The sequence below is a fragment of the Homalodisca vitripennis genome, chromosome 4, assembly GCF_021130785.1.
Source record: "Homalodisca vitripennis isolate AUS2020 chromosome 4, UT_GWSS_2.1, whole genome shotgun sequence".
Lineage (NCBI taxonomy): Eukaryota > Metazoa > Arthropoda > Insecta > Hemiptera > Cicadellidae > Homalodisca > Homalodisca vitripennis.
In genome coordinates this window covers 190,552,669-190,696,847 of record NC_060210.1, presented here as the reverse complement: position 1 = coordinate 190,696,847, position 144,179 = coordinate 190,552,669, and the positions used below count along the sequence as shown (strand labels likewise).

General features: G+C 35.6%; 3 protein-coding genes across 3 annotated transcripts; 1 reads left to right on the top strand and 2 right to left on the bottom strand.

The window, feature by feature from the left end:
* Positions 1–37,776: 37,776 nt before the first annotated feature.
* On the bottom strand, positions 37,777–76,149 carry LOC124360821 (putative transmembrane protein 183BP). Its single transcript, XM_046814744.1, has 7 exons — positions 75,751–76,149; positions 72,027–72,119; positions 70,613–70,714; positions 69,412–69,625; positions 65,844–66,036; positions 62,568–62,717; positions 37,777–37,966 (listed from the first exon to the last, which is right to left on the bottom strand). Exons 1-7 carry the CDS (start codon positions 75,818–75,820, stop codon positions 37,850–37,852), a joined length of 939 nt encoding a protein of 312 aa, XP_046670700.1. The 5' UTR covers positions 75,821–76,149; the 3' UTR covers positions 37,777–37,849.
* Positions 76,150–80,466: 4,317 nt separating this feature from the next.
* LOC124360820 (putative transmembrane protein 183BP) lies at positions 80,467–98,402 on the top strand. Its single transcript, XM_046814743.1, has 7 exons — positions 80,467–80,950; positions 86,483–86,575; positions 87,836–87,937; positions 88,927–89,140; positions 92,183–92,375; positions 95,504–95,653; positions 98,098–98,402. Exons 1-7 carry the CDS (start codon positions 80,881–80,883, stop codon positions 98,356–98,358), a joined length of 1,083 nt encoding a protein of 360 aa, XP_046670699.1. The 5' UTR covers positions 80,467–80,880; the 3' UTR covers positions 98,359–98,402.
* A 3,497-nt stretch (positions 98,403–101,899) lies between these two features.
* LOC124361343 (protein SMG7-like) lies at positions 101,900–136,100 on the bottom strand. The gene is made up of 18 exons (XM_046815393.1): positions 135,988–136,100; positions 133,855–133,912; positions 132,669–132,756; positions 131,775–131,903; positions 127,817–128,088; positions 124,964–125,146; positions 122,057–122,243; positions 121,774–121,969; positions 120,373–120,516; positions 119,129–119,204; positions 114,436–114,543; positions 113,066–113,193; positions 112,339–112,512; positions 111,107–111,249; positions 110,036–110,216; positions 106,611–106,783; positions 104,693–104,809; positions 101,900–103,137 (listed from the first exon to the last, which is right to left on the bottom strand). Exons 2-18 carry the CDS (start codon positions 133,884–133,886, stop codon positions 103,039–103,041), a joined length of 2,430 nt encoding a protein of 809 aa, XP_046671349.1. The 5' UTR covers positions 133,887–133,912; positions 135,988–136,100; the 3' UTR covers positions 101,900–103,038.
* Positions 136,101–144,179: the final 8,079 nt, after the last annotated feature.

The window sequence follows — 144,179 nt, the reverse complement described above, 5'->3', positions numbered from 1 at the left end:
GGGAAGCACAATTAGCGCACAATGGAGTCACAACTGTGCTGTCCCACGTCCCTGCCGCGCGGTCCGACTTAACGTTAATTAGCAGCGAGTCTCGCGCTCGACACGCCCCTGCCTGTCTGCTGCTTCCTGTCTGCTAGCGGCTGCTGCTGCTGCTGCTGGACATAAATATTAATATCTTGTAAACAGCACTTGTCCGACAAACAATCACGCGCTGATATCAGATCAGTGTTCTCACATCGCCTAATCTTGGGCGGTCGACTATTGAACAAGACTGTTTTAACATTAACAATAAACAACTACATTTCTAACTAAATAACTTTGTTCCACTAATTTGTTTAAACTAAAGAACTGTACTACAGCAAACAAACACTTCCATTTATTAATTTAAATATTTTTGGAACATCAAAAACCAAAAAGTACAAAGACGAACTATAGATTACATCTACAAACCATGAAACATATCTTAAGTACTTAGTTACTAAGGGCTGTAAAGCCTATCTTGACGCTAACGTTGCGTTTAATTGTAGCGGTCAACCAGAAGAGTTGCAACATAGAGTAACTTGCCATATAGTAGTCTACGTTACTTTCAATTCAATTCAAACCTTTTATTACCGTAAACAATATACATTATATGGTAAAAGTCAGCCATTTATTCTCAAATTTTGCAAACATACCACAGTGTCACATTCATACATACATATTTTGCATTAATTAATTCCAGTCACTCGCCAATTTTCACCATTCTCAACGCCAGGGTCTATTTTCAAAATGGGTGATCTCCCAGTTACATGCCAAAAACTCGCCGACATTATAAAATGCCATTGACGCTAAAAAGCGTTTAAGACGGGGTTTTAACCCCTTAGGCGTTGGTGCATTTTTTAATGGAAGCTGGCAATCTGTTGATAAAATGGACACCTGCTTGCGAAGGCAGGTGTTCATAAACCACCGTTCTATGTTTTCCAGAACGGTAGTTGTCTCTGCCTCATATTTCATACCCGTGCACGTCACGGCCCCTCATCAGGGTACATTTGGACATACAGAATGAAACTGTTTCCAGGATGTATAGACAGGGCAGAGTCAACAGTTGCAAGTGTTTGAAGGCTGGTCGGTACGACTCTCTAAAACTCAATTTTGCAATTATTCGAATCTTTTCTTTTGAAGTTTGAAGGCTCTCAAAAATTGATTGTTTGCACTAGAGCCCCACAACACCAATCCGTAGGTAAGATGTGGGTAAATCAGACCATCATCAGTACTACTGCCGTCATCAGTACTTGACTTGGGCAGTATTTGGCTAAAGACCTCATAACATAAATGCCTGAGGCTAATTTGATACAAATTGAGTCGATGTGAGCATTCCATGTCAACCCTTGATCAAGGTGTATTCCAAGTATTCTGTTTCTTCTAGAACGAAGTCTGCCAACATTATGGCAGGCCCACACCCAGGATCTCCACCTCGCAAAGAGAAGTTCAAAAAATTGGATTTTGAGGCGTTTGTTGTGAGATTGAGACTTAGGAAGTGTTGGACGCAATTATTCAGGTCAACAAAAGCCTGTTGTTCCAACACTTCCTTTGATTTTCCATTGAAACAGAGAGTCGTGTCATCAGCATACTGCACGAGTCTCCCGTGTAGTAGTGATGACTCTATACCATTGACATAGACCAGGAAAAGAATTGGACTGAGTATGGAGCCCTGAGAAACTCCATACTTCATTTCTATTCGTGTTGAAAGTTGGTTTGATATTTGAACCACTTGGGTTCTGTGGTTTATGAATGAACTGAGCCACGAAAGAGGCACTCCTCGTATGCCATGCGATTCCAGCTTGTCAAGCAGTATATTATGGTCAACACAGTCAAATGCTTTGGATAAGTCGAGAAACACGCTTAAGGTGGGGTTTCGACTTTCTAATCCCTCTACAACTCTTCGACTAGACTCACTACTGCGTCTACAGTCGATTTGCCCTTTCTGAAGCCCCATTGGTCATCAGAGAGCTGGTTGTGACTATTAAGAAATCCAAGCATTCTTCCAAAAAGTTTTTCAAACATTTTGATCAGAACTGGCAAAATGGAGACAGGCCGATAGTTATTGATGGAATATGGGTCATCCTTTTTGAAAATAGGAGTTACTTTAGCCATTTTCAGGAGTGAGGGAAAAACTCCTGTTTGGAAAGACAAATTCAGTAGTTGAGTTAGGGGGCTCAGAATGTGATGGGAACACTTTTTTATGAGCCACATGGACATTAAATTAAGATCGGTTGATTTTTTAGCTGGGAGCTGTTGGATAATTTCGGTTAGCTCTTTCTCAAGAACTGGCGCCAAACATCATAGATGCTGCAGGGCACTGTCTTCGCGATTGGGTAACTTGGGGCTCAGACGGCCGAGGATCCAGCCCACAAGCAACAGATGCCAAAAACCCGTTAAACTCATGGGCAACAAAACAGATACTCTATGCTTGCGGACTTGGAACTGCCTATAAATACGTTAATGTATGACAAGGAGAAGGCAGATCACTTGTGCGCGCAGTCCCAAGCCCGTCTGATCAGTTGCCAATCTTATATTTGCCAATTATAGCCTATAAATACGTTAATGTATGACAAGGAGTAGACAGATCATTTGTGCGCGCAGTCCCAGGCCCGTCTGATCAGTTTCCAATCTTATATTTACAAATTATAGCCTATAAATACGTTAATGTATGACAAGGAGTAGGCAAATCACTTGTGCGCGCAGTCCCAAGCCCGTCTCATCAGTTGCCAATCTTATCTTATCTATAAGACGTTTTACTCACTCAAGTTACTGATAACATCATTCATCTGATACTCAGTAGTCATTAACAATGTGGGACCATTCATTATAGCACCAAGGTATTCCATATAAATCATCTGATTCTCACTTTTTGGAATATTTAAGTTATTTTATTTGAAAATTTAGATTTTAGAATCGTCCTCTGTTAATCCAAAGACTTTAAATTCTTGTTGTTTAAATTCATCTACGAATTGGATTATTAAAATTGGAGTACCCTTTTTTTCTTTCGATACGTATGACACTTCAAAAATGTCTGTAACGTCAAACGAGAAAAGAAAAAAAACGAAAACACGGGTTGCGTTATGTCCGTATTACATGAAAAATGCATTTACAATAACGGCACACTCTTCTTTACTCTAGCACCCTCCTCCTCAACTTTTAATTGGAAAACATTTCACACAACTCCTTCCGTCCTCGGCTCTCTCACAGTTAATTTGTCTCACGAGTGTACAGACCGGGTGTCGTTCATTATAATTTTTTTTAAACGCTGCAAACAATGCTTTATTGTAAAAGATTACCATTAATCTGTCTCATTAGGATGTGACGGGAATTCCTCGCTCACTCATGTGGGAATGTAATTAAGCGAAGGAACAAGGTCGCACTTTGGTTAACTGTTGAATGTCCGACACTCTCTTGCATGATAATTACATTGATAAACTCAATGTGGACTTAGGTGGAACAAACTCGGATTTGCATGAATACTCCTTTTACACGAGTTCTGAATCCTTACACTAGTAATTCCGCAATAGTGTTTCATTATTGAAGAATTCAGAAACGGTGTACCCCGAGAGAAGTCTAGACTACCATCCTATTTGGAGTTGCCATCACAGTGTCTACTGATTAGTTAAGGCATACTACAACCCAGATCGTGGTTATCTACTAGGATAGTCATTCACTTGAGGAAGAAATCAGATTGCAGATGTCGAAACGTAGTGTCACTGATGTTTTGTATCACACAACGATAGCAGAATTTCTAAAAAAAAAGTTATTTCCACAATTATTCCACCGTCAAAAACGTATTTCACACATAGAAAGGAAAGTTTGCTTCTTACTCACAGTAATAATAATAACACTTAAGTTTATTTGAAAGAGTAAAAGATAAAAATGTCAAACTGGATGATGGTAATTTAAGAGTTATTATATTTTATTACCACCTGAACGTATCAACATTATAATTGTGTCGGAATATACATTGCATAACTTGTCGGCGTTAAGAATGTTAACAAGATGCTCTTTGCAAGCTTCGAGGGAGAAATAGAGACGGCACGTGAAATAAGTCCTCTTCCATTTTTAATGAGCTTATTTACAAGATTGGAATTTCTACTTTCTTCCCGCGCATTTTGGAGATGTTTTGAAGTTAGTTGGTCTTCTGTGATACAAATATGCCTGACATACATTTTTTCTATTGGAAAGGAAATTAAGGTTTCTTTCAGTAAAATTTAAACAAAACATAGCATCTGACACACGGACAACAACAACGAATAGTATGAACGTCCTAAAGATTATGGGGAAACTCACCCAAGTGAATACCAGCAACAATGGAAGGTGTCGACATCCTAAATGTTAATCTAAGGATGAAGGGGAAACTCACCCAACAGAGAGTACCAGCAACATAGAATGGCGTCGACATCCTAAAAGTTAATCTAAGGATCAAGGGGAAACTCACCCAAGTAAGTACCAGCAACAATGAATCGTGTCGGCATCCTAAAGGTTAATCTAAAGGTTAAGGGGAAACTCACCCAACAGAGAGTACCAGCAACATAGAATGGCGTCGACATCCTAAAAGTTAATCTAAGGATCAAGGAGACACTCACCCAAGTAAGTACCAGCAACAATGAATGGTGTCAGCATCCTAAAGGTTAATCTAAAGATTAAGGGGAAACTCATCCAAGAGAGTACTATGACTCGGTCAAATTCAAGATCTTCAATGCAGTCATGCTCAGAGCTGAGCAGATAGACTCGTCGTCGCAAGGATTCTTTTATTTGGATCGGAAGCATCAGATCGTACCGTCTGTATCTCATTTATAGCCTGACAATTTTTTTAGATACGCAATAACTCAAAATCGAAAGATCCTAGAGACTTCAAACTTGGTACATAGGGGATCCTCTTGGTCAAAAACTCAAAGAGCAAAAAAGTTGCAATCCAGGAATAAGTTAGTCAGCTCGGTAGACTTCTGTCGGGTGCTTCCATACTTAGTAGTATCGATTTATCCACTACTATCCAAACTTAACGAAACACTAAGACAAGTCGGCTGTAGTAATACTGTCCCAAACACGTGACACTTGCCCAAATACAGGGGAAATGGTCGCGGTGGCGTGTTTCACTGTGGCAGCGACTATTAATCTCAGGTTGACAGAATGAAAGTGGAGCCGACAGCTGAAGAGACCGACCATCTCCTCCCCTCTCTCTACACTAAATGGCTGACCATTAATCATGAACCGTGTCGGTCTGGGTGGATGATCGACCAGCTCCTCGCCTCTCTCTACACTAAATGGCTGACCATCAATCATGAACCGTGTCGGTCTGGGTGGATGATCGACCAGCTCCTCGCCTCTCTCTACACTAAATGGCTGACCATCAATCATGAACCGTGTCGGTCTGGGTGGATGATCGACCAGCTCCTCGCCTCTCTCTACACTAAATGGCTGACCATCAATCATGAACCGTGTCGGTCTGGGTGGATGATCGACCAGCTCCTCGCCTCTCTCTACACTAAATGGCTGACCATCAATCATGAACCGTGTCGGTCTGGGTGGATGATCGACCAGCTCCTCGCCTCTCTCTACACTAAATGCTGACCATCAATCATGAACCGTGTCGGTCTGGGTGGATGATCGACCAGCTCCTCGCCTCTCTCTACACTAAATGGCTGACCATCAATCATGAACCGTGTCGGTCTGGGTGGATGATCGACCAGCTCCTCGCCTCTCTCTACACTAAATGGCTGACCATCAATCATGAACCGTGTCAGTCTGGGTGGATGATTGACCAGCTCAACGCCTCTCTCTACACTAAATGGCTGACCATCAATCATGAACCGTGTCGGTCTGGGTGGATGATTGACCAGCTCAACGCCTCTCTCTACACTAAATGGCTGACCATCAATCATTAACCGTGTCGGTCTGGGTGGTTGATTGACCATCTCCTCGCCTCTCTCTACACTAAATGGCTGACCATCAATCATGAACCGTGTCGGTCTGGGTGGATGATTGACCATCTCCTCGCCTCTCTCTACACTAAATGGCTGACCATCAATCATGAACCGTGTCGGTCTGGGTGGTTGATTGACCATCTCCTCGCCTCTCTCTACACTAAATGGCTGACCATCAATCATGAACCGTGTCGGTCTGGGTGGATGATTGACCATCTCCTCGCCTCTCTCTACACTAAATGGCTGACCATCAATCATGAACCGTGTCGGTCTGGGTGGATGATTGACCATCTCCTCGCCTCTCTCTACACTAAATGGCTGACCATCAATCATGAACCGTGTCGGTCTGGGTGGATGATTGACCAGCTCCTCGCCTCTCTCTACACTAAATGGCTGACCATCAATCATGAACCGTGTCGGTCTGGGTGGATGATTGACCAGCTCCTCGCCTCTCTCTACACTAAATGGCTGACCATCAATCATGAACCGTGTCGGTCTGGGTGGATGATTGACCAGCTCCTCGCCTCTCTCTACACTAAATGGCTAACCATCAATCATGAACCGTGTCGGTCTGGGTGGATGATTGACCAGCTCAACGCCTCTCGGTCAGAATGTCTCCTAGTAGATATACGTTTCGGAATAAAATACAAATCAAATAAAACATTTCGCACATTTCCGTTTTTCTCCCAGACCATATTTACGAGCCCGATCCGCCCTGCCTACAGATGTCTCTGACCCAATCTCGAACTGTGCCTTAAATTTGACAATACATCTTGCTCTGTCTTTGAGCAACTCCAAAAATGGTGAAAATCTATAAACCTACACGTAATCAAACTACACTACTTTACATACTCACTATTATATTTCTATGCGATTTTTATGTACAAATTTCAGCTACGTACGTTAATGAGAAATACTCGTACATACCATCCATGACTGTAAAACATAAAACAATGAAACCACTTAAATTCTTTTTTGCAATTCAACTATCATTTTTTTATATTTAGTACGTTTTATTACGGAATACCAAAACCAAGTAATCAAAGTAAGTTTATACAATCTACAAGCTTGCCAAGACTTAATTTAAGTACTTTTTAAGTAGAGTACCTACACAAAAAATACTTCGTATCTAGGCTATAATATTTACAATGTAACGTATTTCCTGTCCAAAAACACCCTTCAAGTGAAAAAGTGGAGACAGTGCGAATTTTTTCAACGGTCAGAATTTAAGGCAAATGTGTGTGTGTGTGTATGTGTGTGTGTGTGTGTGTGTGTGTGTGTGTGTGTGTGTGTGTGTGTGTGTGTGTGTGTGTGTGTGTGTGTGTGTGTGTGTGTGTGTCCAAAGCGCCTGCACATTATTATAAACTATAATTACGAGAATGTTACGTATATTAAACAGTCAAACACTATTTGAAGACGCTAAGTCATGATGTATATTTGTCTTTAAAATCAATTTCTGGTTGAAACTAAAACTTCAGTGTTAGAGCACTTTATAATAAAGTACATGTACGTGTAGAATGGCTATAAACATAATACTGTTGACAGATTTTCTTGATAGTGGCGACAAGGTAAACTCTAAATCGTCATTGGAAATATAATTAACTTGAACCGCAAGTGCTCATACCCGGGAAACAGCTAGTAATCAATAAATTGTGTAATGGCTTTAAACCACACCTCTCCCAATAATAGACGACTTGTTAATGAGTTGCACTTGTTCAAGTTGCGTACAAACTCAATACCCACTAACAAACACCGCATACAATAGTGTGAGCGCCTTGTAATCGCCGACCTTGGAATAATAACTCTGAGAATTAGGTAAGCGCGGAACTGGTTGGCTACAGGCGGCAGGAATGTGTGTAATGCTGGAGGAATCTCTGTGATGTGCTGACTCGGCGACACGAAAGTCAAAGGGGACTCTGAATAAACGCCGAAATACTGGGACACATTCTTTCAGGGCGGAGACTCCCTTACAGCGCTTCACTGTTCAACTAAAATGTTATTACGGCTCCACCGTTATTGTTTATTATTGTTTGGCTAAGTATACCTTGCGCCCAACAAGGCCTCTTGAAATCGTGCCGTCTGCCTGTTAGTGCTATACATCTCTTCATATCGCAAGTGAATTTTCAATCAAAACTCAATCAAGTCTATTGATTTTGGGGCTAAAAGATCAAAACTATAGATAAAAATAAAATTCTACCATTTTACATTGGTCATATGGGGTAACCATGATGGCAACGAGAAAATCGCAGATTACACAAATTTCTAAACAAACCAAGTCGATCATATGAAATTTTATCAAGTGACATACTGTAGTACAACGTTAGAAAGTTTATCTACACTGTTAGATTGGTTGGAAAATCTCTCGGTTGGGTAAAAAAAATCAAAATTAAAACTTAAAAAAATTCTACCATTTAATCATATTTGGTAACCATGGTGGCAACGAGAAAATCTCAGATTTAACCAATTTCTAAACAAACCAAGTCGATCATATGACATTTTATCAAGTGACATACTGTAGTAGAACGTTTGGAAGTTTATCTACACTGTTAGATTGGTTGGGAAATCTCTCGGTTGGGTAAAAAAATCAAAATTAAAACTAAAAATAAAATTCTACCATTTAATCATATTTGGTAACCATGGTGGCAACGAGAAAATCTCAGATTTAACCAATTTCTAAACAAACCAAGTCGATCATATGAAATTTTGTCAAGTGACATACTGTAGTAGAACGTTTGGAAGTTTATCTACACTGTTAGTGGATTGGTTGGAAAATCTCTCGGTTGGGTAAAAAAATCAAAATTTAAACTAAAAATAAAATTCTACCATTTAATCATATTTGGTAACCATGGTGGCAACGAGAAAATCTCAGATTTAACCAATTTCTAAACAAACCAAGTCGATCATATGAAATTTTGTCAAGTTGACATACTGTAGTAGAACGTTTGAAAGTTTATCTACACTGTTAGTGGATTGGTTGGAAAATCTCTCGGTTGGGTAAAAAAATCAAAATTTAAACTAAAAATAAAATTCTACCATTTAATCATATTTGGTAACCATGGTGGCAACGAGAAAATCTCAGATTTAACCAATTTCTAAACAAACCAAGTCGATCATATGAAATTTTATCAATTGACATACTGTAGTAGAACGTTTGGAAGTTTATCTACACTGTTAGATTGGTTGGAAAATCTCTCGGTTGAGTAAAAAAAATCAAAATTTAAAACTAAAAATAAAATTCTACCATTTAATTATATTTGGTAACCATGGTGGCAACGAGAAAATCTCAGATTTAACCAATTTCTAAACAAACCAAGTCGATCATATGACATTTTATCAAGTGACATACTGTAGTAGAACGTTTGGAAGTTTATCTACACTGTTAGATTGGTTGGAAAATCTCTCGGTTGGGTAAAAAAAATCAAAATTTAAACTAAAAATAAAATTCTACCATTTATTCATATTTGGTAACCATGGTGGCAACGAGAAAATCTCAGATTTAACCAATTTCTAAACAAACCAAGTCGATCATATGACATTTTATCAAGTGACATACTGTAGTAGAACGTTTGGAAGTTTATCTACACTGTTAGATTGGTTGGAAAATCTCTCGGTTGGGTAAAAAAATCCAAATTAAAACTAAAAAAAATTCTACCATTTTACATTGCTCATATTTTGGTAACCATGGTGGGAACGAAAAAATGTAAGAATTAACCAATTTCTTAAAAAACCAAGTACGATCATATGAAATGTTTTTATCAGTGACATACTGTAGTTCACTGTTGGATTGGTTGGTAAGTTTGGAATTAAGAAATCAAAATAAGTAAAAATATGATTCTACCATTTTAAATTTATCATATGGAGATAACCATCATGGCAAAGAGAAAATCGCAGATTAAAACATTTTAAACAAACCATGTACGATCATATGAAATTTTACCACGTAACATAGTGTAGTAACACGCTTGATAAAGATTGCACTGTTGTATTAGTTGGCAATATTCTCTCGTTTGGGATAAAAAAAATTAAAATTATAAGTACATACAAATAAAATTCTACAATTCCAAAATTTTCAATTGGTTGGTAAGTCTTCGTTAAGTTCTTTCGAGCACTTCGGTACTCGATTGTATCGTTTCATTCTGTACAACATTTACCAGCATTTACTCAGAAATGATGAGGAAGGTTGGTTTGTTGTTAAAATTCCAGAACAGTCGAGATAACAATGGTCAATCATTATTGAGGGAATTTTCGCTATTGTGCAACGTGTAACCTCCGCTTGTTTATTCGCCAATTGTTTCCTACAAGGAAAGCGAGGCTCTCGTTACATTTAGCCCAGACACTAGCTGTTACCCACGGATTCGCCCACCTGGTGGCAGGGCATAAGATGAGTGAATGCGCCCTTAGTTGTTGAAGCATTTCAGTCTTCGGCACTGCATTTTTCGGCAGGGCATAGCATTTCTACCAACCAACTTTGCAAAATAACATGCCACTTGAGATGTTCTGATACTTGAGTAGTTGCTATTGAACAATTCACCTTGAAAAGGCCTAATACCTTGAAGTCATTAATATTTGCGCAACATTAAATCCCATTGTTTATTCTGAATGTTGTGACATTTCATTGGGTCTACCTGTACAGAAATCGGAGGCCTGACATTGGAGTGCACACAGTTTGTAAGCAACAGTGTTATAAAGTAATATAATTTGTTGTCCAATATCACAAATCATTAATGTCCATTTACTCATTTTACTTGCTGAACGGGTTTACTAATTAGAACACACTTAACTTAACTGACACTGATGAATCACGAATGTATTCGTTTTGCGACATTGATTGTGTCTCTCATTATTCTCTTTATTTATTCATTTGTTAAGATTGCCATTGATCCGTTACTGGTCGAGATTCTATACGTTATATTTCCCATTACATAATCTCTACATTGTTCGTTCTTGGATATTATGTATTAATTGTTAAGCCAAAGAAGTCCATAGCTTAGCACTGGAACAATGGTACAATAAGCAGCCTTACTGGCATTATTTGTATAATACAATTCTGTATTCTGTGTTTTATATTTGGAAATTAGAAAAGTTTAAAGTAGTATTAAAATACAATTACTTGTAAATCTTCTGATTATGTATAATTTTATGGATTCTCCTCTATGTTTCAAGTTTAGTCATAAGTTTATACGTTAAATCAATATATGTGCTTTGTGATACAGCAAATATGAAAATTAATACATTTGAAATGTGTGGACTCCTAAGACATTTCAAGACCACTTGGTAGTACAGGGTGTGGGTGAGTGTTACACTAAGATTTTTGATGTTGAAAATTTCGTGTGCCCTTGTCTATCGGTCATCGATGAGGTTGAAGTTGCAGAAATTTCGTGATAAACGGGGTTAGCCCATGACTGGGGTTCAACCAGTTACGCCTTCTATGGCTGACGCCTCCCGCACCTGGGCGTTAAGGTGAATCCTAAGATGATGACGAGCGGCTTCGGGAAACCATGTGACTCCACGCTTGTTCCCGCGAACGCCATTGCGTGCCTAATATCAGCTTGTTAAGCTAGCCCTGCACCCTCGGAAAGAATATCAATGTTGAGTAAATATTCTACAAGAGTGCGTGTCCTGCATTATAACCCTGACTCACTACAATTACACTAGTCGTTATTAAGCCTTGTAAATTTGTGTATTTCGCTAGGATCACCGGATAGGTCTAAAACCTGGGAACAGATTTGCAATATCATTCTGACTTTTCAATTCATCTTGCATAGAAAACTTATAAAAACCAAAAGATATTTAGGACTTGTTGTGGAAAGCTATACATCGTTCAGTCAAACAGGTATTAAACCAAAACTGACAGAGCCAGTAAAGCTTGTCCACTGACGGTCATTTTTACCGTGAATGAAAAGGCAGAGTTAAACCTTTACTGGCTCACTCTGAACCAATCAACGAACAGTGTTGTTTTTTTTTTCAAGGCGGTGTGAACCGGAAAATACAATTCTTTGTGTCGTAATACACAAAGCAGTACAATTAATTGTTTCCCACACATAAACAATTTATTCTGTACTCTTGCTGTAGCCGTAAACTGAGCTTAGCGATTATTCATAATTATAATTAAACTGATCTCGTTGATAACAAAAAATTCCATGGTCTCCTGAACCACCCAGACACTGTTTACCACGGCTTCACTCACTTTTAATAAAAATCATACAAGAATTGCCTTCTGCGAATTCTAACTGTATTCCTGATTTTTGGCGAGAACACCGCTGTTTTCTACTCTTCACTTTTATATTAGCAACAGTAGACCAATATCAATAAGAGGTGTGTATTGGTTCGTTAACACTAGCCAATGGCGCAGTGCAGCAGGTACAGCGGTTATCGCAAGATAACCGAATCAAGCAACGTCGAGCGTGGCTGCTGCTTGGATGGGTGGCCGCTGAGCGATCCTGTCCTTGCAACATAGATTACAATATTGTAATCTGTGCCTTGCAAGCAGCCCTCCTGCCCGGCCGTTGGTGGTGGTTCGGAAGTCACCTTTAAGTCGTTGTTTTCAGGCTAAGAGTTAGAGAGGGCTTCTTAACACCAACTTCGCCTGGTAAAATAAGACATCCTTTACTTTACTTTTGTAAGTTTGATTTAATTTTCTGAATATTAATTAATCTGGACAGTGAGGACAGGTCAGAATTTAAGGAAGGACAACTTTAATTCATTATTAGCGTTCTAGTTGCATAACGGACAGAGACGAGAACTGAGGCGGAAACAAAACAAAAGGCGGATTAAGCTCAACTCAGCCAGACTGTACTTTAAACGTACCGCCGCGGGGCGCCTATCTCTGGGGCTAAATATCACCACGTTGACTATTGCACTAACTCCGGAGTCCGTGGAACGTTACAGGAAGCCCAACAAGACGAAAAAATAATGCTAAATGCTGCCAGCATAAAGCCGCTGTAGTGCTTTTTCTCTCGGTCTAAAATCAATATGTAGTCTACTCTAGTTCCCATCCTAAAATTTTCCCTGAGGAAACTTTGCAAATTCACAGTATTCACAAATGGCACTTGGGCATTATCCGGAAACAAACTGTTTCTAGGGATCTACTATTCTTTATTATGTGATATAGGAAGGTTTAGATTAGGTTATCATAAATGTGTTACTAGTCGCACTTCTGGCGAGAAAAAAAACAACCCTCGAGATAGTACCTAAATACAATCTCAGATCACTTGAGCTCTCGTAGACTTTTTCATTTATAATACATTCGTATGTATTTACTTACTTAATACAAAATAGTAAATAGGGACACAGTGGCCTCCAGATAATACCAAAGTGCATTATAAATATGTAGGAAGTTCTTTGTTTGAAGTTTGTTTTTGACGATGGAAAGATTGTGAAGGAGACAGGATTTTTCGGGACATTTGATATAGTTCAGTGATACAAAAGTAGTAGGTGGTTGGTCGGCGGATGCAGACCTATTGTGACCTGTATTCTATAGTTTAAATTTTAATAATTAGTATTGTGTTTCTATTAAATGCATGTCTTATAGAGTTAGTGGTGTTGACACTCAACATGGTGGTTATGATCCCTGACTTATTTGAGTCACAATGCTTTAGTATAATTTGTTTATTTTAACCTATATTTTAATTAAATGTGTTAGCTTAGTTATTTGTCTGAAGAAGAGATCAGATTGCAGATCTCGAAACGTACCATTTAAGAAGTGTTACTGGACTTCAAAAACACATTCCTACTTCTAAATCAGGAACGCCCACAGCCCAGGTTAAATATAAATATGTACCCGAAACATTGCTACCATTCAACAATTTTCTCTGGAGAAAGGTTTCTGTGTTCATGCTGAACGAGTGTAACCAAACTACACATCGATTCTTGGCACATGAATCTACAACACTGATAAAATTCACCAGAATAAAAACCTCAATTACAAGTATTAAAAAGGAGAATTATTTTGAAAACAGATAGAATAAAAAAAATATTAATTTTGTTGTATAGTCAATTATGTTAGTACATATTCAAATAATATAAAGCTTTTTTTTAATGTACAACACCACTTGAACTTATAACTTACTTAATTTATTACGTAAACGTAAAGAGAGCCAGTATTGACTTTCTAATAAACATCGGATTTCCGATGTATCCAGAAATCAATACAGTACAATGTTTTCGGCGATCATCACATTGGTTTGGGGAATGTCTCTCGTTTTAAACTGAAAAAAAAACGATTGTACTGTCGAATTCTTGGTTTTAGCTCCATAAAAACCATGTCAAACTGCAATCACTTACGACAGAGTTTTAATTGTAGAATTATTTGATATGCAATTTTAAAGATTTGAGTAACTAATCCAAACTATTTTTACTTTCTTCTCTATTCTTGTTTTTTCGAAAACACCAAAACTTTTTGTTATTTCGTCAATGAATTACTAAAAAATACACAACTTAAGAGAAAAAAATAAACAGCGTTGGATGTTTATTTATTGACCCTTAAAAATGAGACATATCCCATAGTTCTTACAATCAAAAATACGCGAGAGGATTTAAACTTCGCATTCTGCCATTCTCTCCACCTTCCTCCGATCCTGGGCTGTAGATGTGTAAGACAGAATATATCGATAAAATTTGCAACATCTATGTATCTAATAACATCTTGTCCTTAATTGACAACATCTCGCGGACCTCTCAAGTGGCCTACTCCGCTCCAACACCTCCGTGCCTGCCTGGCTGGTCCTCCAGAATAATTACTCTTGAATCGCCCACGCCAAGTGTGAAGCATGTCAATTATGTTCTTTGCAAGTCTCGAGCACATTTTAATTTTTCCACCATTGTTGAATTTAGAAAAACTGTAGGAAATGAGCCCATTACAATATATTACTTCTACACCGTTTCGGTATTTGTTCGAACTGTTTGTTATTCATTGCCATTTCGCAACTGTGTGTTTGTTTACAGCTATTTTCTTAATGACGCGTTTTGATAACTAATCGCCAAAACATCAACTTTAAATTTTATAATCATTATATTGATATTATTAAAATTGGATAAAAACCCAAATAGAGCCGATTTCTGAGATCCATTTAGTAGATTTAAGTCGTCCGGCGCTATAGGATAATATTTGCAAACGAACTGTGTGCAGGCCGAGATATATTCCATATGGTCTCCTAGATGCGCGAGAGGGGAACCGCGGCAGGTAAGGAGGGGGGTGGCGGCGGAGGGGAACCAGCTCACAGACTGAGCTCGCGTCTTCCCCCTCCACTTCCACATGACCAGTAGGCTACTGCGCATCGCCGGGCCGAGGACCACATGGAATCTCTCGGCCTGTACACATTGATGTGAACTGAACGGATTACCTGAATGGCCTATACGGGCGATGTTAACAACTTAGGAATTATAAATTGTAATCAGTACTGTAATGTTAAATAGGCCTTTTAATCCCATGACTGTAGTTTCGCCTGTGGAGATTTTAACATTGGCTATGAAATTTTACAGTTTGTACAGTCAAACATGAAACGGTCTATATAGGTCATACAATCAAATATGATTTTGATTAAAGGTATACATTATACGGCCACATAGGTAACGGTTTATACGGACATGGTGTGTTTCATAGGCAATATACATGATACAGTTTATATATTGAACATATTATCCCTTTTGCCAACCAAAGGCGGTTGTATCGGTACGCAAATACATAAACCGATACAATGGTGTATCGATGGACCGGACACAAATAACGACAGTGTTGCCAACCAAACCAATAGAGTAACTTCATCACATGTGTTACAACGTCACAATAAACTGTCACAATGACTGTTCTCAATGTGTTGCTATCATCGATACCCTTAAGACCAGTGTAAAGAATTTAACTGTTGTGGCGTTTGCCACTTTATTTTGTTGGCCTTTGGACGGGCCGGGAGCTGTTTCCCTACAGCTGGTCGAGTCGTCTGTTTTTCCTGATGGTTTATCTCTTTCTAGATGTTTCTGTGGATTTCTGCCTGTTTGATTGGTTCTAGTTTTTTCAGGTTTTCTAGATATCTGGAATTAGGTTTCTTGCTCTCTTCTCTTCTGGCTTCCGTAGGGCGAGGACATCTTAGAGTTTCTGTGGTCGGAGTCATAATCAAAGCTGGCTGCCCGCTCCCTCGACGAACCGGCACGGTGTTTTGGTGTTAATATCGTGGGCCCTACCTTCCAATCAACGTTTTACGACCTCGTTTAATATTTAGGACCCAGTCGTTCCAAATTCAGTGTACGAATATCGTCGCACTGTAAGTTTTAATTTTGACCTTTTACCTAAACATCAACAGAGTTCCTACTTGGATCAAAAGGAACCTATGTGCCAAGTTTCAGATCTCTAGAGTTATGGCACGGACGTAAAGACAACAACGCGATTTTAAGGACCGGTCAAATCCTTAGTAAACGATCAGTCCTAACACAATCTTATGTCAAAACGTCTCTTAGACCAGGTTACCATCATCAATGCTCCATCCTCCATCATACTACGTCTATTGATGACCTATTTATATTTCAGCCTAATTTGAACAATTCTAAACTTCATACACCATTTTACTCCTTTTACTTTTGAAACAGATCCGTTTTAAGTCTGAATTATACACGGAACAAGAACAATTTAATGTGGTACGATCAATTTTCGGTATAACTTTTACAAAATAATTTATACTATTAAAATATTGTGAGACAATTTTACAAAGACACACTAATTCACTGTAGTTGTTGATGTTTTTAAAATCCCCCGAGGAACTGAGAAAAAATTAAAAAATAAGTAAATTTTGTAAGGTTTTTCAGTAAACCCCTACCAGCATATTTAAAAATTTTACATAGGCTACTACAGTAAGCAGTAAGTACCCGAAATAAATCAATATGGAGAATGAAATTCCTAGTAAGTCTATAGCAGTTAAACAAAGAATGAATTTAATGGAAGAATATTTGATACCACAATGGATATAGCCTAACAACAAAACCAGAGGTAATTAAAAGTATAAAGGAAATGTATTTAATATTTGACTTGTTACCTAAATACAGTGAGGTACAGAATATAACAGTCTATTTGAGCACTAATTGCATTTATAAGCCTTGAGTCAAGCTGAAAACATTTTTTTTAGCATTTTACGATTAATTATAAAAATTAAGGTACACAAAATTAGGCTGAACTTTAAAAATGGATGATGGATAAGATCAAACGAAACAAACAGCCAAGCAAGGCTATCAATTTATTTACTGTTTAGTTTTGGCTTTCAGGTTTAAAACCAAGTTTGTGTTCATATAAAAATATAAATCAATGCCAAAATAAAAGCACACTACCTACTGAAGAATGCTCTTAGTAGAATTAAAAAAGAGGGAGTAAGAATTTAGTCGACTATCTCTATATTATAGAGTATTTAATTACAATAATTATTTCACTTGAGACTTACTGCGATCAGAATAGGAGCAAACAACTGCGTTAAATTCTCTCCACATACCTGTAAAAAGTTCAAATTAGTTGATAATCGCAGCAAATAAACGCTGAAATTGAAATTAAATACTTGCAGGTTATAACAACATTTACTATTCTTTTTCTACACACAGGTATTACATTGTAATGGTTTTATTAATCAAAAAGGGACGCATAATTCGTTACGGAACTATACCAGATCCAGTGGTAGGTTGTCATAGTTAAGGACATCAAATCAGCCGTTATGGGTATGAGGGTCTGTAATCTGTAGGATAATGACCATGTAAATGAGGTGTCGACAGAGCCTATCGGTGCTGCAGTGTCTGCCTGATACTGTACGTACTGTACAGTGACAAGTTCCTCACTTGACAAGTAACTTGTGTGACGACAGCTGAGTTCAAGTCTGGCTAACGATCGACTCTGTGACTAATGAGATAATTAAAGCAATAATGAAATTTAACTGTTGTGGCGCTACAGAACGCAATGTTTTACTTTGACTACAGATCGCCTGTGTGACTAATGAGATAATTAAAGTAATAATGAGATTTAATTGTTGTGGCGCTACAGAACGCAATGTTTTACTTTGACTACAGATCGCCTGTGTGACTAATGAGATAATTAAAGTAATAATGAGATTTAATTGTTGTGGCGCTACAGAACGCAATGTTTTACTTTGACTACAGATCGCCTGTGTGACTAATGAGATAATTAAAGTAATAATGAGATTTAATTGTTGTGGCGCTACAGAACGCAATGTTTTACTTTGACTACAGATCGACTCTGTGACTAATGAGATAATTAAAGTAATAATGAGATTTAATTGTTGTGGCGCTACAGAACGCAATGTTTTACTTTGACAACAGATCGCCTGTGTGACTAATGAGATAATTAAAACAATAATGAAATTTAACTGTTGTGGCACTACATAACGCAAAGTTTTACTTTGACTACAGATCGACTCTGTGACTAATGAGATAATTAAAGTAATAATGAGATTTAATTGTTGTGGTACTATACAACGCAATTTTTTACTTAGAATAAATATCGAATCTGTGACTAATGAGATAACTATTGCAATAATACGTTTTTTAAAATATTTTACTATAGTACGTAATGTACTTTTAATACCGTTAATTTCAGTGACTAAAGTAATGACAGTTGCAATAATAAGTTTTTATTGAGTAAGGTACTGTACTATATTATGCAATGTACCTTTAATAACGTACGACTCAGGAATGAAATAACTGTTGCAATAATACGTTTTTTTTTATATATTTTACTATACAGTAGTACGTAATGTACTTTTAATACCGTTAATTTCAGTGACTAAGTAATGACAGTTGCAATAAAAAGTTTTTATTGACTAAGGTACAATATTATGCAATGTACCCCTCCTCTCTTATAACGTACGACTCAGGAACTATGGAGAAAACTGTTGCAATAATACGTTTTTCTTAAATATTCTACTATAGTACGTAATGTACTTTAAATGCCGTTAATTTCAGTGACTAAAGTAATGACAGTTGCAATAATAAGTTTTTATTGTCTAAGGTACTATATTATGCAATGTACCTTTAATAACGTACGACTCAGGAATGAGATAACTGTTGCAATAATACATTTGTATTACCTGTGGTGTTATAATACGTAATGTTAATACTCTGCCAACTTATCGACTAATGAGACGGTCTGTATAAGGTGATAACTGTGCGACTAATGAGACGTTGACTAGACTACGGTACCGTACGATTCCCAGTATAGGGTGGGAGTGTAAAGAGAAATAAGGATGAAGATAGATAACGGATAGGCACGTAGGCGATGTGGGAGAAAGTGGCCGGTCTGCATAAGGTGATAACTGTGCGACTAATGAGACGTTGACTAGACTACGGTACCGTACGATTCCTAGTATAGGGTGGGAGTGTAGAGAGAAATAAGGACGAAGATAGACAACGGATAGGCACGTAGGCGATGTGGGAGAAAGTGGCCGGTCTGCATAAGGTGATAACTGTGCGACTAATGAGACGTTGACTAGACTACGGTACCGTACGATTCCTAGTATAGGGTGGGAGTGTAGAGAGAAATAAGGATGAAGATAGACAACGGATAGGCACGTAGGCGATGTGCGAGAAAGTGGCCGGTCTGCACAAGGTGATAACTGTGCGACTAATGAGACGTTGACTAGACTACGGTACGGCACCGTACGATTCCTAGTATAGGGTGGGAGTGTAGAGAGAAATAAGGATGAAGATAGACAACGGATAGGCACGTAGGCGATGTGGGAGAAAGTGGCCGGTCTGCATAAGGTGATAACTGTGCGACTAATGAGACGTTGACTAGACTACGGCACCGTACGATTCCTAGTATAGGGTGGAGTGTAGAGAGAAATAAGGACGAAGATAGACAACGGATAGGCACGTAGGCGATGTGCGAGAAAGTGGTCGGTCTGTATAAGGTGATAACTGTGCGACTAATGAGACGTTGACTAGACTACGGTACCGTACGATTCCTAGTATAGGGTGGGAGTGTAGAGAGAAATAAGGACGAAGATAGACAACGGATAGGCACGTAGGCGATGTGCGAGAAAGTGGTCGGTCTGTATAAGGTGATAACTGTGCGACTAATGAGACGTTGACTAGACTTCGGTACCGTACGATTCCCAGTATAGGGTAGGGAGTGTAGAGAGAAATAAGGATGAAGATAGACAACGGATAGGCACGTAGGCGATGTGGGAGAAAGTGGCCGGTCTGTATAAGGTGATAACTGTGCGACTAATGAGACGTTGACTAGACTACGGCACCGTACGATTCCTAGTATAGGGTAGGAGTGTAGAGAGAAATAAGGACGAAGATAGACAACGGATAGGCACGTAGGCGATGTGGGAGAAAGTGGCCGGTCTGTATAAGGTGATAACTGTGCGACTTAACCGCAGCCGCAGGGAACCGCATAGAGTACCGCAGATTGCTAGATAAACGTGGGCCGGCCATGAGCCGCAGTGTGTGTGGGCTACATGATTCCGTTAGGTACCTCGCCTAGCAGAGAGAACTTCCTACATTCTAGTGTACACCTCACAGTGCAACAACCCGCAACGTCAAATAAACCCTGATCAAAACTGAACTGTGTGAAATAAATTTCTTTTATTAAGTCCGTTTACTACGTTTCCATACTGTAGAGTTGAAATTGCAAAAGTTATTAATGACTTACCGAAGCAACATCGTCTTCCTAAGCAATAATTACAACGTCAGCAACAACGAATCTGGGATAGAGAACATCTCACTAGGTGGTCAGGGGTTTCCATCAGTTTGGGGGGTGAGAGGGGGGTACGCTACATAGCTACCGGCCCCGCTTCTGAGGTTCCGCTTTTAACAGTGGGGTAGAGTTTAAAACTAATAAAACTTTTATACTCACCACAAGTCCATAAACGTTTCACTGTAAAAACTTAGATTTGAGTGTCTCAATGCTAACGGGTTGTTCTGTTATTACTAATTTTTTGTAATTTATAGACAAAACAAAGAGTTTTTTCACATAACGTAGCTGTGGTGCAATGGGTGAATCCAATTTGCATGTTGAGCCTCCTGAAATCTGGACACCTAGACTACACAATATATTGTAATCTAGATGAAGTAGCAGTCTCATTGTCTCATCAATTGTGCTCCTGCACAATGCCACTTCACCTAGATTACACTAAATTATTGTATTTTGTAGTCTAGTTGTCTCTGATGTCGAAACTATGCAAAGGTATATCTGAGCTTCTTTGTGGCCGACCTTTTTTGAATCTCTTCAGACGAACACGACTCCAGATTCCAGGAGCCAACTCTGAGACAGCGTCAGATACCAAAATTTGTAATAAGAGGAATATGAATAGGGGCTAAACTCAACATTCAAAGAGTTTATTATGAGAAAACCTACACTGGATAGAAGAGGTAATCGTAAGTTTGACAATGCATTTGAGATACTAACATTTAAGTTTCTGACGATAAATATTTATGTGCATCAGAGACGAAATCCCATTTATAAGGAATTTATATTTAGAATTTTATCAGCCAGATAAAAGCAGAGTCTCAGGTGCTCGTTCGGCGGCTAACTAGCTTGCCCTTATAAACAACACATGTGTATACATACAGGTGTTTATAGTCTACCTCTTCATACCTTGTACCACAAAACATTACTTGAACACTGAAAAACTAAATTAAGAAATCCGTACTAAAACAATATCAATTTAATTCCGAATTGAGACGATTCACCAGGGTTAAAAAAATAATCATTAGCTCAAAATAACCAGCAATGGAGAAAACCATTAACTTTAGTACATTTCGAAGACAATAAACTGGCGGTTCATTTCCTTTCTCTTCTCTTGTCGCAGGATAATTCAAACAGAATTTCCAATAACCAAGAAAGACAATGATTGCAGAGACCCTATCTACCTGAAAGATTAAACTTCTGTTTATCCATCGGATCGTAATCTTTTCTGAAAGGGTCCATGAGAATACTGCACAACTGTAATCCGAAGTGTGACCATAAAAATTTAACTAACCCCATAAGAACGAAAGAGGCATGTCAATATCATTTGAAATTTCTAAGATTAATAGTATTTTTTATAATTAAAACTTACCGTCAACAATATACGATTATCCAACATTTATTCACTTTTCTATGTCTCAATGATTGCAAAACTTTGTCAATTAAGGAAAACGAGTAATTTTTTTTTATGCTCATCACTATTTTCTAACTCAATTTTTTTCGGCTTCGTATGGGTAACAGAGGTTATGTACACAGAAAGTAAAATAAAAATACGGGAAAGATTATTTTCAGACATTTTTAAATGCGAGAAAGTTGTGGAATCAGTTATATGGACTACTTCAAAAATGTACGCTTTATCAATGCAGATGGTTCTTTGGCTGCAAAACTTAGAACGGAAAACATCTACTTTCAACAAAAATCTAGAGAATTATTGCACTACAAAACAATAAATTAATTAATAAACAATATATATATATATATATATAATATATATATAATATTGTTGAGGACTGGTGATAAGTACTTAAATTTGTTACTATGGATATAATTTTTTTAAATAACAAAAAATTATAATATTTCAAACATTTAGTGTAGTATAGCCTAAAACGAAGTTATAACAAGCTATAAACCAACATTAGAAACCATATCCATCACGTATTACTAATTTTCAAAATGACTAGATGAAGACTATCTTTCTGGCAGGATTTATGACGTCATTGAGAAAGCAAAACATATTTCACCATTGAAGTCAGCGATTCTTTCTCTTTAAAATCGTATATAAATAGTGGCGGTAGTGTTGAGTTATGTACTATGAACTGTCAAAACACGTCCTTGCCAGATCGACAATTTATAGTCGATTGCCACTGTTTAAACGATTTAGATCGACATTATATTGTCGATTGTCACGGGTTGAACTTATTTAGATCGACATTATATTGTCGATTTAACTATTTAGATCGACATTATAATGTCGATTGTCACGGATTGAAAATATAGATCGACATTATATTGTCGATTGTCACGGGTTGAACTATTTAGATCGACATTATATTGTCGATTGTCACGGGTTGAATTATTTAGATCGACATTATAATGTCGATTGTCACGGATTGAACTGAACTATTTAGATCGACATTATATTGTCGATTGTCACGGATTGAACTATTTAGATCGACATTATAATGTCGATTGTCACGGGTTGAACTATTTAGATCGACATTATAATGTCGATTGTCACGGATTGAACTATTTAGATCGACATTATAATGTCGATTGTCACGGGTAAACTATTTAGATAGACATTATAATGTCGATTGCCATTTCGAGGGTTAAACTGAGAAATAGTGTGCTCTTTGAGGGTTAAAACATAGCTACGATAACGACGACTAGTATACACTCGGTGACCGACTGCAGTTACATTACAGTTGCGCCAGCGTGGGAGTCAGCCGCGAGAGGGCGTGGTGCTGCTGTCTCTCTCTCTTCCATGCAATTTCCAGGAACAACCATTCAATACTCGCCTCACACTGTCACAGCGAGGTCGTACAACCAACAACCGTACAAACAACAACCGACACAACTCTACTGAAGCTTACACTATACACCACACACGTCCAGTAATGCTGTAGGCCCCATAGTCTTATGAGATTGGTTGAAGGGGGTTAGAAGGTATATTTTTGCTCTGGAGTCTGGGGCACTAAGTGAATTAGAATTTAGAAATATTAGTTTTATTTTTTATAGTGGTGCAAGTAACATTGAAATCACACGTACGTTCCCACATGTCAGATTACTTATACCCACGACTTCCTAATATGAATCAATAAATGATCCTTTTGAGTAAAAATTTGATATTTATCGTTACTATTGAAAGTACTTCATTCTAATCTAGATAATGAATGGCCGTACATTTTTACGTTTTTGTACAACAACGAAATTAGGAACTCCCACAGTTATGTTTTTGCTCTTTACCGTCTTGAAACATCTGTTTCCCGTCAGGGCATTATTAAAAGCTGACGTATGTATAGTAACACAATAGAAAGAAACATGTTATATTGGCCGAAAGAAGGACCTAATTGAATTAGGTAGAGAATTGAAACTCGGTACATTGGTTCTTCTTGGCCGAAAGAAGAACCTAATTGAATCTGGTGTTGAACGGTCAAAGGACAATCCGCCTGTCCCGTCTATGCGATAACTCTTGGCCGTAGAGAATTTAAATTGAAACTTGGCACATTGGTTCGTCTTGGCCGAAGAAAGAACCTAATTGAATTTGGCGTCGAACGATCAAAGGGCAATCCGCCTGACTGTCCGTCTATGCGATAACTCTTGGCCGTAGAGAATTTAAATTGAAACTTGGCACATTGGTTCGTCTTGGCCGAAGAAAGAACCTAATTGAATTTCGCGTCGAACGATCAAAGGGCAATCCGCCTGACTGTCTGTCCGTCCATGCGATAACTCTTGGCCGTAGATAATTGAAACTTGGTACATTGGTTCCTCTTGGTTCCTCTGTTGATTTTGTGATCATAAGTTAAAAGAGTCCGTCCAAGCACCTTTATTTCTGGTACTCCCAGCATTTCAAGACGTGGTTTACTGCATTTCTCGTGCATCGGTGCAGGGGTTGAAGTTTACTTTCCGCTTACCAGCTGAAACTTTACTTTATTGGTTGTTGCCTGAGCTTCATTTACTGGACTAATGTGATAAAGCTCGAACATGAAACGCCAGGTATTTCGATGACATAAATTAAACAATAGTAATAATGTTTTGCGATGGTGAGTTTGATCGTCTTTATTCCAAGAGCAAGGACGTAGCCAGCGAGGGGGTCCAAGGGGTCCGGACCTCCCCCCCCCAAATGTTCAATATTTTTCAATTACTTTTTATCAAACGATTATTATTACTATTATTTAAATAATTCAGTATTACTGCCACGTACTGCTGAAAGAACGTTCTCCACAATGAGATGGGCCAAGAACCTTTTAATGAATAAAATGGAGTATGAGCGGTTACTGCACTTGCCTTAGTTTCTGTCCGCTACGGGAAAATTTCAGTTTCTCCGGAGCAAATACTTGATACGATGCCTCAGAATTCAAGAAAATTTACTTTAGTAAATTCTCTTTTACATTTTACTTCTTAATGTTGATTTGTATACTAAGTACGGTACTGTGTTTTGCAGACAATAAAAGCTTTTTTTTTAAATTACATTACTACATTAGTGTAATCAATTACTATTATTAATCCTAATAAAGCAGTGCCTCCACAATTATGAATATCAACCGTTAAATACAACGATTCAAAGACGTAAGAACGTAACTATTTTGCTTCTTACATTTGAAGGTTTCAAAAATTTGAATGTTTCCGGGGATGGACCCCCAATTTCATCTTGACACACCCCCCCCCACCCAATATGTTCCTGGGTACATCTTTGTCCAAGGGTATTTTTATAGGTATGTCTCATTAGACATTTTTATATGGTTTAAAAGACAAGAACGCATAAATGTTTGACGCCAATAGGTACCTGAACAGCAGATATATTAGTCTAAGCATCGACGCGACCCGACAGAACATTCCAAGAATACATTCGCCCAAAGGAATGTAAATCATCGGTTCCCGCAAATCTAAATAATCAGAGGTGCACGAAAATAACCTGTGTGTGGGCCGTGACCGGCCTGCGCGTGGTCGGGGTTGTTATGACAACGGAGACAGACGTTCATTAATACACAGTCTCTGTCTCGAGACCTTGAGAACAGGGGTCAATCAGCACCGTGATACTTGTGTGCCGCACTGGGGACCGTTGGGAAAACAGGGGCAAACATCCGTCGACTGCTAATTTTTGTCGGATAAGCTTCCACTGTCTATCACTGTACTACACTTCGAATAAGAGTGAATCTTCGCAAATCAAACAAATTATATCGGAATTCAAATTATAGTTTTACTATTAGAATATTATTATTTCTAGTCGACACTTAATTAAGTATTTAATACCCTTGTAAGCAGTATCGTGCTAACAATACCGCGTGTACTAAGTTAAATGAGATATAACATAAACAATGACCCATGTTAACCAAAGCAGTGTACCTTATCGATTGGTTGTTATTTACAAAACATCCAATACCAATGCAACAAGGTAGTCTTATCGATTGGCTTATTTTAGGATACATCCAATGGGCAATAATAGATAGCCAAGACAAGGTAGCCTTATCGATTGGCTTATTTTAGGATACATCCAATGACCAATAATAGATAGCCAAGACAAGGTAGCCTTATCGAATGGCTTATTTTAGGATACATCCAATGACCAATAATAGATAGCCAAGACAAGGTAGCCTTATCGAATGGTTTATTTTAGGATACATCCAATGACCAATAATAGATAGCCAAGACAAGGTAGCCTTATTGATGGTTTATTTTAAAATACATCCAATTACCAATAATAGATAACCAAGTAGCCTTATCGATTGGTTTATTTTAGGATACATCCAATGACCAATAATAGATAGCCAAGACAAGGTAGCCTTATCGAATGGTTTATTTTTAGGATACATCCAATGACCAATAATAGATAGCCAAGATAAGGTAGCCTTATCGATTGGCTTATTTTAGGATACATCCAATGACCAATAATAGATAGCCAAGACAAGGTAGCCTTATCGAATGGTTTATTTTAGGATACATCCAATGACCAATAATAGATAGCCAAGACAAGGTAGCCTTATCGATTTACTGTTTCTATTTTAAAAACATCCAATGACTTGTGAATAATAGATAGCCAAGACAAGGTATCGCCTTATCGATTGGCTGTTCTTAGGAATACATCCAAATGACCAATAATAGATAGCCAAGACAAGGTAGCCTTAGCGATTAACTGTTTATTTTAGGATACATCCAATGACCAATAATAGATAGCCAAGACAAGGTAGCCTTATCGATTTACTGTTTCTATAAAAACATCCAATGACTTGTGATAACAAACCATATCGATTGGCTGTTCTTAGAATACATCAAATGACCAATAATAGATAGCCAAGACAAGGTAGCCTTATCGAATGGTTTATTAGGGATACATCCAATGACCAATAATAGATAGCCAAGACAAGGTAGCCTTATTGATTGACTGTTTCTATAAAAACATCCAATGACTTATGATAACCAACCATATCGATTGGCTGTTCGTAGAATACATTAAATGACCAATGATAACCAAGAGAAGGTAGCCTTAGCGATTAAATGTTTCTTACAGAACATCCAATGACCAATGATAGCCAAGAGAAGGTAGCCTTAGCGATTAACTGTTTCTTACAGAACATCCAATGACCAATGATAACCAAGAGAGGTAGCCTTAACGATTGACTGTTTCTTACAGAAAGTCCATGACCTATGATAACCAAGAGAAGGTAGCCTTAACGATCGACTGTTTCTTACAGAAAGTCCAATGACCAATGATAACCAAGAGAAGGTAGCCTTTAACGATTGACTGTTTCTTACAGAAAGTCCAATGACCTATGATAACCAAGAGAAGGTAGCCTTAGCGATTAACTGTTTCTTACAGAACGTCCAATGACCAATGATGGCCAAGAGAAGGTAGCCTTAACGATTGACTGTTTCTTACAGAAAGTCCAATGACCTATGATAACCAAGAGAAGGTAGCCTTTAACGATTGACTGTTTTTACAGAACGTCCAATGACCTATGATAACCAAGAGAAGGTAGCCTTAACGATTGACTGTTTTCTTACAGAAAGTCCAATGACCTTATGATAACCAAGAGAAGGTAGCCTTAACGATCGACTGTTTCTTACAGAACGTCCAATGACCAATGATAACGAAGAGAAGCTAGCCTTAACGATTGACTGTTTCTTACAGAAAGTCCAATGACAATATGATAACCAAGAGAAGGTAGCCTTAGCGATTAACTGTTTCTTACAGAACGTCCAATGACCAATGATGGCCAAGAGAAGGTAGCCTTAACGATTGACTGTTTCTTACAGAAAGTCCAATGACCTATGATAACCAAGAGAAGGTAGCCTTAACGATTGACTGTTTTTACAGAACGTCCAATGACCTATGATAACCAAGAGAAGGTAGCCTTAACGATTGACTGTTTCTTACAGAAAGTCCAATGACCTATGATAACCAAGAGAAGGTAGCCTTAACGATTGACTGTTTTTACAGAACGTCCAATGACCAATGATGGCCAAGAGAAGGTAGCCTTAACGATTGACTGTTTCTTACAGAACGTCCAATGACCTATGATAACCAAGAGAAGGTAGCCTTAACGATTGACTGTTTCTTACAGAAAGTCCAATGACCTATGATAACCAAGAGAAGGTAGCCTTAACGATTGACTGTTTCTTACAGAAAGTCCAATGACCTATGATAAACCAAGAGAAGGTAGCCTTAACGATTGACTGTTTCTTACAGAACGTCCAATGACCAATGATGGCCAAGAGAAGGTAGCCTTAACGATTGACTGTTTCTTACAGAAAGTCCAATGACCAATGATAACGAAGAGAAGCTAGCCTTAACGATTGACTGTTTCTTACAGAAAGTCCAATGACCTATGATAACCAAGAGAAGGTAGCCTTAACGATTGACTGTTTCTTACAGAACGTCCAATGACTAATGATAACCAAGAGAAGGTAGCCTTATCAATTGACCGTTTCTTACAGAGCATGATTGACTGTTGGTTTCTATCAGAACATCCAATGAATGACTTATGATAACCAAGAGATGGTAACCTTATTTATTAGCGGTTTCTTACGAAACATCCAATGTCCTATGATAGCCAAGAGAAGGTAACCTTATCTATTGGCTGTTTCTTACGAAACGTACAATGACCAATAATAAATACCAGAATGTAGCTTTATCCAACCACCAGTATGCAGGTCCACCACAGCCATCTCCACGGTAAAAAATTAGTACTTATAATAAGCATCGCAATTAATTAACCCACTACTCACAAATTCTGTAGAGAATGATAGCGTATAACTGACTTCCCTTAGTTTATATGTAATAATTTCTTTGCATTGTAGCAAACCATTCGTATTCCGTAAGGCAACTTGCAAAGTTTTTAATTAAACGAACATACTTTCCATCAAATCCCCTGTTCTTTTGTTGAAGAAAACGGTATTTTAAGTGAACCCGCGCGAGGAGCTCGGCCTGAATACCGGGATGATTTGATTCCGACGCACTCCCCACATTCCCAGACTGCGGGGCGAGATAGTCAGTCTACTGCTGATATGGTAATGTGCATATCTACACAGTCGCTAGCAGTGCTTTCAACAGCGTTCATAGTACAACGTGTGTTGTGTTCATAACATTCCGGCTCTGTTTTACATAACTGGCGGCCTTTTGCTCTTGTAATGTGACAGAAATTAATTTTTACAAATCTTAAAATACAACTAACTGATACATTCAATATTAATGACATCTCACGTTTGAATAAAATAATGAATTATTTATATTATCAATACGTTACATAGAAAGTTTCCGTTGCGTGACTTTCCCAGATTAATAACATTAGTCTAAATAATAATTATATTTATCTGTTTACGATTACTTTTTTACTTCCATTTGCAGTTAGTTTTAAAAGTGTTACTTTTAAAAATTTCCACTAAACAATACACACAAAATTAAGTCGATTTGTTGAAATTTTCATTGATTGGTTAACATTTTTCACACCTATGTGAATTCCCAACTTATTTGATTTATAGGTCTGGACAACATATTTAAGTGATTTAAAAACACGAATATAGAAAATAAACAGTGCAGATAACGTTGTTTGGATACCTCAGGCAGAAAATTTGAAAAAAAAGTCATGGACCCAAGGTTGTACTATCCAAGATAAACAGTACCGAAAACGTTAGTCTGATAGCCTACAAATAAAGTTTTTGAGAAATTGAACACCCAGAGTACCCATATCCATGATAAGGCAGTACAGATAACTTTGTTCTGATAGCCGGAGCAAAATATTTTAGAAGTCGGGCACCCAAAGATACGCTATCAATGATAAGGCAGTACAGATAACTTTGTTCTGATAGCCGGAGCAAAATATTTTAGAAGTCGGGCACCCAAAGATACGCTATCAATGATAAGGCAGTACAGATAACTTTGTTCTGATAGCCGGAGCAAAATATTTTAGAAGTCGGGCACCCAAAGATACGCTATCAATGATAAGGCAGTACAGATAACTTTGTTCTGATAGCCGGAGCAAAATATTTTAGAAGTCGGGCACCCAAAGATACGCTATCAATGATAAGGCAGTACAGATAACTTTGTTCTGATAGCCGGAGCAAAATATTTTAGAAGTCGGGCACCCAAAGATACGCTATCAATGATAAGGCAGTACAGATAACTTTGTTCTGATAGCCGGAGCAAAATATTTTAGAAGTCGGGCACCCAAAGATACTCTATCACTGATAAGAAAATATAGATAACTTTGTTCTGGAAAACATTTGTGAGATATCGGACACCAAAGGTCTCGCAACCTAAGAACTTTTTTTTAATATTCGGGTGCCAACAAAACAACCGCAACCTCCTCAAACAAAAGGAGAGATAACTTTCTTCGGATGGTTCAATCAATCAATCAATCAAAGAGAACTTTATTCATATACATCGAGTACAGAATATGTGTCAATATGTATGTAAAAATTGTATCTAGTTTAAAACATGGTTGGAGTAGCACTTGAAAGAAATCGGACATCAACAAAACATCTTCACAACCTAAAATATATTAGTAAGATGACGTCCTTAGAATAGTCGATGAAACTATTTGTGAGAAATGGGACACCAAAGCCTTGCAACCCAATATAAATAGTACAGGTAACGTTTTACGGATGGTTGGAAATACATATTTGTGAGAAATCGAACACCAACAATTCCGCAACCCAAAAACATTCTTTAAATAGTTGGAAAACCAATCGTGAGTAATCGGGCAACAACATAAATCCTCACAACTCAACATAAATAATAGACATAACGTTCTTTCCCAACGGATAGTTGGGAAAACATTTGTGGGAAGTCAGGCACCCACCGTCTCGCCATCCAAAAATAAACACGCTCGCTCCGCCACGCGCTACACCGACATAATTATACAGTAAACTGGAGACAAAAAAAGCAAACAAAACGAGACCAGATGCTTATAGAACAATCGTCTGTTTTTTCTTTGTTGTTATTACTTGAGATCAGCATCAACTTGAAACGTGGGTGTTGTTATCTTCGGGCGAGATTTTCGGCAGATATTACCTTACACTGAATTAAAACTTGGACTGATTTTTTGAATTCCGGAACCAGACTGGTGGGGGGGGGGGGGGGTGGGGGGGGGGGGGGGTGGGGGGGGGGGGGGGTGGGGGGGGGGGGGGGTGGGGGGGGGGGGGGGTGGGGGGGGGGGGGGGTACAATGTGATTACTGAAGGTAGAGAGTGACAGTGGTGTATTAGATTTTAAAATGGCCAAACTAAAGTGTATGGTGACGAACGAGGTGGACGGCCAAGCATTGTGACTGATGAAAGTCGATGATAAGATTAAAGAAGAACACAGTATTCACAATAACAGAACACTGACTGTAGTTTTTTTCTCATATTTCAAGGAGTTTGTTTTACAAAATTGTTACAACAGATTTAGATAACCATAAAATGTTGTGCAAGATGGGTACCGCAAAATCTAAGGTGCCGGTTTTTTGAAGTCTCAGGTGACAGAATTTTATAATTCAAGAATTTCATAACTAGTTTATCGCTATGATTAAATCCCTAAATTTTTATGGTGACTGTTGAAAAATAGTATTTTAGTGTCATTTTCAAATGTATATAAATACAATTTTTCCCTGTACTTTGTTTTTGTTTTACGTGAAACTCGTAATCAACCTTTTGGGTAGCCCTTATATATTTCATTCAATAACCGAAGGATTGAAATGACCACTTTCTTGATACTTAAATAATAACTATATTAAGTGTAATAAATTGTTTATTCTAACAGAAGCATAAATGCAATCAATTTCAATTGGCATTGAATTTAGTTGTTAATAAAAAGTACATGTTTATTTAAATCAGAAAATTATCTGTCAAAAAGTTATGTTCTTGAAGTTGTCAATTTTAAAATAGCTCTATACCATAGATCAAAGTCAGCATCAGCTGAGCGAAGGACTCACACCACACTCAGACGCACTTTGAACTCCTGTGGCAACCGCTTGGATGTCGGGTTCTGTCTTGCTAGCTAGTTTGTTAACATTCACGTTTGTTCCAGTCACTGTGGTTTGGACCGGGTCCCGTCGCCGTTGGAACGGTTGCTAGAACAGCAGAAGCAGCTGAGGGAAGGGCCCACACCCACATTCATGACGCTACTTGAACTTCTGTGGGCAACCGCTTTGGATGTCGGGTTCTGTCTTGCTAGCTAGTGGTGTCAAGTCGTGACCACCCGTTTTGATTTCACCATCAGCATATCATTAAAAAGACAAAAGAAGTATTCTGTTCATGATGTCAGATATCAGTTTTTGCTTTTCACGTAAATCACTGGTATTACTTCTTCCATGTAGAGGAAGATTGGTCCTGACATGTTGTGTTAAAATTTTATTTTTATATTTCAGACTTCTGTGATTAACTTGTTATAAATGAATATTTGCATCTGGTTTGTGCTTTAACTGCACTCTCTGTCTTATTTATGTTCTGTTCACTAGTACGATTGTTTTACCAAAAGAAACTGTTTGCAATAAATAATGATGTACTTTTAATGTAATGAGTACTGATTTCAATTTATTGTTTTTTGTTTTGTTTTATCTATTACTATGTTGGTATTTTTAAAATAAGGTACACTCAATTGTTACATTTGTTCATATCAAACTACTAAAAACTACAATAGTTTCCAGTTAACAGTTGTAGTTAGTTCAAATAAAAATGTTGTTAAAGTTCATTTATTTTGTCTTGTATCGGTAAGGTATCAAGTAACGTGAAATTAAGTATGTGGCTGTTAAAAATATAAAGAGAAAAACACCTGTCTGATTATACAATCAGACATCTCACTCTATAGCTTGTGGTAAAACAAAATTAGAAACATCTAGGCAATTTAGTTATTTTTTTAATCTTAAAAAGGGAGAACTTGTTGATTAAAATAGTTTACCTTGTCAAGTTAATGGATATTATTTCACTGGGTAATAATTTTTGAAGGGGAAAATTTAAAAAGAAAATAAAAAATTTGGGTCTTTTATACCAGCGCACTGCATAGGTTTTAGTCGTATCAAAGATGTAATCTGAGGGGAAGTATATTAATACTGCTGTTGACACAGCTATCAATAATGGTGTGCACAATTTGTCTTCTGTCCTTCATTTAATTTTAATAAATACCCATAATATCGTACTATATAATACTATAAGTAACCCAGTGAATAATCATTACTACTAACTGAAACTAGTTACTATAAAATTAAAAAAAGATATTTTATTCAAAAAACAGATGTTTTTGAACAAAATAAACGTATTTTTGATGTGACATATCTTGTATTTACACTGAATTTTATTACCATGCTCCTTAACCCTTTGAGGTCTCAATAAAAAATTGCTTCGACTGTCCTCAGGTCGTATTTAATTTCTGTTAGTTTACAGTTCTTTGACAATACACAAATGCAAGTTTTAAATCCCTTTTTTCTGCAACTTTTTGTATTTTTTTTCTTTTTATATATCAATGTAAATAACCTAAAAAGAATGTTTACATTATTATATAGTATTTTTTTATAACTTTAAGTAACATTTAAAAAATATAAAAAAGAAGTATAAAAATATAAAAACATAATGTTTATTTTTTTATACATATGTAATAAACCAAAATTACATGAATACAGGTGAAAAGGCACTAGGATCTCATCAGATACATGTTATTCATTATATAATACTATATATATATATTATATATATATTATAATTTTGCCTTAGTCCAGCCCTAGGCCTACATTGGGCAACATGTCTAGCTCCTTCCTCTTAGTCTACTAGTTTGTAGCCTAGGCCTAACTCTATTATTTGCATCTCCTTGTCCTACTTCTATCACATTTATCCACGAATTGATCAAATTCTTCCCCATCATTACCTAGTTTCCAATCTAAACACATCACTTTCGTCGTCTAGGTTACAGGCGACTAGGTTACCGTCATTTACCACAATGGTTTTCAGAAGAATTTTCACTAATGATTCAACTAACAATCACTATCACGGTCTTCTTCAATAATCTGTTTTTCATTTTGGATACTAATTTCACTAAAAATACTATCACAATCATCTAATTCATCTAATATTTCGTCATTCGTCAGTAAAACTTTTGTACTTGGACCAGCCATATTTGTAAACACGGCGCAAGTGCAGACGTCAGTTGTCTTCTATTTTCACTTTCAATGCCTCCTAAATCGTGAATAAAGATCGTCGTAGCATTCACGTAAACCAAAATAGAAGTACAAAGTACCGAATAACTCAAATACCAAACAGCAATAGGTTAGAAATGGACAAACAAGCAGTGACATTATCCGGTCGACCTATTGTCGACATGCGAGCGTTCAGCGAAACTGCCGCGGTCGACTTATAGTCGACGACCGACCGCAAAGGGTTAATCCTTTGCAAAGCTACAATGGCAAAAAAACTGTCCCGTTTTTTATTGATAAGAAAGTGTCATTGCTTACACAAAAAAATAAAGTTGAACCTTAGTAACTGGCCACAATGTGGCTATACAGTTGTAGAACTGTGGGGTTCTCGAGTTATCCAGAACATTGATTGAATAAGAGGAAACACTATAAATGACACAAGTTTTATATTTCTTGCAACCTAAGAATGTTCAGAGCGGCAAATCACCAACCGAAAATATTGAGGTGCAAGGGTAGAATCGATAGGTCTAGTCTACTGTGGAGATGGCTGTTTGGAGTTGGTGGGGGTTTTCCCAAAGTGTTAAGGGCTGTTTGCTAGTCTAGACATAAGTGTACAAGGACGTGCCGCCCCCTGACTGCTTTGACTGAGAGAGGCAGGTTCAAAGCTGACTTCCCCTTCTTCTCCAAGGAGACAAGACTGAGATTAATGCCCAAAATCCATTCTCATGGCAGGGTTGGATTTAAGCATAGGTGAAATAGACACGCACATAGAGACCCTCGCCACAATTGCAATTACAAAATAATGTCACAGGTCATGTTTTTATTATTGGTAGATAGTACGTTGTACATATGGATACAAGACCATGATAGTAAATGTAGTATATGGTGACATTGGCAGCAGAGCAGTGTGCGTTTTGAAGTATCTCCTCAACCGGTGCGAGGAGCTTGCAGCGTTTGTCTCACCTGCGTGAGTGCGAGCAAGGGTTTTATGTTGGTTCTTGCGCTCGTTTTAGAAAGAAAAACTGTTCAGCAGCATGGATACCTTGCGCTGGACATTTATTGAATTTGGTACTTACAACAAGCTGCTGCCGGTCGTTGCCTTAATGCTGTAAGCTTTTTAACGACTTTTTGGAAGAGATGGTATATTTTACTGCCCTCAACCACAGATACCAGACTCTTGAGTTCTTAAAATAAGCAGGAACTGAAAAAACTAAAAAGGTCGAGGACAACAAGATTGTCATGTCAAAATATTAACAGTAGTGAAATGTAAATTTAGCTCTTATTGACTGAGTACAAGCTCTGGAAGTTACCCCATCTGATACGTTCCAGACCCAGAGCTTCATTACAGTCCTAGATGAACTTGAAGTGCATTGACAAAGAGGCTTTAACATACGAATGTCAATACAAGGTTTGGGTTCCTTAACAAATTACACACACACACACATGCTCTTTAATGATGAGGTGTTATCAGTAAGCAAAATGTTTAGTAGACAGCTACAATGAACCAGCCAATTTAAAAAAGAAAGTAAGGAAAAGTGTAAAAGCATGTTAGTAAAGAAAGGTGGATATATTAACTTATGTTGGGAGAAAACATAACAGATTGCTTCCCTAATGTAGAGAAGTGGCGTTAAGAATGTATCATTCCTTGATGCGGCTAATTGCTCTGCGGAAAGATCATTCTCTAAGCTAAAGCTGATCAAGAACAGACTCCAGACCTGTATGTGAGAAGACAGACTCAACGCTTTGGCCTTGCTTAGTATAGAACACATTCTGAGACAAGCCAACAATGAGGACATTATAAACGGCCTCATTGCGAAGAAGCTTAGATGGAAACCAATCAGCGAGAATGACTGAAGTGAACATGATTTGCAGTACATTTAATTTACAGCAAAACAAACAAAGGCACTTTTCCATTTATAATATTAGTAGGATGTTTGAGCTTATCATTTATGGATCCTGAGTTTTTTTATGTAATCCATACATGATTTTTTTTATTTTATTTTTAAGAGGAACTCAGGCTTCCCAATGTGTATGTATGTGTGCACACACACATGTGCGTGTTTATAGAAATTAATCCTTATAAATCTGTAACACATCATTCTGAGTGAATACATAAACTGTTTAGCATTACATCATTGAAATTGCTAGTAACTATTTTTCCTGATGAAATATGTTCAAAAAGTTTTATTTTTGACATTTTCAAAAATTACTCAATTTGGCAAAAGAAATACCCAAAATTAATATTTTTCCCCTCAATTTTTGTGTGTTTTTGTTATCAATTATAAAGAAGGACTATTTGAGTTTTTTTTAACCCCTGTAGGGGGAAGATAGATTCCAATCCTCGAAACACAGTGTACTATTTTTGAAAGTACTCGTATATAAAGATGACCAAAATTCTACTATAATTTCATCACCTTCTCTGAACCTATTAAAAACTCCAACTAAACACTCGTTGCTTTCTATACATTTTCCAGTCTTAAAATTTACATTGGTCATCTTGAAACTTAATCCCCTATATATAAACTGAAAATTACGTACGTTACTAAATTGTGCTACTGTTGTGTAGAAAAATCTGAACCTTACAAAATGCAGTAATGAAAGTTCAATGTAAGAAAGGGATACAGAATTAAATACAATTTGAACTTAAATAAAATATTTTAATGATATAATGGTTCCTTCAGTTAGTTGTCCTCCGTGCGACAGATAATGTTAGAGGAGTGGGGGTAACGTGGGTGCCACCAGTCGAGTACGCTCACTTGCAGCACGCTCTTGAGCGAGACTGTCACAGTACCTGTGTTGTTCCAACTTGCCGTTGCAGATGCGGCCTGAGCCGAACACCAGCTGTACGGCCATATGTGCCATGTTCATGTCCAGGCTCATGTTGATATTGTGTACCGTCAAGCCCATAACTACTGGCAGTACCATCCTCTCAGCACTCACAACCTGCAGACAAGTCACAGTACAGTTAGCCTCATGTCCAGGCTCATGTTGATATTGTGTACCGTCAAGCCCATAACTACTGGCAGTACCATCCTCTCAGCACTCACAACCTGCAGACAAGTCACAGTACAGTTAGCCTCATGTCCAGGCTCATGTTGATATTGTGTACCGTCAAGCCCATAACTACTGGCAGTACCATCCTCTCAGCACTCACAACCTGCAGACAAGTCACAGTACAGTTAGCCTCATGTCCAGGCTCATGTTGATATTGTGTACCGTCAAGCCCATAACTACTGGCAGTACCATCCCTCTCAGCACTCACAACCTGCAGACAAGTCACAGTAACAGTTAGCCTCATGTCCAGGCTCATGTTGATATTGTGTACCGTCAAGCCCATAACTACTGGCAGTACCATCCTCTCAGCACTCACAACCTGCAGACAAGTCACAGTACAGTTAGCCTACTTGTACATGTGCCATGTTCATGGTCCAGGCTCATGTTGATATTGTGTACCGTCCAAGCCCATAACTACTGGCAGTACCATCCTCTCAGCACTCACAACCTGCAGACAAGTCACAGTACAGTTAGCCCTCATGTCCAGGCTCATGTTGATATTGTGTACCGTCAAGCCCATAACTACTGGCAGTACCATCCTCTCAGCACTCACAACCTGCAGACAAGTCACAGTACAGTTAGCCTACTTGTACATGTGCCCATGTTCATGTCCAGGCTCATGTTGATATTGTGTACCGTCAAGCCCATAACTACTGGCAGTACCATCCTCTCAGCACTCACAACCTGCAGACAAGTCACAGTACAGTTAGCCTACTTGTACATGTGCCATGTTCATGTCCTGCCTTTACATGTCACCAGACACACAGGAACCTCACTTCCTGTCTCCTATCATGGTGGACAGCTGAGTCAGTCTTTTTACCGACTTGCATATTTGGATTTATGATAGAGACAAATTGTACCCACAATATTATGCAAATTTTATCTTTATTGCCAAAGTTTGGTTAAAACGTTTTAAACCTCCTACTTTGTCAAAACACTTGAAACAAACTGCTTTACCATTTAAGTAGGCATATATATGGAGGATTCAGGCTATAGTCCATGTCCTATCTAATGGAGTAGGGGTTTATAATACCAGCTTTAAAATCTTTAGGAAGGAAACAAGCAAATTTTGTGAACAAAATTTAACCAGTTATTTTTTTAGGTTTCAAAGATAGGGAACGCTGCGGCAAAACCCCTTGCCTCCCTCAGGCATTACTAATTAATTTAGGAACGGCCCAAAGAAGTGGAGAGATGTGGATGTGCTACATTTGAAAAAAATTAAGTCTGCGACGATATTCGAAAACTGAATTTGGAAAGACTGGGTCCTAAATATTAAACGAGGTCGTGAAACGTTTGATTGGAAGGTAGGCATACGATATTAACACCAAAAACACCGTGCCGGTTCGTAGAGGGAGCGGGCAGCCAGCTTTGATTTTGTAACTCCGACCACAGAAAAACTCCAAGATGTCCTTGCCCATATGGAAGTCAGAAGAGAAGAGAGAAAAGAAAACTAATTCCAGATATCTAGAAAACCTGAAAAAACTAGAACCAATCAAAAAGCCAGAAAGCCACAGAAACAACTAGAAAGAGAACAACCATCTGGTAAAACAGATGGCTCGACCAGCTGTAAGGAAACAGCTCCCGGTCCCCGTCCAAAGACCAACAAAATAAAGTGGCAAACGCCACATCCTCCCCCTCTACCCCCCGGAGAGAAAAGAAAAAAAAACTCAAAAGGATAAGGTAGGAAGACAAGGACGGAAAGATTAGAGACTACAACTGGTACTGCTGTCGTTAGCAAACAGCTAGAAATAGCTCTAGTATGGATATCCTGCACGCTCGCGAGGCGCTCCAAAAGCGTAACGGCTAGAATCCATTCCGACTGACCACACTACTCAAGATTAAATCTTTTTAGTTTAAAGAGGCTTGAGGAAAAGCCTAGTAGTAGTAAAAAAAAAACTTGAACAAAATTAACTACTTTCTGTGGTAGCTACCAATAAATAAAGGTCTGAAGTGTTTGACACAAGGATGGGTTTTTTCGTTTGTTTCAACATCACTAATACGCTTGGTGGTCAAAAGGCTACAAGAGGGTGTTCCAGTAAGGTTGGGAAGGAAATTAAATAAGTGTACACTTATTAGCCAAAGCTTATTAGCCAAAGCACTTCCCTAAAGTCTCCACCATCCGGGTATCTCCCACCCCGGAACCCAAGGGCCACTTAAGCAACCCGAATGGAAACCCCGAACGGCTGGCGGAAACTCCTTGGACCACCGGGAGAGTATTACTCCAGACATAGGGTCTGTATTTTTTTTTCTTCAAAGATGGGAGGAACAGAAGGGATGAAGGAGGACCATTCCAAAGCGAAAATTAAAAATATGAGAAAATTACACCCATCATAATATCAACAGACCCAAGTTCGTGTTGTAAAGGCTAATTAGGTAAAAACCTGGTAGGTACTGGCAAAATTTAGCAAAAGTGGGCCAGTAACTCTCCTCCCCCTACGGGTGACGGCTGAGAAAAAAAAATTGGTGGCCAGTGGGAAAAGACAAAATAAAGTTTTATTTTTCCATACTAGTTTTTTAAATTTAGAGACTTGGAGCAAATAAATTCAGGCTCTTAAAAGGCGTGAAAGAAAAACTGTAGAGCTACGGGAAGAGCTTAACGGAGTAAGGAAAATCATTTGGTCGTGGTAAAGTGGTTTAATTAGGAACTATAAAAACAAAAAAACAACTAGTTTCTAAGTGTTGGCCAGGAAAGGCAAAAAAAAAAACCCTGAAACCTACGGAAAAGAGACCCAAAAAAAAACTAACTGGGCCAAAACCCAACAAAATTAGGTTAACAATCAATAAACCTCTAAAACAATAACAATAAAAAAGCCTTCAAAGGATAACAGTAACAACAGTAAAAAAAAAAAAAAAAAAAAAAAACACTTCCAATATAAACACTAAACAGCAAATAAATAAGATAGCTGCTTGGAACATTTAGCAGCTTCAGAGGACAAAATTATAAAGTCTTAAAGACACAAAGAGATAACAACAACAACTAACTACAAAAAATATATAGACAAACTACAATCTTCAACAATATTTTCAACAATAAAAACTAAACCTATCCATCGCTGCTAACTTAGCTGAATAACAAAGAATTCCACCTACTGCCAAAAAGACTGACCCTACTAAGCAAGAGAAAGACAAAGAAAAGGAAAAGGGGAAAGAAAAAGTAAGCTTGTGTTGTAAAATGTAATGGGTTGGCGCGAACCAAGGATAGCAGGCTGCGCGACTGCATTAGGGAATGTTAAAAATAAATAAACATAAAATTCACTCCCAATGTACAGCCTAGAAAAATTGCCGAAGCAAAAAAAAATTCTCTAAACAGCCAATGCTAATCCTGATCCCCCCCGTGTATATGTACTGTAAAAAGAAGAGGAGTAAAAGTATCAGAGTGTTAATGTGGTGTAAGGAAGAGAAGAAGAAGAAGAAGGAGGAGGGAAAAAAACTAAACTAACATCACTATGCCCTAAAACCATCCCTATAAACGTCCCGGCAGCGGCGCTTTGGTCTTAGATAGGCCTAAAATATTTCTTCAGGTGAGAAACATGGGCCGACCTAATAAGTTTCCCTGACTTGGGACACCTCAATGTCACGGTGACTGGAGAGGTAAAAATCATGAATAACCAGAGGGCGTGACCACAGAGGTTGCAGTTTGGCTGAAATTTGATTAGCCGCATTACTCAAATTTACTCGTCGAAACATTGCCAAATCACCGATACGAAAATTAACTGGTAAACGACCTTGGTTGTACTGCCGAGCAACTTTTCGGTGTGCAACCTCCAACCGATCCAAGGCCTGAGACCATCTCCTCTGCATGTCTCTGGAATCTTGTGTTTGGAGGAGATCATCCAAATTCCAATTGTTTTCCAGGGGAGAAGTAATTTTGTAGCCAAGGAAAATTTCAGCAGGAGAGGTGCCAATTGAACTCATGCTTAGCCGAATTAAAAGCGACTTGGAATAAATGGAGATTAGTGTCCCAGTCAGTATGATTTTGAGAATGGAAAATTCTCAAGGCAACGCCGAGGTTTTTATTAACTCTTTCAGCAATTGACGGCTTCGGATAATATGGCGAGGTCATAACGTGTTTGATACCAAGTTCCAGACACATGTTATCGAACTGTCTGGATTTGAAACAACCACCACGGTCGGTGACGAGTTGTGAGGGGAAGCCAAAATACGCGAACAAGCCCTTATGCAAAAGATTCACCGTAGTAGGAGCGGTAGCATTTTTAGCAGGCAAAATCACAGTATATTTTGAAAAGGCGTCAACGATTGTAAGAAGCCAATTTTGTGGCCTTTTTTTGTTCTAGGAAGAGGTCCCACGTAATCAACAAACACCCGTTGAAAAGGCCTGGTTGCTAATTGAGAAGCCAAAGGGCCTACCTTAGTATTTTGAGCCTGTTTGCATCATCTCTGACAGAAAGGACAAGCCTTTACCCTCTCTTGGATAGCCTGCTTCACTCAGGTCGGTAGAAAAGAAAATTTGACTAATCCGATCCCAAGTTTTCTTGAATCCCAGATGAGCTCCGAGAGGTGACTCATGGTAAACTTTAAACAATAGGTCGTAGAGTTTGCTAGGTACCACTACTCTAGGTTTGGATTGATTAGGCAATTGGTGAACTAAAATGCCTTGAATTACAGAATAATTTTGATTGGGATTAGTACCCTTCAAAGATTTCACAATATTGCGAATTTGAGCATCTTGCTCTTGGTGGCCTTTGATGTCTTTGAAGGCTTCCGGTACAGAAAAAAAGAATAAAAGCCTGTGTGTGGTCGGTTTTATTTTGAATAGTAGAACTCTGTGATGAATCGGTTTGGGGCTCAAATAAACGCGAGAGGCAGTCGGCCACAACATTGTCTTTGCCCCTAACATGCTTGACAGTAAATTGAAAGGCATTGATGAGAGTGGTCCAACGTGCTATTTTTTCCTACCTGGCGAGGATTGTTAAGTAACCATGAGAGTGAGGAATTGTCAGTCTCAAGCGTGAAGGAACGATGCTCTAAATATTGTCTAAATTTTGTAAAGGCCTAGACTACTGCCAAAGCTTCTAAATGGAAAGTTGAATAGTTCCTCTCGTGTACATTTAAAGGACGGCTCGCAAAAGCTATAGGGTATATTTGGCCCTGGATTTCCTGAGACAGCACTGCACCTACAGCAGTACCTGAAGCATCAGTTGACAGAATAAACGGGGCATCAAAATTTGGTAAGCGTAGGACCGGAGCAGAGACTAAAGACCGTTTTAAGTTTGTGAAAAGCATTCTGTTGCTCCTCACCCCATATGAAATTTACATCCTTTCTCTTTAACCTATTCAACGGCTCACAGATTGACGCGAAATTGGGAATAAATTTAGAATAAAAGGCACACATTCCAAGAAACCTGCTAACCTGCTTAGTATTTTTGGGTTGAGGGTAGTTGTCGATAGGGCGAGTTTCTATTCGGGTTGATGGTAACTTTCCCATCTTCGAAGACGTGGCCTAGAAATTTCTATTTTAATGAGAGGCAATGACCATCTTTTCTGGGTTAACTGTTAACCCTGCCCTACTAAGTCGGTCAAGGACTAAATCGAGATGTCTTTTGGTGATCTTCTAGATTTTCAGAAAAAATAACAAGGTCGTCGAAATAGCAGAACAAGAAATCAAATTTCACATCACCAAAGATTTTATTTATCAACTGAGTCAGTATCATGCTACCACTAGCTAGACCAAAAGGGAGGTAATTGTATTCCCATTGGCCAGTGCTTGTGACAAATGAAGTGTACTTCTTGGAAGCCTCATCAAGTGGTATCTGGTTGTAAGCGGACACCAAGTCTAACATAGAAAAGATCTTAGCCTTGCCTAGAAATTGAAAAGAAGACTCTACCGTAGGCATCGGAGTTGAATCGAGCTCCAAGACATTGTTTAAGGCGCGGAAGTCAACCACCAGGCGTGAAGAACCTCCCTTTTTAGGTACTAAAAATGCTGGACTGGAGTAAGGGGAAGTTGAAGGTCTAATAACGCCTTTCTCCAGAAGGCCTTCGATATGCTCACGAATTAAAGCCATTTTCGGGGGAGCATAATGATACGGACGGCACCTGAACGGCTTGTCTGACTTGACAGTGATAGAATAAGTCAAAAGGTTAGTTTTACCCAGCTGTTTGGTCACAGTTTCGGGAAAACACCGCAGAATATTTTTAAATGTCTGAACTTGGGAATTATCAAGCCTATCTCCAAAGATAGGTCCCAAACTAACATCCTCTGCCTGTTCATCCTCTTGGTTTTTCGGCTATAACTAGTGAAGTGTCAAAGGGAAAAGACACCTGGCGTTGAGCCGCATTAATGCTCATTTCAGAGGCCTGAATGAAGTCGAGTCCAATCAAAACAGGAACCGGTAAGTTGTTAGTAACAAGAAATGGGAAAGTCCAAGAGAAACAAGCTAATTTGAAATGAATATGGGCCAAAAATTGAAAGGAGACATCTGAACCATTTGCAGCTGTAGCCGTCAATGAAGTTTCTTCAACTTTCTTTCACGACACCCTTGAGTTTAGAGAGAGTATCAAATACGCTTTTAGCTACGATAGATCTGGTAGAACCAGTATCAATCACAGCAGAAGACTTAATGTTTAGAAAAAGCAATAGGAATTTCTAGGGGTTTGACCTTGGGCAAAGCCGGAGCTAAAGGATTAATGGGCCTAGTCTTCTTGGGGAATGCCGGCCCTTTCAGCGAATTCCCCTTTTGGAGTTTAAATTAACCGCAGGATTAGCGGAACTATAATTATGGTTTTGATTATTCCTATTATAGGAAAAACCTCCGTTCCTGGTTTGGCCTACTATTGTTCCCTGGTAGCATATTATCTTGCAATTGATTAGAATTACAAACTTGGGGGTTCAGCCGCTGATTGAAAGCATTATCATAGCCATTTGCCCTTACTTGGCCCTGCCTAGAATTATTGGGTTGAGAATGAAAGTTCTGGTAAGGTCTACTATTATTGTAAGGCCCGCTTCCTTGCCTTTGGTTACCTCCAAACGAATGGTTTGGAATAAAATGTGCTATAGGGGGTTCTCTTAGCGGCGTCTCGGTCGAAGTTTGTACCCGAACCACGGTAAAATGTTCTGTTATTATAACGATTATTTTGGAAAAGATGTCCAGCGTATTGTGAATTAGTATTATCATAAGTGACATTTTTATTAGAATCTATTGCAGCTTCCTGAGATTCAGAATTGCCATACCCTAACGGAGCTTGAACAGTGTTGACCGTCAAACTCTCAATCATGGAAACCATGTTTTTCAGTTGTTGTACTGTGGTAGGGGGTTGAAGACCTGCAAAAGCTGCCCTAGTATGAGGGTTGAGACCGGTAAAAATAGTTGTAAAAATCTCGCCATCACTTATTTCTGGTCCAAGAATTTGGAAAATGCTAACAATGTCAGTAAGATAATCAGCATAAGGTTCTGACAGTCGTTGTTGTCTATACATGAGTTTAGACTGAATGTCTCTAATGGCCCTAGATGAGAAAAAGGTAAACCTAATTGTCTGCAGAGCATTCGGCCAGGTAGAGTCAGCACTCACGAGACCCATCCACACATCACGAAGTCTGCCTTCAGTGCGTGCCACATGCGTTTAATAGAATAGTTTTATCTGAACCTAAATTTAACTCTACTATTTTTTGGATTTTTTACGAGAAATTCTGTTAGCTGAAATAAATCTGTACCAGAAGTAATGGGTACCTCTCTAAGCATATCCCGCAAAAATGTTAGGGAATGAGACATCGTCCCTGTTATATGGCCTATTTTGGGTTGCAATTTCTTGGGCTAACCGTCTTAGCAGTCGCTTCAATAGCATTTAAGGTCATTGTATGCAGACTCTTCACTAAACCACCAAGATCCACCGGCACTACAGGGGGCAGCACAGTACAAGTTCCTACTTCGTCCTGTTTTAAACTGGGATTATCCACTAAATCATCCCGTTACGGGTACCCTTGGTTCATCCGCAGATTCCTCCAAGTCACTCACACCCCTTCGCTAGACCGAGCCACAAATTCACTTAGCTGCACACGCATGGCATCAAGCTTATCCTTGGGTTTAATTCCCCATAGCTTGCATTGTTCGCGGGGCTTCCTCAATAGTCAACTTTTTAAATCCAAGACACAGTCTTTGGAACATTATTTAAATCGAAGAACTTCATCTCGTAAAAGGTTCAATAATCAACAATAAATAAACACAAATCACAACAAACAAGTTAAACAATAAATTAATCAAAGACACATGAGAGCGTGGACAGATATTCCACACAAACTAGAGAGCAGTAAAAAAAAATTCAGAAAAACATTAGGGCAATTTTACTGTGGTGTGTGAAAAAGTACAAGTTGTAAAAAAAACTATTATAAATTTATAGTATTAACAAATGAATAAAAGCATATAGTACATTTCCTTATTATTACCATGAAAACCAAATTCCAGTATCACCAACAGGTGAAGGCAGAAAATACAACAAGTTTGGCTTTCAGAGCAAAAAAATGTCGGCTGCCATCAGTCGGGGGTAGACTCAATTTGTTTCCTCTCAAAAGGTTGAGAAAGTTCAAAGTATTCAAAAAAAACTAACAACACCTTTCAAAACCTAAAAGAATAAGAGAGGGAAACAAAGTAAACAAAAATTAATCAAAAGCAAGAGCAACTGTACCGTAGAAGAGCAAAAAAAAATATATATGTGGAGCGAGTCGTAAAGTAGCGCTACCGGTAAACTACTACATAAAGTTCACAACAAGGCCCAAGTGAACAAGACACAAGCCTAAATAGTAAACTCTCCCTTAAAACTGTAAAATAATTTAGAACACCCCCCCAAAAAAAATCTCTTTTGAGGCCAAGAATCCAAAAAAAAAACCCCAGTGAAAAATTAAAAATTAAGAAATTAAAGACCAAAGGAAAAAAAAAAAATTATTTAACCACTTAAGGCTTAAATTAGGCTAAACTGAAATTTAGGTAAGTTAAACACCCGAAGCTGAATCAAGCAAGCTGACATATCAATCAATCCAAAGAGTCCACTAGGGTTTGGTATATTATAAAATAGTGAACCCTCAAGGTGGCAAACTATAGTTTTAAAAGTTTGTAAAAGAAAGGATGTTTCAACATTTTGGAAAGAAAGTTTAGTTTTGTAAGTAATTAAATCACTTATATGTATGTCAGCACGTCAAATCCAACCCCAAGCTGCAACTTCATAAAAATTACAAAACAAGCATAGGCCTATGTTATTTTTATCAAAAGTTGAAACTAAAGTTGTTCTCCATATTAACTTTAAACTGTTTTAACTTAAACCGGCACTAGTCAAAAGAAGCAAAGGGCTTTTAATAATAGACTAAAAAGAATTATTATTTTTACAATAACATTAAAGTTTTGAAGAAGGTTTTAGAAAAAAAATTGCAAACTGTTAGACTAAATCAACCCCTTAAGCTTGAACTGCCCCGAACAATCAAATAGCATAGGCCTACATAAAAGTTTGACATGTTTCTAAGTAGAAAAAATATCAGATAAATTTAACAGTAACACTTCACTTACCTTGTGTATAGACTAAGATTAATTAACAAAATTGTGTAAGACTCGAATAAATTCAACGCAGTAGACAAAATCATCAAATTAGAGCTATTAAAAATTTAAACTCTTATCAACTTAAAACATGTACAAGTGGAGTAAATCCGCTGGAAGAATAAATAAATAACTAAATAATTAATTAAAATCCTAGAATAAACAACAATTAATAGCATTTGGAACTAAGGGTAGGTGTGGAAAGGTTTAAAAATTTTAATTAAATCAGAAGTAGAGATGAAATATCAGAAGGAAAGCAAGTTATATAAAAAAGAACACTTTTAATTATAAGCCAACCCAAAGTAAATAATCTGGTGAAACTGAATGGGGGTTTCAAATATTAACCAGAAAGCTAAGAACTTTAAAAACAAAAGGTAGGCTATACATAGGCGGCAGTACAATACGCAGTCACCAACAGCATCTATGAAATCCTTCGACTTTACTTGCACAGATCTGAGCCAAAGTTTAAATTAAAATACTAAAAGGTGCTAATTAAAGTTTAGAAAGCACAAGTAATTAAGTACCAGGTATGTTTAAGGCAACAGGCTACACTGTAGGTGAAAGTAAAAGTTAGGTTAAGAGTTAACTTGGTGAGAGAAAAAAAAAATTTATTAAAATTGGTTTAAAGTAAAATTTTAAGCTAGAAAAAATCAACCAAATACCTATGCCTAAATAATTAGTGAGAATAAGTTACTAAAGTTTAAGAAATACTGCCACTCACATGTTCAATTATTACACAACTAGGCTTAGGTAGCAGTTGGTTGCAAGAACTGCTTGGCTCAGACCTGCACATTAAAAACAAGCTACTTCGAAAAAGTTTAACATTTTGAGTAAAAAAAGGCAGTGTAAGGAAAATTTAGAAAACTAAAAAAATTTAGAAAAACGTCTACCACCCCTTTAAAAAAAACTTAAAACTAGGACTTAGCTCTCATAGCTGTGTAGAATTCCTCCGCTCCCACCGGCAAGCCTAGCCTTCCATTTCAAAACCACGCTCTGCTACCAATATGCGACGATATTCGAAAACTGAATTTGGAAAGACTGGGGTCCTAAATATTAAACGAGGTCGTGAAACGTTGATTGGAAGGTAGGCATACGATATTAACACCAAAACACCGTGCCGGTTCGTAGAGGGAGCGGGCAGCCAGCTTTTGATTTTGTAACTCCGACCCAGCGACCAAAGAAGAACATAGACTGGAAATCCCTATACCCAATACATTACGGCAGTTGAAGCCAACCCACGCCCACTCTGGTGACAAACCGGCCGGGCACCAGCTCGCGGCGAGTATACATTTTAATTTGCCGCGTTTCATTAACACCGTTGGATTATACAGTTAGAGTTGGGATAAAAAACTTGAAATTTCACAATTTTCTAGTCAATACTATGGCAATGATGATGTAGTAGATAAACATTTTAAAAGTTTATTACAAGTGTTATAAAATAAATATTAATTAATTAAAACCAAATTGAGCTTTGGCGATGAACATGAAATAATGAGTCGGCTGCTACTTTTTTTATTTATTGGTCAGGCGAGTTTCGTCTGCGAGAAAGTTTGAGATAATAAACCAAATTTTACCGTAGTATTTTTTATAAATTTTTGGAGTGAACAGTTTGTCGAGAAACGAGGTATAAAGCAGATACAAATTTCATGCGGCGCAAACACGTATCCGCCGCCTCGCCTCCATACGCTGCAAATAGGTTAAATGTTTAAATGCTCAACCTTTTTTTTATACTCAAATCTATAAACATTAATAACTTATTATGGGAATATATCTAAATTTGATTAAATCAACTAATCGTTGTAGCGGGTTTCAAAAACCACAAGTACATAATAAAATGAAAATATTATATGTACGATTTAAAGCCTATAAATTCAACCTTTTACAATACGGAATAACTTAAATGTCTAACTTAAATAGTAAGTTTACTTTTTATGTGATGTTACAGTTTACAATGTTACTGTTTATTTGGTGTTACAGTATGTATCAATGAATGATTTCTAACATTCAATTCAGGTTACAGTATAGTTTTTACAGTATCTTTATTGTATTTAGTTTATATTCCTTACTTACAATGAAATAAAATGTACACAACTTCCAGCGAAGTATATTTTAGTTGATCATTCTTAAAAAAAACATCCAACTTCCAATAATATAAATTCTATAATCGGTGGCAAGCAAACAACGAAAGCGAGCCCTTCCTGCTACACGGACGCTCGGTAGTGGGTGACTCATCCACTGCCATCCCCACCACTCTGGTGATTACCGGCTTCAGCCGCGCGCCCCGATTGCCAGTCTATGTTCTTCTTTGGTCGCTGCTCCGACCACAGAAAACTCCAAGATGTCCTTGCCCTATGGAAGTCAGAAGAGAAGAGAGAAAAGAAAACTAATTCCAGATATCTAGAAAACCTGAAAAAACTAGAACCCAATCAAAAAGCCAGAAAGCCACAGAAACAACTAGAAAGAGAACAACCATCTGGTAAAACAGATGGCTCGACCAGCTGTAAGGAAACAGCTCCCGGTCCGTCCAAAGACCAACAAAATAAAGTGGCAAACGCCACAAGTCTTTCTAAAATCAGTTTGGGTGTAAGAAGTAAATTACAGTGCAATAAACTGAAAGAGCATAAATTTGAAGCTCCATCTATACATCTACTCTAAACCGTTATAAACTTCCAGATTATTTATAAAAGAAATTTCCTCTGAATAACCTCGATTGTCACAATGGCTGACTGACTACAGTCTCTAGTGAAGTTGTCTCCCAAGAAAGTAGTGTTTAAAGTGGTAATACCCCAACAAATTATTATTACTTGCACATAAATCTTACCTTGAAACACTTGTAAGTAATCGACATTATATTATTATCAAGAAACAACTTAACAAAAAAATCACACAAGCAACTGACACTGCTAATCTTGTAGTCAGTAATTCACTTTCAAGAACAAAATAACTTTTTCTTATAGCAACCTCATTGTAATAAACTACATTTAATTTAATCCTTAACAAGATCATTTCAAGGAAAAATTAGAGTAAAGCTCATATTTTTAATCTATAAAAAAACCATCACTACTAATTAACAAAACATGTATGGGAAGTGACGTCACAGCTCACAGCCAACTCACTGCTGTTAAACACGTAAACCTCCAACACTACACCAATACACTACTGCTCTTGTACAAGGCTTTAGTTCGGCCTAATCTGGAATATTGTACTCTTGTTTGGTCCCCTCATTACGCATCTCATATTCACAAACTACAGAGTATTCAAAACAAATTTTGCAGACTTCAAGGAGTCCGGAGAGGTGCAGCCTATCGGGAGGTCTCTGTCCCCGCACTTGAGCAGGAATTTCTTCTGCCTACGCTGGAGTGCAGAAGGAGAATGTTTGATATTATTTTTCCTGCACAAGCTTATCAACGGGGCGATCGATTCACCAGAGCTTCTGAGTAGGATATCCCTCTTGGTGCCTGCTGGAACCAGATCCAGGAATATGTTTTCAACCTGCCACCACTCAAACAATTACAGCTATCACGGTCCTATTGCTCGACTTCATAGGCGTGGAAACAGCATTCCTTCGGATGGTGATATGTTTTATGACAGCATCGCACACCTTAAAAAGAGACTGCAACAGTAATGGGTGATAGAGTTTTTTTCCCCTTAATATCAGTTGGAGATGATGTGTGTGATTTTTCACTATTATAACATTATTTCACAAATCTTAATACTTATTTATTATTCCACTGCATAATCACTACTTTCTGTAATTTAATTAGATGTTATTTATCTTGTTGATGTTATATTTAAGTTGCATGAAAATGTTGTGAAATTATTGTATATTGGCGGATGCCGTTGAAATAATAATAAATAAATAAATAAATACACCAACAGGTGGCAGACAGACAGATGGAGTAAGTGTGTCAAGCGGCTGAGTGTACTGACCTCACCTGCTGACAGTGTGGCTGCTGATAACTGACCTCAGACTCACTGCTGACTGCTAGTGGGACCTATAATCCTACAATTGCCATACTAAACCTATTTATATAAACATAAAATCTTTCTTGCTGCTTACCATTCAAACTACAGTGAGATACTAATTCAAAATGTCCACAAAGTATCCATGTGGTAACTGTGGCATTGGAGTCAGATTTTCTGGAATAAAATGAACAGGTTTTATGCAATAAATTAGCATCGCTTCCAGAGAGCCAAGTGTTCATTAATGAACAGCTAACACCCCACAACAAGACTCTGCTAGGACGCGCCCGGAGGTTGCAGCGGGAGAGGAGGATCCACTACGCTGGCTTTTTCAACAACAAAGTGCTGATCAAGCCTGCTGAGGGCGAGCATTCTATCCGGGTGCTTCAGCTCAAGGACCTAGACCGCTTTGACAAGTAATCATAGAACTTTTAAATATTTAAATATTATTATTTCATTGGCTGCTGAATACATATCTATAGGCTACACAATATTTATTTACTTTATAGACCACAGAATAAAATTATTTTATTATTTAGATTACAGTATAAAAGATTTATTTGATCAAAAACATATTGCTATTTTATACCTTGTCAACGTAAAATTCCTTTATCTCTATCGAAGTATCATATCTGCCAACACTAATGCTAATAAAGTAGTATCAGAAAACATGCTATGAGTAACAAAATTTAGAATAAATACTTATAATTCAGCTTGTATGTTTTAAACCGAAGTAAATAAATTAAATTTATGCAAAGTTGACGCTTGTACTATTACTTAATCATGATTTAATGAGTTATGTATTAATTCATTATTATAATTAACCACAGTTCACTTAAATTTTGTTAAACCATTTTATTTATTATGAATCTCAAACTGACCTTTTCTCTTTGATTATATAATTATAAGTATTTAACGGACTAACAGTTAAAAATAAAATAACAACAAGTTCTTATGCTATGTTTAACTTCAATGTCATCTCACAAGAATCAGTTATATGATTGATGCGCTAAGGCCTATATAGCCTATATAATGTAAATATTATCCTTATTATTAATTATTATGTAACAATTATTATTTTAAACTTGTTTACTTGTCCATAGCATAATGTTGTACTCTGTAATCAGTATCATTATTTTAAGAGTCGAAGAGTTGTAGTATAGTTCTCATTATTTGTTGGTTTTCAAATATAATTTCTCCCTATAAGTATAATTTAGAGTAAAGTTGAATTAATATTATATTTTTTCCTTGTTCACATTTAATCACGGCTGAAGTTGCACAATGTTCAAAGATTTCTTACCATTTAATATACTTTAGTATTATAGCCTAAGTGGAATTAGTTTTTGGTTTTTAATAATATTTTTGTACTAATTTATGTATGAGCACATAATGTAACTAAAAGACCTTTTTTATTATGACTTAATTTTGTCTTAAACAATTAAATTTTGTTTCTTTTCATTGATTAGATTTTCTGTTTAGATTGATACAGAAAATATTCATAATACATTAAAGATATAATTTTAGTTTTAGTCATATGGCACGAGTAGCACTTCATTTAAATATCATTGTTGTACTGGGCAGGCAGAATGATGTGAGGCTGTGATGACACCGCTCATGCTGGATGACGTTTTTGATGACAATATTCCTTTCAATTGCCTTGAACTGGAAAGTTATGATAGCTGTTTAGATTTTTTTCATGATAACGGCAGTGATTGTTTAAGAATTTTTCATACAAACATAAGAAGTTTTTCAAAAAATTTTGATGAATTAATGGTATATTTAAACGAGTTTTGTCATACACTTGATTTGGTAATTATGTCGGAGTGTTGGCTGAGGGGAGGAGAAGAGCACGTACACATTCAGGGATTTGATACGTTAATTACTAACACACAATGGAACCAAAACGATGGACTTATTATATTAGTAAACAAACGGTTATCAGTAAAGGCTGCTCAGATAGCGTTAGGTGACATTTATGGTATCGGATTGGACTTTACTTACTCAAATAAAATGTTTAACTTACTTGCTTTATACAGAACCCACGACAGTAATCTTGATTTATTTTTGGATGGACTAGAAAACTACTATGACAGTACTGGACTAAATAAAACATGCATATTTGTTGGAGATATTAATATAGACTTATTGAAGACTAATTCAATGACTAATAGATATTTAAGTTGTCTGCATGGCGCTTGGCTCATACAGTGTATTTCTAAACCTACTAGAGTGTCAAACAACCTTCAATCTTGTCTGGATCATATATTTGTGAGGATCAGTGATATAAATAGAGTAAAATCAGCTGTGATCCAGACAAATATAACTGACCACTACAGCACTGGATGCGACTCACTATCTCTTGCAGCGGCTCCGCCTTGCCCTGATATTCACACCGACAACTATAACGCCCCACACTTATACCGACCACGCACTGCTGACTAACAATTTGTCACTTGTCGACTGGACCCCCCGTCTTAACATGTTTTGATGTTAATCAATGTGCTAATATATTTAAGGAGAGAGTTCAAAATTCAATATCAACTGCTAAAAAACCAATAAAAATTAACTCTGCCAGAAACAAAAAACTAAAACCATGGATTACTTCTGATCTCGTTCGTTGTATTCGTACTCGGGATGGGTTGAGTAGAAGAATAAAAAAAACAGCCATTTAATGTTATTTTACGCAATCAATATCAAAACTATAGAAGATTTTTAAGTTCTTCGCTGAAAAAAGCTAAAAGGGGACTATTATAGAACCAAAATCATTCATTCCAACGGCAATCCCAAATTATTTTGGGGAATAGTCAATGAATTAGCAGGGAGATCTAAAAGTCGAGAATCATTTCCCATTAGTAAATATTTGTCTACGGCATCTGTTGTCACACCGAACTTATTAAAAACAAATAACTAACGAATTCAATTTTTTCTTTGCGGCCGTGGGACATAATCTAGCAAAATGAAATCAATACGGGAGGTCATCCAGTTATAAATGATGCTGACTATAGACAGAACACTGACTTTATATTTCACACTGTGACAGAATTGGACATCATTCATCAGGTGGCTGGACTGCGGGGAGGGTCTGCGCCGGGCCTCGATGATGTTTCGGCTAATATTCTAAAACTAAATATCAATTTTTTTCTTCCACCCTTACTTCATTTAATCAATTTAAGTATCTTAAATGGCGTTTTTTCCAAATTTCTTCAAATTGGCAAAAGTCTTCCCCTCTACATCAACGAGTTCAATGATAAAAACAACTTCCGCCCAATTTCCCTGTTGAGTGTATTTTCAAAAGTGTTTAGAGCGCATAGTAAAAGATCAACTAGTTACATATCTCCAAGAAAACGAAATACTGTGTGACTCTCAGTACGGGTTTAGGAATGACAAAAACATCACAAACGTTCTTTTTGACATCAATAGAGAGATAAATGATAGCATTTCGGATGGAACGCGTTCAATGTTAATTTTTCTAGATTTAAAAAAGGCTTTTGATTCCGTAGACAGAAGCAAATTACTATTGAAGCTTGAAAATGTTGGGGTTCGCGGCACTGCTCTCTCATGGTTTCGGAGCTATCTCACCGATAGGTTACAATGTGTGTCTATTGGTGGTATAAACAGTGATCCACTACCTGTGGAATACGGTGTGGTCCAGGGCAGCACTCTTGGTCCAATTTTATTTTTAATTTATATCAACAATATATCAAAATTGAATTTGAATGGTAAATTATTCTTATTTGCTGATGACACCCTTGTTTTTTTAAGAGGAAAGTCTTGGCCAGAAGTACAGGCAAAAGCATCAAGTGATCTTACTCTTTTAAAAACTTGGTTTGACCAAAATGTCCTTTCTCTTAATATAACAAAAACAAAGTTTATGCCGATTTCCCTAAGAAATAGTACAGATTATAATTTACAAAACTTGGTTATTCATAGTTGTGGTAACAACTATCTTATTAATACGTGCACTTGCGAGGAAGTAGAGAAGGTGGATTACTATAAATACCTTGGAGTAATTTTTGATTTTCGGATGACCTGGACCCACCATATAGATATGTTAGTACAAAATATTAAAAAATATGCTTTTGCTTTCAGACAAATTAGTGAAATTTTGATGGAAAAAGAAATTAAGTTTAGCTTACTATGCTTACATTCAATCACTTCTTTCTTTCGGAATAATTGCTTGGGGAGGGGCAAGACCATCTATTCTATATCCCCTCTTTGTTTCTCAAAAACGCATACTAAAAATAGGGTTTAACAAAAGTCAACGTTATTCTACTGACACTCTATTTAGAGAATCTGCTATTCTTACTATTCGCCAACTTTTTTTAAAGACTCTCCTGACGTACATTTACCTTAATTTAAACACAATCTTTTCAGAAATTACCCACCATCATGATACTAGATATGCGCATAATGTTAGGACTGTTACTTTACAGTTACGTAAAGAGTATTCTACAACAAACCCCTTTTATATATCTAACATTCTATATAGAAATATTCGTGTTCATCATAATAGCTGCCACTCTCTTTGAATCACCCTCCTTGCCTGTTTTCAAAAATAGAGTGAAACAATGGCTACTCCAATTAGGTATGACACAAGCAGAGTCCATTATATCTGCAGATTACCGAGCGGCCTGACCTGCAACACCCATCCTCAGGCACTTTATAATATTACACCCGACCACTAGACCACTATACTACTAAACCATACTACTACTAAACCATACTACTACTAAACCATACTACTACTGCTACTACACTACACTACACTACCATTCATACTAGACGCTACATTAGTACACACCACACTACTACACTATTATTACATAGAACCATGCTGACTTGATCTCCCCTGGGCCAACACAATGATATGACGCCGTTGCATTATCATAGATAAACTAACACTGAATTACTTTTTACTAAACGTAACAAGCCCAGTTCTCATATTAAATCGTGTTCTTTTATTTTATTTTAAATTATAAATTTTATGTTAAAAATTCTAGCACATTCTATTTATTAAATGCTATTAAAGATATCAAGTTAAGATTCATGTTAAGTTATCGTGGCGGACGATCAACTGAAGCCTGCGCACAGGCTGAATGCCCATGCAGGCTTATTCCTTATTAATTATTTAAGTAATATCTTAGCTAGATAACTAGTAAACTATTGTTTTCAAAACAATTCTGTTTAGTTCTTTACTATTGTCATTTGTGTATTTCATGTACAGTTGATGGAATAAACATTCATTCATTCATTCATTCATTCAATAACTGGTACCATGCAGGCTGTCAAAATATTTTAGATAATGTCCTGAAAAAATTAACTAGCCAGGAAATTGGAAAATGGAAATGCACAAACAGCAGTGCTGACAAACAGCCACAGCTATTAAACCAAGTACTCACTGACTCACTCTCTCTAAATAGCTCTGATACCATTCAGGAAACTAGAAAACAGTCTCATTGCAAATAACTTTTTAGAAAACTCAAACAGTCGGGAGGATAAATTAGAAATGGCAGCAAAAATTGGATCAGCATTAGTAGAAGAAAATGAACTCTTAAAAGACGAAACACTCAAGCTAAAGACCAAACTGAGCATTATGGAGGAAAAACTTGAAGAAATGGGAAATGAAGAAAAGAAAAATCTACATAAAATTGAAAATCTCCTACAACTGAATGCAGATGTTGAAGCTCAGCTCACTAAAGAGAAGAAACTTTGCCAAGAAGCGTAATTTATCTATGAGGAACATGATTTACAACTTAGTCAACTCATTGATAGCTATGTAAATCAAATAGCAGAGCTTGAAAAAACTGTTTTAACTCTGCAAAAGAAAATTGAAAATCAAGAAACCAAGACTTTTCATGATTCCGAGACACAAAAACTTCCCCCCTCCAGCCGAAATAATCAAAGATTAGTCCTCCCTCATCCCTCCTATTTGAAATGTCCGGTATCAAAGCAAAACTTGATCGGATGGAGATAGCTATTAATACCCTAGCTATAAATACTTTAACTTCAAGAACCAATCAAACCTGCCAACAAAAACTGGAGAACTCTTTAACAGACATAAGAACACACCTGACTTCAGGTATCAGCCAAACCTGTAATGAAAAACTGTACGCCTTGACAGAATGTAGCCCACACCACCAGACTTCTGGAACCAGCCAAACCTGTAATGAAAAACTGTACGCCTTGACAGAATGTAACCCACACCTGACTTCAGGAACCAGCCAAACCTGTAATGAAAAACTGTACGCCTTGACAGAATGTAGCCCACACCTGACTTTAGGAACCAGCCAAACCTGTAATGAAAAACTGTACGCCTTAACAGAATGTAGCCCACACCTGACTTCAGGAACCAGCCAAACCTGTAATGAAAAACTGTACGCCTTGACAGAATGTGGCCCACACCTGACTTCAGGAACCAGCCAAACCTGTAATGAAAAACTGTACGCCTTAACAGAATGTAGCCCACACCAGACTTCAGGAACCAGCCAAACCTGTAATGAAAAACTGTACGCCTTGACAGAATGTAGCCCACACCTGACTTCAGGAACCAGCCAAACCTGGAAACAAAAACTGCAGAGACGAAGAAGGACATGGAAGCCCAAATCTACCCAAGTAGGAGAAACCGCTGCTCTCCAAACAACTGAAGGCGAGAAGGGAAATATGTTTCAGTGTATCTCTTCAAATGACAAAAGCTGCCAGTAAATCAAATGTCTTGCGACTCCAAAAACCTTCCTGCTTGGACGTAAAAATGAAACTAAGCAACTCACCACCACTGAACTCAAAGTTGAAGAAAAATGACGAAGATTATGAGGAGTTCTTCCAAGAAAACATTGCATTCTACTTGGAGCACATGAAGAAACACTATGGCTATACTAAAGCTACTGATGACCTATCACAGACCAACCATATGTCTCAGTTCACTTCAACTGAAAATCAGTCACAGGTGCTCCCATTCCCTGCAGATGCTCTACAAGACCAAAACACAACCCATTTTTTTAGACCAAAGACAAGTAAAAAGAAAGCAAATTCAAAAAATAAAAAAAAAGTCAAAATAAAATTTTTTTTTCATAAAAACTACAATATGATAGTATTTCACCAGAACATTGAAGGTCTTCGTAACAAAATCGATAGACTAGCTCCATCACCTTGAGATTCTTACACCTAGTGTTGTCATACTTAGCGAACATGGTCTAAAAGAAGAAGAGATCGGAAAAATAAGTTTACCAAACTACACTCTATTATCAGCTTTCTGTAGGAAAACCCATGCTAAAGGTGGTGTAGCAATTTACATCAAAAGTACCCTAGAAGTCGTGACAGAGCACATAGACACCACATCTTTCTGTGAAGAGCTAACTTGCGAGACTGAACTATGTCGTGTAACTATCAACAATCTACATTTATACATCTTAGGCACATATAGGTCCCCAAGTGGACAACTTGAAGCTTTTCAAAATATTATATCACGACTTTTAGAGGACACCAAAGCCTACAGTAAGTTACTCATAATAATGGGCGATGTAAATGTAGATATGCTTAAAGAAACCTCAAAAAAACAATCTAATCAATGAAATGCTATTAAGTTTCAATACAACAAGACTGCCCCTTCAAGCTACAAGGATTACCAGCACCACACAGTCCTCTATTGACTGGGTATGTACAAACAGCTTGGAACTTGTTGTACACGTGGACGTACTACAAACTGGACTTAGTGACCACAGAGCCCAGCTGTGTACCCTTAACATCCCTACAAAAGAAAAAACTACAGTTTCTGTTACAAGACGCAGTCTCAACGATGACAATAATATGGTGATGCTAAAATCTCTCTTACAAACACAAAATTGGGACAATGTAAAAAATGTACACCACCTACAAGATGCATATGACGCTTTTTCTACGACCCTGAATGTTATATTGGATATTGCATGCCCCAAAAAGAAAACTAGACCTCGAAAACAAGCCAAGCCAAAATACTTCTTAAATGATGAAGCACAAAGCTTAAAAAGGGACTTTCTGGAGGCTCAGCACAGATTTGAACTGACTGGCTCTGCAACAGACAAAACCCAAATGACAACCAGGAAAAGAGGCATACAATTTGAAACTAAGAGACATAAAGAGACAGCACATAGTGACATACATCAATCAAGCTCATGACAAGTCCAAAGCAACATGGAAGGTCATAAATGATGAAAAGACAGGAAAGAATGACAATAAACCAAAGTTAGAACTACTTGCTGATGGAAAAAAACTTGAAGACCCTCAGGAAATTGCTGATTTCCTGAACGAATACTTTACAAACATTGCAGACAATACTTTAAGAAAACAACGAAATGACTTTACAACACCAGGATTACCTACATTAACATCCATCACGAACAGCAAACTTGATGAACTATATCCCACATCAGTAGAAGATGTGCAAAATGTAATAAAATCTCTGAAATCAACGCACTCAGCTGGTCTGGATGAAGTATCTCCAGGGATCTTGAAATCCTGTTGTGAGGAGCTGTCTGAACCCCTCTCATACCTAATTAACAGATCTTTTTGTCAAGGAATTTTCCCCCAACAGCTTAAAACATCCAAAGTTTATCCAAAACATAAGGGGGGAAACAAATTGGAAGTAAACAATTACAGACCAATATCAGTCATCTCAACAGTATCTAAACTGTTTGAGAAGATAGCCCTCAAAAGATTATTGGATCACTGCTATAAAAATGAGTTGATGACACCAAATCAACATGGCTTCAGGAATCATAAATCCACAACAACAGCCTTAATAAGTCTACTTGAGGAAAACTATTGACCATATAGAAGCTGGCAGAATAGCAGCAGGTATTATGCTGGACTTTAGCAAGGCCTTCGATTGCCTTGGCCATGACCTTATCCTCACCAAGTTACAATCCCTTGGTATAGTGGGAAAAGCAGCAGAACGGGTTCAGAACTATCTTGCCAATCGACATCAGATTGTGGAGCTTTTAAGTCAAGAAAAGGGTATCACCAAAAAAGTTCTATCAACACCTCTACCAATAACAAGAGGGGTACCCCAAGGTTCTGTTCTGGGGCCAGCTCTCTTTATCCTGACAACAAATGACTTACCAGCATATCTAAGCGACAGTTGTACTCCCATAATGTACGCTGATGATACTACCCTTGTGCTGGGTAAGGAGAGTACCGAATTACTTCAGATAAGTGCATTTATTGCCACAAATCTAGCCACTCGATACTGCAATGAAAATGACTTAGTTATAAACACACAGAAAACTAAGCAAATTATGTTTGGCAGAAGAGGAAGGGAGGACCCAGCATTACCTGAGGTGGAAGTGGAAGAGAGTGCATGCTTCCTGGGCATTACCATTGACAGTTCCTTTACCTGGACAGCCCACATTGACAATGTATGCAAAAAATTGAATACTGGTGTATTTTTAATACGAAGAATGACGCAAATTGGCACTCCAGAAATAGCAAAAATAATTTACCACGCTTTCTGTGAAACCCACATAAAGTATGGTATAGCTGAAGGGGTGGAACTACCAAGACCAACATGAACAGGATTTTAATATTGCAAAAGAGGGCTGTAAGAACTATACTAGGCCTAAAACCTACGGAGAGCTGCCGAGAACATTTTAAGAACCTCAAAATCTTGACTGTATATGCAATTTACATTTGTGAGGTGGCTCACTATGCATCAATAAAAAAACCAGCCCAAGGAACCGACCTTCACAACTATAATACAAGACATGCAAACCGCTTCAATCTCCCAGCTCATCGAACTTATCTTTTTGCAAAGCAACCAATATATGCCGGTATAAAGATCCTCAACCACCTACCACAAGACTTCAGGACAGGGAACTGGTGCAACACTAAAGAACAGACTGAAGAATTTCTTGTTGGACAATCCAATCTACTCAATGGACGAATTTTATCAAACAACCTGTACTTAAGTATACATATTATATTGTATTACAATTTTATGAAAATACTCATGTTTGTATACAGTATTGTTTTGACACCATTGCATTTCTTAAAGAAATTGTAATAAAGAATATTCTGACTTCTGTAGTACTTTTCATTATTTACAAAATATTAAGTTATTGACAGTGGTTGATTTTAAAGACAAACAGTATTCCAGACATATGCCATTGTTATTTGATACACGGATAGAACACACACTTGTACAAGAGGATAGTTTGCAATTCTTGAAATTGTAGCGTTCTATCCTTGTAAGAAATAACAATGGCAATATTCTAACTCCTTGCCACCATTCACAGAAAACAGTATATTCTACATAGCTTTAACCAAAGATCTATAAAGCAATTGTTAAAAAAATTGGATGATCCTTACAATAAGACCCAATTTCTTCCCAACTTTTAAAATGACTCTGCTTACGTGTTCAGAGTAGATCAGCTTGGAATCTTATCCAGATTTTGCACAAAGTACTTTCCTTGTTATTACCCATTAAATCTTCACAATCTCATTAAAGAAGAACATAGGATTAGTTTATAAGTACTAAGAAAACCATTATATTTCTGAGATTAAGAAGCATTTGGTTAGTTCAGCCTACCAGCAAGCAAAGCTAATAGTCTACTATTTTACCAATCAGAGAAAAATTATAATATCATATGTCTAAGGTGGATGTCATAGGATGGATATATCAATGATAAATAGGAAAACACAGGTCTAAAATTAGAGCCTTGAGGGACACCTGACTTGGCCATAAAACTTTCAGAACACACTCGACCTAACTGCACACTAAATCCTTTAAGAATAGGATTTGATGCAGCATTCCAGTCCCACTTATTTCTCTTAGACACATTTCATAATTATCTGCAATTCCTGAGCACTTCAATTTTAATATGAGCAGATCACTTCTCTTTAAGCAAAGTAACCAACTTGGCTTCGCACCCGATTTTCTAGGTTTTGCACCTGTATGAGAATTTCTGGTTCGAGTGAATTGTATATCCGACGCCAATGTTGAATTTGCCTTCTTACCATGATCAGGAAAATATGTAAAAAGTGTATATTTATGGCCATTGTTATTTACAATACAGCCTACTTCTGTCAAAAGACAACTAATATGGGTTTTATAACAGTCTTTAAATTTATGCTAAAATTTAGATAGTTACTATGTCTTTTACATCTAATACTTGATATTTTCTAAGAATGTACAGTTAAAAGTACATTAAGAATGACTCTATTTACGTCTTTCTTTCTTTATTAACTGAAAAATATTTTTAATAGTTTAGAACATTTAGAGGTGGAATTGGTACATTAATTCTAAAGCATAATCTAGTGAACTTTCATCTAGCATAGTTCTTGCAAACTGCTTCAAAGGGAGTTGTCAAAGTCAAATTAGAACCATCTTTTAGGACATTTTCTAAGGTAGAGTACTTACCCAATGGCTGGAATAAAAAATGGTGTAAAAACAATGGTTACTATTAGAGAATTTACACATTATAAATGTAACAAATTGAAAATAGTGGTTAAAATAATTAAACATGTGGTTGTGCTATCACAAAACAATGTTTACACAGAACAGTTGATTACATTCGACAGGCTCTTTCAATTAATATTTCACAACTTTAGAGACCAAAATGGGCTTTTTTCGATACTTTTAAAGACCAGTGGGGCCTATATTCATACCAGGGACCTTAAGAATGCCCATTTAAAAATTTCAGTACAATTGGTGGAATAATTTACATGCGGAAGCAAAACAAACAAACAAAGACACTTTCGTATTTATATTATTAGGATAAAAAAAAGTAAAGTTCATAAATTATATTTCTTACCTGTAAAAGTGTACAACCTTCGTCAGCATTGGCAAATATATCACCCAAGATTTCCATTAGATTTGGCTTTCCTCCCTTACTTTGGCAAGGCTGGAAATCCTTACGACGCAACTTGAAGCTCAACTTCCACTTGTTGGGTTGTGATACTCGCTACAATAAAATTAATAGTTAAAAAAAAAATGTTTAAAAAAATATAAAGGTCAGGGGAATTTTACAGGAAGGTAACCAGCAAAATCAACTTAAATGGAAGAGTATTGGCAAAGTTAAAAATATTGAAAAAACATATGTTCATTAAGAAGAGATTTATATAATATATATTGACAAAACGTGACAATATTAAAAGCTAAAATGTTTGGAGGCTGTTATGTTGGTGGAAATCCATAGTCTCCAGACTTTGTGTCAATGAGTTAGCTTTCCCACTGGTCACTTAAATATAGTTAAATATACCTTATCAAAATAGCAAATATTCTTCAAAACTCAAATTTCTAAAGTTCTCTCGTTACCCAAAAATGGGTGCAGCACTAATGGAAGTAATTATACAGCAATTTCGCTTATATTAACCTTTTCAAAAGTATGTGAACAAATTGTGGTCAGAATACTCAGAGCATTGTGCCAATTATAACTTACTGAACAACTGCCAACATAGATTCACCAAAGGGAAATCAACTACTACTGCTATGACCAAGTTTACTGAGACAGTTGTTGATGGTATCGAAGGGAGAAATTTAAAAACTACGGCATTTCTTAATATCAGTATGGCATTTGATTGCCTTGGCCAGAGTATTATCGTAAAGAAGCTAGAATAACTCGGAGTCACAAAAATATTATAGCAATAGTTTGAGGGTTACTTTAAGGGATGTACACAGCTAGTTGAGCAAAATAATTATAAAATGGAGTTCACCAGATCTAACATTCTTCCTGTGCTGGGAGGTGTGCCACAAGGCTCTGTCTTAGGACCAGTACTTTTTTATACTCTTTATCGATTACCTACCCAACAACTAGGAGACTACTGCACATCTCTCATATATGCCGATGACACAACGCTGCTCCTAAATCAATCTACTTCGGGCAGCCTGGCTGTATCGTCTTACATAGCCTTTCAATATTTTTTTTTATCCTGAGGGAAAAGGACGATTTGTCCCCGCGCTTAGTCCTTAAAAGGATCTTTGCGCCTCCCTTACTTAAATTTGTGTCCTCAAAATCTGAGGCTTTTACGGAAGCCTATCAGATTTGAGGGCTTCTGTTCTCTGATATCCTTAGAGCTGAGGAGATATGCTCCCAGGAATCTTTTCCGAACTTTTAAAATGGCAGGACAATTTAACCAAATATGCTTTGCTGATTCCTCCTCTTCTCCTCAGAGTCTACATTCATCATTCTGACTAAGGCCCACCCTCATAAGATGTTTCCTTAGAGAGCCATGTTCTGTCAACATCCCTAATATCAGTCTTATATCCTCCTTACTGTGATCTAAGAGAGCTGCCCACCCTAGAGATACAAATTTTGGATAGTCTTAATCCGAAGGCTCTTCTCCAATGTTTCTTATCCTCCTTTCACAATCTTTTAGCTATCCCGCAGTCTGGCTCAAACCCCACCATTATGACTCCGGACTCCGTTCCCTTTTACACTCCTTTTATACTCCCTTTTATATGGACCAGTACTTTTTATACTCTTTATCAATTACTTATTCAACAACTAGGAGACTACTGCACACCTCTCATCAATGCCAATGACATAACTCTGCTCCTAAATCGATGTACTTTGGGCAGACTGGGTTTTTAGTCTTAGCTAGCCTTTTTAAATGTTATTTAAATTCTGAAGTCTCGCCCATTCCTTGGGTCAGTTTTGAAAGACAATCTAAATTTCTTGGCATAACCATACACATAGACTGGGACTCAGCATGTGGACAATTACAGCAAGAAACTTATCACCAGACAGTCTGTTTTCAGTGGTTGGTTGTCAATGCAGACCTATTTTTCACCTGCATTCTTTAGTTCAGTTTTAAAAATTAGCGTTTTGTTCTTATTAGGTGCATACAATTTTTGCTACAAGGTCATAGGATTAATAAAGATTACTACATAACAGTTCAAAGCTCTCTGCATAAAGAAAAGCTCTCTGTAAAAACAAAAACACCCGGATTCAAGGCCAAACAGATTTCGCTGTAGAAATAAAATATGCACCAACTCACGCTTCATTGCTTGTTCATGAATTATTAACTAAAAACAAAATAGTAACAATGCCTCAACCTCCATATTTGCCAAACATGTTTCCGAGTGACTTTTTCCTGTTCCAAAAATAAATAGAATCATGGAATTCAACCCCTTTTGTGGGTAAATAGTAATATGATTTAATAAATTATATCTAGTCCAGAAAGTAACAGAAGTTTTGACACGGCGTGGCAATGAGAAACTAGCGTACAGTGCTTCCTACACTCAGTACGCAACCAGCCAAATATCCGAAAATAACGGAAGACCACAAAAACAGAGACTTGCTAAACACACCCACTTAGTACAAAATTATGGTAACTACGTTTACTAACCACAAATTCATGAACTAAACTCCATGAATTGGAAGAAATGCTCTGAGATTTCCGTAATCATGAGATGACGATTTTCACGGAACGTTTCGTTTGATTTTTGCCATCATGCACAAGACTAGGCCTACAACGGCAATGCTCATTGTGAACACTGGTTCTTCCTTTTTTTTAAATCAATGCCTCACTCGTCTTTCACTCATTATCGCTTTACTGAACACATAAAAATAATCTGGTGATAAATTTTAATTGGATGTAACTTTTTGCCAACGAAAACCAATCACAAATCGCACTTCACAACTTACTGGCGTGATTTTCAATTGCCGTGTTCATTTCAACACTCCATTGTACACAAAGCACGATAGGCACAATCCACACTCTACCACAGCTGGTTGCGTACTGAGTGTAAGAACACTCATCAAGATGGCAGCACTAATCCTGCCCATTGCCGTGCCATGTTAAGATGTCTTACTTTCTGGACAGCCCTCGTATAATAGGGATTCACAAAGTTCTTAGAAGTATACAATAACACAGTGAACACAATGACATTGTAACTCTCACCACCAGCATTAAACCATCATTATACTTATCACTGTGGATTTCATAGTAAAGTATAATTAGCAACTTAATTGTTTTTTAGATGAAATAACTACTTAACTCTAAACATATAGATAACATTTTTTAGTTTAACTAGAATTTATTGGATGGACCGGTCTTACAATCCACACACTAGTGTTCAAACTGACCTCTTGCCACATGGAAATGCATTGGCGAGACTTGAGATGGTAGGGGGCACTCATGGACGCTCGGTCTATGCGAGCGGCCAGAGGTGGATACATGTAGAACAGTGAGCGGATAACGCAAGCCTTCAGTCCGTGGTGGCGCACCATACAGGCTGGCTGTAGTCTTGATGGCAAGTTCGGTACATTCTTGTAGTATCTGAACCATACAATATGAACTTTCAACATGACCAATGTTTCATAAAGTATTGAAACGATGATTTTAATCTCACGAATAACACTTATATAGCAGATGTGATAAAATTGTGATACCTCCATAGAAAGCAGATTCCGTCATTTCATAACTGACACCACGAAAACCATGGAGTTCATATTTTACACTTAATTAACCCACTATTGCTCTTTGATTTTCCTCAATAGCAAGGGAGCGGTATGCCATCTTTGGTAGTTTGGACAAGGGCGGTGAATTTCCCCAGGAGGACCTGATAGGTTGTTTTCGGCGGTTTGTGGAACTGCTGAAATCATAAGACTGTTAGGCCTCATGGTGTGCTTATAGGGTGCACAAAAGACCCTTGAGGCCTATGTGCGTGGCAGTAGGCCGCTCCATAGAAGAAGAAGAAACCCACAATTGCTCATACTGTTACGTTGAATCAAACATTTTATTCACACTTAATAAATGTTACCTCACAAGTACAGTAGTAGATTAACACCACTAATTAGAGTACCTAACAAACTGACTATTCCATGTTGTGATTGCAATCAAAACTAAAGTTTTGCTGTTGTCATATCATGCATTACACTAAGGAGAGGATGGGTTCCAAAAGCTGATTGTACAATACAATACAATGCAACCTCGTTAAGTCGGACCTCTTTATGTCGGATCTCAGGGTAACCTGGATCAGTTCAGGAAATATAATATAAACTTTTGGTCGTCCGTTTAGACTGCCGAGCGTGGGATGGATGTTTTCAGTAAACTGTTCGTAGAACTCAATAACTACATGTATTGCGACTTGTTGCGATAAATATGCCAATAAGAGAGAGAATACTGATGAAGAAAACATTGAAAATATCACAGTTATAAGCTAAGCAGAGGTAACAACAAGAGACAAAACCGGCCTGAACTTCTCATGTTGAAAAGGATCCGTGACCGCATGGTACGGAAACAGCATTCAAAACTGACGCAAATCAAATTAACAAAATTCTTTCAGAAAAATTCAACTCAATAATATTGTATTATACTTTATCGTAATGTGTATTTAAAGTGTTTTTCTGCAATAAACAAATGATGTAATGATTGTACATGTTCTTTATTTTCAACATTCTCCGTTTAACCCAGATTTTCGTTGTCAGATCGGCCACGATCCCGGCTAGTATGACTTAACGAAGTTACACTATACTTTCTTTTAAAGAATAGAACGCCAGAAATTAATTTTGATTAATAAGTAATAAGACAACCACACCATTCCATCAAAAGATTATTCATAACAGAAATACGTTTTGACTAGGAGAGCACGAAACACTAGTTTTACTGCCAACAGCTTAATAAATGTAAATGATGTGAAATTTTCCTCTGTTCCAAAATATTTTGCATTATAATACCCTTCTTGTTTGTTCAAATGTTACTTAATTTATGACTATTAATTTTATTATTTTATTAAATTACTCAACCTCCCACACAGTTGATCTTCCCTTTGATATTCATGGATATAATTAGAAATTATGTAATGAAACAGACTGCTTAAAGCTGTGTATTACAGTCCTAAATTAGAAAATTGAAGTAGAAGTCTAGTTCTGTATATTATTGATTTTTCAACGAATAATCTGGCTAATCGGGCTAGTACATGTAAAGAGGTTATTATAGTTGTCAGCTGGGAGATCACAGATCCCAGGGGTCATGTAGAATAAGATCTTCCAACTCAGGTAAATTGGATGCATTCCATAAACCACAATTTAGCTCAGCGTAACAATTACTTTCTATTCCAGCTTAACAAATTTAAGAATTATTAACCTTAAGACTGTGATAATATAAGGCTAGTAGAAAAATTCAAATACTTGGGACTGACTCCAGACAGGAAAATGACATTTAATGAACACATTTATGGTCTTAACAAAAGCCTGAATCCTTATGTTCCTATTATATATATGTTGAGTGATAAAGTTACCTATAATAAGGTAAAGATGGTTGCATATCAATCGCTGGTTGAATCCAACAATAGATATGGTATTGGTATTTGGGGTGCAGCCGCTACATCCCATTTAAAGATTATAAAAAATCTGCAAAATAGGTGTTTGAAAAGACTATTTGGAAAGGAAGAAATGAATCACCTATGTACAAGAGAAGGAAGAAATAATGAAGGGATTAACACTTTAATAAATCCCAAACAGTTTTATATATGCAGAAATATTATAGATAATTTTAATAAAAATGATCACAAAATAAAAAGGATAAAGATTTTCAACACACGACTCAACTCAACACGAAATATTCTATACCTAGAGAATGGCCACAAAGTTTGGTGAGAGGTTGCCCGAGTTTTATATTCCATATTATTTAACTTACTTCCAGATGAAATTGAAAACTTGAGAAACTTTAGGGTTTTTAGAGAGTCAGTGCAGAGATGGCTTACCACAACACACAATAAGCTGACTACTTAGCTTACATCTAAACTAACTAAACACATACACAAACACACACACAAACGCATACACTACATACATACACATGCACAGGCAAATAAAGTGAATGATTGGGTAAAGCTTTGTTACTTCAGCGGTCAACCAGATTTTGTTAAAAACTAGGATGCATATAATGTTACATATTTATTATTATTGTTGAATGTTTAGAGATTCATTGCTTATATTTAACTATTTATAGAATGCTGTGTGTTGATGGGCGATTTTTTTATATATTTTATTTATTGTTATCCAGTTATATAATTTACTATTTATTATACTCTGGATAATGTATGTATTATCCCCATAATGTTATATAAAATGCCAGTATTTAAAAATCTGGAGTTACAGAAGCACCACAGCCACACAAAGAGCAATGTAACGTTTTTTGTAAAAGCACAAACTAAACTGAGCAAAACAAACAATTGATGAAATTATAATGGAATTTTGTATCTTGCTTTTTTAAGTTTCATTATGGACCTCACCGATAAGTCATGTTGACTTGGTGGGGCCATGATTCTATAAAATCATGTATTAAAAATAAATAAATAACCTTATAAGCAAAACAACAACTTGGGAGCTGATATAAGAAAAGAATCGTGCAACGGATGGGAATGATTTTTGATTAGCAGCTTCCATACTGGTACTAATCAATGCAACTATTGAAAATTCACATTGGAACAATGCTGTGATTGTGGAGAACAACCAAACATGAGCTACCATTGTAAACAGGTGTTCTTTGCAATTAAACAAGACGGAACTAATTTTCGCTAGTTAGGAAGCTCTGCATTAGTTTCAGGCATTGGCTCTTGAGGGTAGATCTATTACTAATGTGGCTCAGCTTATGTTAAAAGATATAATAATACAAATATGGAGATGATTTCTGATAAAAAAACCGTACCTTTTATAAAGACTGAGCCAGAATGTGGGGGTTTGGACAACAGACCAAGAGTTCCTGCAGATGGCGGAGAATGTGGCGATATCCTCGGGTCGGATATACTTGGACAGAATGTGCCAGATATCCAGTGGATATGTGTTTCCGTCTGCGCTGCATCCAGCAATACTCTCACTCAATGTCTTCTTGCGGCGACATGATGCCTTCTTCATTACAAAAACTAAAAATCAAGCACAGAAAAATGTTCAAAACTGAATAAATTTTAATTTCCAATTTTATTGCATAAGACACAATCAAAAATAACACACAAACAGAAAAGAATAAAATATATTTATCACGCTGACTACATTGCATTGTATTACTTTAGTCAATATTAATACCACTTTATGACAGTATTTATCTTACAAACGAAATCCATTCTCTCGACTTTCCATACAATTTCGCGCAGTCACACATTCATACATATACAAACATTCGTCAAATCAACCCCCAACTGAGTATAAAGTGCAGGACACCAGGTGGTGCTTTAATTGGGTTTTTTATTGGGTTATTTTTCTAAATTTAGCGTTTCAAAAGACTGCGAATGGGCTTGATGACAACCGGAGAAGGAGGTGTTCAAATGCTGGTATCGGGACCCAAAAGTAAGCGCTCCCAAGCTCTTTTCTTGTACCTGTGTACGTCACTGCCTTGTGTCAATATACACTTAAATCAACAGTAAAATGAAGTCTCTAAAATGTACACAAACACGGTAGAGTTGGCAAGCTGATCTCCTTGAAAGCACTTCGACACAACTCTATTGTTCAATTTTGCAATGATTCAAACAACTCTTTTTGGAATCTGAATACTTTTACCAAGTTTGATATGGCCACAACTGCTCCATAAAGAAATTCCATAGGACAGTATGGAAATAGTGTTTTGGTCTGAAAGGGTATCATGGTTAGAACCACATGTTCAAATGCATAATATTGAGTGCTACCTGTTGGACCATATACATCCATTATAAGGTGTTTGCCAATTCAGGGATTGATATTTTCAATTTACTGTATTTACAAGACGTGTCACAATTCAAAATCCCTATTATAACTACTACTCATTGTAAAAATCACACTTTTTGTGAATTCAGAAAGATAGGAATAAAATAGAACATTGACTTTAACTTAGCATTTCTAATTTTAATCATTGTAGTCACCTAGATGACTAAACTTACCTTCTTCACCATCTTCATTTTCTTCTTTGACAAAATCAAAATCACCTTCAAACTCATCCAGTTTTTCGTCCCAAGCCTTGTCTTGTATGTTTAATTGCTTGACTGGAAGCAAAAGGCAACATGAAGCAAACGTGATATAAATAAGAGACTAGCATCAATCTGAATTCAAGCAGTTCTCTGAATCAAGAAATCTATAATTGTCTTTAAGCACTTACGTCACTTTTTCTTATAACTAAATGGCCTACTCTTATCACACCTTTAAAATCCCATAAAACAAGTGTAATGATTAGATGTATACAAAATAAGTCAAAGTAAATTTTATATGTACATGGTAAATGTGAATAACGCCACAATTTGCTCATTAAAAATCAAATAAAAGTAAATATGGTATTAACAGCATCTCGTTAAATAAATAATATATATATATATATATATATATATATATATATATATATATATATATATATATATATATATATAATATATATATATATATTATTTCTGTGCATTTCCTTATTGAGTATTTATTGTTTGCCCGTCTTCGTGGTTTGTTAAATTTGATCCCACACTAAAATAAATACATCAGGCTATCGTGTACCCCATCGGACCCACAATTGCTTAATTTTTAAGGTAAATTAATCTTTTAGGTACCCCTTGGCGTACATGGAGAAACATTGAAAGAAATATTTAAATTTATTTTTTTGTGAAAAATTGCGAAGCCTACATACATTTCTTGTTATACTTAGACTTTTAACGTAAAAAAAACTATTAGTGTATTTTGCCATATTATTGAAAAGTTTAACAGCATTATAAAAAGTCCAGAAATAAACCTTTGTCGTGAACATGTTAACTGATTAAAGGGTGTATAAACTACCCTCCAAATAACGCACACTTATAAGAGGATGAACCCAGCAAACTGTAGTTTTTGGTATCTTCTCTTCAAATAAAGAAGCAAGGCAAGATACCACAGTTTAAATCTAGGGCACATCTTGACTTCATACAAGCCGACTGTTTACTGGACTGTTTCAGAGAACAGGTTCCAGCTCCGGTTAAGCATAACTTAAAAAGCTTAAAGTTTACATACAAAACATTACTATTCAATAAAATATTACATCAAATTAAACCGTTAAGAATTTTAATCAATCTGATATACAATATGACCAACATAAGTGTTATTTCCGTTAAAAAAGGTATGATTAAAAAGATGACTGCAAAAACAACTAGTCGCTTGCTATTGGGGGAACAGTTTAATCACTAATAGGTTGCAAGATCAAGGGTTAATTCCCTTCTAATAGTTGTAGGAAAACTAACAAATTGCAATTTATCTACTAACTAAGCTACAAAAATTATCCATATACACTATTAGTTATTTTTAAAACAGCTGATATGCTATTTCAAGAGTATTGTTACATACCTTCACAGACCACACTTAAGGATGCTTTGGATTTTCTAAGCCTTCCTCTTCCAGGTAGAACACTTGAATTCGCATAATCTGCCAAAGTCACATCTACAAACAGAACCATAAATTTAGATATCGTACTGAAACATATAACAATTTTTAAACGCTCCAAAGTGGTACTATACACGGTTATTTTACTGATTATTCCAAAGTTGGCTAGAATTAAAACCAGTTTTTTCACTCAACCTATTTCTTTAAAAAAAATCTCAAACATTTACAATTTGAGTAACCGGTTTTCCAAAGTGTACCTATCTCCAAGATTGGATTATATTTGGTCATTTATTTCGAGTTACATCCTTACTAAAAAACATTGTTACTGATGTACCCAAACTACACTTTTTCCATCAAAATGTTTTCCTCTTTGCAGGACATAAGGACAATATTCTTATGATACGCAAAAACAGGGATTGAACTGTTTAATGGGTGGCTATAACCACAACATCTGACAAATGAGAATGCTTATAGCAAGTTCTATTTGCCTCACTAATGGATTGAACTGTAATATTTTATATACTACTTTGTAGCCTATTTTATTTGTTTAAGTCATATTTGCAACACTTGGATATGCTTTGGGCGATTTGGCATGAGAAAGTGCCGATAACAAATGCCCTGGCATAAATGAGGACTTTCGTGGAGCCATCCCGCACTTCTGGTTACTGAAGAAAAATCAGTACTTTGGTACTATCTGGTGGCCATTATTATTGGAAGGATTTCTCTAACCATAAAATACTGTACAAATAACAGATTACATATCATTATGACGATCCGTTCATGTGTTCTGCCTCCCAAAAGACAGCGATATCAGCCAGAAAAAGGCCACTCTACTATTTCTTATTAGACTATATAAGTAGGTAAATAACAAATGTATTATAAATATTAAAAAATCGATTGGAAATAGCAAACGCTAAGGTGAAAATTTACCATCTGTATATAACATGTACCTAACATTCAATTTGTAAAACTATCACACTAAAGGCTGTAGAAATGTTGTTTCAGTGGGCCCCTCTGTCCGCACGATATCTTGTAAACAAACTGACCCATAGACTAGACATTTTGCATGAACGATTATTTTGATATATTCTGAGTCCGATTATGGTGCACATGACTGGGACTTGGCTGAGCTTTAGCTTATATTTTTATATTGTTCTTATGGGTAACCATAAAGGCAACGAGAAAATAGCAGAATAAATACATTTTTATACAAGCTGAGTATAATCATATAAGATTTTAACATGTGACATAAACACAAGTAGCTTATCCATACAGTAAAAATAGTAAGTAATAGAATGGAAAGTCAATGTTAAAAGTAGATGAAAAGATTTGATTTCAGCACACTCTTGAGATGTACTAATCTCTCTATCTCATCAGAATATTTATTATTTAAACAATGCTGAAACCTAACTTAATGATCAAAAATTTGAATGCATCACGTAGCAAGCAAATTCGAGAAAGATTTCATCCGTAGACTTTAAATTTTGCACGAAACATACTTTTCTGTCTGCAGGGATTGGCCCAAATATGGGCTTCTGCTAGTCAAACTGTCCCAGGAAAGGTCAGGTTAGGTTAGGTTAGGTTAAGTTGGTGACTTGAACAATAAGCAAAAATTCATCCAAACTTTAGAAATAGTTTGGGACCAAAAAGTTTTTGAGTTTACTCCTAAATTCTTTTACTCAGTTTAATGGTGTTAGACAGACAGGTAGAGCTTGAAAAGTTTTCTTACAGAAATATTATGGTGTTTTCTTAGAAAGAGTGAGTCTGTATTCAACAGCAACAGTATTTCTATGCCTAGTACTACAGAAGTGTACATTATTGCAGAATTCTAGATTTTGTGATTTTATATAAACTGCACACTCATAAATATATAAACATGGAACTATTAAAATTAAAAACTTAGTAGCCTAAATAAATTTCCACCGTGAGTCTGGGGTGGTAAACCCATTAGGCTATATGATTGCCCTTTTTTGCAAGATGAAAATTTGTTTGATGATTTTGTTTTGCCACCCCAAAGGATAATGGAATATCCAAGACTGAGTTTTATAATGGTGCTTCTTCAATCATGGAATTAGGCTTATCTTCATTGAATAAACTCAGCAAGTTGAAAAAAATGTCTCTTTTGTCTGCCAGAAGATGTAAATTTTTTTCTGTATTGTGTTTATTTCCACTATTTATCCATAAGACATCTTGAGAAAGAAATAAGCTAATGGGCTTCTGGGATGCAACCTCAGTGAAACCTTTTAAGCAATATGTGATGTGGTGTACTTCTACTTTGCATCTTTTAAGAGTAAAATATTGAAGTTAATAAAATAATTGCAAATATACCAGATAATGTTGTTACAAAACAAATTTAAGGTAGGGTACGATAAGCGGACCCGGTTTTTTTATATCGAAGAATGTAACCATTGATACCTAATATTCGCATCTCAAATCCTAGACTATCAATCGATATAAAAGTATTTATAGTCCTCAATAACAATCACGTTTTAAATTAAAATAAGGATTTAATATTTACAGTGATGAAACAAATTATTATAACCAAAATTAGGAAAACTGAAGACAACCAAATTTGCTCCTCTCACAGTTACAGTTGTTTTCTTTCCAACAAAATTTCACAATCTCGGTTTTTCGGTACGAGTCCAACATGTTGAAAGCCACGTAAAACATGTCTTATCATCTTTCAAAGCAATGTCGTGTAATTTTCTAAAATTGACTGCCATTTTTAATAATCAAATGTTACTTATGTAAAATTGAAATATTACCTTACGCGTATTATTTGAAAGTGTTCACAGCTGTTGATATAGGTTATTTAAGTTAATGGTATCAATTTACAATAACGTGACCATGGAAAGGTATGTTCATTTTTTTTCCTGAAAACAATAGTGAAGAAAAAATTCGTCGGCAACGAAAATCAAAGGAGTTACGATTTTTTTGAAATCCTCTGAAAACTCTGTTTTTGACAGTACCTCTGGCAATTTTACTGAAATGATGCTGACTAGTACGTTAATCTTGTCAACGATGCCTGCCCGCTGCGCAGTGCTGCGCACTGCTTGCTCTTTTAGAAAAAAAATTAACTCGAGCTTGCAAAAGTCGAATCCCAGATCATGTGATGCCCCTGATCCTTAACCCTCCAAGTGTTGTTCGACAAAATTTTGTCGGTTATTTTCCATCCTTAACGCAATAATGCCCGAAAGGCATCAATATAATACAATAATATACTTTCCCCCCCGTTTATATGCACCTGTGATTAATAATACTTGGCTATAAATGCCCAACCCATGAAAAAAAGTCCATTTTTCATGGTCACGGTATTGTAAATAAATACCAAGTTAATTATTCAAAATAATTAATCAATATTGATTGTTATGATTAAGTAGTATCGTTTACCAATTTCGATATAAAAACCGGGTCCGCTTATCGTACCCTACCCCATATTTATTTAAAACTTCTAAGAATACTGATGTTTATAAAAGGGAAGTGAGGTGACTAATAGCCTACTTTTCATCTTTTCAGAAACAAATAGTTGCAATTTAAATGTGACTTTTAAAGTCTCCTTTATACTCTTCTGTAATTTACAATGCTATTTATGAAACATAAGTATGCAAAGATGTAACTAATGAATTGTAAATGATATACAATTACAGAGATAGCTTAAGTTGAATAGACAAATTAAAATATATCTTACCTCCAACATCTCTGTTAAATCCTTTGTGAGAACCAGATTTTTTACCAGATTTCTTGCCCTTTTCAGACATTTTCAATAAGGCTTAACTTATTTAGTTAGAGATCAACCACAAAAATTTAACGTTAATTCTTTCGTAATTTTCCCAACAAACGCTTCGTCTGCTTTACTACTTTCAGTATTATACAAAACTACTGACATTTTTAGAACTTTATCGAGCCTTTTAAAGAGTTTTAAAAAACTCAAAATTTAAAATGTTTGAAGTAAAATGCTTTAAAAAAATATCATCATTTAATACCATTACCGGTATCTGTCAGGTTGTAAAATATATCATAAATTTACTTGTGCTGATGCAATCAATAGTTATCATAATGTCACGTCATGCTAAGCGAAACAGAAAAATTGCAAACAATTCTGTTTTATCAACCAAGAATCATAGAGAACATTATCAGTAAGTCAACATTGACATTGCATTTGACGCCTGGAGACGGCAACATACATTTTTTTTATCCTCTGCTGGTTTAGCTGACAGATGTTTTGTTAACCAGCTGACGTAAATATTTTATCCCAGAATAAAACTGGAAGTTTAGGTGGTTTATATATAAAATATGTTGTAATTTAGATATATAAATTTTGGAAATTTCTTATATAATATTTACTTTTTAAGCATGGTTTCAAATCAGTACCCAAGATAATATTTTTTTAAGAGAACTGCAAGTTGGCAAGTTTATTATAGATTACTCTATGATCATGTAACCGACAGCGGATGGGAGGCACCGCATGGGAGACTACTCAGTGGTAAAATGACGCCAATTTTAATTGCGTGATTATGTAAATAATTTATTTAGTAAACTTCCATTTTACACTATCGCCTGTTAACTATTTGATGTTTTACAAAGCGTTTATTTTGGGATTATAAATTGTCAAAAATGCACTTATGTTTAATTTTTAGTAAAATTGTAAAACCCTGCATTATACAACACTTCATCTTACACGATTGAGGTTTTCAATTGGTTTATTTCTCATCACAACTTTATGAATATAGAAGTTCTTGCATATTCAAATCTGTTTCGATAATATACAAACTTAAAAGGTTTTGTCTAACAAACGCAACCAATTACCTCTACGCGCTATTGCAAATTTCAAACTCTGAATACGCTTGATTGCATAAGCAATGTATCTGATTTGGACTCAGTAACCTCATATGATAGGTTCCATCAAACTTTTGTGTACTGGTCGAACATTCATTTGCCAGAAAAAATCATTGTCTTCAAAAATCCGTCAGCAAAGAACTAAGTGGTACCGTACACACACACACACACACACACACACACACACACACACACACACACACACACACACACCACACACACACACACACACACACACACACACACACACACACACACACACACACACACACACACACACCACACACACACACACACACACACACCAAAACATTAAAAATTTAAAAAGGATACTTTAACCCCAAAAAAAAAAAAACTAAGGGTGTGGGGTGGGGGGGGGGGGGGGTGGGGGGGGGGGGGGGTGGGGGGGGGGGGGGGTGGGGGGGGGGGGGGGTGGGGGGGGGGGGGGGTGGGGGGGGGGGGGGGCTCAACCACTACATTTTACAGTAGTTTAGAAATCACCGAAAGAATGAATATTGGACGAAACTGGGATAATAACGTATGATGATAGGATCTAGTCAGTAGTATAACCACACTCCACTTCCAGCTACTATGAAACCGTCCAGAAATCAACGATGAATGGTGCTGTATAATTAGGCAGCTCAGAATGACTACACATCTCACGAATAGATTGAACAATTAAAATTAAAAAAAAAAAGAAACTCCTGCTCTGTATAGGTTTGATATTCTAAATTATATGCTAGAAAGTTAAGAAGGCTAGTAGCAATGTAAAGAAATATGCAACCTAATACAAAGTATTCTTTTTTTAATTGACATTTTAAAATTGTAACATAAGAAAAACATGATAAAATTAAGCTATAGCATAGGTTCAAAGTAAAAAAATCAAATACACATCTAACTTACAACTCCTCAAACTTTAAAATACTAGTGTCAAAACTGTAAAAATCATCGAGATTGTAAAATGCCTTTAATTGAGGGCCAGTCATGCATCACTTTCTTAAATCGTTTTACATAAACATTCTGAGTACTTAAATCTAGTTTGTTAATAAGTGATGTACCAACAAACACATAGAAAAACAAGATCTTACTCAATCGTGTATATGGACCATCAATTAAATCTCAATTTCTAGTAATACGATTATATACATGCTTATTAAGTGTGAAGCTGGTAAAATTATTCGCAACGTGCAACAAAGCGAAAAGTATGTAAAGATTTACCGCTGTTAATATTACTAATTTTACTAAGATAGGCCTGCAGTGAGCTCTGGGATGAGCACCATCTAAAATTTCCATGGCCTTCTTTTGTGTGATCAAAACATTGTCTACACCATTGGAGTTGTCCCCAAGAGGGAAAATCATATGCTATTGTGCTAAGAAAAGAAGCAAAGTAAATCATTCTTAATGTATCATTCGGCATGCATTGTTTTAGGTAAACCACTCTATATGTAACGTTTTTACACACATAGTCAACATGAGGACTCCAGGACAGCTTAGGATCATGTATAATTATTCACAAAAACTTCGCCTTTAGGTTACTATGACTATTTCAATGGTTACTAAAAAAAATACATATTTTGTGTTTTCTTTACATTTAACAAAAGATTTTGGCTATTGTACTATTCATTCGCTTGTATAAGTAAACTACCAGCTTCTGTCTGCAAGGAAACCATTAATAAGTGTGATGTGGCAAAGTTGCATCAACAGGAAACATTATAGATTTCGAACTCACACAATAAACTAAATAGTTACCGTACTACAATGAATAGAAAGGGGCTCCAGTGTTACCCTTTACTTAACCTCAGAGTACTCAGAAAACTTTCCATTTGAACAAACGGTTTGGTACCTTTCACTGAGGTATGACTTGAAAAGTGAATTTTGACGCCCAATCACACAATACAATTCTAGCTTTCTCATGTGTATGCCCCGATCGACATAGCCAAAGGTCTTTGATAGGTCACACAAGACAGTACCAGTGGGTAATCCCTCTTCAAGGTTAGAATGGTTAAATGATACAAGGTCTGCATAGATTGGTGGACCTACCAGGCCTAAAACCAAACTGACTAATGCTAAAAATAGTTTTTGTTCAAATAAAGTACTCACCTCACTTTTTATAACTACTTTCCGAAATGTTTTGAGAATACAGAAACCAGGTTTATAACTGCTAAATTCATTGCTGTTACCCTTCTTAAATATTGGAACAACTTTTGATACTTTAAGTTTGGCTGAGAAGTTGCTTTCCATGAGTTAATTATTTATACACATGGATAAGGGAAACAACCATTTCACGTATGACGCTTTTTATAAGCCCAGCGGACATATTGTAGAGGTTACAACTTTTGGTTGATTTTAGCCTAGTCACTATACTCACATCACTTCGGCTGCTGTCTTCCATCTGAAGCTCTCGGTTGGTAAAGGAATGTGAGTCTGGATGAGGTCAATAGCAGAAGTGTTGGTTTGGACTGATACTCCTCCTCGCCTCTTCGTCACCGGCAGTAAAGAACTTATTAAGGTTGTCTACATCAGGGGCTGCGTGAGTAACAGATGAATCATCGGACTCTATTTTGATTACCTGCCACACTGATTTACATTTATTGCTAGCAGTTGCAATAAAGTTCTCGTTGCATTTATTCTTAGGTTGACACAGGTCAATTTTGAATCGTTTCTTGGTAATCTTGAACGAATTTATATTACACTTCAGATTAGTTTGGGAACGTCGATACAAGCTCATCACTAGGTTTTAAGATTTTCTAGTTCAGGTTGTGTGTACCACTTAGTTTTTTGCTGACGGATTTTTTGAAGACAATGATTTTTCTGGCAAATGGATGTTCGACCAGTACACAAAAGTTTGATGGTACGTATCATATGAGGTTAGTGAGTCCAAATCAGATACATTGCTTACTCAATCAAGCGTATCCAGAGTTTGAAATTTGCAATAGCGCGTAGAGGTAATCGGTTGCGTTTGTTAGACGAAACCTTTTAAGTTTGTATATTATCGAAACAGATTTGAATATGCAAGAACTTCTATATTCATAAAGTTGTGATGAGAAATAAACCAATTCAAAACCTCAATCGTGTAAGATGAAGTGTTGTATAATGCAGGGTTTTACAATTTTACTAAAAATTAAACATAAGTGCATTTTTTACAATTTATAATCCCAAAATAAACGCTTTGTAAAACATCAAATAGTTAACAGGCGATAGTGTAAAATGGAAGTTTAACTAAATAAATTATTTACATAATCACGCAATTAAAATTGGCGTCATTTTACCACTGAGTAGTCTCCCATGCGGTGCCTCCCATCCGCTGTCGGTTACATGATCATAGAGTAATCTATAATAAACTTGCCAACTTGCAGTTCTCTTAAATAATATTATCTTGGGTACTGATTTGAAACCATGCTAAAAAAGTAAATATTAATATAAGAAATTTCCAAAATTTATATATCTAAATTACAACATATTATATATATAAACCACCTAAACTTCCTGTTCATTCTTGGATAAAATAGTTACGTCAGCTGGTTAACAAAACATCTGTCAGCTAAACCAGCAGAGGATAAAAAAAATGTATGTTGCCGTCTCCAGGCGTCAAATGCAATGTCAATGTTGACTTACTGATAATGTTCTCTATGATTCTTGGTTGATAAAACAGAATTGTTGCAATTTTTCTGTTTCGCTTAGCATGACGTGACATTATGATAACTATTGATTGCATCAGCACAAGTAAATTTATGATATATTTTACAACCTGACAGATACCGGTAATGGTATTAAATGATGATATTTTTTTAAAGCATTTTACTTCAAAACATTTTAAATTTTGAGTTTTTTAAAAGGCTCGATAAAGTTCTAAAAATGTCAGTAGTTTTGTATAATACTGAAAGTAGTAAAGCAGACGAAGCGTTTGTTGGGAAAATTACGAAAGAATTAACGTTAAATTTTGTGGTTGATCTCTAACTAAATAAGTTAAGCCTTATTGAAAATGTCTGAAAAGGGCAAGAAATCCGGTAAAAAATCTGGTTCTCACAAAGGATTTAACAGAGATGTTGGAGGTAAGATATATTTTAATTTGTCTATTCAACTTAAGCTATCTCTGTAATTGTATATCATTTACAATTCATTAGTTACATCTTTGCATACCTATGTTTCATAAATAGCATTGTAAATTACAGAAGAGTATAAAAGAGACTTTAAAAGTCACATTTAAATTGCAACTATTTGTTTCTGAAAAGATGAAAGTAGGCTATTAGTCACCTCACTTCCTTTTTATAAACATCAGTATTCTTAGAAGTTTAAATAAATATGGGGTAGGGTACGATAAGCGGACCCGGTTTTTATATCGAAATTGGTAAACGATACTACTTAATCATAACAATCGATATTGATTAATTATTTTGAATAATTAACTTAAATAACCTATATCAACAGCTGTGAAACACTTTCAAATAATACGCGTAAGGTAATATTTCAATTTTACATAAGTAACATTTGATTATTAAAAATGGCAGTCAATTTTAGAAAATTACACGACATTGCTTTGAAAGATGATAAGACATGTTTTACGTGGCTTCAACATGTTGGACTCGTACCGAAAAACCGAGATTGTGAAAATTTGTTGGAAAGAAACAACTGTAACTGTGAGAGGAGCAAATTTGGTTGTCTTCAGTTTTCCTAATTTTGGTTATAATAATTTTGTTTCATCACTGTAAATATTAAATTCTTATTTTAATTTAAAACATGTGATTGTTATTGAGGACTATAAATACTTTTTATATCGATTGATAGTCTAGGATTTGAGATGCGAATATTAGGTATCGATGGTTACATTCTTCGATATAAAAAACCGGGTCCGCTTATCGTACCCTACCTTAAATATGCTTTGTAACAACATTATCTGGTATATTTGCAATTATTTTATTAACTTCAATATTTTACTCTTAAAAGATGCAAAGTAGAAGTACACCACATCACATGTTGCTTAAAAGGTTTCACTGAGGTTGCATCCCAGAAGCCCATAGCTTATTTCTTTCTCAAGATGTCTTATGGATAAATAGGGGAAATAAACACAATACAGAAAAAAATTTACATCTTCTGGCAGACAAAAGAGACATTTTTTTCAACTTGCTGAGTTTATTCAATGAAGATAAGCCTAATTCCATGATTGAAGAAGCACCATTATAAAAACTCAGTCTTGGATATTCCATTATCCTTTGGGGTGGCAAAACAAAATCATCAAACAAATTTTCACCTTGCAAAAAAGGGCAATCATATAGCCTAATGGGTTTACCACCCCAGACTCACGGTGGAAGTTTATTTAGGCTACTAAGTTTTTAATTTTAATAGTTCCATGTTTATATATTTATGAGTGTGCAGTTGGTAATTCTAAGCAATATATGGGTCAACCTCGATTTTTCTCATATTACAATATAATGTTCCAATAGTCAATTAGAAAAGGAAATGACTAGAATTTCTTGCCGGAAAGCAGTTATAGGGAGCAGGCAACTCATATTACAATATAATGTTCCAATAGTCAATTAGAAAAGGAAATGACTAGAATTTCTTGCTGGAAAGCAGTTATAGGGAGCAGGCAACCGCGAGAATTACCTATTAGTGATCAGGGGCACTGACGTGATCTAGGCTTCAAATTTGGAACTACTCGAGTTAATTTTTTTTCTAAAAGAGCAAGCAGCGCGAAGCGCTGCGCAGCGGGCAAGCATCGTGCGTGATCTTCGTCTATACTGAAATTGATTCAGGCCAAAGGAATGACACAGATTCCTTTACCAGATTTTTACGGAGATTTTGTATTGGGCGGATTATATTGGTTTACTTTGCTTTCCAGCATGTAATTATGTGTTTAAAAAATTGTTTTACATACATTACCTACATTATATTGTAATATGTAATAACAATTTATCAGAAATTTTTAATAAAAAAAAAGGATCATGCACGATGACTGCCCGCTGCGCAGTGCTTCGCGCTGCTTGCTATTTTAGAAAAAAAATTAACTCGAGTAGTTCCAAATTTGAAGCCCAGATCACGTCAGTGCCCCTGATCACTAATAGGTAACTCTAAGCAATATATGACCGTCTGGCGGTTGCCTGCTCCCTATAACTGCTTTCCGGCAAGAAATTCTAGTCATTTCCTTTTCTAATTGACTATTGGAACATTATATTGTAATATGAGAAAAATCGAGGTTGACCCATATATTGCTTAGAATTACCGTGCAGTTTATATAAAATCACAAAATCTAGAATTCTGCAATAATGTACACTTCTGTAGTACTAGGCATAGAAAATACTGTTGCTGTTGAATACAGACTCACTCTTTCTAAGAAAAACACCATAATATTTTTGTAAGAAAACTTTTCAAGCTCTACCTGTCTGTCTAACACCATTAAACTGAGTAAAAGAATTTAGGAGTAAACTCAAAAACTTTTTGGTCCCAAACTATTTCTAAAGTTTGGATGAATTTTTGCTTATTGTTCAAGTCACCAACTTAACCTAACCTAACCTAACCTGACCTTTCCTGGGACAGTTTTGACTAGCAGAAGCCCATATTTGGGCCAATCCCTGCAGACAGAAAAGTATGTTTCGTGCAAAATTTAAAGTCTACTGATGAAATCTTTCTCGAATTTGCTTGCTACGTGATGCATTCAAATTTTTGATCATTAAGTTAGGTTTCAGCATTGTTTAAATAATAAATATTCTGATGAGATAGAGAGATTAGTACATCTCAAGAGTGTGCTGAAATCAAATCTTTTCATCTACTTTTAACATTGACTTTCCATTCTATTACTTACTATTTTTACTGTATGGATAAGCTACTTGTGTTTATGTCACATGTTAAAATCTTATATGATAATACTCAGCTTGTATAAAAATGTATTTATTCTGCTATTTTCTCGTTGCCTTTATGGTTACCCATAAGAACAATATAAAAATATAAGCTAAAGCTCAGCCAAGTCCCAGTCATGTGCACCATAATCGGACTCAGAATATATCAAAATAATCGTTCATGCAAAATGTCTAGTCTATGGGTCAGTTTGTTTACAAGATATCGTGTGGACAGAGGGGCCCACTGAAACAACATTTCTACAGCCTTTAGTGTGATAGTTTTACAAATTGAATGTTAGGTACATGTTATATACAGATGGTAAATTTTCACCTTAGCGTTTGCTATTTCCAATCGATTTTTAATATTTATAATACATTTGTTATTTACCTACTTATATAGCCTAATAAGAAATAGTAGAGTGGGCCTTTTTCTGGCCGATATCGCTTTCTTTTGGGAGGCAGAGCACATGAACGGATCATCATAATGATATATAATTTTCACAATAAGTCAAGTAGTCTGTTATTTGTACAGTATTTTACGGTAAGAAAAATCCTTCCAATAATAGTGGCCACCGGATAGTACCAAAGTACCGATTTTTCCTCATTAACCAGAAGTGCGGGATGGCTCCTCGAAAGTCCTCATTTATGCCAGGGCATTTGTTATATCGGCACTTTCGGTACTTTTTGATTATACCGACCACACCAGTATGAAGAACACAAAAATATAAATTTATAGAAACAAACATGATAGAACGAAAAAACAATGGTTTAATTACAAAATTACAAGCATTTCCAGGTATTGCGATCGGTATTGTTTGTCGCTGTTATCTTATCTTTCTCGAGAATCCCGATTAGGGCAGGGCGGGGCATCACATGATTTGCACGGTACATAATTGCCTTTCCATTACAATTCAATTTATATTTCTGATCAGCCCCTCTAGAATTTGATATTTTTCTGATAGGTACTATCTCGAGGGATGTTTTTCTTTCGTCGACATCAGCGCGGGGCAGCACCGTGCTGCCGAAGCCCGCGCTGATGGCCGGAGGCGCTCGCATTGTGGGTGGCGGAGTGTGATCAAGAATAAAAACAAGTTTTAAGTGTTTATTCAATAAAGAGTTTAGTTTTAGTTAGGTAATGTTTGTTTTTGATGAATTTTTGTGTTTTGGAGAAATGTAGAGGTAAACCACGGAAGTAAAACAAAGCTACGCACCAGCTGAACGGGCGCGGCGAGACTCTGCAATCACGTTATCTACTCGACCGCTTGACTTTGACCTCTGTCTGAGGGTGGGGAGGGGTTTGCGATAAGACAATTCCTGTTTTATATTGGCGAAATATTGTTCTAACTGCTACGCTAATCTAGTAATCAGTAGAAGCAAAATGTCAAATAACGATTCATGTCTGGGTGTGGTCGGTACAATCCCAAAGTACAATATCATGCCAAATCGTCCAAAGCATATCCAAGTGTTTGCAAATACAACTTAAACAAATAAAATAGGCTACAAAGTAGTATATAAAATATTATGTCTTCATCTACTTTTTCAATTATTTTGAAATTATTCCATATTTGCTTGGTAATTATTTCATCGTTCTAATATGAAAGTAAAGGAATAAGACAAACTTGACTTGATGACTAAGATAAATTGATGTGTAGACAGTGATAGCATGTTCATATCGCCTAGTTGCTTAAATATTTGATTGGAGTATATATAGACATACTTATAAATGCAATTATTTATCAGATTAATGTCATCACTTCTGGAAGTCAACCACAGTTGAGTATTCCTGATTCAATTTAAATTATCACTAAATCCCTATGATGATGTGTGTAACCATGTAAAGGATCCATTTATGTTCAGGTAGTGGAATTCATAACTAGGTTTAGCTCAAAGCTGGATCCTGGAATCATTATGGTTCAAACTTATACTAATGGACTTGTTTGGTTACCAGTGGTTATTGGGCTTTTTATTAATAACAGATTATATTCATCAACATAAACAAGATGTCAGTGTGTCATACAGTATTAATTCATATCTACGAGGATTAGCCAGAAAGTAATGCTTCACTGAACAATTTTCACAGAATTACACTAATTAACAAGGCAGGTCAGCTACCTCTGTGTAGGTTGGCCTATTCACATTAATTTATGTAGATAATGAAGTGACGTTAAAATAAAATGTGTATGGTTAAATAGTTGATATACATTTTCTTTTAGATATGCTGTAATTCTGATTAGTAGTGCAAACAGAACTTGCTATAAGCATTCCCATTTGTCTGATGTTGTGGTTATAGCCACCCATTAACAGTTCAATCCATTAGTAGGGCAAATAGAACTTGCTATAAGCATTCTCATTTGTCAGATGTTGTGGTTATAGTCACCCATTAACAGTTCAATCCCTGTTTTTGCGTATCATAAGAATATTGTCCTTATGTCCTGCAAAGAGGAAAACATTTTGATGGAAAAAGTGTAGTTTGGGTACATCAGTAACAATGTTTTTTAGTAAGGATATAACTCGAAATAAATGACCAAATATAATCCAATCTTGGAGATAGGTACACTTTGGAAAACCGGTTACTCAAATTGTAAATGTTTGAGATTTTTTTTAAAGAAATAGGTTGAGTGAAAAAACTGGTTTTAATTCTAGCCAACTTTGGAATAATCAGTAAAATAACCGTGTATAGTACCACTTTGGAGCATTTAAAAATTGTTATATGTTACAGTACGATATCTAAATTTATGGTTCTGTTTGTAGACGTGACTTTGGCAGATTATGCGAATTCAAGTGTTCTACCTGGAAGAGGAAGGCTTAGAAAATCCAAAGCATCCTTAAGCGTGGTCTGTGAAGGTATGTAAAAATACTCTTGAAATAGAATATCAGCTGTTTTAAAAATAACTAATAGTGTATATGGATAATTTTTGTAGCTTAGTTAGTAGATAGATTGCAATTTGTTAGTTTTCCTACAACTATTAGAAGGGAATTAACCCTTGATCTTGCAACCTATTAGTGATTAAACTGTTCCCCCAATAGCAAGCGACTAGTTGTTTTTGCAGTCATCTTTTTAATCTTACCTTTTTTTAACGGAAATAACACTTATGTTGGTCATATTGTATATCAGATTGATTAAAATTCTTAACGGTTTAATTTGATGTAATATTTTATTGAATAGTAATGTTTTGTATGTAAACTTTAAGCTTTTTAAGTTATGCTTAACCGGACCTGCAACCTGCTCTCTGAACAGTCCAGTGAATAGTCGGCTTGTATGAAGTCAAGATGTGCCCTAGATTTAACCTGTGGTATCTTGCATTGCTTCTTTATTTGAAGAGAAGATACCAAAAACTACAGTTCGCTGGGTTCATCCTCTTATAAGTGTGCGTTATTTGGAGGGTAGTTTATACACCCTTTAATCAGTTAACATGTTCACGACAAAGGTTTATTTCTGGACTTTTTATAATGCTGTTAAACTTTTCAATAATATGGCAAAATACTCGAATAGTTTTTTTTTTACGTTAAAAGTCTAAGTATAACAAGAAATGTATGTAGGCTTAGCAATTTTTCACAAAAAAAAATAAATTTAAATATTTCTTTCAATGTTTCTCCATGTACCCCACGGGGTACCTAAAAGATTAATTTACCTTAAAAATTAAGGAATTGTGAGCCTAATGTGGTACACGATAGCATGATGTATTTATTTTAGTGTGGGATCAAATTTAACAAACCACGAAGACAGGCAAACAATAAATACTCAATAAGGAAATGCACAGAAATAATATATATATATATATTTATTTAACGAGATGCTGTTAATACCATATTTACTTTTATTTGATTTTTAATGAGCAAATTGTGGCGTTATTCACATTTACATATAAAATTTACTTTGACTTATTTTGTATACATCTAATCATTACACTTGTTTTATGGGATTTTAAAGGTGTGTGATAAGAGTAGGCCATTTAGTTATAAGAAAAAGTGATGTTGTCCATTTCATTGTCATAAGTGCTTAAAGACAATAAAGATTTCTTGATTCAGAGAACTGCTTGAATTCAGATTGATGCTAGTTTCTTATTTATATCACATTTGCTTCATGTTACTTTTTGCTTCCAGTCAAGCAATTAAACATACAAGACAAGGCTTGGGACGAAAAACTGGATGAGTTTGAAGGTGATTTTGATTTTGTCAAAGAAGAAAATGAAGATGGTGAAGAAGGTAAGTTTAGTCATCTAGGTGACTACAATGATTAAAATTAGAAATACTAAGTTAAAGTCAATGTTCTATTTTATTCCTATCTTTCTGAATTCACAAAAAGTGTGATTTTTACAATGAGTAGTAGTTATAATAGGGATTTTGAATTGTGACACGTCTTGTAAATACAGTGAATTGAAAATCTCAATCCCTGAATTGGCAAACCCCTATAATGGATGTATATGGCCCAACAGGTAGCACTCAATATTATGCATTTGAACATATATATGGTCCTAACCATGATACCCTATCAGACCAAAATACTATTTCCATACTGTCCTATGGAATTTTTCTCTGGAGCAGTTGTGGCCATATCAAACTTGGTAAAAGTATTCAGATTCCAAAAAGAGTTGTTTGAATCATCGCAAAATTGAACAATAGAGTTGTGTCCAAGTGCTTTCAACGAGCTCAGCTTGCCAACCCTACCGTGTTTGTGTATATTTTGAGACTTCATTTTACTGTCGATTTAAGTGTATATTGACACAAGGCAGTGACGTACACAGGTACAAGAAAAGAGCTTGGGAGCACTTACTTCGAGTCCAACAGCAGCATTTGAACGCCTCCCTTCTCAGATTATCATCAAGCCCATTCGCAGTCTTTGAAACGCTAAATTTAGAAAAATAACCCAATAAAAAACCCAATTAAAGCACCACCTGGTGTCCTGCACTTTATACTCAGTTGGGGGTTGATTTGACGAATGTTTGTATATGTATGAATGTGTGACTGCGCGAAATTGTATGGAAAGTCGAGAGAATGGATTTCGTTTGTAAGATAAATACTGTCATAAAGTGATATTAATATTGACTAAAGTAATACAATGCAATGTAGTCAGCGTGATAAATATATTTTATTCTATTCAGTTTGTGTGTTATTTTTGATTGTGTGTCTTATACAATAAAATTGGAAATTAAAATTTATTCAGTTTTGAACATTTTTCTGTGCTTGATTTTTAGTTTTTGTAATGAAGAAGGCATCATGTCGCCGCAAGAAGACATTGAGTGAGAGTATTGCTGGATGCAGCACAGACGGAAACACATATCCACTGGATATCTGGCACATTCTGTCCAAGTATATCCGACCCGAGGATATCGCCACATTCTCCGCCATCTGCAGGAACTCTTGGTCTGTTGTCCAAACCCCCACATTCTGGCTCAGTCTTTATAAAAGGTGCGGTTTTTTTATCAGAAATCATCTCCATATTTGTATTATTATATCTTTTAACATAACCTAAGCTACATTAGTAATAGATCTACCTTCAAGAGCCAATGCCTGAAACTAATGCAGAGCTTCCTAACTAGCGAAAATTAGTTCCGTCTTGTTTAATTGCAAAGAACACCCGTTTACAATGGTAGCTCACATTTGGTTGTTCTCCACAATCACAGCATTGTTCCAATGTGAATTTTCAATAGTTGCATTGATTAGTACCAGTATGGAAGCTGCTAATCAAAAATCATTCCCATCTGTTGCACGATTCTTTTCTTATATCAGCTCCCAAATTTTTGTTTTGCTTATAAGGTTATTTATTTATTTTTAACACATGATTTTATAGAATCATGGACCCACCAAGTCAACATGACTTATCGGTGAGGTCCATAATGAAACTTAAAAAAGTAAGATACAAAATTCCATTACAGTTTTATCAATTGTTTGTTTTGATCAGTTTAGTTTGTGCTTTTACAAAAAACGTTACGTTTCTCTTTGTGTGGCTGTGGTCCTTCTATAACTCCAGATTTTTAAATATTGGCATTTTATATAACATTATGGGGATAATACATACATTATCCAGAGTATAATAGATAGTAAATTATATAACTGGATAACAATAAATAAAATATATTAAAAAATCACCCATCAACAAACAGCATTCTATAAATAGTTAAATATAAGCAATGAATCTCTAAACATTCAACAACAATAATAAATATGTAACATTATATGCATCCTAGTTTTTTAAAAAATCTGGTTGACCGCTGAAGTAACTAAGCTTTACCCAATCATTCACTTTATTTGCCTGTGCATGTGTATGTACGTAGTGTATGCGTTTGTGTGTGTGTGTGTTTTAGTTAGTTTAGATGTAAGCTAAGTAGTCAGCTTATTGTGTGTTGTGGTAAGCCATCTCTGCACTGCCTCTCTAAAAACCCTGAAGTTTCTCAAGTTTTCAATTTCATCTGGAAGTAAGTTAAAATAATATGGAATATAAAACTCGGACAACCTCTCACCAAATTTTGTGGCCATTCTAGATATAGAATATTTTGTGTTGAAAATCTTTATCCTTTTTATTTTGTGATCTTGTGATCAACTAAGCTTTATCCAATCATTCACTTTATTTGCCTGTGCATGTGTATGTACTTAGTGTATGCGTTTGTGTGTGTGTGTGTTTAGTTAGTTTAGATGTAAGCTAAGTAGTCAGCTTATTGTGTGTTGTGGTAAGCCATCTCTGCACTGCCTCTCTAAAAAACCCTGAAGTTTCTCAAGTTTTCAATTTCATCTGGAAGTAAGTTTAAAATAATATGGAATATAAAACTCGGACAACCTCTCACCAAATTTTGTGGCCATTCTAGATATAGAATATTTTGTGTTGAAAATCTTTATCCTTTTTATTTTGTGATCTTGTGATCATTTTTATTAAAATTATCAATAATATTTTGGGTATATATATATATATATATATATATATATATATACTGTATATATAAAACTGTTTGGGATTCAATAAAGTTTTAACCACTTCATTATTTCTTCCTTCTCTTGTACATAGCTGATTCATTTCTTCCTTTCCAAATGGTCTTTTCAAACACCTATTTTGCAGATTTTTAATAATGTTTAAATGGGATGTAGCTGCTGCACCCCAAAATACCAATACCATAGATTTTTTGGAACATAGGAAAATTTCACATAATTTATAACTCATCATGAATAATCTTTTGAAAGAATGGTTTGGTTGTCTTATCACTGAATAATCAATAGTTTGTTAATTTCTGCCGTTCTATTCTTTAAAGAAAGTACAGTGTAACTTCGTTAAGTCGGATTAGCCGGATCGTGGCCGATCAGACAACGAAAATCCGGGTTAAACGGAGAATGTTGAAAAATAAAGAACATTACATTATTTGTTTATTGCAGAAAAACACTTTAAATACACATTACGATAAAGTATAATACAGTATATAGAGTTTAATTTTTCTGAAAGAACTTTGTTAATTTGATTTGCCTCAATTAATTTCCTTTTGAAGAAATGTGTTTCCGTACCATGCGGTCACGGATCCTTTTCAACATGAGAAGTTCAGCCGGTTTTGTCTCTTGTTGTTACCTCTGTGTAGCTTATAACTGTGATATTTTCAATGTTTTCTTCATCAGTATTCTCTCTCTTATTGGCATCTTTATCGCAACAAGTCGCAATACATGTAGTTATTGAGTTCTACAAACAGTTTACTGAAAACATCCATCCCACGCTCGGCAGTCTAAACGGACGACCAAAAGTTTATATTATATTTCCTGAACTGATCCAGGTTACCCTGAGATCCGACATAAAGAGGTCCGACTTAACAAGGTTGCATTGTACAAGGCATTGTATTGTACAATCAGCTTTTGGAACCCATCCTCTCCTTAGTGTAATGCATGATATTGACAACAGCAAAACTTTAGTTTTGATTGCAATCACAACATGGAATAGTCAGTTTGTTAGGTACTCTAATGAGTGGTGTTAATTTACTACTGTACTTGTGAGGTAACATTTATTAAGTGTGAATAAAATGTTTGATTCAACGTAACAGTATGAGCAATTGTGGGTTCTTCTTCTTCTATGGAGCGGCCTACTGCCATGCACATAGGCCTCAAGGGTCTTTTGTGCACCCTATAAGCACACCATGAGGCCTAACAGTCTTATGATTTCAGCAGTTCCACAAACCGCCGAAAACAACCTATCAGGTCCTCCTGGGGAAATTCACCACCCTTGTCCAAACTACCAAAGATGGCATACCGCTCCCTTGCTATTGAAGGAAAATCAAAGAGCAATAGTGGGTTAATTAAGTGTAAAATATGAACTCCATGGTTTTCGTGGTGTCAGTTATGAAATGGCGGAATCTGCTTTCTATGGAGGTATCACAATTTTATCACTTCTGCTATAAAAGTGTTATTCGTCAGATTAAAATCATCCTTTAAATACATTATGAAACATCGGTCATGTTGAAAAGTTCATATTGTATGGTTCAGATACTACAAGAATGTACCGAACTTGCCATCAAGACTACAGCCAGCCTGTATGGTGCGCCACCACGGACTGAAGGCTTGCGTTATCCGCTCACTGTTCTACATGTATCCACCTCTGGCCGCTCGCATAGACCGAGCGTCCATGAGTGCCCCCTACCATCTCAAGTCTCGCCAATGCATTTCCATGTGGCAAGAGGTCAGTTTGATCACTAGTGTGTGGATTGTAAGACCCGTCCATCCAATAAATTCTAGTTAAACTACCAGATTTTATCTATATGTTTAGAGTTAAGTAGTTATTTCATCTAAAAAACAATTAAGTTGCTAATTATAGACCTTACTATGAAATCCACATTGATAAGTATAATGATGGTTTAATGCTGGTGATGAGAGTTACAATGTCATTATGTTCACTGTGTTTAAATATACTTCTAAGAGCTTTGTAAATCCCCATTATACGAGGGCTGTCCAGAAAGTAAGACATCTTAACATGGCACGGCAATGGGCAGGATTAGTGCTGCCATCTTGACGAGTGTTCTTACACTCAGTACGCAACCAGCTGTGGTAGAATGTGGATCGTGCCTATCGTGTTTTGTGTACAATGGAGTGTTGAAATGAACACTGCAATTGAAAAATCACGCCAGTTGTGAAGTGCGATTTGTGATTGGTTTTCGTTGGCAAAAAGTCACAACCAATTAAAATTTATCACCAGATTATTTTTATGTGTTCAGTAAAGCGATAATGAGTGAAAGACGAGTGAGGCATTGATTTAAAAAAAAGGAAGAACCAGTGTTCACAATGAGCATTGCCGTTGTAGGCCTAGTCTTGTGCATGATGGCAAAAATCAACGAAACGTTCCATGAAAATCGTCATCTCATGATTACGGAAATCTCAGAGCATTTCTTCCAATTCATGGAGTTTAGTTCATGAATTTGTGGTTAGTAAACGTAGTTACCATAATTTTGTACTAAGTGGGTGTGTTTAGCAAGTCTCTGTTTTTGTGGTCTTCCGTTATTTTCGGATATTCGGCTGGTTGCGTACTGAGTGTAGGAAGCACTGTACGCTAGTTCTCATTGCCACGCCATGTCAAAACTTCTGTTACTTTCTGGACTAGATATAATTTATTAAATCATATTACTATTTACCCACAAAAGGGGTTGAATTCCATGATTCTATTTATTTTTGGAACAGGAAAAAGTCACTCGGAAACATGTTTGGCAAATATGGAGGTTGAGGCATTGTTACTATTTTGTTTTTAGTTAATAATTCATGAACAAGCAATGAAGCGTGAGTTGGTGCATTATTTTATTTCTACAGCGAAAACTGTTTGGCCTTGAATCCGGGTGTTTTGTTTTTACAGTTTGCTTTATGCAGAGAGCTTTGAACTGTTATGTAGTAATCTTTATTAATCCTATGACCTTGTAGCAAAAATTGTATGCACCTAATAAGAACAAAACGCTAATTTTTAAAACTGAACTAAAGAATGCAGGTGAAAAATAGGTCTGCATTGACAACCAACCACTGAAAACAGACTGTCTGGTGATAAGTTTCTTGCTGTAATTGTCCACATGCTGAGTCCCAGTCTATGTGTATGGTTATGCCAAGAAATTTAGATTGTCTTTCAAAACTGACCCTAGGAATGGGCGAGACTTCAGAATTTAAATAACATTTAAAAAGGCTAGCTAAGACTAAAAACCCAGTCTGCCCAAAGTACATTGATTTAGGAGCAGAGTTATGTCATTGGCATTGATGAGAGGTGTGCAGTAGTCTCCTAGTTGTTGAATAAGTAATTGATAAAGAGTATAAAAAGTACTGGTCCATATAAAAGGGAGTATAAAAGGAGTGTAAAAGGGAACGGAGTCCGGAGTCATAATGGTGGGGTTTGAGCCAGACTGCGGGATAGCTAAAAGATTGTGAAAGGAGGATAAGAAACATTGGAGAAGAGCCTTCGGATTAAGACTATCCAAAATTTGTATCTCTCTTTACACTAAAGGGTGGGCAGCTCTCTTAGATCACAGTAAGGAGGATATAAGACTGATATTAGGGATGTTGACAGGACATGGCTCCCTAAGGAAACATCTTATGAGGGTGGGCCTTAGTCAGACTGATGAATGTAGACTCTGAGGAGAAGAGGAGGAATCAGCAAAGCATATTTGGTTAAATTGTCCTGCCATTTTAAAAGTTCGGAAAAGATTCCTGGGAGCATATCTCCTCAGCTCTAAGGATATCAGAGAACAGAAGCCCTCAAATCTGATAGGCTTCCGTAAAAGCCTCAGATTTTGAGGACACAAATTTAAGTAAGGGAGGCGCAAAGATCCTTTTAAGGACTAAGCGCGGGGACAAATCGTCCTTTTCCCTCAGGATAAAAAAAAATATTGAAAGGCTATGTAAGACGATACAGCCAGGCTGCCCGAAGTAGATTGATTTAGGAGCAGCGTTGTGTCATCGGCATATATGAGAGATGTGCAGTAGTCTCCTAGTTGTTGGGTAGGTAATCGATAAAGAGTATAAAAAAGTACTGGTCCTAAGACAGAGCCTTGTGGCACACCTCCCAGCACAGGAAGAATGTTAGATCTGGTGAACTCCATTTTATAATTATTTTGCTCAACTAGCTGTGTACATCCCTTAAAGTAACCCTCAAACTATTGCTATAATATTTTTGTGACTCCGAGTTATTCTAGCTTCTTTACGATAATACTCTGGCCAAGGCAATCAAATGCCATACTGATATTAAGAAATGCCGCAGTTTTTAAATTTCTCCCTTCGATACCATCAACAACTGTCTCAGTAAACTTGGTCATAGCAGTAGTAGTTGATTTCCCTTTGGTGAATCTATGTTGGCAGTTGTTCAGTAAGTTATAATTGGCACAATGCTCTGAGTATTCTGACCACAATTTGTTCACATACTTTTGAAAAGGTCAATATAAGCGAAATTGCTGTATAATTACTTCCATTAGTGCTGCACCCATTTTTGGGTAACGAGAGAACTTTAGAAATTTGAGTTTTGAAGAATATTTGCTATTTTGATAAGGTATATTTAACTATATTTAAGTGACCAGTGGGAAAGCTAACTCATTGACACAAAGTCTGGAGACTATGGATTTCCACCAACATAACAGCCTCCAAACATTTTAGCTTTTAATATTGTCACGTTTTGTCAATATATATTATATAAATCTCTTCTTAATGAACATATGTTTTTTCAATATTTTTAACTTTGCCAATACTCTTCCATTTAAGTTGATTTTGCTGGTTACCTTCCTGTAAAATTCCCCTAACCTTTATATTTTTTTAAACATCTTTTTTTAACTATTAATTTTATTGTAGCGAGTATCACAACCCAACAAGTGGAAGTTGAGCTTCAAGTTGCGTCGTAAGGATTTCCAGCCTTGCCAAAGTAAGGGAGGAAAGCCAAATCTAATGGAAATCTTGGGTGATATATTTGCCAATGCTGACGAAGGTTGTACACTTTTACAGGTAAGAAATATAATTTATGAACTTTACTTTTATCATCCTAATAATATAAATACGAAAGTGTCTTTGTTTGTTTGTTTTGCTTCCGCATGTAAATTATTCCACCAATTGTACTGAAATTTTAAATGGGCATTCTTAAGGTCCCTGGTATGAATATAGGCCCCACTGGTCTTTAAAAGTATCGAAAAAGCCCATTTTGGTCTCTAAAGTTGTGAAATATTAATTGAAAGAGCCTGTCGAATGTAATCAACTGTTCTGTGTAAACATTGTTTTGTGATAGCACAACCACATGTTTAATTATTTTAACCACTATTTTCAATTTGTTTACATTTATAATGTGTAAATTCTCCAATAGTAACCATTGTTTTTACACCATTTTTTATATCAGCCATTGGGTAAGTACTCTACCTTAGAAAATGTCCTAAAAGATGGTCCTAATTTGACTTTGACAACTCCCTTTGAAGCAGTCTGCAAGAACTATGCTAGATGAAAGTTCACTAGATTGTGCTTTAGAATTAATGTACCAATTCCACCTCTAAATGTTCTAAACTATTAAAAATATTTTTCAGTTAATAAAGAAAGAAAGACGTAAATAGAGTCATTCCTAATGTACTTTTAACTGTACATTCTTAGAAAATATCAAGTATTAGATGTAAAAGACATAGTTACTATCTAAATTTTAGCATAAATTTAAAGACTGTTATAAAACCCATCTTAGTTGTCTTTTGACAGAAGTAGGCTGTATTGTAAATAACAATGGCCATAAATATACACTTTTTACATATTTTCCTGATCATGGTAAGAAGGCAAATTCAACATTGGCGTTGGATATACAATTCACTCGAACCAGAAATTCTCATACAGGTGCAAAACCTAGAAAATCGGGTGCGAAGCCAAGTTGGTTACTTTGCTTAAAGAGAAGTGATCTGCTCATATTAAAATTGAAGTGCTCAGGAATTGCAGATAATTATGAAATGTGTCTAAGAGAAATAAGTGGGACTGGAATGCTGCATCAAATCCTATTCTTAAAGGATTTAGTGTGCAGTTAGGTGGAGTGTGTTCTGAAAGTTTTATGGCCAAGTCAGGTGTTCCTCAAGGCTCTAATTTTAGACCTGTGTTTTCCTATTTATCATTGATATATCCATCCTATGACATCCACCACAAGATATTATGGTTTCTCTCAGATTGGTAAAATAGTAGACTATTAGCTTTGCTTGTTGGTAGGCTGAACTAACCAAATGCTTCTCAATCTCAGAAATATAATGGTTTTATTCGTACTTATAAACTAATCCTATGTTCTTCTTTAATGAGATTGTGAAGATTTAATGGGTAGAAACAAGGAAAGTACTTTGTGCAAAATCTGCATAAGATTCCAAGCTGATCTACTCTGAACACGTAAGCAGTGTCATTTTAAAAGTTGGGAGGAAATTTGGTCTTATTGTATGGAACATCCAATTTCTTTAACAATTAAGACTTTTCTGATGCTTTATAGATCTTTGGTTAAAGCTATGTAGAATATACTGTTAACTGTGAATGGTGACGAGGAGTTAGGATATTACCATTGTTATTTCTTACAAGGATAGAACACTTCAATTTCAAGAATTGCAAACTATCCTCTTGTACAGGTGTGTGTTCTATCCGTGTATCAAATAACAATGGCATATGTCTGGAATACTGTTCATCTTTAAAATCAAGCATTGTCGATAACTTAATATTTTGTAAATAATGAAAAGTACTACACAGCCAGTGTGAAAATCAAGGTTATTCAGAGAAAATTTCTTTTATAAATAATCTGGAAGTTTATAACGGTTTAGAGTAGATGTGTAGATGGAACTTCAAATTTATGCTCTTTCAGTTTATTGCACTGTAATTTACTTCTTACACCCAAACTGATTTTAGAAAGACTTAATTTTTTTCAAATGTAGCATTCCAAATCTCTCCACTTCTTTGGGCCGTTTCTAAATTAATTAGTAATGCCTGAGGGAGGCAAGGGGTTTTGCCGCAGCGTTCCCTATCTTTTAAACCTAAAAAATTAACTGGTTAAATTTGTTCACAAAATTTGCTTGTTTCCTTCCTAAAGATTTTAAAGCTGGTATTATAAACCCCTACTCCATTAGATAGGACATGGACTATAGCCTGAATCCTCCATATATATGCCTCCTTAAATGGTAAAGCAGTTTGTTTCAAGTGTTTTGACAAAGTAGGAGGTTTAAAACGTTTTAACCAAACGTTGGCAATAAAGATAAAATTTGCATAATATTGCGGGTAAAATTTGTCTCTATCATAAATCCAAATATGCAAGTCGGTAAAAAGACTGACTCAGCTGTCCACCATGATAGGAGACAGGAAGTGAGGTCCTGTGTGTCTGGTGACATGTATCAACATGAGCCTGGACATGAACATGGCACATGTACAAGTAGGCTAACTGTACTGTGACTTGTCTGCAGGTTGTGAGTGCTGAGAGGATGGTACTGCCAGTGGTTATGGGCTTGACGGTACACAATATCAACATGAGCCTGGACATGAACATGGCACATATGGCCGTACAGCTGGTGTTCGGCTCAGGCCGCATCTGCAACGGCAAGTTGGACAACACAGGTACTGTGACAGTCTCGCTCAAGAGCGTGCTGCAAGTGAGCGTACTCGACTGGTGGCACCCACGTTACCCCCACTCCTCTAACATTATCTGTCGCACGGAGGACAACTAACTGAAGGAACCATTATATCATTAAAATATTTATTTAAGTTCAAATTTTATTTAATTCTGTATCCCTTTCTTACATTGAACTTTCATTACTGCATTTTGTAAGGTTCAGATTTTTCTACACAACAGTAGCACAATTTAAGTACGTACGTAATTTTCAGTTTATATGGATTAAGTTTCAAGATGACCAATGTAGATTTTAAGACTGGAAAATGTATAGAAAGCAACGAGTGTTTAGTTGGAGTTTTTAATAGGTTCAGAGAAGGTGTGATGAAATTATAGTAGAATTTTGGTCATCTTTATATACGAGTACTTCAAAAATAGTACACTGTGTTTCGAGGATTGGAATCTATCTTCCCCTACAGGGGTAAAAAAAACTCGAATAGTCCTTCTTTATAATTGATAACAAAACACACAAAAAATTGAGGGAAAATATTAATTTTGGGTATTTCTTTTGCCAAATTGAAGTAATTTTTGAAAATGTCAAAAATAAAACTTTTTGAACATATTTCATCAGGAAAAATAGTTACTAGCAATTGCAATGATGTAATGCTAAACAGTTTATGTATTCACTCAGAATGATTTGTTACAGATTTATAAGGATTCATTTCTATAAACACGCACATGTGTGTGTGCACACATACATACACATTGGGAAGCCTGAGTTCCTCTTAAAAATAAAATAAAAAATTCATGTATGGATTACATAAAAAACTCAGGATCCATAAATGATAAGCTCAAACATCCTAGTAATATTATAAATGGAAAAGTGCCTTTGTTTGTTTTGCTGTAAATTAAATGTACTGCAAATCATGTTCTCTTCAGTCATTCTCGCTGATTGGTTTCCATCTAAGCTTCTCCGCAATGAGGCCGTTTATAATGTCCTCATTGTTGGCTTGTCTCAGAATGTGTTCTATACTAAGCAAGGCCAAAGCGTTTAGTCTGTCTTCTCACATAGAGGTCTGGAGTCTGTTCTTGATCAGCTTTAGCTTAGAGAATGATCTTTCCGCAGAGCAATTAGCCGCATCAAGGAATGATACATTCTTAACGCCACTTCTACATTAGGGAAGCAATCTGTTATGTTTTCTCCCAACATAAGTTAATATATCCACCTTTCTTTACTAACATGCTTTACACTTTTCTCACATTCATTTTGAAACTGGCTGGAAAAATTCTTGAGTTGTAAAACTTTGCTGCCCAATTGTTTCTCTAGATCTTCGTTGTAGCTGTCTACTAACGTTTTGCTTACTGATAACACCTCATCATTAAAGAGCATGTGTGTGTGTGTAATTTGTTTTAAGGAACCCAAACCTTGTATTGACATTCGTATGTTAAAGCCTCTTTGTCAATGCACCTTCAAGTTCATCTAGGACTGTAATGAAGCTCTGGGTCTGGAACGTATCAGATGGGGTTAGGTCAACTTCCAGAGCTTGTACTCAGTCAATAGGAGCTAAATTTACATTTCACTACTGTTAATATTTTGACATGACAATCTTGTTGTCCTCGACCTTTTTAGTTTTTTCAGTTCCTGCTTATTTTAAGAACTCAAGAGTCTGGTATCTGTGGTTGAGGCAGTAAAATATACATCTCTTCCAAAAAGTCGTAAAAGCTTACAGCATTAAGGCAACGACCGGCAGCAGCTTGTTGTAAGTACCAAATTCAATAAATGTCCAGCGCAAGGTATCCATGCTGCTGAACTGTTTTCTTCTTCTAAAACGAGCGCAAGAACCAACATAAACCCTTGCTCGCACTCACGCAGGTGAGACAACGCTGCAAGCTCCTCGCACCGGTGAGAGATACTTCAAACGCACACTGCTCTGCTGCCAATGTCACCATATACTACATTTACAATCATGGTCTTGTATCATATGTACAACGTACTATCTACAATAATAAAACATGACCTGTGACATTATTTTGTAATTGCAATTGTGGCGCAGGTCTCTATGTGCGCGTCTATTTCGCCTATGCTTAAATCCACCCTGCCATGAGAATGGATTTTGGGCATTAATCTCAGTCTTGTCTCCTTGGAGAAGGGGAAGTCAGCTTTGAACCTGCCTCTCCAGTCAAAGCAGTCAGGGGGGCACGTCCTTGTGCCCTTATGTCTAGACTAGCAACAGCCCTTAACACTTTGGGAACCCCACCAACTCCAACAGTCATCTCCCACAGTAGACTAGACCTATCGATCTACCCTTGCACCTCAATATTTTCGGTTGGTGATTTGCCGCTCTGAACATTCTTAGGTTGCAAGAAATATAAAACTTGTGTCATTTATAGTGTTTCCTCTTATTCAATCAATGTTCTGGATAACTCGAGAACCCCACAGTTCTACAACTGTATAGCCACATTGTGGCCAGTTACTAAGGTTTCAACTTTATTTTTGTGTAAGCAATGACACTTTCTTATCAATAAAAAACGGGACAGTTTTTTGCCATTGTAGCTTGCAAAGGATTAACCCTTTGCGGTCGGTCGTCGACTATAAGTCGACCGCGGCAGTTTCGCTGAACGCTCGCATGTCGACAATAGGTCGACCGGATAATGTCACTGCTTGTTTGTCCATTTCTAACCTATTGCTGTTTGGTATTTGAGTTATTCGGTACTTTGTACTTCTATTTTGGTTACGTGAATGCTACGACGATCTTTATTCACGATTTAGGAGGCATTGAAAGTGAAAATAGAAGACAACTGACGTCTGCACTTGCGCCGTGTTTACAAATATGGCTGGTCCAAGTACAAGTTTTACTGACGATGACGAAATATTAGATGAATTAGATGATTGTGATAGTATTTTTTAGTGAAATTAGTATCCAAAATGAAAAACAGATTATTGAAGAAGACCGTGATAGTGATTGTTAGTTGAATCATAGTGAAAATTCTTCTGAAAAACATTGTGGTAAATGACGGTAACCTAGTCGCCTGTAACCTAGACGACGAAAGTGATGTGTTTAGATTGGAAACTAGGTAATGATGGGGAAGAATTTGATCAATTCGTGGATAATGTGATAGAAGTAGGACAAGGAGATGCAAATAATAGAGTTAGGCCTAGGCTACAAACTAGTAGACTAAGAGGAAGAGCTAGACATGTTGCCCAATGTAGGCCTAGGGCTGGACTAAGGCAAAATTATTAATATATATAATAATATATATATATAGTATTATATAATGAATAACATGTATCTGATGAGATCCTAGTGCCTTTTCACCTGTATTCATGTAATTTTGGTTTATTACATATGTATAAAAAAATAAACATTATGTTTTTATATTTTTATACTTCTTTTTTATATTTTTTAAATGTTACTTAAAGTTATAAAAAAATACTATATAATAATGTAAACATTCTTTTTAGGTTATTTACATTGATATATAAAAAGAAAAAAATACAAAAGTTGCAGAAAAAGGGATTTAAAACTTGCATTTGTGTATTGTCAAAGAACTGTAAACTAACAGAAATTAAATACGACCTGAGGACAGTCGAAGCAATTTTTATTGAGACCTCAAAGGATTAAGGAGCATGGTAATAAAATTCAGTGTAATACAAGATATGTCACATCAAAAATACGTTTATTTTGTTCAAAAACATCTGTTTTTTGAATAAAATATCTTTTTTTAATTTTATAGTAACTAGTTTCAGTTAGTAGTAATGATTATTCACTGGGTTACTTATAGTATTATATAGTACGATATTATGGGTATTTATTAAAATTAAATGAAGGACAGAAGACAAATTGTGCACACCATTATTGATAGCTGTGTCAACAGCAGTATAATATACTTCCCCTCAGATTACATCTTTGATACGACTAAAACCTATGCAGTGCGCTGGTATAAAAGACCCAAATTTTTTATTTTCTTTTTAAATTTTCCCCTTCAAAAATATTACCCAGTGAAATAATATCCATTAACTTGACAAGGTAAACTATTTTAATCAACAAGTTCTCCCTTTTTAAGATTAAAAAATAACTAAATTGCCTAGATGTTTCTAATTTTGTTTTACCACAAGCTATAGAGTGAGATGTCTGATTGTATAATCAGACAGGTGTTTTTCTCTTTATATTTTTAACAGCCACATACTTAATTTCACGTTACTTGATACCTTACCGATACAAGACAAAATAAATGAACTTTAACAACATTTTTATTTGAACTACAACTGTAACTGGAACTATTGTAGTTTTTAGTAGTTTGATATGAACAAATGTAACAATTGAGTGTACCTTATTTTAAAAATACCAACATAGTAATAGATAAAACAAAACAAAAAACAATAAATTGAAATCAGTACTTATTACATTAAAAGTACATCATTATTTATTGCAAACAGTTTCTTTTGGTAAAACAATCGTACTAGTGAACAGAACATAAATAAGATAGAGAGTGCAGTTAAAGCACAAACCAGATGCAAATATTCATTTATAACAAGTTAATCACAGAAGTCTGAAATATAAAAATAAAATTTTAACACAGAATTTAACACAACATGTCAGGACCACTCTTCCTCTACATGGAAGAAGTAATACCAGTGATTTACGTGAAAAGCAAAAACTGATATCTGACATCATGAACAGAATACTTCTTTTGTCTTTTTAATGATATGCTGATGGTGAAATCAAAACGGGTGGCCACGACTGACACCACTAGCTAGCAAGACAGAACCCGACATCCAAGCGGTTGCCACAGAAGTTCAAGTAGCGTCTGAATGTGGCGTGGGCCCCTTCCTCAGCTGCTTCTGCTGTTCTAGCAACCGTTCCAACGGCGACGGACCCGGTCCAAACCACAGTGACTGGAACAAACGTGAATGTTACAAACTAGCTAGCAAGACAGAACCCGACATCCAAGCGGTTGCCACAGGAGTTCAAAGTGCGTCTGAGTGTGGTGTGAGCCCTTCACTCAGCTGATGCTGACTTTGATCTATGGTATAGAGCTATTTTAAAATTGACAACTTCAAGAACATAACTTTTTGACAGATAATTTTCTGATTTAATAAACATGTACTTTTTTATTAACAACTAAATTCAATGCCAATTGAAATTGATTGCATTTATGCTTCTGTTAGAATAAACAATTTATTACACTTAATATAGTTATTATTAAGTATCAAGAAAGTGGTCATTTCAATCCTTCGGTATTGAATGAAATATATGAGGGCTACCCAGAAGGTTGATTACGAGTTCACGTAAACAAAAACAAAGTACAGGGAAAAATTGTATTATATACATTTGAAAATGACACTAAAATACTATTTTTTCAACAGTCACCATAAAAATTTAGGGATTTATCATAGCGATAAACTAGTTATGAAATTCTTGAATTATAAAATTCTGTCGCCTGAGACTTCAACCGGCACCTTAGATTTTGCGGTACCCATCTTGCACAACATTTATGGTTATCTAAATCTGTGTAACAATTTTGTAAAACAAACTCCTTGAAATTTGAGAAAAACTAAGTCAGTGTTCTGTTATTGTGAATCTGTGTTCTTCTTTAATCTTATCATCGACTTTCATCAGTCACAATGCTTGGCCGTCCACCTCGTTCGTCACCATACACTTTAGTTTGGCCATTTTAAAATCTAATACACCACTGTCACTCTCTACCTTCAGTAATCACATTGTTTCCATAAACTTCTGAGTTGGCAATAAATCTCAATTGGTTTATTGTGTTTAGCCAACAAAAACCGTTATTACCGACCATTTTTACAACCGCACTTCACAACTGGGATTTCCAGTTGCGTCACACATTTTAAACTACTATTGTAAAACAACAATGAGCGACAGTAACATCTCACTAGCATGGCTGGATTGCCACTGAACAGAGAAATGCCCTGACATCAAAATGGCCACAATAGTCCGCCCCTAGCGGCTTCAGAGCAAAACGTAATTTACTTTCTGGATAGCCCTTGTAAAATTTGATTGGTTGATTGATGGTTAAGTGTCTCATTCTGCTTTAAGTTGAAAATACTGATTGAACAATATAGAGCAAGTCACTAAAATACTGGATCAACATTTTTAAATGCACTAGCAAATGTTAATATATATGAACAAAACAATAAGGAGTTTGAAATTACATTAAAACAATTGATTTAAAACACCAAAATTATTTAGCGAATGACTTTTTTATTGCGTCTTAATATAAATGTTTGATTGATATTATTTTATTTTTAATTAGTTGTTAAATTGTTATTTAACATAATCTTATAATGTAATGAGCTCAATAAAAAGATTCTTTCTCTTTTTACATTTGTTGAAGTGAAATATTTAGATATATTAATTTATTAAGACTATTATTTGTGTCATGTACATTTTACACAAATTAAGATATTTTGATTGATGGATTGATACCTGCTGGCCCATGAGAGAGGCTACAGGAGGTGGAGGATGCTGAGGGGCGGTCCAGGCGGGGCTAAATAGAGAGTAAGCGGGGGACACCAGGTTGCTAGGCTGTGGGGATTCCACCACCTGCACATAAAACAACATAATTGGATTGGATTGTTGTTATGCCTTTACTTACAATCTCATTGTGTAGTAAGATGTGACTGAAGATTTTTCTAGATAAGAATATAAAAGATAATTCAAATATTAAATGTACTTTTAATAAATAGGAAATTAAGTAAGTTGTAAGGCTTATTTGGTAACTCTGCCTAAGACAACTTAACCACACATATGTCAATAAGTTGTCAATCCATAGGTTTAGTTAAAAAAATACTGAACTTTGACAGTATTATTTTGTTAAGAGCAAGAGTTCAATCACTTCTGTTAACGAGTATGAAACTTAACAGTATTGCAGTAAGAGGATGTTCACAGGTATTACGTGCATCTACGACGCACAGCTTTCACCGATGAGATACAGATCTTAATTCTTATCTCTCAGACTGCATTTTATTATTTTCAATTAAAACTGGCTTAAGTTACGCGCTTAAGTTATTAAGGATACACACAATTGGCGTACGTTAATTTGGGAGTACCCCAAGGGATATTTATGACCAATCTTATTTCCTATGTATTTCAATAATATTATTACAGCTTTCTTCAACTATGAAAACACTGTAGAAATTGTAACTGAATAACAATTTGGCTCTTTAACTTTTAGTTCTTAAATAATCCCAACATACATTCAAACTTTATTAAAACATTTTTTTTAAATAGCCTCTTGGCTTTATGCTCTATGGACATACTTTTATTTCTTTTAGGTCAGGATTTTTTTGGTTTAACTGCTAAGTTCTTTTGGCTGTATCCATTTTAGAGCATGATATACTCAACACATTTGTGTTAAGGCTAGGGAATAACCATATCAGTGTTTTAAATCATAAGGGTGATCATATAGTGACTTCTGTAGCTCCTTTGGTTGGGTGATGAGGTCATATGCTGATCGATACTTATCAAGTCTGAGAAGTAATACTTCAATTTCATGCCCCTGGCCAGAGGTGAGTTCCTTTAATCTAGTCTCAACTGGTGAAGTTTACCTTTATTATTATTATTAGTAGCAGATTTTCTGTGTTTTCCTATTACATATTTTAGCAATAGGTCGAGCTATGGCTGTATTTTATTCAAAGATTTTATAATAATTGTAAAGTAATATTATTCAGCAACATTGTGTTCTTTACATTTTAATGTAAATTAGAAAATGTTACTATTTATTTTAAATGTGTTTTTTAAGTGATAAGGTCACTGCGAGAAATAGCACTTAAAAAATATTTCACTACAAAACAACAATACTTGAAAGAAAAACAAAACTAAACACAAACATAGTGTTAATATTTTTTTTTTTAATGTAAAAGTAATGTTAACGTTTTTAGAAAGCTACATATTCACTTGTTTTGTGTTGTTTTACACTAAATTTAAAACTAAACAGGTGATTAAATCTACAATATTTCTATAAATATTGTTTCTATTGTAAATAGGTTCATTCTGATTGTTTACATACAAACAAATCAATAATATGTTAAAAATGACATAGTAGAATTTTCTATGGACGTCCATATATATATATATATATATATATATATATATATATATATATATATATATATATATATATACGGTCATGAAAGTACAGAACATGGGAATACCACAGACTACACTACAAGAAGCATATATTGAAGTGGAATCAAATTCACAATCTATAATCTACTAGACATACGTTTGGAATGGGAATAAAATCTATTACTAACAGGCCTACCCATAATTAATGGCAAAAAGCTAAAAGATTTGATTTTAAAATTTAAAAAATCTGAATGTAATCTATTACGTATTACTTGACCTGAGATTTAGCGGGTTCTGGATGTTGCTGGGAGTTGAACGTTGGTGGTGGAGGCTGGGAGAACATGGTCGAGAACGGATTCTTGTAGCTCATGTTATTGCCAAAAATGTCATTAGAAGGAGTTTGCTGTATCACTTGTGATTGGTTCAAACCAAAAGGGAGCGCTCTGAAATAATATGTTTGATTTTTGGTATATTATTAATAATAAAAATGATTCGCTAGATATAAGAACTAATTTTATAATCTGTTAAATGGGTCCATTTTTTTTATTTAAAAAATCACGTTGAAGTTGTTTAAATAGTGCATTTCCATAACAGATTAAAATTTTGTACTTTGAATTTAAGTACATTTTTATTTAACTAAATCTATATACATGAACCAAACTGTGTGCAGTATATAGAAGAGAAAGCATTATTACAAGATTGTAACTTTATAAAAAGAATAATGCTGAATTGCTACTGACATTGATGATAAATATATGTTGAAATTTAGTGAAAATTAATTTAAAACATCAATACATCTCGCAAGTTTTTAGGACTGTGGAAGAAACAAAACTTGTACATGAATCATACGTCGAGTCAGTCACAGTCACTCCGCTGTCCCTGTGCGTATCACAGCATTGACCTTGAATATTGTGTTCACAAGTTTTTTTTTTACTGAACCAATAGTTTCTGTACACTTGAATTGGTGTTTTTTTTTATGTTTAGTTGTACGACAACATTTTTATTCAAGATTACTAAAGAAATGTTTCTGTAAAAAAATACATTAACACGTTCGCTGCGGGCGGTAACTCTGGTTACCACAGAGCCTTTGTTCTGAAATGAGGTCAGTGTATGGTCAGCACTCGAGTTATCACAATGCTGCATTTCTCACTCCTCGGGAGGTACTTTTCCTGCATTTTTATGCACTTCGTTTTCATATTAGACTTTTTCATTATTTTTAATGATTCGTAAAAGTTTTTTTTTAGTAGTAAGTGATTGTGCAACACAATGGATCTTCCCCTGGGACCAAATGGTGTACAATAACCAAGTTCTAGGCGTATTTGTAAATAATAAACAACTTTTGTGTGGGTTGATTAGGATATACATACACATTTTTATGAATATTTTATTTTATTACATACTACAATATTTTTATGTAACTATAATCATTTCAAGTAAACATTTAAATACATTTTTTTTATAATTACTCCCCACATATTTGTAAAATAATAAGTAAATTTGAGTGAGTTAGCGTAGATATAGTCTATATAGTAAATCTTTACATTCATTTTGGTTTACACATTTATGTGTAAATATTGTTTATGTTTTTTTCTAAAACGAATAAAATACACTTCACATAGCTACGATGTTATTTCATTCATTGGAATATTCCCACTGCCATAAAAGGGTGTTCCCTAGTGCGAGCTGGTAAACTAGAGTTACTCAGCTGGGCAAGGTAGACGTGTCCTCAGGAGCTAGTGATAACCACAGTTACCGTAAACCAAAATGGTAAGAGAGTGATAGTTTTTGTGACTATTGAGTGATTTTCATATATTTCTACCACATTTCATCCAAAAGTAAGTAAAAATATATTTAAAAACATTTCACCATATAAGGAACTCTATATAGGGATTTTTTTTAGCAGCGAACGTGTTAAATTAAACTAAAACAATGGTAAAACGTATCCATCCTATTCTATAATTGTTAGAATGACTTATGACTGATTTATGGAGGTTTTTTATTGGAGTTTTTACATTGAACCTATCTATTGAAGTCCTTTTACGTATTTATTTCGAAATTCCAGAAAATTTGATAATTCAGAATGGGTCATGGTCCTCAAACAATGAAAACATTTTATGCTGTATAGTTCTCCACTGTGACAATGCCATATTTATTAACCCTTTTGAGTGCTACATCCGATTGTTACCGCACGACAAAGTTGGAGAAATTTAGTTGGCCGAGAAATGTATACGATTCTACGACTGTGACAAGTGCCAGATTTTACACCTCGGGACGACAACCCAGTTTGGCCGAAAAGTGCCAACCGTCCTGATTTATACCGTACGACAAAATTGGCCGAAAAAAGTGCCGACGTCCGATTTTATACCGGACGTTCGGGAAAAGTCACTAAAAAATTGTAACCTTTAATATTTTTAAATAATATCATATTGAAATGTTTGTGAAGAATCGTTCTTTTCAAAATAAAATTGTTATAGTACACTTCCGATCAAACTTCAAATTATGAAACTCACATGTAAACATTTTTTGGTTGCCATAGCTACCAGAAAACAATGTGACAATAGTTTCTTAAATGTCTGTATAATCTTACTCATTATTGAAGATAACAATATATATTTTCAAGATTTACAGACAATTGCATACACTTTCCAGTGATATGGACTAAGAAAAGGATATGAAATTTTTTTGGGTCATATTAATTTGGTGTTGAAAAATGAAATTAAAAAATATTTTTGAATTTTTTTTAGGTAAGTCCATTTTTTGGTATTCCTAAATTTAGTGTTATGGCTAACTTTGTTATTTTAATGTTAATTAAACACAGTTTTCAGAAAAAAATAAAAAATGAATTCATGTTGATAGCTTATGGAAATAATCAAACTGTGAATTTTTTTACTAAAACCTTTGCAAAATGCCTGAAAAAGGGCTGGCACTTTTAGGTACACCCACTAGAAAAATACCTGGCACTTTTCAGTTTATACCCACTCAAAAAATAACTTGGCACTTAAAGGTTAAAGAACTTAATAAAAAAAAATCAAGTTGTGAACCAATACTATTAATTTACAACAAACTATTTTTGTTTAAAAATAAATTGCATATTAATTTGTCAAAACTCAATATGTGTCCAATTAAGTTCTGTTTTTATCACCAAAAAGTTGCGATTTTTTTAAGAAACGAAACTTGCAACGCAATCAGTATATAGTTCTTAATCCACAGTAATTTTCAACTAACCATAAATAAATAAATACTAAATACATATGAAATCGAGTGAAATCATTTAATCTTCAGAATTTAAAAATAGGTGCTATTTTTGTTGGGGGTTTTACAAACTAAAGTTTTATCTTATTAAAATTCTCTTCTTTATAAACTCTTCAAACCATTTTCCTAAACACAAAACAGTCAATGGACTGACTGCATCAGAATTTTATTTTCTTATGCCCCAAATAGCAAGTGACATTTCATTCACAAAATAAAATACAAACATAAATCATACAAACGTAAAAGATGCGCTTATCTTCATCTTTTGTTAACGTACCATATAAGAGTTTTCATCAACCACATTTACGGTAATGTTGTTTATAGCTGGAAATCCTGATTTATGAGAGATGCTGCAATCATGTAATTGAACTGAAAAGCAATAAATTGATCTATACTGATATAAACTCTGCACTGCCTACACTGCAACAATAGATATTATATTCAAGATACCTCGGAGGTGGGGGGGCCCCATTATAAGGGGTTTTCCTCTGGGAGGCTTCCACCAAGGTATAGGATTGCGGGGCTCGTCAGCCAGTGGGGTCCCCCGAGCAGGGGGAGGGGGAGCTTGTGGAAGTTCCTGTTTGTCGATGGTGGGTGGGGGGAAAGGGAACACAGGAGGATAGGGAGTTGCCTGGGAGTGTTTAATATTTGTTTATTACGGCCAGTCAGCAGGGGGGTTAGGGGGAGCAATGAGTGGCGGCGGGGGGTGGCGGTGATGGAGTCTTGAATGTCACCTGCAACACGCAGCCACACTAGAGCGTTCAGGCATTCACAAGTAAGTGTCCATGGTTATATAGCACACATTTTAAGCGTTAGTTTTAAAAATAATTATAAGAATATATTGTTGTTAGTGTATTGAATTAAATTTTGCTACTGTGGTAAATTTTTAGAAATGATATCCATTGAAAACAGTATTCGAAAATCGACTACAATTAAATGCGGTTTAAAAGTCAACCAACTGATTAATCATTGGTAAGCACGTACAAATCAATAATATTTCAATGACGAACATCGGGCACAGTACAGTTATTGTTTTCTTACAAAAAAATGATAGGTAATCAAGAACCAAATCATCCTAAAAATCTGCAACGTAAATATAATGAATTGAAGATCTAACACACAGCCATTTAGGGAAATGTGTGAGAACAAACAATATAAAAAAAAAAAAAAATAAAAAATGAAATTTGGTACAAAACGTTTTGTTACAATTCGAGTTCAGGTCAGGATGTTCACATTCAGCCCACTCGAGATGTCCAAAAGAAAAAAACGCTTTTGCTTCATTGTCTGTAAAGTAATAAGCACAACAGGTGACCTCTGTTGTTTCCCGTTTGATAACTCAAATGTAAAAATGTTCAAAACAATACGAATCTTATGCCCAAACACTTAATATAGGGTACAGAATTATTCTATAACTTAGGACACTTTTTACTGAACCACTCATTGCAGAAAAAAGTAAAATAGTTTTTTGGACAAACACTACAGTTTAAAATTTGTAACCAAATCAAGAAAATCTGAACATACTTGTTTTTGGTTATCCTGCTCCTGTGATTCTGCGTAGTATGGCTTGCAAGGCAACGTTCTGGCGGGATCAGTCCTGTTGACATTACTACCATCGTTCTGAAAGTCAGCAGCTGAGGTATTCAGGATGGCCTGCACCGTTTTCTCTGAAACACAAAAACAGAAAAAAAGCTATAGAAACTCATAATTTACACTGTCCAGAAATAAACAATAAACTGAAACAGCAGATTATCCATGGACCAACTCAGACTTTCTTTTGATTCTCAAAATCAATTTACAAATCATTCCTTCAATGAACGAGAACCTATAGACCACTTTTCAATTCTCTAAGGATCTATGTAAGTGACATCGCACAGATAAACGGATTGCCCTTTGATCAAAAACCCCAAACAATCAATATGTTCTTCTTGTGGACCAAAAATACAAGTCATGTAATTTGTTATATCTGTTTCTTCGCGGTAAAGTAAACCAAAAACTTTTTGGCCGTCAAAAAACTAACAGCACGTCCAAACTTGTACTGCTATTTTAATCAACACCTTGATATATGTGTCATAAAATTACTAAACTTCTTGAAACGCACAAATAAAATAAGTAAAAATTGTGTGATACAAATATTTTTAATGAAATGTCCAGCAAAGAAAATTTTTTTCAATTTACAAAATTATTTCTTGTCCTATCAGCATGTAGTTTTGGAATTCTGATCGGTAAGTGAAGAAAATACCCACTTTCTTGAACAAAAATTATACCAAATTGATTACTAGTTAACAAAGATAGTGGATAACTATATAAACAGTAAGCTTGACCTATGCACGGTGTCCAGAGTGGACAAGATGTCTATAGTATTGGTGGCAGGTGAGAGTGGCTCAGGTGTGGGTAGTTGCAGTCTTGGCTTTTTGCCGTCTCCAAGGAGGAGAGTGAGGGGACAACACTAAATGTACTTACCTTGCACGTGTCCAGAGTGGACAAGATGTCTATGGAGGGATTGTGCAGTTGAGAGTGGGCTCAGGTGTGGTATTGCTGGGTTGGCTGCTTGCCGTCTCCAAGGGGGTGTAGGAGAGTGAGGGAGACAACACTAAATGTACTTACCTTGCACCGGTTGTCCAGACGTGGACAAGATGTCTATGGGCGGATTGTGCAGTGAGAGTGGCTCAGGCTTGTGTGGTATTGCTGGGCTCGACTGCTTGCCGTCTCCGAGGGGGTAGAGGAGTGAGGGAGACAACACTAAATGTACTTACCTTGCACGGTGTCCAGAGTGGACAAGATGTCTATGGAGGGATTGTGCAGTGAGTAGTGGCTCAGGTGTGGTATTGCTGGCTCGGGCTGCTTGCCGTCTCCGAGGAGGGTGGAGTGAGGGGGTACAACACTAAATGTACTTACCTTGCACGGTGTGTCCAGAGTGGACAAGATGTCTATGGAGGGATTGTGCAGTGAGAGTGGCTAAGGTTCCATGTGGTAAATGCTGGCTCGGCTGCTTGCCGTCTCCAAGGAGGGGATAGTGGTGAGGGGGACAACACTAAATGTGCTTACCTGTGCACGGTGTCCAGATTGGACAAGATGTCTATGGAGGGGATTGTGTTTACAGTGAGAGTAGTGGCTCAGGTGTGGTATTGTGCTCTGGCTGCTTGCCGTCTCCAATAGAGGAGGATAGTGAGGTGGGGACAACACTAAATGATGTACTTACCTTGCACGGTGTCCAGAGTGGACATGATGTCTATGGAGGATTGTGCAGTGAGAGTGGCTCAGGTGTGGTATTGCTGGCTCGGACTGCTTGCCGTCTCCAAGGAGGAGAGTGAGGGGGGACAACACTAAATGTACTTACCTTGCACGGTGTCCAGAGTGGACAAGATGTCTATGGAGGGATTGTTGCAGTGAGAGTGGCTCAGGTGTGGTATTTCTGCTCTTGTGGCTGCTTGCCGTCTCCAAGAGGGTGAGAGTGAGGGGGACAACACTAAATGTGCTTACCTTGCACGGTGTCCAGAGTGGACAAGATGTCTATGGAGGGATTGTGCAGTGAGAGTGGCTCAGGGTGTGGTAATTGCTGGCTCGGCCGCTGCTTGCCGTCTCCCAAGAGGAGAGTGAGGGGGACAACACTAAAATGGACTTACCCTAGCACTGGGTGTCCAGAGTGGACAAGATGTCTATGGAGGGATTGTGCAGTGAGAGTGGCTCAGGTGTGGCTATTGCTGGCTCGGCTGCTTGCCGTCTCCAGAGGAGGAGAGTGAGGGGACAACACTGTGCCTGTACTTACCTTGCACGGTGTCCAGGGTGGACAAGATGTCTATGGAGGGATTGTGCAGTGAGAGAGGGTCTCAGGTGTGTGGTATTGCTGGCTCGGCTGCTACTGCCGTCTCCGAGGGGTGGGTGAGGGGGTACGACACCTTTGTTCAGGCTAACTCCTCCAGTTCCCGGATCAGCTCATCTGGATAGGCAGGGACCTTAGTGCCACAAGATTGCCTCGAAACACGACCACCTCATTGTTCGATTCTGGGACATTACAGGCATGTAGTCTTTGATTCTCCATTATAAAATCAACAGTCTTAATAAAAATGTGTGCTTTTACACAACATGGCTTTCAGGATAAGTTTTTTCCATTTGTAATCCCAATTTATCTTGGAATAATTTTCCTGAGTCTTCCTACTGTGCTGTTTGTAGGAGAAAATTAGCCTACTGCTAGTGTCATTGTCAGTAAAATTATTGGGTCATTTGCTAATTTTTTGCCATTTTACTGTTTCAATATACCTACAAAAAAATAATAACTTTATAAAATACCAAACTTACTCTTAAATAACTCACATTATACAAAGTAACAACAGACTTTTCACAATTAGATTCAAACCCATGACCCAAACCTAATTAATTTTTTTAACAAAAAGGATGTCATTTTGGGCCATTTCATGGAACTTGGGTACAATTACCACATACCTGCAATGCAAAACACTGACCAAACTGCAATGTGCAATCCTAACTCAATGACAAGGAAAACTGTTATCCATCATAATTGGCCTTCACAAAAATTCATGTCCTTGTGTCATGACCAAGAAGATTGAAGATTTTCATTGGTAACTTTATGACCATCTTCAGTACACTATCTACTTTGCACATTAAGACTACTCTGTTTTCTTTCTAATTCAAAAAGTGGCTTTGTGGACAACGATTTGATAATAACAAGGAATTTAGGATTGCCATTGTCAACTAGTTTAATCCTTAAGTGGTGAACTTTTTCACAGAGGGTTTAAAGAAGCTGGTACAGCACAAGTTTTTAGGATGGTCATAAAGTGTTGGCCTTAAAAGGGTTAAAACTATTTTTAGAGATGACATACTGTGTAACTCACTTGGAAGTAATGAGGTTGGGAGTGTTTTGAGCCAACCAGTTGCCGAGCTGCAGCAACCTCGCTCCCCTCAGTTTGTTACTGGTAACACTGCCTTCTTGGAGACTGAAACTGCACCACAGTTGATTGTTTAACAATTCTAATAGAGAACTATCACGTACCGCAATATGATAATCGCCAGACGGATACTAAAATTGTAATGATTCTAAGTGTTATTTTGTGTCATTATGCAAAATAAAAAGCACAAAAACAAACAACGATTACCACATTATTTTGGCAACACAAACATTAGAACATAGGGAAATTGATGAGAAAGGGTACACAGAATGGGTTCAGGTGACAAGGCCTACCCTCTTTTAATTCACTACACATCCACATGGGATAAGTGGAAATATTTAACCCTACACAGTATTAGTGATTCTAGTTGTCATATTCCACCTAATGAAGTTCACATCACCGCTTGGCACTCTTGTCAGGGGTCCTCTCAGCGGCTATGAACTCTGAAGCAGTCATATCCCGTGATCTAGCGTAATGTGAAAACAACATTACTAATCTCTAAATTGTCCATCTGAGATTGATCCAGTCCTAATGACCAGTTACATTATATTTAGTCACCTTCACAGCATAAAACCCTCAACACATGTACTACAATGAAGTTGACTACTTTAAGTTCATTGTTACCTATTCTACATAAAAAATTGGTAAATGTTGACCCTCATCAGAATCAAACACCAGATTCTGTGTCATAGACCAACTGGTCACAATTTTCCCTTATCAACATACATTAATTGAACATAATCCTTATCAAGAATTCTGAACAAAGCAGAATTCAAAGATGCTGTTCAAGAGCTGGATTTGCTTTGAGTCCAAAATCTTTAAGTTATTTACCCCACAATCCTTCTGCAAGTATTCTAGAATTTTTCTCCACTGTTACTAGTAAGGGCGTCCCAACCGAAGTAATCTGCTAATTGACCATTCAAAATGGGACATGAACTTGCAAAGAAACCATGAATGGTGAAAGTCACGTGGAGATGCTAAACCAAATCATACCATGTAAGATGCCTTAAAAACATTCCAAGACAGTCACAGCCATGGCAATCAAAGCACTTACAGAGCAAATAAGTGATATCTACTTTTAAAGCGATAATTTAAGCGAGCACTAAATTGTGATAAAGATGGAGAAGAAGAAGAAGGCACATTTTGATCTGGTGCTGGAGTTGAAGTAACCTTTGTTATCTGACATGTATGTGAATAGCTGACAATTGCATGACTGTAATAGTGCATATCTACCTTATATCAAGTGATTACTGGAAGTCAATAAAAATCTACTTAATTTAAAAAAACCATACATGTCTTGTTTGGACTCACAAGATAAAGCAGTTATTTTCTAATATTCTCTTTGTTTCAAAATGAATGGTGAGCTCTGAAACCTATCGAGCAGCTTTATTCTAAAGTAATTTTTAAGTAAAGCAGAAGTGTTAGAGAGATCTTCTTAGCCCTAACTTCGCCTGGTAAAATAAGACATTCTTTACTTTTTACTTTACTTTTAAATTTTAAATTAGCCAATAATTCTTCTCTAAACATTAACTGTGCAAATCAGAAGAATTATGCATAGTGGACCTATACATTGAAGTGATAGAAAACTAGACAATTAGTAGGCCACCCCACAGAAGAAGAACCTAGACAATTTTACTAGAAGATGTATGCTAACTATTGACTACACATAGGTATGTATTTTTAAAAGTTTTATTTCGTAAAAATATTTAAAAACTAAGAAAAATGTAAAATAGTTCATGTCTGAGTATAAAATAACTGTTAAAGTCTACTTTATAACATTTTATTACAAATCGTTTGTTAACAATATAAGTATAAGAGTTAAATTTCCCAAATGTATGTTTATCTCTGTATTGGAAAGATTAATTAGAAATAAATTTTAAATTATTTCTCATTTCTTCTTTAAACATTTTAATTACTATGCAAATAACGCAGAAGAAATTGAAAAATAATTCCGATCTGGGGAGGCAAACAACAAGTATGGCCACCGAGCTGTCAATGAAAGTAGCGCAGCCATCTGTATGGGCCATACAAGTTAGGAGGACAAACTATGGCAAAACTAACACGAGCTTTCTGCAACCTTGGTGTGGCCAGTACTGTTGACCTTTCGAGTGCAAAGGCTGTTTCTTAACAAGCACAAAGGCTGTATGTTAACAGCTGTTTCTTGCCACTTAACTTTGACACATTCAACTATATTTATATATATTTTACAGTACACAATAGCCCTTCATGGGTTACAGCTATAATAAACACAGTTTATTGTAATAAACATAGATTTTTATATGTATTTCCTAAACACTGCGGCTGCCAAGCGATGCAGTGTCTAATGTTAGCACACAACACAGAGTGCTCCTTCAAGGGCAGAATATAATATATCCTGGAGTCCTGATGCAGTGACATAAAAAAAACCACCGACCGGGAATAAGTGAATTCACTCATAATTTTAAATATTTTATAGTTTTTCTTTTTAAATTGAAGATATTTAAACATCATAGTTGCCAGAAAACATTTTGCCATTTTCAGAGTAGTTTGTATTTTAAAAGAGGTTATATTTCATTTTAACCCTCTCCTGTACGCATTAAGTAGTGTCAATGCGCCCGTAGTGAGACCTATTTATCCAGCTCAAAGAAAAAACGTAGTGGCACACTTTTACTTTATAAAAAGTTGTCTTTTATGCTAAATTTATGTTTTTAATACTGTTTTATAGATTAGAAACGTGCCTTCAAAACTAACACTGCCCAAAGTGCCACAATGTGTTTTAAAGGTATTTATTAAGGTGATAAACAAACCACTTTTGATTTATTCATCACCATTTGTGAAGTAACTAATTTTTAATGTTAAAGTTGCAATAGTATAGTATAAACTATACTATAAAGACTTTGATACATTGACATATGTCGAAGCTGTCCAATTAACAATCTATTTCGATGCAACCAATATTACGACTTTAACTCCCCATGTTCGCGACGATACTAAAATATATCGCCAAATAATCACGTGCAGAAACGTAAACAAGCAAGAAAAATATTTTAAAAAAATAACAGGGAAATGTTCTGCAACTATCAACTAACCGAAAAAGTTTCTAGTATCACATCTAGAGCACATCACTTGTCAAAAAACTAACAAATTGCATATCTATGAATGGCAGGCTGATTCGATTTGGGCCTCTTGTATAGGAGAGGGTTGATATTAAATTGTAGTGACATACGTACTTTATAAACCTTTAAAAAGAGTTTGTAGCAGACAACAGATGATTGTCCGCTTATAATCATAAGATGCTATAGATGGCAGACCGGACAGATAGTGTGACTTAGCAACTGTTCACTCCAGTCTGTATTATAGTCTGGGCTAGGCTCCTATGACTATTGGCAGCAAACGTGTAATAATGTAGCTATTAATTTACTCAGTCCAATACAAGGGTAAAATCTAATACAAAAACACATTGTTTGTTGTTGTTCATATACTTCAAACTTAACTCTGAATTGTAGATTAATTTTATATTTATTGTAGGCATTCACTGTGAAAGAATAAGAACAACCCATTGGTTAGAACCATTAAAAATAATTAACCCTTTGCAATCGGGAAGCCTCTAACGTGGCCAAAACTCATCTGTCGCTCAGTTCCAAATCAGACTGTCTTCTCAGCTCGCCGGGCCACGCATAGTAACCGGCTGTGTTCTGCAACACCACTCACTCAACGCTTGCGTAACTATGTACGTCAATTTTACTCGGATTTAAATGGCAGTATTTGACCTTCAGGTCTTTAAATTACTTGATTTAAATTACATTCTCAGATAATTTACAAAGTTTATTAGTTTCAAGGTTGTAACTGTATCAATTGTTTAGTTATTATTTGCTTTTAAACGAACCAAGTAATATGTAATTTAAGTTATAGGTAAGTATTTTTATTTCCAGAATAAATATATAATCAGCCTTAAGTAGGTCACTAGTATCAATAGAAAATCAAATTCGATATATTTTGAGCTTTGCCACTACCAAATGCACTAGTATTTTAATACATTGATGGAATACACTAATACTTGGATAAAAAAATAATATTGAACAATGCTTGTTACGGCATGTGCTGCAAATAGAGAAATATTAATTTAGTTACTTATTAGGCCAAGAGATTGTAGCACTTTCCAGCCAAAACTGAATAAGGACTGAATATTATAACGGCGCAATAGTGGGCCACACATAGTGGCCTGACTAACTGAGGGTCAGGACTTGGTCATAAATCGACGACCTGAGGTACAGAATAGCTACGGCCACCATTGTGGCCAGGCGATATGAGAGACAAATCATAAATTTAATGCAGATCCCATTATGAGGATAAAGATTAATGTTAGCAGAATCTCTGCCAGCTGAAAATTTAAAGAAAAATTAAAACATGAAAGGAGACAAGAGTTGAGACTATAAAGAGTTTGATGGATAAGGTAAGGATATAAAATGGTAGGCACGATCTACAGAAGAAGTATTCAGAGAAAAAGTGTGAAAAGACAGAATAGTTTTATATCATAACCCAACAGGAGATGGGTAGTGACTATTTGTAGGTACTCTATTATCTCTATCAACTCTATTATCTCTTACATTAAACTCAACTAGGCACACATGTAAATTATTTAATAGCTTTGTCTACTTACTTCAAGTCCATAAAAGCTTTCTCTAACGGTATGAAACCTTGTAAGTCACTATCCTCTGGAAGAGGAACCTTAGCGTCTGTAAAAAGAAGGCAAGAGCAAAATTATTTCCTCATACTTAATTAAATTTAATTCTTATAAGGCCACTAAGAATGTAACAGCCTCAAATACAGGCTAGCAATAATGGTCAACGTCATCAGCTTTTCTCCAGAATAAACTGACTTTCTTTTGTTTGGATTTGTTTTTGATGATGGAGAAATTTTGGAGGTAACAGGAATTTTACGGACACGCCCGAGTCAGAAACAAAACAAACATGATGTGACTCGACTTCATGCACACTGCGCTTCTACATAGACTTAACAAAACTGAAACTAGTTTTTTTAAACAGAACTAAAGAGAACAGTTAAAAATAAATCTATCTCCTCGTGACATCCAACAACTGTCTAGTAGTCAATAGTAAATGAGAATCGCCATGGGAAAAACAAGATGGCAACAAATCAGGAAACAGGTAATCTTTTTTTAATAATGCAAAGGAAAAATAAACATAAACATAAAACACTCTTAGACAAAGTCTTGCAAATTGCAACCAAAAAAAAATCATACAGGATTCTAAAACTTGTGTCTCCAAATACATAGGCAAGACAAAAAGACTACTAGATGTTAGAATGAAAGGGGTCAAAGAAAACACAAGAAAGAAATTACAACAAAAAGTACAAAATTGCCCATTTGTTAATGTTGAAGCGTATGATTTTATATTTACGATTCAAGACGCTAATGTATGAATTGGGATAATATAGCATAATCTATAGAGTGCCTCATTTGTTTGAAAGGAGGCTTCATACATTAAAATAGCACATCAGCCACTTTCATCTGACATTAGCCTGGTTCGGTTGGAAATAAAAAAAGAAACGAAAATTAAACCTACAAAATTACAAGACAATGGAGTTCAACTAAATAAATGTACAGTCACAATCTAAAGATTGAATTTGAATTAATTTATGAAGAAGAGATCAGATTGCATATCGTCAAACTTAGTGTTACTGATTTCTTGTATCACTGAACAATGGCAAATGTCCAAACAAAATTTTATAATCTTCACAATTCCTCTATTGTAAAACATAAACTCCAATATATTGTTAATAAATACTTTACCAAATAAAATGAGTGCTTTATAAAAAGTACTGCAGTATTTTGTAATGCGTTAGAAATGGAGTTGAATAAAAGAAGATAGCAAACGTTCAACTCACAGGTCTGGGCGGAGAAGCCGCTGAGAGAAGCTTGGAGTACGTTGAGCAGCCTGCTCAGACTGGGCCATATCTGCAGTCTTTTGGTGAACCCCTCCTCCAGCAGCACCTGGGGCTGCAGTCGCACCCACTCCAGCGTCAGTTTCACTGGACAGGCATCATTGTGAGTCATTGTTCCCAATACAAATTTAAGGTAAGTGTTTTCAAGAATACATTGAGAAGACTGGTCAGACGATCTTAGAAATAGTTATTTTTTCAGAAAACAGCAGCTAGTTTTTGTCTTCTATGAGATATTTCCTAAATCATTTACACATATTAAATAAAACCTCTAAGTGTTAAAATTTGCTTTATTCATAAAATTGTAATATTCAGGTAAAATAGACAGATTAGTTTTTAATTAAAGTATAATTATTAAAATAAAATGGATGCCTGATAAATTTTCAAAATTAAAAAGTAAGCCCTTAAAAAGTAATTTTACTTAAACTTTAAAGTAAATATTACAAAAATCTATTAAAACTTAAAGATATTAAAATTCACTCTGGCACTTGGAAGAAAATAAGTTTTCGTATGGCTATCATTGGGAAATATCAAATGCAATAACATATGTTATTAAATAATAAATATTTATATAATATTAATACCTATATTAATTTATAAATATATAATACTATAATAAATTTTATTAACCACTGAGTATATTGTACAGGCCAATAGTATAAAAAAATTCATTTTAAACTAAAACTGTCCTGGCATTAGTACGAATTAAAATCAAGCTTTTTCCCTATCACTTCAAAGAATTAAAATTTGTCACACATTGCAAAAAAAAGGATAAAAAAATTCAGTTTGGACACAAATTGTTGTTTAATATCTCCTTCCCAAAATGCATTGCAAAAGAAGGATTATACTTGAATATTTTGAGTTGGAGGCACCTCCCCTTTGGGGAGCAATATCAAAGAAATGTTTGGTTGTCAAAAAGTAGACACTATTGACCTAGAACCATTTTTTGAGTGTTTATTCTATCTGCAACCATAATAAAATTTTCAGGGGTGAGACTATGTTCACCATGCAAATAAATACATATCATAAGACACATAAATAATTCTACATAAATTATAAAAATAATAAAACCATCCTTAGAAGTTGCATTAAATATAAAACAAACAATACATTATCTTTGTAATAAATTACAGATTAGAAACTAAATCCAGCCAAAATTGTCAAATTAATTCACTTTGTCACAAGTCAAAAAGAGAGAAAAGTAATGCATTTAATTGGTAATGGTTTAATTATGACTGAGAAGTTCCCAAGCAGAAAATAGCTGCAGTAAAATCATTTTACTGTCATAATATTTATCAAATTTTCTGGTAAATGAACTCGGAAGTTTACTTCTGAAAATCTGCTTACCAACAGGTAGAGCGAAGTAGTCTAGGAGAGTCTCGTCTTGTTTGAGCGTGTAGACAGGCAGGAGGAAGGCATTAAGTGAACCGGCAATGAGGTCCACAACGTAACTCCGCATCCGTACCTCATCAGCTGTTAACTCGGCTTGGTCCTCGCCATCACGGCAGGGGTGATAGTAGGCAAACGTATTGATTGCAAAAATCTGCACACGCACAGATGAATTGTCAAAATTACATTGTGAAAATCAATAACGATACAATATGTAGTACAGAAAACAAAAAAAATGTACCTGAACCAATTTCCATGAATTGAAGCTCTGGGTTGCAATATGAGGAATGAGTGCGTCCGTCAGCGTTTTAACGTAAGAAGCACAAACATCCAGCTCACGACAAGTATAGAAGTAGGCATGCAGTTTCAAGTAGAGCGATAAATATTCAGTTGTCGTCAGTTTTGTTGTTAGGTAGTCTTTGTTCCATCTGAAATCAAACGAATATAGAACATTAATGTAACAATATTCCTCAAATGTTTTGGAACTAATTTCAAGCAGGATGTACAATAAAGTTAAAAAAATAATCAAAATATAGTTGTTTCTTCCATATCAAATCACACAATGTTTAATTTTGTAAGTCTGAAAAAAATGATTAATTTACACAATAAAGTTACAGCCGTAGATTTTTCCTATACTTCTTAGCTGCATTTAAATTGAACAGAGAATGAGAAAAGCCATAGAGAATCCATCCTTACATCTCAAACGTTTACTCAACAATTATGAAAAGAATTATTAGATGTAAGGCTTAATAAATAAGCTGGACAACCTTTCCAACCCAGAATTATATGAAAGGAATGTAATATCATCTGTATTTCTTTACGTTAAAACTAAAATGATTTTTCTTACCTCTGCGATCATATTGTGACCATAAATTCACATTGATAAATCGATCAAATCTGAAATAGAGTGATCATTTGTCATACTTGGCTGGCAAGCTAAGCTCCGCCTTTTTTGCTATCAAAGTTATTGCAGGGTCAGCCAACTATGATACTGTCATAGCAGTCTATTACGCCTATGCATGTTCGCACTTAAGATAAAGGGTGATGTTTTGGGGAAATTCTGTCGAGTCAAAATCAATTTTTTTAATTCAGAAAAAAATTGTAAGGACAATGTTTAACCTGAAACCCAGAGATTGCTGTAAACAAATTTTCATAAAAAACAAAATTTTAACACTTTCTTTCATTTACATATTTGAATGTCTTACTTTTTCTCAAAATTAATGTTAGCATATTTCCCAATAATTGTACTGATTACTAGTTGCGTCATACCGATCTAATACATAGACAGGAAGGAGCTTATTATAGTAGAGAATTTATAGCATGACCGGTGACTTGGAGATGCGCTGTAGGCAAAGACGGAACTAAAGACGGAACGGTGGGGGGTGGAGCGGCTCAGTCTGTTGCCGTATGTAGCCTTGTGAACTTCGGTCACTACTCTTCTATACGTGCCGCCCAAAAAACATTCGCTTGTGCCAATTCACGAGTTGTAATACAATTTGTGAATTAATTGCGTTGTGCTCATTACGTTTTAAGTAAAGAGTTTGTGATGGATCGTAATGTAAAAAGTAAAATTGGAGGTAGAAAGGTTATACACGGTCAAGCAAGAGAAGTGATTGCAAATGTTTACCATTTTATGAAACGGGAAGCAGAAACCAACACACTTATAAATTTGAAGAAAGTTCAACAGCGTGTCGTAGAGGCAACTGGAATTTCTGAAAGTACGCTGAGACGAATTTTGAAGGAGGAAAACAAATAAGTCCAATTGGCAATTCTTTTAGTACGCCCAACAAAGTAAGAAAACGTAAACATACTAAAAGTGATCTGGACAATTTTAATTTTGTGTAGTTCGAAGAACAATAAATAATTTTCATCGACAACGGGGTTTTGTTATGTTAACTATTGCGTGTGGATCGTTGGCGTTATTGTTATTTTAAGTATACATCATTAAATTAACTTGATACAAGTTGGTAGATAAAACTGAGTTTTTTTCTTATTCTACTGTGTATATTGACAAATTAGTTTAACCAGTATTATATTAATTTTTAATTTAGCAGCTAGGCTATGTCAGTTGAAAATTTTGTAATGTATAATTGTATCTACTATCGTAAATCCTGAAGCTTACACGGTTAGTATATGATAAATTGAATTTTAATGGCTAAACAAGCGTAATTACAATTCTGAACTATTGTCGTCGTTGGAGATCAAGAATAATATAAATTCCTACCCCTTCCCAATTTATGAGAACCCTTTCTTACCACCAGGTATCTCTACTGCGAACTCATTAAGAAGGGTGAGCTATGAACACAATTTCGGCAGAACATAGTCATTGTTAAGATCACGTACATCCGGTCCCAATATTTCCAAGATTTCCTGAATTGAATTCCCCATCATAAAAGTCCGTCGCCGTAACTACAAAAGAGTCTAGAAATGTTCAAATATTCTCAAGGTCTCCTATACTAAATTGCTCATCATAAAAGACCACCGTGGTAAGAACATAAGGGTCTAGAAATGTTAGCAAACACTACAATATTCGGCTCCCGCCACCACTATGAGCCGGGAGCCGAAAACTCTCAGTAGGGGTAGTAGCACCGTATTCACTCCCCTACTCTAGATTGTGCCCCCACGCGCTCATCTCCTCCACTCCTCACGCGCATCCCACCGGTCATGCTATAAATTCCCTACTATACTCCGCTATGAAACTTTTCAATGCCCTTCCATTCCATCTGAAGCGTGAATGCAGCGTGAGATCTTTTAGAGCTTCCCTCAGACACCACCTCATAAGCAAGGCGTTTTAAACCTTGGGCAAATTTTTAAATGATGGATAACCAGTTTGTTTGTGTTAGATATTTCATAGATATTTTAGTTTGTTTGTGTAATTAGTTCGTAGATTTTTAAAGATTAAGGTTATTGTATGAACCAGATACTATTTATATAATGACTTGACAATTCACATGTTTACTTCATTTATTTACATGTATTTTTAAACACATATGAAGCTGATTAATTTATCTACATATACGAAAACATTAAAAGGAAAGCCTCAGTAACTTTTAAGTTTTCACGACTAATAAAAAGTCTTGGCAGATGATTTCTGCTAACAAACGTAAATGTAAAACATTGATCTGAGCACTCAGCTGTTGATACTGACTTGTACGAAGCACACTTCTCCAGGGTGAGGGCCAGGTTAGAGCTGGCCGCAGGGAACATGTGTCTTACAGCGATGCTGCGCATGTAGTGGAACACTGTGCTCAGTCTGTCGCCTCTGCTTGACTCCAACAAGGCCAACTGATTGTACGGCTGTCCGCTTAATGGACTCAGCTGTACGGCGTGCCTACATCACAACAAATGATTAGCGATGCTGCGCATGTAGTGGAACACTGTGCTCAGTCTGTCGCCTCTGCTCGACTCCAACAAGGCCAACTGATTGTACGGCTGTCCGCTTAAGGGACTCAGCTGTACGGCGTGCCTACATCACAACAAATGATTAGCGATGCTGCGCATGTAGTGGAACACTGTGCTCAGTCTGTCGCCTCTGCTCGACTCCAACAAGGCCAACTGATTGTACGGCTGTCCGCTTAAGGGACTCAGCTGTACGGCGTGCCTACATCACAACAAATGATTAGCAATGCTGCGCATGTAGTGGAACACTGTGCTCAGTCTGTCGCCTCTGCTCGACTCCAACAAGGCCAACTGATTGTACGGCTGTCCGCTTAAGGGACTCAGCTGTACGGCGTGCCTACATCACAACAAATGATTAGCGATGCTGCGCATGTAGTGGAACACTGTGCTCAGTCTGTCGCCTCTGCTCGACTCCAACAAGGCCAACTGATTGTACGGCTGTCCGCTTAAGGGACTCAGCTGTACGGCGTGCCTACATCACAACAAATGATTAGCGATGCTGCGCATGTAGTGGAACACTGTGCTCAGTCTGTCGCCTCTGCTTGACTCCAACAAGGCCAACTGATTGTACGGCTGTCCGCTTAAGGGACTCAGCTGTACGGCGTGCCTACATCACAACAAATGATTAGCGATGCTGCGCATGTAGTGGAACACTGTGCTCAGTCTCTCACCTCTGCTCGACTCCAACAAGACCAACTGATTGTACGGCTGTCCGCTTAAGGGACTCAGCTGTACGGCGTGCCTACATCACAACAAACGATTAGCGATGCTGCGCATGTAGTGGAACACTGTGCTCAGTCTGTCGCCTCTGCTCGACTCCAGCAAGGCCAACTGATTGTACGGCTGTCCGCTTAGACACAAACATATAAACTTTGAACTGGGGGTGATTTAACATAAGGTGGTTTAGCAAGCAAACTACTTTGTCACCTGAGAGCCAAACTTGATATTTGGACCCGTCTGACAGCACATGATTCTACATTTCACAACTTCTTTTTTCTTAACATGAAATGGACTGTAGAATCTTGGAGCATTGGAAAAACGGTTTATTGTAGTATCACTAGGAATACATACATTTTCCAATATAATTTTTTATTTTGTGCAAGGCCTTTCTGAATCAAAGATTCCATCATCAGGCACTTCCTTTATATTAGTGATACTAAAATGAAATGGACTGTTTATGTACAGGCTGTTTTTGTTACAAGCCATAACGATCTTTTTAATTATCCTTAAGAATGAAGTACTGAAGACTGAGTTGGACTTTACTTAAATAAAATTGATACAGTAACTAAAACAAACATTACAAATATTGATTCAAAAGAAATTTTAGTTTAAATGTTATCAATATTATTAATGATATGTAAAAAGGGGATGCACCTACGTTATATGGTTAGATCAATTAAGTTTTAAGATACAAATTATATATTTTAAACATTTTAATGTAAATATTGGTCTATAACTGATTAAATTGTATCAAGTAAAATTACCAAAGCACTCAGTTCTGGTTAGATCTAAATAACCAGATAAATACATTAAATTCTTTACATGTGACACAAATCAGTGTACATTATTTTATGAGTATTTATAATATTATAACTCCTTACAAATTACTTTTGCCAATTAGAGAGGGACGTACGTGAATATTGGCTGAGTCCAATAATCAACATCTCTATTGACACATAGTTACAATTACTATTACATTAAAAAATTTTAGTACTGTAATAATGTACAAATTCAAATAGCCTTAATATCAAAAGCACAAAAACCATATGAAAGAACCAAGATCAATACAGTCATTTAGCCTAAAAGATTATTGGTAAACCCCACTAACAGTGTAAATCGCAATAGCACTAGGGGAAACATAACTCTTTGCACGCCACTAATAAATCCATTAACTTTCCAATAACGCCAAGACAAGTAAGTACATTTTTTTTCTCTAAGTTCAAAGCTAATTTTTATTATAACTAAATTATAAAAGGTAAAAAGCAAAAAAAAAAGCATAAAACAGGACATTTTCCTTAATATAAGCGTATTTATAGATAAAAATAAAAAAGAACTATTTACAAAACTGTTTATTTCAAATAAATTTAAATTTGATTTCAAAATATAATTAAACTGAAAAGTTTTATAAACTACTAATTATTAGTATATTTTCTAATCACAACACTACCACGTAATGAAGAATAGTGAGATATTTAGTAGATATGCACTCGTAACAACCGAGAAAGCAATAATACACGCCACGGGTATGTTTGGCTATGGCTCTGTAGGAGACGTAGAATTGACGAGCAGGTGGACAGAGTTAAAGAGCGCTCCCCTCCCCATGCCACCGAATAAAGGTCGTTTATAAATACTGCCTTGGCAACTACGATAAGCACGGAGCGTGCATCGAGCATTTCGAAGGCCTTTGTGAAATAAAAAACTCTCCAAGAGACATAATCTATAATATCAGATATAACTGTATTTGCCGTTTCGGTCAAAGTCTACCATTCAAATATATCCGTCTACGGCGTGGGAAGAGTTAACAATCAATAGGGAAAAAGAATCAATTACACTATTGTTATTATTGTACAGTTACTGTTAGATAGAGGGTGTGGTAGCCTACCTGTAGAAAGCTTCGGCCTGCCGACTGTGGTTACGGTAACGTGCGATATCACCCAGGTGGACGAGACAATGCTGGCAGATGTAGTAGCAAGAGGTACGCTGTGGCTTGGACAGCTGTGTGTTGCGCTTGGTACTGTGTGTGACGTCACGCCTTCGGAACGGCAGGTCCAGATCGAATGTAGTACAGACCTCTTGTAGCAGTGTTAGGTAGAAACCGCTGGCCCCGTCCAAGCAAGAAGACAACAGTGCTTGCGACTCACTACGCTTCGGGTTCTTGACCAAACAAAATTAGTGGTATATCAAACACAATTGAATTAATAACCTTAATTTAAACAAATATCAATAAATGTAACTACTGTCTACGTACCTATTCATAGTGAATAGTTAAAGAAATGATTTTCAACATTATTATAAGAAATACATCATCAAATTATAAGAAATCACATTTAATTAACTTGCATTTGTTAAAAATAAAATAGCTACCTAGGGACATCTAAGCATCTATTTTTCCATTGCTCCGATCCCTTCTACAATGCAATCTGCTCACGGAGAGGGACTAATGTAACAGCACTGTTTCTTGATGACAGTTCGCAAAATCTTATGTTCTTAGCAATATCGATTTTTCAATGTTTACATTTAAATTATACTTTGCTAGTTTGTGTTAACTTTTTCTTTGGAATCACACATAACTAAATTGTCAAGTTGCAGGGTTATTACAATACTCTAACACACATTTTGAACGATACATTAATTATGTTCGGTTCCTTGTACATAATCAATTCAACCAATAAATATAAGAAACAACACTACTTATATTTATTTTAATTTTTTTCTTTTTCCTCTTTCTGAGGAAGAGATCAAATTGCAGATTTCAAAACGTAGTGTTACTGATGGTTTTGTATCACTGAACGATGGCAAATGTCCGGAAAGATCCTGTTTACTTAACTACACTAGTGACCTCAATGTTATAGAAGGACAGAGTATTTCCAGTTATGAGTAAAGTTAGGCACTGACCTCCAGAAAAACACATAGCTGTTAAGTGGCATTTAAGGCATCAACTGAAAAAATATATATATATATCTTTACAGTCTAGTTCTAGAAAATAGTTGCAGTTGATTAGCACCACCCTTGGAAGTAAAAAGTCCTACTCAATTTTTTTTTTTCAAACTGGAACAGGTGATGTATTTATTGGAAGAATAAACGGGGAATTACACAAGATATTGCACAAATATTGTGAAGTGGAGTATCCGACTATGGAGCACTCTCTACTCTGAATTCTTCAATGGCTCAGTGCCTTGGATTTAGCTTTGGGACAAGACGTCTTCATCTTAGTTATTTATGCAAGTATATTAAACTTGAGTTACTTTATATATTACTGACTATATTTTCGTAACTTTAACTATCCATAAGTTACGGTTGCTGACAAAATGATCGCACAATATCAAAAAAATGTATGTATGATATTAATAACTCTAAATATATATGTAAATTCTTCCAAAAACGTAAAATTAGAACGTTTTGAATTTCCTGTCTTTGGTGACTGATTTAATTAATCTTCATTAATAATTAATTTTCGTTAATCAGATGTTTGGAAGACATTTTGAGATAAGGAGATGTTCTTTGTATTGCATTCTGAAACTGTGTTTTATTTGACTAATATAATATTTTGGACTTTCACATTTAACTTTTATACAGGGTGTTCAGTAAAAGTGTTCTGATACTTTGGGATTTTGTTTTACACATAAAAATGAGCAAAATAGTTCAAAAACTTTTAGTTTTCCTTCTATCTGTCTGTAAGGGTTTTTTATCAAAAATTATATCTTTTGAACCAGTTAAGATAAAGTTATGAAACATCAGAATTGTATTAACCTTTAGTACCGGTAGACCTTTTTGAAAATAAAACATTAACAAAATCCTTCTACCCGTGTTAAATGGTGGACATTTGATTATTCCATCAAAATAAATTAAAACCAACTAACGAATAAACACCCTATACATATAAATTGACCCTTCAAAATCGGCATTGTGTTTGTGTTTTAGTCTATGAAACATATTTGGACTAACAAATTTATAGATTTGCAGACATAGTTTAATCCTTGGTTTAAAAGTCTCATGACATCTATGAGTTGTTCAGTCGTATGATGTGTTTACTCACAAATGTAAACTACATTAGTCTTTATAGACTTATTTTTGACTTAAGATGATTTAACTTATTTACATTTAAACACATAAACCAATATTTAAAACTTATTTTTGTGAGGCCTTTCGGCAGCACTTTTGTGATGTGTCTGACGAAGATAGCCTTGCTATCGAAAGGCCTCACAAAAATAAAAGTTTTAAAGGTACTTTGGGATTATACCGACCACACCAGTATGAGGAACACAAAAATATAAATTTATAGAAACAAACATTGTAGAACGAAAAAACTATTCCTTAATTACAATTATCAATTGTTAATGGGTTTCCTGCGATGCCCAGAATGCAGCAATATCAAGGATGAGTGAGTGTAGTGGATTTCCGCCTTCAGCCGCAACTGCCGATCGCCACATGTATTCAGCTACGTATGAGTCAAGATGGTGTCGTGCTGTTCCTTGTTGTTTTTTATTACGCCATTTAGCTGAACCCCACAGTTGCTCAACCTGTTGAGTATTAGCACCGGTTTCCAGGTCGACCAAATTGTATTGATGGTTAATGACTCTGCAGTCACGTATCTACTAGACCGCTCGACTTTGACCTCTGTCTGACGATGGGGAGGGGTTTGCGATAAGACAATTCTTGTTTTATATTGACGAAATATTGTTCTACGCTAATCTAGTAATCAGTAGAAGCAAAATTTCAAATAACGATTCATGTCTGGGTGTGGTCGGTATAATCCCAAAGTACCGTTTTAAATATTGGTTTATGTGTTTAAATGTAAACAAGTTAACAAGTAGCCAATACAAGCTCCATCTTCAACATTAAAATGATTTAATAACAATTAAAATTGGTATACTGAAAAAACAATAGACAATAGCATATGCGGATGACATAATGATATGGGAAAATAGGGAAGAAGAGTTAGAACGAGAGTTGAACAAATGGGCAAAAGTGGCGAAGAAATATGGTTTAGAGATGAACATACAAAAATGTAAAGTAATGAAAATAGAGAGAAGGGAAGGAAATAACAAAGACGTGTTAGTTGAAGGAAAAAGACTTGAAAAGGTGAAGGAATTCTGTTATTTAGGAAGTATCATAACAGATAGGGGCACAATAAGAGAAGAGATAGGAAACAGAATATGGAAGAGTGGAAAGTTTTTCAATATGGTGAAAAGGATTGTGTGGAGTTGGAACATTGGGAAAGAATCAAAAGTATTGATGTATAAATCTTATTTCCAACCAATTTTATTATATGGAGCAGAGACGTGGACGTGGACTAAAGATGATTTAAGCAGATTGCAAGCTGCAGAAATGAGATTTTTAAGAGGGATAGAGAAGACTACAAGAAGAGATAGAATAAGGAACGAAATAACCAGAGAAAGATTGAAGGTAGTTTCACTGCAAGAGACAATGGAAGGAAGAAGAATACAGTGGATGGGGCATGTGAAGAGGATGGGAGATAATAGAATGCCTAGAATAGCACTGGAGAAGGAGGAAGGAGGAAGAAGACCAAGAGGAAGACCGAGAGGAAGATGGGAGGAGGACCAAGTGTGGAGAGACATAGAGAGAAGGGGACTACAGAAAATGCAGGTGGAGGAAGAGGAGACCTGGAATGATAGACAAAAGTGGAGGAGGCTGTGTACGACGACCCGTGATAACGGAAACGTCAGATGATGATGATGATGATACTGAAAAAACCTTATTATTGTTGAGTTGAGAATATATTTCATTAGACGATTACTAGTAAAATGGCACTTAGACCTACATGCCTAGTTTTTTAGTAACCTCCTCATTTATTATAAAATAACTTAACAATCTTTTACCTTTTCATCTTTAGCGAGGGTCTGTAAGGTTGCGATGTACTTCTTGAAACCATGGCTCCAAAGTTCTTGTTCTACTTTTTTGTCCAAAGCATACTCTAAATCAAGAATCAGTACTTGTTGGTAGATCTCCTGAAACATCATGAACGTCTTTAGTAAAACATAAAAAAGAGAACAATATTGTATTTTTATATGCTCATATATTACTGTATGGCATATGAATGTAGTCTGCAAAACTTAAGTTCTGAATTATGGTCCAAAGGTTGAAGAACCATTGTAGGATCAACACATGTGACATCAAATTGAACTGCATATGTACAATTTATATAATTTACTTGAACTTGAATTTCAGGGATACATCTATCTCAAACTGCAGATATAGCTTCAGCCAGCTGGATATACTATTGTATCTACTTTTCTTTTTACTACAGGCCTCTCAAATAGTTTTGTTCCAGAAAGAATACTTATCTAGACTCTTGACAGACATGAAAAGTAGATATTTCTTTGCCTAAAGTTTCTATTATACTTCTCCATCATCCATCCATCTGGCTAAAGATAGATATGTTTGTTAAACAATATTTAAAAAAATTCCCATTATTTGGAAGCTGTAACTAAAAATTAAGCACTAACAGTTTTTAGAGCCTGGGTGGGTGGGTCTTAAACTAGGATTTGATTTAGTAACAGTGATCCATAGACTTTAGTGCATTGTTTTGTTCTCATTCTTTGCACTTTGAAGTCCCTCGGTTAACAAGGAAGGTTGAACAATCAGAATTGATATAAAGGATTTGTAATATATTGTATGTATTAAATAATAGAAACTAAACCTGTTAAACCAACAATTTTATAACAAGTTAACATAAATTTATATTAGTTAGTTAAACCACTCTTATTTATTACCTGTAGTTGTTGCTGACAATGCCAGGCTTCGTTGTCATTCAATAAATCTTCACAGTTGATGACCTTTTCTTTGAGACGATCAGCTTTCCTGCAAATGTTTTTATCAAAGTCAATTTTGTCATTATTAGGCAGGCCTACTAGTAAATACGTCACTCGTATAGTTCCTAACAATCTCATGTATTATCGGTGATTAAGACCTACCAATGACAAATAATAGGCTACTTAAAATTTAAGATGATGAATGGTCTGTGGATCTGACAGTTTATAATGTTCATGGGCATATATAAAAAGGGTCTCAAACCCCCCCCCCCCACAATTTTGAAAGAAAAACATCAAAATTGCACCCAGTATTTTGTTTAATGCTATAAAACATTTATGAGGTCTAAACATCAACAAATTCCCAGGAGAAGATTCTTGAGCCCCTATTTTTGGAGATTATTTTATATTTCTTAAACAATACCGGACTCACTGTAAACCTTTATTTAAAAAGTATGGTATTCTTACAGTACCTGCACTTTATATTTTAGATTGCCTATTGTATACAAAAATAAATTTACATGCCATACCTACAAATAGATCTGTACATAACCATATGACTAGAAACTCAAATTCTCTTAGAATATCTCAATGAAGTCTTAAAACCACTTAAAATTGTTTTGCTCAAACAGGCATTACACTCTACAACTCTCTTCCTTCTCATCTTAAATCTCTTGAAATTAATTGTTTCAAGAAAAGTGTCAAAAAGTTATTGATTTAATATCAGCCCATATGACATCAGTGATTATTATGCTGTAATTGGATAGACAATTGTTACTAGACCTAGGCAATGTATATCATAGATGATAGTTCATGCTGAATTTGTTTCTGACACTGCTATACATTGTAAAGATGTTCCACTGGCAATAAAGATTTTGAATTTGTTAGCCCCTCTCCCCCCAAAATAATTTTCTATATACACCACTGTAATACTTTACTACATTTCAACACAGTTTAACAGGACGGAACACTATTAGTATTACAGTTTATTTCAAACATAATATTTCTTCTGACACAGCGATCAGAAGCCTTAACATGTAAAATATAATACAACTGACCATAGTGGATTATTTCAACCGCCTATAGGAGGATAAAGCTTTTAAATGTAAAATTTACTTAGTTACAAAAAATTTACTTATAGATTACTCACTTTAAGGCCTGAACAGCGGCATGTAATCCCATTTTTTCCGATTAAAGTTCTTCACATCCTAAACACAATATGATTAATAAAAATATAATATATTTTCATAACTTGAATAAGATATAAATTAACTAGGCTAGTTATCACTAAATTAGGACACAACTATTTAATTCTCGCTTGACTTGAATTGTTACAAAAGAAAGTAGATTCGGTAATTTTGCAGACATTTCAATGTCTGAGCCTACAACTTTTTAATTACATTATAATTTCAGTTTTTCCAGTATCACACAATATAGTGTAGCCTAAAAATGAAAATAATAGCTATAATTTTATAAATAGTGTCCCTAAATATAAGTTTTTAATCCAAATGAACATATTGATTACAATATATTATTGTTTACATAGACTGTACCCAATATTTAGTAGTTTATAAGAGTTTAATCCTATAATAATAATAATTAAAAAAACTATATACAACTACAATATTATTGTATGGAATGGATCTTCCAGAACTAATATAAGACTTTAAAGCAGTATAAACTATACATGATATGAAAATACAGACTTGTTACTTTCAATACAAATATCTCTCCCTCACCCAACCTAACCTACACCATAGTCATCTGTCAGCTTTCCGGAGATCATCCAAACTGCTGTGCTAGGCAGTCATGATGACGAGGGACAAGTTGTAAGAGACTTAATTTTCAATCTCAACTAGCTTGGTGTTAAGTGCCATGCTAAAACAGTAAAGTTTTTTTTCTAGTATTGTGTTGTGATATTTTGTTTATACTGGATTAAAGGTATATGGAATTTGACACACAATACCACTTAAGTGTGTAGTTTAAACATTGCTTACACAAGCAAAAATCCTATCATTATTCACTTTAAACTGTCTCTCAGTATATACTAATTTAAATATTTGGCATATAGCCTAAGTCTATTGTTACCTATATAAAAAAACACACATTAAAAATACAGTACAGTCCAATAAGGACTGTACATGACCGATTTCATACATATAATATATTTGTACAGTTTCATTTTTGTGAAACTAGTACAAGTACTTGTACTCCCATACTCCTTATCATGTTTTTTGTGGAGTTTCTGACCCCTTTAAAATAAATTAGGCGGCTACAGTATAATAAGAGGCCCCCACCACAATAAAATCATAGTATTTTCTTCAAACAGTAAAAATTAAATAAATAGTGAACTGTTTGTTTGTTACATTTTATAGATACATAAGAGAGTTTTTGTATAATGTAATTCTTAAATTACTTTAAAAACATAAAACCAATATTTAATACATTTTATTGTTTTGTGAGGCCTTTCGATATCCAAGATATCTTCTTCAGACACATTCACAATATAAAATGTATTAAATATTGGTTTTATGTTTTTAAAGTAATTTAACAGTGACCAATATAAGCTCCATCTACAGCAATGTAATTTCTTGTCAACATTTTTGTTTCTATAGTTTAGTTAATCATAAATATGATTCTATTGTGGTGGTGGCCTCTTATTATACTGCAGCCAATTGGACAACTTTTATAAAAGTGGGATTATAGTATACCACAGAGGGGTAAGTCAGGGAATAAAATATAGGCTACATTATATATTTATTATTGGGCACAGTAGAATACATGCACAATTCCAAAAAGCTTGGATTATGGAAAATCTAAGAGTCTGGTGTCACTGATATTTGCTATTTGATGATTGCGTTTCTCTGAGCAGTTTTGCTTTCGATAATCTGGACTAGGTTGGGTTAAATAATGTACTGTAAAATTACTAGATAAATACTGAATATACCACAGTAATCACTAGCATATTAAGTTAACCTTTATTACTAAAAAAAATCAAAACAGATTGGCATTATCACAAATATAGGCCTATTTCCAGATTTGGAAAAATATTGGTAAGCATTCTTCTGATTATTCCTGTTCATTAAATAAAGCGGTGGTTTTATTATGAATACAGGAAAAATATTTTTAGTGAAATTTATAGAAATTATAATTTTCCATAGTTTTGAGTTGGTAAAATAGGTTAAGCTTATGATATAACAACTAAACCTAAAATATGGAATATAAGAAGGAAGAAACTATGCTACAATTTATAGCTTATAGCTAGGAAAATAGAACATCTTACCTTAGCTCAATATTGTATGACATAATTATTATTATATTCTCTTTTTTACGTTTAAACAAATTGACGTTCAGTATACTGACAGCCCACCATTTTTATAAATTTGAGAATGTAACATATGACGACAAGAAATCAGCTGGTCAAACCTCACGTGATTGTTAGCTTAGAGGTAAGTTATAAAAGCCAGTAATCAATTTTAAAATCAAACTATAAGAAACTTAAGATATTTTTAAAAATAGTCGAACCAATTTTCTCAGTAATTTAAACTTATGTTTGAAGAATTTAAATATTTGAACTAGGCAATGAGTGTATCCCTTGATTTTAATCCGTATGTTCGTATTGGCTTCATTATTACTTTGTTGTGTTACTAATTGCCAATGAAGAGTTGTCAGTATTTTGAAAGAACCAACACAACCAATCTTTAATTTTAATTTAATACTTAAATTGAATAATTTTCAATTCAGTTTCTTGGTCTTCATCTGAATCATACATTAACTTGGCACACTCATATATATTCTCCTCATTCTGGCAATCATAAATTGGTAAATTATAAATTGGATTAAAACGGGTTTTTATATAATTTTATTAGTAATAGTTTTTTTGTTTACGAGGATTGAATCCTCTCTATATAATTACCATTGCCATAGACAAACCAATCTGTATCATTTGTATGGTGATTTGTCTTTGCACAAACTACATAATAATATGTTACTAGACAAGAGCTTTATGTGTTTTTTTGTACCATGGAATTTTAGGGTTGTATAAATTGTGAATAGTCCGAATTATAGAATAACTACCAACAAAACTATTAATTACTTTTTTTCTATTAATCTTTTTCCAAATTTACTGATTTCAGCCGGAAACACCACAGAAAAAGTAGAGAGACAATGATCGGTAAGGACAATTTGTCAGAGGTAATTGAAGAAGTTCAAATTATAAAGCTTATTCAAAGGCTATTATGTAAGAGTGTCATTGGAAAAAAGTAAACCTTAGGTAAAGACATATGTAGTACAGATCACATAGAAACAGAGGATTATTTTGACTATCGCTGAACTTAAAATCCGTATTGAATCAACCCTTTCCACTATTGCTCAACGGTATGTGTAGAAAACTCTGTTGTTCCACCGTGATTTGGGATCGTCTCCGCAACATCGTAGTGCACTCAATTGTGTACCTAATAAGACAATGAGAAACACCACTTCATTTAGATTACATTTGTTCGTAGTCTAAGTGTCTCTGATGTCAAAGCGATGTACCTTGAGTTTCTTCATCACCGACTGTTTTGGATCTTTTTAGATGGATGTTGATTCCAGATTCTAGGAGTCAACTCCGTCACAGTGTTAGACTTTAGACGCTGCACTAAGTGGAAAGTGAAATGGAGCTGAACTTAACATTCATTATTAAGAAGTAACAAATTTACAAGATTCAGAATACCAGCACAACTAAAATTATTGCCAAATTTCTGAAGAAGTATTATAATTGCAAATAAATTATACGTATTGTAAAAGATAGTCTGCAAATTATACAAAACATTGTGTACTATTTTTATTTAAATTACAAGAACTATTTAATGTTTCATCTTGTCTTGCTGAATTTATATGAAACGTAAAAGAAATTAATTAAATATTAGGCATATTAAAATCAATATAATAATAATATAATATACATTAAAATAATCTGAACGTATGATGTTTTTATAAATTTTCCATTTTGAGTTTGTTTAATGCATAATTTTCACAAAAGCTCTGCCACTTTTCCTGTCTGGTAAAATAGTTTCTTGCCAAAAACAAATAAGGTAAATTACTTTACAAAAACAGCATTACCAACAGCAATAATACATTATTGTTTACAATGTATTTTGCAATATTGCTATAATATACGTATATTACATCACATAGCTACTTACAATATACGTATACATTCCATGATACTTATTAAATAATTAAATGTTATATGTACAAATAAAATAACCAACTCCACAACTTATAAAAAGTAGAGTATTGTATGTAAAATGTATATCAGTTTCAAGTAAAAAGATGGTATAGCCAAATATTGGATTTTTTCAAATCAACATTATTGGCCAATCATTAATATATTCGCACAAACAAAACTATCTCAAATATCCAACAAAATTTCCATAGGCTAAAACAGAGTTAATTTTTATTGGTAGTATGTTTGTTTGAATACCAAATGAATGTAGTGCAAAATTTCAAATCTGTACCTTTTTCACTATTGGCAGATAAAACCATAATCAAAATAGGGAATTATAAGGAAAATCAGTTTTTACTTGTAAAGGATGAGATATTAATAGTAAATGGAAATTTGGATTATATATTAATTTTATATTAAAAAGCAGAGGTGATTCCTTAAATAAAAATACATGTATCTACAGCCTTATAAAAGGCGAAAATGAAATGAAAAATTGTGTAGCAGACGAAGTATTTGATCCTTATGAGGATATACTACAAAAACTTTGATATTAAGTATCAAACAGCTGTTATTATTTGTGAACTAATAACCAAAAGTAAATTACACATCAATAATGAGAATAGTGATTTATTCCTTTATATAAATTGAAGTACATATATTACATTGGTAAATTCTTAGGAATAACCTAATCACATATCCAGTTGCGTAATTAGGTATACTAATTAATATAAACTAAATACAAGTCTCACTAAAATAATTCTGTCCATTCTTTGAGATGTTTGAAATCACACTGAAGTTTACAATCAGAATTAACTATTAAAAAACAACAGTATAAGCATTGATACTTACTTGATAGTGTAAGTCCTCCTCCGTAGACTAATGGTTATAGGCTCGGCTCTCTAACCGAGAGATTACGGGTTCAAATCCCTGGGAGGTCCAATCATGTACTTTGTACTTTAATAAAAAAACCAGTGCACTTCGAAGCCGGCATAGCTGACGCTGAGGCTTAAATGAGATTATTAAAAAAAACTTGATAATGCGTCCAGTTGATCTGAGCGATGTTGGATATGTCAAAACGCCTCAGCGGAAATTCTTCTTACAGCTTAGGGCAGTGGAAGAATGGTAGGGGCATGGTGGCACCCTGGTTAGCTTTATTAAAAAAATATTTTAAACTTTAAATGCAGTTTTTAAAACGTAACAAATTAAAAATGGATTTGAATTTTTCCCTTCAATTGATTGGTTTTAATAAGCAGTGCTTGAAAGTTTTTTTTTAACCGGCATATTTAGGCTTTTTCATAAATGTATAGCCTATGGGAAAACAGTAAAAGAATTTTGTGTCTAGTGTTGTGTGTATGAGTGATATTTCCATATTCCGTTATGTGAAATTTGATGTAAACAGAGATTTCAAAAATGTAAAAGCTTGACACTGTTAAAATTCCCATATTTAAAAAGATCTTTGCACTACATGATCTGAGGAGGCACCTAAGAGACACATATGAGTGCCTTCTTCTACTAGACAAAAAAATGGTTTAGTTTAGATTGTCACACCCCTCAATACTGTAGAGAAGGTATGCGACTCGAGCAAGCAGTGGTATACCGATTGCATTAGGGCCAAAATGTTTAGCCCTCTAAGGCTGTGACAAAAATTCCCTATGCTAGTCTAGACTCAATCTTATACAGCTGCTCACTCCAGTCTAAACGCTCGTTCAACCTCACCCCCAGAAAGTCGACCGGGTGAGTGACATCAAGCTGAGTTTCATTGATGGGAGGGTTGGAATTTTTGAAAATTTTGAAAGGCACTTTGATTGGTTTGAATACAAACAATTAGTGTTCTTTCAGAACTCAATGTCAAGAATTTGATCGCGCAAAATTGATCCATTTCATTTATTTTTGTAAATAAATACATTGGCTTCAAGGGTATCAAAATCCTTATGCCTGGTGATGATTGTGGTGTCTTCAACAAACATAAAGAGATCGCTCTTCGGGATGACCTCTGCAACATTATTTGTGTAAATGATAAAAGCAGAGACCCCAAAACTAATCCCTGCGGGACAAAATTTGTCGGTTGCCTTTATTTTGATTTTATGAATTCTTTTGATTTTTGAAACATGCTTTATCTCAGTCACCTGGCGTCTGCCTCTAATAGTATAGATCATCCAACTCAAAAGTGTGTGCAACGACACCAATCGACTTGAGCTTACCGACCAGTATATCAGTATCGACACAATCAAAAGGTTTGTTAAGGTCGGCAAAGCACTCTACATCACCTCCATTGTATCGATATTGCCATTTATAAAGTCAATAAAATCGAGTATTGTGGATTTTGTTTGCATGAAGCCATACTGCCGCTCACTCAGGAGTTTTATTTCCTCCAGGTAAGCAATCAGCTGGCCAAGACAACCTTCTCAATTACTGCTGGAGAAGTGAGACGACTGTAATTACACATATTCGACTCATCCCCACTTTTCAAAAGTGGCCTGACCTTGGTAATTCAACAGCCGTCCGGAAAGACACCGCTGTGCAATTAGGTATTTATTAAATGTACCAGTGGATTCAAGATTTAGTCCTGACAGGCTTTAGGGAATTTCATATTGATCCAATCAAAGCCTTATGATGTTTTTGGAGTGAGATTGCTTCATAATCGGACCAAAGTTTTGTTTTGTTTTTTTTTGTGAAAACCTTTTAGTCTTGTATTTGTGCTAGGCCTAGTTGAGGTAAAATAGACAAATAATTTCTGTCATTATTTAAAGCAAGCTCATTTTTTATTTCGGTAGTTAGAATGATAAAAAAATTATTTAAAATCTTACTATTGATTTACGGACTATCAACCAATTTACCATTGTTCATACGTTTAAATTTTTTCTCGGCTGAATTTTTAAAACCTATAAATTTGTTGACTATAACTCCAGGCCTCCTCAGGGGTTTTTCAGTTTCAGAAATTCTAATGTTTTGAATACAATTTCTATGGCTTTTGAATTTTTTTATACTTGTCTTATAAATTTGGAGATAGTCTGTTTATATTTATTTTCGTGAGATTTAATTTTATTATTTTTTCCAATATTCTTACAAAAGAACCATGTTGCTTTTCAATTCCAAAATTTCATCATTTGTCTATTTATTTTTGTTTATTTCATAGATCTTAATATTTTTAAAGTGTGGGTTATGTTACAACTGTGCTAAAATATGTCAATGAAGGTGTCTTATATTTCATTTGGATCAGATTTGCTATAAAGTAAAGGCCAATCTACTCTGCCCAGCCTATATAATACAGCTCACCGACGAGTTTCATGAATCTAGTGCTTTTAGTTTTAAAATTGCTTGTTTTATTTATAGTGAGTTTATTAACTAGGCAGATGGCATAGTGATCCGATATAGATGGTTCTATTACATCACAATTTACATTCCTTAAGTTGGGAATAAAATTGTCAATGCATGTAGATGTGGTATCGGTTACTCTATGGTAGGTGTGATTATTGTGGTTTTTAGGGCCAAACTTTGTAAAATGTTTTTTTAGTTTATATATATTAGGGTAATTTTTTAGAATGTCAATATTTAGATCACCTCTCCATCAAAACATGAGTATTTTGATTTTCCAGTCTCATAACTGTTACGTAGTTAGTCTGGTAAAGAAACTATCTATGTTGTCGCTAGGGCATAAATGGCTGACTTCACAACATTCGAAGGCTTTGTTTCTGACATTTCCCCCTAATTCGGATGTTTTGAGATCGTTTACTTCAATGAGATAATGTTTAAAAATTACAACTCCTCTCAATTTCACATTATCCCTTCCAAAATCCAATTATGAGTTTTTAATTTTGTAATCTTGTGCCAATAAGATTGCCATTGTCAAGGCCACATTCACTAACCATGAAAAAATCTGGAGTTTCATTCTCTAAGAAGATTTCGATCTGTCCTACCTTGTCCAAGAATTTGGCCAAGAAAAGATTGGGAGGGGGGGGGGGTCCAGACAACACTGATATTTTCCCGTATTGGACAGAGAGTTAGTTTCCATTTTGTTCCTTAACCCGTTCTTTTCTTAAGAAAGATACTTTGCAGTAAATGCCAGTAATACTGAGTTACTTATATAATAATAATCGTTTACTAAAAAAGTAATTGAACATTTAAAAAATTTGAGAGGGGTCCAGACCCCTTGAACCTGGCTGGCTACGTCCATTATCTTGTCAATAATACTCCATATGAATTATGTTTGTGAACTCCACATTAAAGGGTTATCTTTATGTTAGAATAATAAATCGCAAACTACAACCCTTTTAAATTCCTTTATTTCAGACACGTTGTTTCGGTATAAACCATCTTCAGTGTGAACATTAACCTCTAATTAAATAATAAACAAAATTTTTATTTCTGCCCAAGAATAAAAAACTTATCGTCTATCAAATTTAATGATGATGAGATGGCACTGTTAGATAAATCCCTCAAATATAATATAAATCTGGATCATAAATACCAATAATCAAAGATGACCTAATCAATTTAGAAACAGCCATAAAGAAAACAGACTCAGAACTCCAAGAACCTTTCCGATAATAATCTTGTCCATGAACTAAACAAAAGTAATTTTAAAAGTACAAAATTCCCAAATTAATTAAAACGTCAAATAATGATATGAAGTTAGTATCGTCCATCTCAAGAAAACTAAAAGATAATAACTGTATAATATCAAAGGCCGACAAAGGGAATACAGTAGTAATTATCGACAGACAAACATATCAAGAAAAGATTGAAACATTCATTGACAGCAACAATCTTAAAAAATTAAAAAAAAAAGGACCCAACCCAAGAATACACAAAACTTATAAATTCAACAATAACTAAATGCAAAAGTTTAACAAAAAGCAGAGCAAAACCAACTCAAAATGACAAATCCAAAAGCTCCTACACTAAAAGGTCAACCAAAGACTCATAAAGCGGATATTCCAATTAGACCAGTTGCCAGTTGTCAACTTTCGTAACGCTCCTACTCACAAGGTATGTAAATTTTTAAATAACAAAATAAATAAAAACCAACATGCAATTTGAAGACAATTACAGTATATTAAATTCAAGTAATCTGGCAAATCAAATTAAAGACATTCAAATTCCATTAAACTCGTTCTTCATTTCCTTTGGTGTTAACAACATGTACTCGAACATTCCAAAACAAGAAAACAATTCAAATTCTAAAAGATAATCTAATAAAATACAGTCAACTTGAAATGAATGAAATTGACGATATTTTATCATTGACAAAATCTACTGTTAATCAAAAATTATTTTCAATACAAAAAAGACTTTTACAAACAAGAAGATGGGTTGGCAATGGGATCTCCTCTTTTCAGGCCTTCTTGCAAATATATATATATATATGCAACATTAGAAAACAACAACATAATGAGTGTTACTAATCAATTTAAAGATAAAATAATTTACTGGTTTAGATATGTTGATGATATCTTATGTCTTTTCAAAAGAGATGAGAAGCAAGCAGACCAGTTTTTAACATTCCTCCAATTCTATATCCCCAACAATTAAAGTTTTCAAAAGAAATCCAAAAAGTCAAAATTAACTTTCTTGATATAAAGCATTTCTAATCTTAATGGAAACCACTCATTTGAAATTTATAGAAAAACAACCCAAACAGATCTTCTAATACCATCAAACTCTAACCATCCATGGAAACACAAATTAGCAGCATTTCACTCAATGATAAACAGAATGTTAAATATTACCAATGAGTGATGAAAATAAAACTAAAGAAATGAAAATCATAAAATATCTAGCTGTCAAAAATGGATATCAACCCCATATTGTAGACAAAATGATTCAGAAGAAAACAAGAAAAATCAATAAAACCAACACAATACAGCCTAATCCTAATAATAATGAAATTCAAAAAATATATATGTGTACCTTTCAATACTAAAATAAACAAAGCTGTTTCGAAAAAAACCTTTCAAAATTCAAAATTTTGCATCAGTTACCAAACAAGAAATAACACGTTTAAAACTAATTGAAAACAAAGTAAGCCAAAAAGATGACAAACAAGATTTATACAAACAATGTGGAGTATACAAAATTAACTGTAGTGACTGTGAAAAGCTATTATATTGGACAAACTGGCAGAAATTTTAATAAAAGGTTTAAAGAACATATACAAGCTTTGAAAACAAATAACATGTCTACAATTAAAATCAAATTTCGTTGAACATTTATTAGAAACTGGACATAACTACAAAAATATATTGAAAATAAACATGGAAATTTTG

What these genes read in the sequence shown, in the direction of transcription:
- LOC124360820 (XM_046814743.1), top strand. Translation starts at nt 80,881, where the DNA reads ATGTCTGAAAAGGGCAAGAAATCCGGTAAAAAATCTGGTTCTCACAAA. An exon ending in CTTAAGCGTGGTCTGTGAAG is followed by an intron (nt 86,576 to 87,835) that starts GTATGTAAAAAT and finishes TTTTGCTTCCAG; the next exon opens with TCAAGCAATTAAACATACAA. An exon ending in GCATTTCCATGTGGCAAGAG is followed by an intron (nt 92,376 to 95,503) that starts GTCAGTTTGATC and finishes ATTTTATTGTAG; the next exon opens with CGAGTATCACAACCCAACAA.
- LOC124360821 (XM_046814744.1), bottom strand. Translation starts at nt 75,820, where the DNA reads ATGTCTGAAAAGGGCAAGAAATCTGGTAAAAAATCTGGTTCTCACAAA. An exon ending in AAATGAAGATGGTGAAGAAG is followed by an intron (nt 69,626 to 70,612) that starts GTAAGTTTAGTC and finishes CTTGATTTTTAG; the next exon opens with TTTTTGTAATGAAGAAGGCA. An exon ending in GCATTTCCATGTGGCAAGAG is followed by an intron (nt 62,718 to 65,843) that starts GTCAGTTTGAAC and finishes ATTTTATTGTAG; the next exon opens with CGAGTATCACAACCCAACAA.
- LOC124361343 (XM_046815393.1), bottom strand. Translation starts at nt 133,886, where the DNA reads ATGGGATTACATGCCGCTGTTCAGGCCTTAAA. An exon ending in CACTCTGGACACCGTGCAAG is followed by an intron (nt 111,250 to 112,338) that starts GTAAGTACATTT and finishes TTTGTGTTTCAG; the next exon opens with AGAAAACGGTGCAGGCCATC. An exon ending in AGCAGGATAACCAAAAACAA is followed by an intron (nt 110,217 to 111,106) that starts GTATGTTCAGAT and finishes AAACACTCCCAG; the next exon opens with GCAACTCCCTATCCTCCTGT.